The following is a 140,837-nucleotide window of genomic DNA, read 5'->3' on the forward strand; positions in this document are numbered from 1 at the left end:
GCCTCCCCTTCAGCTTCAACACAGCCACGGAGGCTTTAAAAACCACCTGATCCACTAATATTTGTTGCCTCCAACAGCCCTTGAGGGGATGTCTATGCTGGCAGTGGTGGGAAGCAGTAGGACCCCTGGAGCCCACACCACCTCTTTTGCTGCGCTACAAGGGGTGAGTCCTGGGTGCTGCTGGCTGTGGGACCTTTGCCTGTTCATGGTCTGTAATGGGAACTGTCCTGTGAACTGGAAAAAAATAATAAAGTCTTTATTTTCTATAGTCAGTGCTTCAGCCTGTTCTCTGCCCCCGTGTCAGTCCCCACCCCTGTGACAGCCCGAGCCAGGCTTGGTGCCACCAGGAGCATTCAGGGTGCCACAGGTCACAGTGCAGCCACCAGAGCCCCCATGCCCCTGGGGAGCCAGTGGGGCAGGGACCTGCTCCTGGGCTCTGCTGAGGTGCCATGGGGAGGCACATGGTGCTTCCTGCACAAACTTTTCCTTCCCATTTTCTTTTGCATGCCCCTCTCCCACTGAGGTGGAGGGTTCTCTGCGGTGCTGCTGGACCTGGGCAGGGCTGAGCTTTTTATAGGAGCAGCTGTGAAACAGCATTTCAGCTGCTCTTCCAGCTGCATCCTGCTGCCTTCCCAGGTATGGAGGTTCTCTCCTGGGATGGCGTGCTGGGAGGGATCTGATGGAGGTGAAGGCAAGGAGCCAAAGGTCAGTGTGTTGGCAGCCAGGACATGCCACAGCTGCCAGCTGGGCAACAGCAAAAGGCAGGCGCTGCTCTGGGGCCTGCCTGGGTTTGGGCCCTGAGCTGGGTGGAGGCAGCCCCACCTGGGAAGTGGTGGGTGTCTGTGCCCAGGAGCGAGCACAGCACTGACCTCACTACTGACCCCATTGACCACATCAACAGCCACCTATGGCTGAGAAACTGGCTGTGGCCAACTCCAGCCTGGTGTCATGGGTTAGCATAGCTACGGAAGTGATTCTCTTGCAAAGAGGTGCTTACAGCTTCCTCTGTGACCTGACAGAACCTATCAACTGGCTAGTTTGAATATTGACAACTTTCTAAGCCACTTAAAGAGCTTGACATGCCTCTGTGGTCCACATTTAAGAATGAACAAACCCCAGGAAAGCTCTCTCTTGCTTCCAGCCTTGGGACAGGTAACTAGGTGGGGGGGGGGGGGGGCCGTGCGGCCCTGTTCCCTCTGCAGCCCTCCCCCCACAGCCCTGCTCCGTGCAGGCAGCCCCAGTGCAGGTGAAGATTCAGCTGAAGGTGCCCACTGCCTGGCAAAGATCATGTGACCAACAGCAATAAGCGAACTCCAGCTGCAAGGCCCGGGTGAGATTAACCCTTTAGTGCTGTAAATTTCCTCCAGAACAGATGAAGCCTGCAGGCATTAATCCTCTTCCAAGTCTGAGGAAGAGGGAAGGTGAAGAAAACATCATAGAGACACCAAAGTCAGTGAAGAAGGAAGAGCTGAAACCCTGGGGGAGGAGAAAGAGGAGATGCTTAGAAGCTGAAATTCTGTTGTAAAGCTATGGTGGTGATGGACTATGATGTATCAGAGTACCCGTTGTAATTTCATGAAAGCATGGGGGTTGGAGTGTTCAGACTGTAACTGTGAGCAGAAGTACTTGTGCTGAAATGAGCAAATGACAGTAGCTGTAATTTTGCTCCCAGGGAAGGAGGAGGGCCTCTATTCCTAGAGATGAAGATACTCCCAGAGATGGGTGAAGAGAACCTTTGTTTCTGAACGGCTCAACCTTACAATGGTACCCCAGTAGCTCAAGAGTGGACCCTTGAAAGCAGTTGTGAGGAAAGCTGCAAGTCAGGGGAAGGGACTCTCACATGATGCGAGCAGAGAACCAACCCGGGCGGCTGTCTTGCTGTGATACTGAAGCCATGAGAGAATTTCTTGTGGAGATGTCTCCGTAGCATGAGCAAGAGAGGCTCCTCTCCCTAAGTGAACTGAAAAAGATTATTATAGAAGTGGTAAACTGACTGAAAATCTCAAGGCTTGTCTTTTTATATTGTCAGTGGGAGAAGGGAGAAAGGTGGGAGGAGAAGTGTTCTGAAGGTGTGGTCTGATTTTTTTTTTCCCTTCCGTTTAGGTTTGTTAATAAACTTCTTTATATTCTTTTAAGTTTTGTGCCTGCTTTGCTTTCTCCTAATTCTTATCTCACAGAAGGTAAATAAGTAAGTAATGAGTATTTCGGACCAAACCACCACACCTGGTCACAGCCTTGGGAGCGCTGCCCAGGCTGTGGTGGTGGGAATGGCAGCCAAGGGAGCATGAGGTGTCCGTAATAAGCCAAAAGCTCTGAGCCACCCTACAGCCACTTTCCCAGCACAGGCCTCCTTCCCCATCCCTTCCTGAACACACAATAACAGGTGAGCTTTGACCTTGACACCAAAACTAACACAAGAAGGAAAATCCTGGCTGGAAACAGACAGGTCAGATAGCCACAACCATGGAGGAAACAAGTTCTCCCTGCCCTGCCACCCAGATCCATGCACAGCAATGGCAGCAGCAGGCCCAGGAGAGGCACAGAGAAAATAAACCAGTGCTCTTGTTTTCATTTTTCTTTTTTGAAAAAGCTAGTAATAAATAACAGGAAAAGCTGACACAGCAGTGCAGCCATATGCCACAATGTGCTGGACTCACCACAAACACTGTGGCTTTCCTTGAGGGTACAGCCGTGGGAGCCATGCTGAGTGCCATGGGACTCATCAGGTGTTTCCACATCACCCCTGGTTTCTGCCAAGTCCCTGTGGCTGTCAAAAACAACAGCCTGGGATGTACAACCAGGGGGACAACTAACAAGTCTACCTCCCCCTCATGTCCCTTTAGAGGGCCTGCCCTCAGACAGCAGACTCCACAGCAGCAACCCCATTCACGAAATGCTGCCGTGACGGCTGGGACAAGGGGAACTGGGTCTGGGCGAGCCACTGCATCCGCCTGTTCACAAGGTCTGGTTCCAAGAACGAGCGAAACTCCAGCCCACCACTCCCTCCACTGGCATCCACCTCGTCGTAGCTACCTTCCTGCTGCACCTGCATGTTGGGGTGCAGCCACTTGTAGTAGGTGACCCTCAGCCCCAGCCCCAGCAGGTAGCAGGGCAGGGCAGCAGAGACCACTGGGAGGAGGTATGAGTACTCCTCAGAGGGAGCCCAGCCCCAGAGCCAGGCAAGGGTCAGCAGCATGCTGTCCACCAGGATGAAGCCATGGTAGATGATGCTGCGGTACAGTGTCCTCCCCTGTGCCACATTGAACCAGCTGAAGTAGAGGATCACAGCCACCATGGCCCGGTAAAGCTGCTCGGGGCCGGATGATTCCATGAAGTCCGTGCCCTGCAGGCTGACCCAGAGGAACATGGCCAGCCACACAAGTGGGAAATGGAGAGCCACACCATAGGGCCAGAGCAGGGCGAAGAGGGCAACCACCAGGATGCGGGGGCAGATGAGGAAGAGGTTCCATAGGAAATAGATGATAGAAGAGCCCAGGCTCAGCTCATACTTGTCCTGTAGGAAGGAGCGCAGGGACTGGTGGTAGTCCAGCAGAGACCAGGACACACATAGGAATGCGGTGCCGATTCCCAGGCCTGCAAATACAGAGGTGAAGATGCTGAGGGGGGAGGGTGGCCCAGCCTGGCTCAAACCTCTCCCTGCCCAGTACTGCTAAAATGAGCTTCCCCCCAGCTCAAAAAGCAGCTGCTTTTTAAGGGGCTCAGAGCATCAGCACCCACATTTCTCCCCTTGCCTTCTGCCCTCCCTGAGGACAAGGAGGGTGGTGCCTGGCCTTGCTCAGATGGGGAAGAAGTGCTGGGAGAGAGCCCATCTCCCAGGCATGGAAGCCCCCAGCCCACAGGGGCAGGTGAATGCTGGCTCTCACGTTGTTGGGCTCCCCACTTCCCTGCAGTGACACCTACTCCCCACCCCAGGAAGGGCACCACAGCACCTGCTCAGCAGCCTGTGCTCCACCCATTCCAACATCAGCACCTCTCCACTCTGCAGAGGGCACCTGATTTCTCACCTGACCCTCAGCCTCTCCTGGGGCACATAAGAAAATGACCACAGTGGTCCCCCAGCTTCAACCTTCCCACCCCAAGCCCAGCATGGTCCATTGCGGCATGTGAGTGCAGGACAGGGGTCCACCCTATAGTGTGATATGTCAAAGGAAGGAGTGACATAGGAGCAGAATGACACTACAAGTGTCTTGCTGGGTCTTCCAGTCCCTGGACTCTCCAGTCTGCCTCATCCAAGCCCACTCTGACTCCAAGCCTGCACCCCCGCAGCCCCCTCCCTTGGCCCCAGACCCCTCACCCTGGGAGAGCTCAGCCTTGTTTGTCCGCAGAATAATGTAGAGGAGCAGGGTGAGCTGTGGGGTGTTCTCCAGGAAGGTCTCGAAGAGACGCAGCATGCTGATGTCGTGGGAGAGGAAGGCCATGTGTCTCTGCTCATCCTCCTCCTCTGCCTTTGCCCAGCACACCTTCCAGCCCACTTTCAGAGCATGGAGGCACCTGTGTGGGGACCCAGCTGGTGGTGAGGGCCCACGCAAGGCACCACACACCTTAGTCCTCACGCTGCCCTGACAGGTCAACGAACTCCTGACAGGACAACAAACCCCACTGATTTATGTCCAAAGCCCTCCTTCTCCCTGCCCAAACCACGCACCACACGATGCCCAGCCATGGGTGAAGTGCAAGTGTAAAACAGCATCGACCTCAGGGGACTGCCTGGATTATTCCCTTCCCCCGGCTAGGCCTCGCTGCTCCCTTGAACTGCCGGGAGCGCCAAGGCCGTGACGAGGTTTCGGGGCGCTGTTCCGTTTGTCCCGAGGGCAGCGGCAACAGCACCGGGAGACAAAGCAGAGCCGAAGGGAAACTTCAGTTGCAGGGACAAAGGTGGCTCCCACCGACACATTTCATCCGGCTCCAGCGCGGGACTGGGCCGAACCGCTCTGCCCGGGAACCTCTTGGCCCTCCCGACATCCAAAGCACCGCCCACCCCCGTCCCCGGGTGCCAGGAGGGGCCGAGAGGCAGCTGCAGAGGGTCGGGTACCCGCGGGGAGGCTGAGGCGCAGCGGGTGATGCCCGGGGACGCGCGGGGAACTCGGTGCGGGGCTGCCGTACCTAAAGAAAAAGCCGAGCTGTAGGAGGTGGAGGGCGGCGAGCAGCGCCACGGGCACGGCGGGGCGCAGCGCGGGCGGGTCGGAGCGCAGCCAAAGCCAGCTGCAGGCCTGGGCGGCGGCCGAGGCGGCGGCGAGCAGCGACAGCGACAGCGCAGCCCAGCCGGGCTGCCCGCGCCGCGCGTACTCCGCCGCCACCCACCCGTCCATGCACAGGTCCAGCGCCGCCGCCGCCGTCCCCGCCGCCGCCAGCGCCAACTGCAGCGGCCCGAACCGCGGCGGGGCAGCTCGCGGAGACATCGGGGCCCCACGGCCGGGTCCGGAACCGGCGGCGGCGGCGGCACGGGCACGGGCCGGACCCACCGCCTGACAGGGCCCGCCCCGGGCAGGCCCCGCCCCGGGCTGTGTGTCCCGCCTCGGACCGGCGGCCCCGGCTCCTCTCCCGCCGGCGCCTGGGGCCTGGCCCGGCCCTTTCCCCTGGCCCCCGGCGGTGCCTCGGGCGGGGGCAGAGCAGCATCCGCGCCTGCCCGCTCCTCCCGGCCGCAGCCCCGCGGGGCCCCGCGCCCCACACGTCTCCCGCAGCGGTTTTGCTACACCGTGGCAGAGCCACCCCAAGAGCTGCAGCCCCGGACTCGCGTGTCCCTCCATAGCCTCTGCCCATGCTCCCCTCGCGGCTGCCACCGTGACATGCAGTACTGACCCGCCGACTGCCAGGCACGGCCAGGGCACGAGGGGCTGTGCGAGGTCTCACCGCAGGAGGAAGCGGGGTTGAGGTGCCCGGGTGCTCGGAACGGGGAAGGGCTGCTCGCACACGGCCCTTCTCTGCCTCTGGCTGCTCCCCCCAGCCCACCCTGTTCCATAGCACCTTAGCTCTGGGCTCGCCACAGAGGGTCAGAGCAGGCTGGGACACGGGGGCTGTGCTACAGAGGCAGCCAGGGTAGGACAGGTTGGAGCATCGGTCCAGCCAGCACAGCACCACGCAGAGCTGGGGGGTCCCCTGCCTTCAGCCACCCTCAGCACCGCCGGCACAGGACTGTGTTATCCAATTGCACAACTACTCTCCTTACTGCAAGCAATTCCACTCATTTTCACCTCCAAAAATCCTCAGCAATTCTCTTCCTAACCTGCATGCCTCCTACAGAAACGATATTACAGTACTTTTGGCTTCTAGATACGCTGAACTCCATAGCCAAATGTTCACCTGTTACACACCTACTGCATGATTTATCCACAGAGGTGCACCACGGGCTACAGCTGGGCCACTGAACCCAAGCGGGATACTGGGATTTGCCCCAGCAGTAACGCCTGGCAGAGCAGAACAAAGCAGAGCAGAGGCCTTGGGTCCCCCAGCCAGCCCCATGGATGTGCCCACAAGGAGCTTCTTTTGCAAACCTAGGTCACTTTTCGAGTCCCAGGCAACAGAAACCCTGCCCTACCCTTGCAGTTCCTGAACACCCAGAGTTCACCAGACTGTGAGCTCTCTGACTCGAGTCCTATGTGCACATGCTGCTATTCTAGCAGGCCCCATGTCCCTGGGCATTTAGCAAGCTGCAGTTGAAGGACAGTTCAGCACAGCACAGCAGCTCCCACCCAGCAGTTCAGCGTCTCAGCAGTTCAGCTTGTAAGATCTGGGTCCTGCTTTTCAGCAATGCCTTCACCACGAAAGCCGCAGTACCTTCTGTGGGAACACCTACATTACACATGTGAAATGTTCTTTAATATTTATGACTCTTGAACTGCTCCCATTACAAATTCAAAACAATCACCAGCCACATCTGTTTCCTATGACAGGAAGCTCACCATTGACTGCAGGGACAGTGCATGTTAGAGTGAAAGCTCCTCTGGACTCAGGCCCAGAGGGAAGCCAAAGCACAGGGGTTGAATTAAAACCTTTGGATAAGCTGAGATACATGAAGTCACACCAAAGTGAAATAGAAATACAGATTTTTTAACCTTTAGTAGAAATATATGCTAACTGCCTTAAACATTAAAAAGCTGTAGCAGAGACCTTAAACACAGTTCTTGCTGCAGCAGTGTTACCTTCTCACAGAATTCTTTACTTTAGACAAAATATAGGTAGAACTACACTGTTCACATTTTTTAGATAGTGTTCACACAAACAATAAGAGCCGATAGAAACTGTACACGCAAATCTGTGTAATACCTATGTAGCACTTGTGTAAGGCTTACGACTGCTAGAATTAGACCAGGATAGGTTAAGAAAAATTGGAATCATGTGTTAATCTTATTGGTCAGTTAACAAATATAATCCACACTTCTGTAAGAAAAACTATAGAGCATATAGAAGAAGAAGCAGCTGGTTTTGCCTGTTTGCTGTTGCTGCTTGTAATCATGTATCATATATCATGTAACCCCCTTTGAACTCTGCCTTCAAGAAAGCTGTGAGACTAGGAAATAAAGAACTTAGCAGAACAGCAGCCTCCTCTGCTCTCTTACCCTGGTCTGAGAAGGGTACCCTGTCAAAAGCTCAACAAGTACACCCTGCAGCCTCCTGAACAAGGCAGGGGGTGCAGAGAAATAGGAAACACAAATCCCTTTTCTCCATCTCAGTCCACCACCAGTATCAACCTGTATCCTAACTGTTTTTCTGTTAGGCTTTAAAAATGGTTTAAAGAATAAAACCTTGTTTCACACAGTGTAATTCATTTGAGCTTCAGCTGAAAGCACAGCACGCATGTCTTTCGGCACAGCATACCATGTTCCGAGTTGGAAGAGACACACAGGGATCCTCAAGTACAACTCCTGGCCCTGCACAGGACACCCCAACAATCCCATCCTGTGCCTGAGTGTGTTGTCCAATTCTTGTGCTCTGGCAGCCTTGGGGCCATGACCCCTTCCCTGGGGAGTCTGTTTTGGCAGCAGAAATGGTTCTGGCCCTATTTGGAACACTGAGACAACATGTTTTCTTCAGTAGTAAAATTATTTAATTTCTTACTGGCCAGACATTTACTTCAGTTTGAACCTTCAAAGCAAAAAGCTAAGGAAAAAATAAGGAAAGTTAAACTGAAAGTATGAGCTGTGCTTTTACCCCCAGGTTTTGTCAAGCAGATGTTTTCTTCTTCAAGGCAGAAAAGCCTCTAGAGTCACACATGATGCAAGGCGCCCCAAGTTAACATTTTATTGGAAATGTTCAAAAGCTCTGGTAACAAGATCAGCTCTAGTACAAATATAGATTTAAATGCACAAACTAAACAATAAGAACATCTTTTCATGATTGCTGTACACTAGTGGAAGATTACTCTTGGCTACCCACTTTGTGAAGGAAATGGAATGGAAGCTGAGTTAGGAGAAACAGCTCTAGAAATAAAGGACAAATCATAAAGAAGCTCTTCTTTCTAACAGGCACCCTCTAAGGAGCCAAAACAAAGTGAAGGCTCTGAAGCTTTGAGGAGTTCAGTTTTCCTGTGTCTCTTCATGCTTTCAGTCACATGGTCACAGCATAGAATCAGGTCCAATTACCAGAATCACACACTTTCTGCTCATCCTTGAATTCCAAGGAGTTGGCATTCACAGAGTAACCAGGAATTTCCACAAAGAGCAAAGGTCACCCTCCACGTCACAGAGCTCAGCAAGGTATCTTGAAACATGGACAAACATTTGCTTGGAACTAAAATCAGATGTAAAGAACTTTACTCGGCATCTGTTGACTTATAGTGATCATCATCCACTGTAGAGTAGATGTGTCCCTCGCTGCTGAGGAATTCCACGGCTTGCCTTGAAGAAAAACCACACAGTTGGTAACGAGCTAGCAATTAGTTAGGAAAGGGAGATAAGTCACCACCTTTCTGCCAGGTAATTCCCATTTACAGACCCCATCCCCACAGGTCTCTCCTGGCAGCTGCCAAGGGAAGCTCTTGGTGTCTCTGTCCCGTGGGCAGTGTAGGTGACACAGGAAGTTTCTCCAAAGCTATGGCAATGTGCTCCCCCTGCCGCTCAGACTCTGCCTGAGTCACCACTCTGCACTGCCCAGGTAGCATCCACTACTGTTCCACAGGGGACAGAACATACAAAGGTCATGGAAGCTAATGACTATTTTTGTAAGTCTCAAGAAGAAGTTATGAGAGACAGTGAAGTAGAATAGAACAGACTATTCCTAAATTTTTTATCAGTGTGCAGAGAGCAAGGTAGTCCTTGAACAGGAAAAATGTTACTGAGACACTGCAGTACATTGCCACTGAACTGATGAACAGCTTGTTTTGAAAACAGGGAACAAAGCAACTGGCAACAGCTCATTCAGGGCAGTGAAACTTTCAAAAGCTCTGGCTCCTGTACTGCTGGGACCACCTGAATTACCCACTCTGATTCACAGGTCAGTGTCTGGGCTTGTCCATTGTCCTCTCTGCCTCTGGAAGGACTGCCTGGATTTCCATAGCATCCTTCATTTCTACACACTTACTTGATTGTTGACATACTCATACTGTGGAGCTGAAGTTTCAAGTCCTGTAGACTCATCCCCTCTGGGACATGGCAGCTTTTGATCAAGTTCAGTACCTGGAGGAACAAGAACCACCACAGTAAATCACATTGGAAGAGCCTCCGCTGCCACTGCTGTGCTTCCAGAAAAGCTGCTGGCACCCACCTGGCTCTGGTGCGCCGTGAGCCCATTCACTGGCAGGCTGCCACCTCCTCCGTAGCCCCCCATGTCACTTATCCCAGTGGAGGAAAATGACTGTGGCACTCTTGATGCTGACTGGAATTATGAGAATAAAAGTGTTGTGGTTACCCAGGCTGACCAAGCCCACAGTGTTAAACACTCATTGTTATTTTTAAGCTAGTAAGTAAAAAAATCTTCTTATGGAAGTGGATTGCAACACAATCTCTCTCCAAGGAAGCCAGGACAACTGTTAAACATTCAGTGTTGCCCAGCTTTAAGCTTTCCAGCCCCACAGTTAGGCAATTTTCCCAGCGAAAGGTCTCTCTTTGGGAGATCACCAGTCAGGAAAGGCCATGATGGAATCAGGATCTTTGTACGTACCATAAGATTTTTTCTGAGGATCATATGTGCATTGACAATTTCTAGTATGTGTGTGGTGAACTCATTCATATTTTCCAGAGGCATGATCTTAAATGCTACCAAGCTCTTCTTATTCTTTCAGTGGGACAAAACCAAACAGAAAACAAAGAAAACAATTTACAACACAGCAACACAAAGATGCCTAACAGCCAACCCAGCCATTCCCTCCAGGAGTAGGATAGCAGTGGGGAGAGAGCTTCTCTGCATGCAGCTAGTCCAAAACGTTCTGACCTACATCTTGTGCTGGTTTTGGCTGGGGTACAGTAACATGGGCTAGTTTTGGACTTGTGCTGGAGTGTTGATATCACAGGGATGTTTTAGTCATTGCTCATCAACCCTTGCACAGAGCCATGGGCTTTCCTGCTTCTCACACAGCTCCACCAGTATTAGGCTGGGAGGGAGGGGACAAGGAGCTGTGAAGGGAAACAGCTGGGACCCCCACTGCCCCAAGGGAGAACCCAGACCAGCCAGTGGTCATGCTCAGTCATAAAACTGGTGAAAGGGCGAGGAAGAGGCACACCTGCCTGTCCATAGGAAGAGTGGAATGAATTCCTTGTTTTGCTTTACTTATTAAACTGCCTTCATCTGAACTCATACGTTTTCTCACTTTGACCCTTCCGATTCCCCCCCATCCCACTGGGAGCGAGCAAGGAGGAGGGGAGGGATGTGATTTTGAAAGACAATGCAGACAGAGTCACTCCTCTTTCTAACCAGCTGGGAATTACCTGCACCTTGCCTTAATGCATGAACCATTATTTGAATATTTAAACCACGTGTCCTACATGAAGTGCTACAAGAAGTCTCCCCATGAACAAGAACTAGGTCTAAGCTTGACAGTACCAACACCCCAGAACCTGGTGGCCAGAACTCTGCTCTGCTGAAAACATGCTGATGACAAGGGGAATTTTGAAAGGATTCTCATTTTAAATAGTCCGCATTCAGGACTATTAGCATTCAGGAACAATTAGTGTTATTAAATACAACCCTGGCAGAGACATTGAAGGATTTGTCCAGCGACCACGATTAAGTGGATATTCTAAAGCAGCCCCCTAGCACTAAGCCAGATCACCAATCCTTCACACCCCTGCCCCAGCCTCATGGCCAGGACTCACACACAGATAACATGACCTTACCTGGAATGACCGAAGGTGACCAGCTACTTTGACATAGGTTCCTGGAGGGACCACAACATTCTCACCTCCTGCCTCCTAACAGAGAGGGGAAAAAAGAGAGGTTTGTTGATTCATGTTTCCATTTCTCAATTAGCACAATAAACAACTTAGCAAAGCAGGCTCATCTCAAGCAAGCACAAACAATGTGCATTCCTATGTCCAGTAAGAGCAGTTAGAGAAACATAGCTGTAAATAAGAAATAAAGAACAACACCAGTATACATTTCAGAGCAGTGTCAGTTGTCTGCTCTGCTGTCTCTGTCCACTTATGAGAGATTCTCACAGTGCAACAAGAGGAAAGGAACCTCTAATAGTAAAAATTAGGTGTTGAATTCATAATCTGCCTGGGGGGATGGGGTGGGCCAGAGCCGGTTTTGAACTCAAGCTAAACTTGCAGTAAGGCAACTGAACATCTGCCTGATGACCCCCCCAAAACTGTTCAGCTATACTAAACAGGCAGACAGTCATACACAACACCAGTGACCTCTGCTACAGCAGCATCTCCCTTGGATTTCAGGGACATTATCCCTAAAACACGTTTCAGAAAAGCCACATCTTTTGGATTAAAAAAGCTCTGTGAGAAGTAGGGAGTTGGTGTTGATCAGTGATCCTTATGGGTTTCTTCCAGTTGAGACACTGTATAGTTCTGTAACTTTTCTCTACCCACTGCTCTCAAAAGCTGCTAAAGCCTGTTCATAGGAAATCCAATGCTTACATCGGTATCAACCCACTGCCTGACGTCCATCGGGGCTGCCGTCATGTCGTCCACTTTGTAGAGGATGTTGGTGGGCGCCTTCTCCGCGTGCCGGACGATGCCCACAACGGTGACCTGCGGCGCAGGAGGAAGGGTTGCCCGGGCCGGCCGCGGGCCAGGGGTCCGCCCCGGCCGCGACCGCCCCGGCGCCCACCTGCGAGATCTCCACATCGCAGATCCGGAAAGTCTCGTCGACCTGCTCCGCCGCCAGCAGCTGCGACACGGTGCAGGGCACGATGTTCTGGGAGCGGCTCCGCTGCAAGAGGCGGAGGGGCCGTCAGAGCCGACCCCGGCGCCGCGGCCCCTCCCGTGGCCCCGCCCGGCCTACCTGCTTCTTCTCCGCCTGCGCGCCGGCGGGCGACCCGAACCCGCCCGGGGACTGCGTGTAGCCGCCCGGGAGTCCCGCGCCGCTCACGGTGCCGTACCCACCATCGAAGTTCCCTAAGCGGGGGGAAGAGAGGGACCGTGAGGCGGTGGCGGGGACGCGGGCCCCTTCTTCACCGCTGCCGCCATCAGGGTGAGCGGCGGCGGCCTCGGGCCCCGCGTCCCCCGCGCCCCGCTGAGTGCGGCCCGCCCGGCCCCGCGCGCACCGTGTCCGCCCCACATGGCGCCGGCCCGGAACCTGCCGCCACCCGCCCGCGCGCCGACCCTCGCGCGCCGCCGCCTCCCGCCCAATCCGGGAGCGCCGCTCTGCCGGCCGGCAGCCAATCGCGTCCCTCCGTCTTCTGGCTCCTTCCAATAGGAGGAGGCCGCGGGGAAGCCGCCGCCGCCATTTTGAGAGTGGGCGCTGCCCAGCCTCGCCCGGATGGGGGCGGGGCCGAAGGGCGGGGCTGGGCGCAGGTGGGGGCGGGCGCAGGTGGGGGCGGGCGCAGTCGGGGCAGCGCAGTCGGGGCAGCGCAGTCGGGGCAGCGCAGTCGGGGCAGCGCAGTCAGGGCAGCGCTCTCTGCAGCCCATGGGCAGGCTCGTGGTGCTGCTCTTGCTGTGCCCGCTGGCCGTGGCTCTGCCCGGTGCGGGCGGCGGCTCCGGCAGGTTCTGGCACCTCACGGATCTGCACTGGGACCCCGGGTACGAGGCGGCGGCGGCAGCGGGACGGCCGTGCCCCTCAGGCGGCGATCGGGCCGGGCCCGCCGGGCCGTGGGGCAGCTACCTGTGCGACGCGCCCTGGAGCCTGCTCGGTTCGGCCGTCCGGGCCATGCAGGGCCGCCTGGCCAGCCCGGACTTCGTGCTCTGGACCGGGTAAGAGGGGCCGGGTCCGCCTGGAGGGACACCAGGGCTAGGCGGGAGAAGGGCAGTGGAGCCCATAGGGAGCTCGTGGGGTGTCAGGGCTCTTTCCATGGTCCCCGCTTTGAAAAGGAGAGGGGAGGATGTGCCTCGTAATGCAAACCAGGGGTTTGGAGAAGAGCCCCAGCGAGGGCTTTCGACACTGGTAAGAAGCTCGTGGCAGTGAGGTGACAAAAGGATCACTGTCCATCCTTTGTGCCTCCTGTCCAGCCGTGTCTGACTCCCCAGTGACTCCGAGTAACTGCAATGCTCAGGGGAAGGAGCTGTGGGCTGTGTGTCTGTGCGTCCGGTGCTGCCGGTCAGAGCAGTGGGAGGAGAGCATTGTAAACCAGGCTTGCAGCATTTCTTGTGGCTGCTATGAGGCACCTGGGAGACCTGATTCAAGAAGGGGCAGTTTTTCTTTAGGAGTCAGAGGAACCTCCCCAGTGGAGGATGTTCTCTCCTGGTATGGCTTCCAGGGGTGGGTCCCCTGTCCTATGGGAAGCCTCAACAGCATTACAGATGGTCAAAGCTTTATTTTGCATGGTGATTGTGTGTATGGTCTTTCTTCTGATAGTGCAACCTCAGTTTGCTGTAATCTCCAGTCCCAGTTTGCAGGACTATTGCCTGTCTCATGTTTTCATTTTCTGTCCCTGCAGATGGCTGTTCCTGCTTAGATGTAGTTATTGGTCCTTGTGACCTTATATTGAGTATTCTTTTCCCCTCAAGCAATTTTCCTCAGTCCTTTGACATGGTTTTGAATCTTCTTCTCTCTCTCCAGTGGGCTTGTGGACAGCCCAGCATCGTCTACAAATGCCGTAAGCATTTTAGTGCAAACGCAGATGTGGAGCAGATTGCTGTCTTACTGGAAGCATTCCCTTGTTTAATGGTGATCACAGTTGTGCAAACAGCTCTGCTTCATTATTGCATGTCAGATGCCCTAAGATTGCAAAGTGCTGATCCTTGCAATATTTCCAGGCAGCTTTAGTGCCTGTGACACGCCCCAAGGCAGAGAGAGCCTCCCCTTACACCCTTGTGCATAGGGGTTTTAAGGTAAAGTGAATCATAGAATCACAGAATATCCTGAGCTGGAAGGGACCCACAAGGATCATGCATTCCATCTCCTGGCCCTGCACAGACACCTGAACAATCCCACCCTGTGTATCCCTGAGAGCATTGTCTGAACACTCCTTGACTCTGGCAAGTTTGGAGTGGAGTTCATTTTCCCTGTGAGCAATTTCTTGAAACTCCCTCAGTGTCTTGGCCAGTCAACATAGCACTGACTTCTGCACACAAAAGCGTAAACTTTCTCTTCCAGGAGGCACTCTCTTCTAGAGAGGAGTTGGCAAGTTTCTCTGCCTTGCTCATTGCTGTAAGCACAGGTCCTGTTAGTCCCAGACAGTGACTGTGCTGCTTCTCTTTTTCTAGAGATGACACTCCCCATGTCCCCAATGAGCAGCTCGGAGAAGAAAAGGTTCTGCACATAATAGCAAATCTGACTTTTCTGATAAAAGAGACATTTCCAGGTAGGATTTGCGGGGATGAGAAGGGGAGAAGGGCACAGAGACTCATGGGAAGGGCTAACCAGGATGGAGAAATTACAGAACTGGGACAAGGAAAGGCACAGAAGGGCTGTGGTCACTGGGACTTGTTTGTGTTCTTTCAGTGGCCTCAATTTTGCTGTGCCATACAGCATTGATGCACAATCATGTTTCAGGTTAGCTCACTCAAGAGAGAGGAAAAGAAAGGTTTCTGTCATTAGTTATTAAGGCAGAAAAGGCTGCAATATACTCTCAGACATAACCTGTGTCAGCAGGGGGCAAGGAGTATCACTGCTGGTGACAGCTCAGTCACTTGGCTGTGGGTGGCTTGTCCCAAGGGCGGGTCAGAGCTGTGTGGTGCCCCCGGGCAGTGTGGCCCCAGGGACAGAAGGTGACTGGCCTTGGCAAAGCTCTAGGTTGTGCTGCTCTTTCCAAGGCCAGGAGTGCCTTGGGGAGCTTTGAGGAGCTCTGCAGCACTGACCTCCCCTGTGCGTCCTTTGCTCTGTCTCCAGGTACTAAGGTCTACGCAGCGATGGGCAATCATGACTTCCACCCCAAGAATCAGTTTCCTGGGAAGGAGCACAGGATCTACAACCAAACAGCAGAACTGTGGCGGCCCTGGCTGAGTGATGCTTCCCTTCCTCTCTTCAGAGCAGGTCTGGCACCACTGGCTCATGTTTAGAGCATGCTGGGGATATGAGGAGGGGTAGGGGAATACCATGAACGATTTTCCTTGCTTCTATGCTCAGAGCAACAGTATTCATAGCATACTGCAGAGGTAGGGTCCAATTTAATGCTGATTTCTGTCTTAGAGTTCTGCTTGCAAGAAGAGAAATTATTTTATACTTTAGTCTCTCCTGCCATTGTCAAGTTACTGGAAGGAATGCAGAGTGGTGACCTGCAGAGGGAGGAAAAATATCTTTAAAGGTAGCAGCTGGTGCAGGCAGTGCTGTGGCTCTCCAGGGCTTCCCAGCTCCTGGTGTGCCCATGGTACCCATTCAGTTCTCCCTTCCTCGGGAGAGGCACAAGAATTACAAGAGACACACAGGGAAGAGTCACTCCAAATCCACATCTTGGAGTGGTCAGAGCACTGTTCCAGGCAGTGACCCTGCTGTGGCTATTGCTAAGGAGAGCAGAGAGAGGTGGAGACAAAGGGATATGGGATCACAGGCACCAGTGTGACCAGACCTCCAGCTCTTTCTCCATCGGTTGCATTTTTAAGGAGGTTTCTACAGCGAGAAGCTGCCTGGCCCAGGGATGAGGGGGCGGATGGTTGTCCTCAACACCAACCTGTACTATGACCAGAATGATGAGACAGCTGGTGAGGAGGATCCTGGGGGGCAGTTCCAGTGGCTGGAAGAAACACTGACCAACGCCTCTAGAGCAGATGAAATGGTATTAAAAAGACTGAATAAACAACCTGGGCTTCTCCCCAGCCCGGAAGCTCTTCCTGCTCTGCTCCCTCTGGGTGCAGTCACAACTGGCTGGTGCTCCATGGGCAGTGTGGGCTCTGTGCTCAGGGCAGCTCTTTCTTCTCTAGGTCTACATTGTGGGACATGTGCCCCCTGGCTTCTTTGAGAAGAAACGGGGCAAGCCGTGGTTCCGGAGGGGCTTTAATGAGCGGTACCTGGGAATTGTGCAGAAGCACCACAGGGTGATCTCTGCCCAGTTCTTTGGGCACCATCACACGGACAGCTTTCGCATGTTCTACAGCGACACAGGTACCCGTTCTTGTCACCCAAGCACTTTTGGGACAGCTCTGTCAGCTCTCAGAATCACTGTCCATGAGAGTTTTCAGAGGCTGTTGGCTGAAAGCAGCTAAGAAGCCAGCAAAAGCTTCTGAAATGCTTTGGGCAACAAGAGGCAACAATGGTTCTCATCTCTACCCCCAATCTGTAGCTCCTGCCCTCCTTCCCATTCTCCCTCAAATGTTGTTGTTTCCCCTCAATGCCTGGCAACTTCTTGCCTGTTCCCTCTTGAGGGGTTTGGGCACTGCTGAGGGAGCAGTGCTGAATCTGTGTGTGTGTGGGGTGCTCTGGGTGAACACCTTTGCTGAGTGTTGTTCCCTGGCTACCCTCACTGCAAAAGCCCTTGCCAGCATTGGAAAGCCCACTCCTGGCTGCAGCAGCCCTGTTCTCAGTCCTCAGTACTGTTCCATGTGTTAATCTTTGTCTGTGTGGTGGTACCAGGAACTGGTGACAAAGGTGCTTTTGGCAGTGCAATCTGCTCCAGGGTGCTCACTGTGATGGGGAGATGGTGTGGGACAAGCCAAGGTCTCCAGTCATGGTTTGCTTTGCATTTCTGTGAAGGTAGTCCAATCAATGTCATGTTCCTGGCCCCTGGAGTGACTCCCTGGAAAACAACATTACCTGGAGTGAGCAATGGAGCCAACAACCCTGGGATCCGGGTGATCGACTATGATCGGGACACCCTTCAGGTCTTGGTAGGGAATCCCTGTGTGCACCACAACATAGCTCTGGAAGAACTTTAATTCCCTTCTGTAGCTGGAATGGGCTTTTCAGTATTTCTGAGTCCACAGGACTGAGTGGCTGTGTGGGAGAGGACTCTGACCCATGATATTTCAGCCTTGTTTCTGACACAAAGATTTAGTCAGAGTGTCAGTGAGTCAAAGCATGGCCCTGGCAGCCAGTGCATCCTGCTAGGATGAGTTCCCCAGGGAAGGGTCAGACAGTTTATGTGGTGTTCTTCATGTCCTTAGCGAGTTTCCCTTGATACTTGTTTTGCTCCCCAGATAATGTGGATCACAACTACTCTTTGAGTAATAACAGACTTGTCAGACCCTCTCCAAAACCTTTAACCCATCTGAAAAATTATTTGTGTCCCTCTACTTGCTAAAATGATGCATTTGGAGTGGATCTGAATTGAGGTGAATTGTAGGGGCAGCTTCTGTTTCCCACCTCTTGTTTGCCAGGAGGTGAAGGACAGGTGCTTATGCCCTCCTTTGTAGTGGATGAAGTTCTCTATAGTTGCTCTGTTTACATGTTTATAGCATAGAAGTAAATGCTAAAATATGCTGTGCAAGGCTGGGGAGCCAGTGAAGTGGAGAGAAAAAAGGGCAAGAGACTAAGAACAGAAGTTGTGAAAAACTTTATTCTTCAGTTTGTTCACAGCTGAGAAAATAACTTTGCTCAGGAAGTAACACTCCTGCAGCCCTTGCTTCTGCTGCTGGATAGTGGTGATAGTAACTAACTGTTGTATGAAGTAGGCCAGGCTCAAAGTTTCTGATGTTTGGAGATCAAAGTCAAGCAGAGCAAAGCCACCCCTTCACCCCTTATGAAACAGGCTCTGTTTGGGGTGGGTTCTGGAGGCTTTCACCTGAGGTGTTCCCAGGTGCCCATCTTGGTAGGAAGCCCTGTCAGTGGCAGCTGGGCCCTTAGTGGGGAGTGCTGCAGAGGGGGCCTAGCCCAGCCCAGTGTCTCACTCCAGGGCCAATCTTGTCCTGATGTCTCCTCAATTCTGTTTTTCTCCTTCTCAGGATATGGTGACCTACTACTTGAACCTTACTCGTGCCAACCTGATGGCCTCACCATGGGATGAAGAGTTCCCAGTGTGGGAAGAAGAGTACAGGCTGACAGAAGCCTTCCAGGTCCCTGATGGCTCTGCCCACTCCATGCAGACGGTGCTGGAGAGGATCTCGAGGGACCCACACTACCTGCAGCTGTACTATGAGTTTAACTCTGCCAGATACGACCTGGAGCTGTGCAAGCAGGAATGCCGTGTGGATCACCTGTGTGCCATCAGGGAAGTTGATTTTACAAAGTACAATGAGTGTGTGAAAACCAACAGCTCTCCCTCTGCTGCCAGCAGTGTTTGGCTTTTGGTTTTCTGCATGTTCTTAGGATTTCTCAGTCCTCAGTGAGTGCTGTGATGGCCAAGAGCAAGAGAAAGGGAGGAGGGCATGAGATCACACTACTCTGCATGTGAATCAGTGGTTTTGGCATTGAGAACTTGCTTGGAAACCGGGACAAAACTGTCGATGTTTACTAAAAGCCCTGTGAAGCTGATTTGAAATTTTCTAGATAAGCTTGATGTGTGAAGGGCAATGTTTTTGAGTGCCTTGTTACGCCAAACTGATTGCAATGAGTAGTCTGTCTCCCCTCTGCTGGGACTGCTGGAGCAACCTCACAGATCAGATGAAGACCAGGCCTCCCTGTGGACATGAACTGGCAACGGGTGAGGGTAGGGAGCTACCACATGTTCCAGAGGCTGCTGTCAGCATTCCATATGTTGGCACACAATTCTGCAAGTCTGTACAGCTGGTGACTCAGGAAATCTTGTTATGGTGGCTTTGTTCCACAGCAGCCTGTGGCTTATGAGCAAAGCCAGGTGGGGTGGCAGTGTCTGGACTTCAGCAAACTTTGGTGTTTCAGTGCTGAAGATGAGGTACTGATAATCGTTTCCCCCTCAGTTGCTGAGCATAAATAGCTCTCTTCGCTCTCTCTTCTGTGCTCTCTTCACTCGCCTCCACTGAGTTCCCTCTCTCAGCTGGGCTTGGCAGCTGATCTGGGCCACTTTGCCAGTGAGATCCGAGGTGGTGGTTTACAGCCTTGGGTTTGCCAGCTGCTCTAAGACCCTGGAGGGAACCAGTACACAGTGCTGGTATTGGACTCCAGGTATGGGTGGAGGGGGCGCAGGATGAGTGCTCTGTGCTGTGTGAAGGTGGCTCTGGGCTCTCCCAGGGGTCTGATGGGGAGGGTAAGTCGTGCTTTTTTTGCTGGCGTTGGTGTTTGCCCTGGGACCACCTCAGTGTGTGTGTGGAGCGGTGCTATGGGTGCTCGAACACCCAGTTAAGGGCCGGGATGCACTGCGGGCCTGTCAGCGCAGGGTCTGATGTGTTGGTACCTCACTGCCCATGGGAACACACCTCACTTCGCTGTGAACACCCCACTCTGCTCCTGGGCTGCAGGGCTCGCAGCCCCCGGCCCTGTCCCCTCCAGCTCTGTGTCGCCAGAGCTCCCTAGAGCAAACGCAGGTCTGAGAGGGAACGGTGGGAGACAGGCGGTAGCTGCCGGTGTTGCTTGTCTTGAAATTCTCCTGTTTGCAGCGGGAGGACCGAGCTGGCGGATCCCAACCGGGCCGGTTTGAGACCAGGTTCGTTCTGAAGCACCTCCGAGCGTTGGGCAGGAGCTACGGGGGACACGCGAGTCCGGGGCTGCAGGGCTGGGGGCGGCTCTGCCCCGGCGTAGCAGAACCGCTGCAAGAGCCGTGCGGGGCGCGGGGCCCCGCGGGACGAGTGGGTAGGGGCTGCTTCGCGGGATGGCGCCGGAGCGGCTCTTCCCCGCCCGAGGCACCGCCGGGGGCTGCGGCTGCGGGGAGGGGGCCGCCCGCGGGGCACGGGAGTTACCCCGTAGAGATGCTGGGGCCGGCCCCGAGGGCCCGGGGGTGCAGGAGAGAGGGGCGGGTAGGGTGACTCTGTCCCCCCCGTGAGAAGTGTGTGCCGACATGAGGAATGCTGGTAGCAGCCCCCGGGACATGTGCCAGCTCCCTCCTCTCACCCGTGGGCCTTTCTGGGGCCAGTCTGCCTACACCTGCCCTGTGTGGGCCCCGGTAGTATTTAAGGTTTAGTATTTATGGCTTCCCCCTCCACTACCATTCTGCAACTGTGCTTGAAACCTTTCCCTGATGTTTGTCAGATTCTGTGATGAGAGACAGCAAGGGTGTACAAGGGGTGGAGAGCAGAGATTCATGCTCTTTAGCTGCTTGTCTCTTAAAGCTTCTCTGAGAAGGACATCAGTTCTGGAAAATTCATACAAAACAAAAGACAAGAACCAAATTCACCACCAGTGCTTCTGGAAAGCTGCTGCTCTCCTCTGAGGGAGGCAGGAGAAGCATCAGGGTTAGTTTCAGGCACTAATTGTGATGCTGGAATGTCAGATACCTCTTACTGCTTTACAGATTACAGATTTGGGGAAAGGTCATTTAACAACTGCAACCCAAACCCTGCAGTTGTTGATCCTGAACTCGCTCCAGGCTCTTATTTCACATTCTCCCTTTCTCCAGTATTCCCTCTCCCACAGCCAGCAGGTAAGGCCCAGTGATACCACACAGCTCCTACGGGTGAAGACCTGTACGTGGTGTTGAGAAGTGAAAGCAGAAACACTGCTCCCCCTTTACCTACCACTGCTAGATTGAGACTTCTGAGATCAAAGATGATCTGACTGTATTTGCCTGCTTTTGAAAAAACAGCAATTGACATCTGAGCCAAGCACCAGCCATTGCACAGCCCCAGGTCCTTGGCTTGGCCCAAGCTATGTCTTGCAGTCATGTCGTCTCTCCTGGTGCCATTGAGGTTTCAAAGCTCTTGGTGTAATTGCAGAAGTGCACACGTCATGATCCGCTAATACAAGCAAGGGTCGTGATGGTTCATTTATAGATCTCAGAGTGCAAAAGGACACAAGGGATTTCAGTTTTAATCAAAACAGTGCACCTTTTTTAAGTGCCCACAACATGGTAATGCGATAGAGGAGAGAAAGAGAGAGATAAAGACAAACAAAAAGGAGTAGAGAGGAAGAAAAAGGGGGGAATAGCTACCAACGGATGAGACAACGTTCTCATGGTCTTCTGCCAATAGATTTGTCTGCTTTCCATGGGGAGATCTCAAGCTCAGTTATTTCAGAAAGTCCTTTTATAGTCCTTTTCAGAAGTGAGGGGCAACTGGCCAAGAGGTGGGGGAAATCTACAGCCGTTGTTATGGGGCCCGTCGTTTTGGGAAAACAGGTACAGGATGGGTGTACAGGACGGGTGTACAGGACGGGTGTACAGGACAGGTCACTCCTTTCCGCTCCAGTGCAGCCCTTCCCTTGGGCAGCAAGAACGGCGCAGTCCATCGGGACCTGCACTAATTCCTTCAGGAATGCGTACAAGTTCCCAGCGGGCACACCTGCAGGCAACACTTGGCAGACATCCCACCTCAGCCAGGCCAGGACTCCTGTGTTCATTCTCTGTCCTCGACGATGATCGTGAGGCAGATGAGGGATCTTTGGACCGTCTCTTACAACACTTCACCTGGCCACTCACCTGTTCTGCACTGGAAGCTATTCCTGCTCTCCTGAAGGACCCCAGGGAGATCTCAGCTCCACCCCAACAAGTGCTGCTTTCAGGCTTGTCAGCACAGGGGTTGATGTGTTGGTACCTCAGTGTCCATGAGGTACCTCACATCAAGCTCTTGGGCTGCCTGCTGGATGCTGCACCCTTTATTTATTTATATACTTCCAAACTGGGGAGGAGGGGTTACAGTGATAACCCAGGAAATTCTGTAAGGACAGATGTTCCTGGACACTACTACCATTTTCTTTAGCTCATTGATTCAGCTGCAAACTAGTCTCCACTTTGTTTCCATCTCAGCATTCCCACTGCAGAGGGCTTCAGATTATTCTGCAACTTTCCTCCCTTTTAATCCTTCATTTAATACAGGAGGTGAACACACCCAAACTGACAGTGAGACCACAGAGGGAACACCTTTACTTCTTCCAGCTATTTCCGCCTGTGGCAGGCGAGCAGCTGGCACATGAACTGTGAACTACAGCCTTCTGTCGACACTGCAGTGCAAATGCACCTGCCCCAGCTGCTGCTGCATTGGGAAAAAAATTATGTATAGCCTAAATATTACTGAATTCAGCAAAGCTGGGGAGTTCTTCTCAACCCTACACTGCAGGCCCTGTGGTTACCTGTACCCATTTTGCTGTTTGTCACTGCAGCTGTCCCCAGTGAGCCCAGGGCAGGCTGCAGATCCAGGGACAGGGGATGGTGCCTGCAGCCTGCCCAAGGTCACGCTCTGTTGGAGGAGCAGGCTGGGCAATGAGAGCAGCAGAGCTGGGCTCTGGAGTACAACTTACAAAGAGGATTATGCCTGAACCAGATAAAACTTGACTCAGAAAACAAAAGCAACCACTGTTCAAAATCCACTGTTAAGTAAGTGTCACTTGTGTGCCAAAGTGCAGCATGAGGCAGCAGAGCAGGTCACAAGCAAAGCAGCTGGGACAGCTTTAGGAGTTGCAGCCTGAGGCAGCCCAAGGACACGGCCTGCAGGGAGAAGAGCACTTTGCCATGGCAGGATCCTCCCATGAGTCCACAGCACATGGGCAGTCTCAGCTGTACTGGTGCAGACTGGAATGAACACACTGCACTCTCCAACCTGGCAAAATCTGCATTTAATTTACAACATAGTAAAGGTTACAGGTAAAAAGCTCAACAGAAGTGTGAAAAGGCCTATTACATATTACACAAGTGTACAAATGTCTGTACAAAGCCCCTCGATGTTCCTGTCCCCTCCTGGCCAGCTGTGGCCTGTAAGCTCTCAAATAGTAAGAGCTGGTTCAGAGTCAGGGAGGAGAAGAGCTTTAAAAAACAACGAGCAGTGAAGTTTCCCTTGTCAAGAAAAATCTTGCGAAGAGCCACTTGCAAAAAAAACCCAAAAAACCAACCCCAAACCCAACCCCCTTCCCCCAAAATAAAACAAAAAAGCCTCAAAACAAAAAGAAGAAAACGTGCTCAACTTTTGTTTGTCCCGACTAGTCTTACCCTAAAGAGTTGCCTTCAGAAAGCAACTGGCTGGGAAATGAAAATCCTACAGGCCAGACTAAAGAGAGGAAGATTTTGAGTTATTGTAGGAGCACTGGGAAGCAGAACAAATGCCCAACAGCTGAATCATCAATGGCAACTTAAACACAGAGCAGTGCAGCTGGATCATGGAGCAGGTGCTGAATCCACACAAGGAATTGTCTGAGCTAGTAGATGTGATGGTGTGGGGAGGGAACAGAGCAGTCTCCAAAGCCATGGCTCTTGTGAGCTGGGCAGTTGCTGGCTGGCACCTCAGGGACATGATAGAAGCAATCACTGCGGAGCAGACCTCACACAAATTTTGGAGCACCTGTCCGAAACAGGTCTGGTGCATCCAGCGCCCCAGGTCACAGGAACAGAGCGCTGATCCAGCACCATCCAGTACCCCAGCTCACTGGAACACAGCCCTGCCCCAGCAACCTGCCACTACTTCCCCAGGTAGCTGCAGTCCTGCACACAGTGAACAGCCAGGTACATGCTCTCATTTTGGTGCACGTTTCCTGGATTCTGCAAACAGCAAAGGAATGTGACTTGTAGCTGAACTGCATTAGAGAGTGTACAAAAATCCAGACTAAAGTTTAGAATAATAGAGCTCTGGCCTTACCTTGTGTAAAGTACAGCCACAGTGTCTGAATATGTGAATCATTTTCATATCTAAAACCAAGGAACTAAAGGGCTTGAGCAACAACCCAAGTCCACTGGGAATTCCTATTCTGGCTCTCAGTAGCACTCGATTCTCACCTGCTGTTCCCAGCAGCCAAAATATTTGTGTGGGGAACATGCCAGTCCTCTCAGCTTTTTGTCTTGTTGAATCTCATGTACTCTAAGCTTACAAGTTCCGTTTGCAAATAAAAATGAAACTATTTAAGTTACAGGGGCTACCAAGTCTAAAAGAAACTCCACTGTGTTAACTTCACCCTGAGTTATCCAGGGGAGTCATCATGGCACAGTGCAGACAGTGCCTGTTCCTTTTGGACGCTCTGACCCTCCATCCGTGCACTCTGTATCCATCCCACAGACCCCATCCTGCAGCACTGCAACAAAGCTAAGGAACCCACCTGTTGCTTATCCATCTCAACTCATGACTCATGGGATGCTCTAGTGTTTTATGTGGAAATTAGAACAAGCTAATTAGTAGCCAAACAAAAAAAAAAAAAAAAAAAAGGAGAATGCCCCACATTGGTGGAGTTTTGAAAATAAAAAAAAAAAATAAAAGCTGACCTATATTCTGCAAGTTTTACAACTCCTACCAATGGGATTTTGTAAGGCTTGGCCCCACAAACATTTCCTCCTGACAGAGCTGCCTTGCTGTGAGCATGTCCAGCACGAACAGTGTCACCACAGCAAGCCCAGCACTGAAACACACGGACCTGCAGGGTCGTGCCGTAAGTGATAATTGTGTGATTGCCCCTTTCACTTGTGGATCCAAATGCAGCATAAAGATCTCTGGAACAGTGGTGGCTAAGAAAAGGCTACAGGGGTTTTGGTTCAAAAGGAGATGGGAGCTGTATTTTTTTTTTTTTAACAGACATATAAAAACATTTGAAGACGGATCTTTAAAGGATATTTCACTCCTCCAATCTTGGTATTACATCGGTTAGGACACTGAAATTTTAAAAAGACGATACCGCACATGAAAAGTTTCTGGAGCCGCTAACTCCCACCCTCCCTCAGCCCAGCTCAGATCAGCAGGGACGGGGTCGGCTTCTTGCCCGGCCAGGCCTCCTTGGCATATTTCTTCTTCTTGGGTTCATTCACAGCTTCAGGGTTGAAGACAGCGGGGTTTGGAGCTGGGTTCATGTTCACTGTGGAGGGCACAACTGGAGTCAAGTCCACGTCGGGGGCAAGGTTAGGGTAGGGCATGGGCAGCCCCCCGATGAGTGCGGTCCCGTGGACGCCATGTGACTGTGACCCTGCCTCATTGTGGGTGGGGGGCAGCCCCCCGTACAATCCTCCGCTGTAGGGGAAGCTCTGCATGCGCCGTGACGCAGAGTCATCTGTGGTCAGTGAGCCCGCGTTCTCCATGCGCTTCTTCTGTAGTCAGAAGAAGTTAAAGAGTTACTCACAATGCATTGAACCATCAACCTATTTAAACTGGGTGCCAAGGCCATTTCCCCCAAAAGGCACCTAAATCTGCCACATACAAAGTGCTTACAGACCATGTCCCAGTCTTTGTCCTACAAGGTTTCTTCTGGGTTCCCTTGAAAACCACAACAATAAACTTTTAGAGGTGCACAGTGCAGGAAGGGTGTCAAAAGCTGACACTCAGGTGTAACTTAGATGAAGTCTGAGCACCTCTTCACTTCCTATACAGTCTTGCCAGTCTTGAGCTTGTCCTGAACAAAGACTGAGTAGGTCACAGAATGTCCTGAGTTGGAACGGACCCACAAGGCTCATCGAGTCCAACTCCTGGCCTTGCACAAGACACCCCAAGAATCCCACCCTGTGCCTGAGAGCATTATAACACAAACCTTCCCTCCCCCACAGAAAGAAACTGCAGCTTCTAGATGACTGGGGTAATTTTGCTCCTGATCATTGGAATCTTCTCCTGCAGTCTGGGTTTATGGAATATTATCCTTCTCCACATGATGTTATTTAGTCTATACCAGCAACAAGTGAAACTGCTGTTACACAGTGGCTTAGCTGCTCTAAAGTTCTGCAGATCTTTCTTCCTCCTTGCATATTCCAATTAAATAGAACACTGTCAGCATACTCATCTTGGAGCAAACCCCAAACCTGCTTGTTCTAGTACACAAACTTATGAAATGTCGAACACAGTATTTAAATAAACAAACTTTCATTTTTCCCTTCTATTTTCCACATTTCCCACAATTTTATCTGATGCCTGGAACTAATGAACTGAATTTCTAGAAAGTGCTTCTTTTTGGGAGGAAAAAACCAATCACCATTGATCCCATGTATTATTAAAGAATAGAGCTAAAGCTGGGTTCAAAGGGAATTGGTCAAATTTGCTAAAAAAGACAATTGTGAAACACAGACATGACTTCTTCTTAACAATGAAACACTTTCCACATGGGAGTATTCTGTTTCTAAGGTGCCATTTATAAATCATAAAGTGAGTTCATCAAAGTAATGTGTTAATGAGAAAGTAGGGAGTCACCCTGTACCTTAACAGGGACCACTGCTGTCTGTACCATGTTCCGGAACCGCCCCACAGATGGGTCCACGTCCTCTGCAAAGCAAGAACAGCGATGCTTTCAGTGAGCACAACCAGTGATGCCTTTAGTGAGCACATGGAAAAACAGAACCTCTGTGGGGTAAAGGAATCTATACGAAAAACTGGAACAGACCTTCTTCTCCCAAAGCCAGCACTCCAGCAGCTCCCAGTAAGCACAAGTGTGACCAAATAAAGAGAAGGGCTCAGGGGAACACTCAGAGGCTTGGTCTCCTGGTGGCTCATCAGGCATCCTGGCTTTCCCAGGAATGGAAGGCTTTTCCTCAAATGGAGAATGGGAGCAGATAGATGGGCAGTTTGGGATCAGACAGGCTGGAGTCTGGGCTGAAAGCTGCTGCTGACAAGGCATTGCATGTGCTAAAGGCACAGCAGCCAGTCCCTAAAGTCCTTGGGGGGCCTTGAAGCAGGAGTCAGAAGCAGTCAGTGTGTTTGAAAGTCAGGAAAAAATATTTTTTTTTTGCAATGAGAATGACTGGTGTTTGCATTAGGATGTTCTGAGCCTGCCCATTAATTAGCTGCTCTTATTAACAGGAATATTATCCGTATAAGGTATGATGGATAAGAATGCCATTAATACAGAACAGCTAAGGGAGAAAAAAAGAGTAACTTGGAATTGGATACATCCTCAAATGCATCAGTTTGAATGAGGATTAGGGATGACTTGGTTCAGATGTGCAGAAAAGTAGCAAAAACTCTCTGAGCTCAAGACATCCCAGAGGCAACAGGTAAAGAAAGCATTAAAGGACAGATGAAAAGCAAACAAGTTCTGTTCCCACTGAGATTCTAAAGAAGGCAAAAGTGTAAACCACCTTCCTCCTTTTGGACCCATGACATTTCTCCAGTATCTGATGGAGTACTGAACAATGAAGTGGAGTCTAATATCCCCATCCTGCTCAGAGCATGCAGTTACTTTACAGGTAGACCAGAAGAGACAGAAAGAGGTCACAGACTTCAGTGAGACATGGCAGCAGCTTCTGTGAAATAGCAGATCCCAAATACTGACTGCCAAATTTCTTTTCTCCTTATCCATATGCAACCATGCGGAATCCCTACAAGCATACTGGAAGGAGGTCCTGAAAGGCATCAGCTGAGGATTAAAGCAAACTCCTTACCTGGATTGATGATTTCATCATCATCACTGAACGTCACTCTGGAGTTCTTCCGTTTTCGCTTTGGCCTCTGGATGTCCAAGTTCCCTTCCTCAATAGTCAGTGTGGAGATCCTTTTGTTGTGGGCTGTATTAAACTCTGTCAGATTCTGATGGCAAATTTAGAAACGAAAGAGTTTCAGCAACTAGTGTATGAAATCTGACTTAATCACATGACTGTGCACATCAGGAGACCACAGGACATTGTTTAGTTTCAACTTCAGACCCTGAGGAACAAGCAGAGGTTCAGGGCTGCAATGAGCTGCCCTGAGAGGCTGCAGGGTCTCTGCAGAGATATTTAGAATGGAGCACAATCCTGGGCAGCCTACTCCAGGCGGCCCTTCTTGAGCTGGTTGATGATTCTGAGAGGTCCCTTCCCATATCCACAATCTGTGAATGCCACAAACACTGTCTCTCCCTCTTCATTAGCTAACTTAGGGAACAGGGCAGCATTCACAGGTATCTGGCCATGGAAACAGTGTGGGAAACCACTCCAACCTGGGGCAATGTTAGCTGGAAAGCACGTCCCTGGCAAACCTTGGTAAGAGGATCACTGGCATAGTAGTAAGATTATTAGGTCTATGATTCTGGGAAACAGCATGATCACAGGTTTATCATTGCAGATAAGATGGTTTGGGTGTATCTGACAGCAGAAGGCACCTCAGACTATCTTCAAAGCCAAGAAATTAAGAACCTGAACCTAAGGAAGTATTACCCAGGGAAGTTGTTTAGTCACCATTCCTGGAGATACTTAAAAGACATTTAGACATGGCGCTTAAGGACTTGGTTTAGGGTCTTGTGGGCCTGCGTGACAGACTGAAATGTCAATGGCTTAAATAGCTGGCCATTTGCAAACACAGTGGGTGCTGTTCCTTTGATGCACAAAGGAACGGCCCAGGCACAGAGGGCATGAACACCAGAGGATGACTATGTCAAATCAATATGTGTTTAGCAACAAGATGGGTTTTGAACCAGATTAAGGGAAAAGGCCCATGAGAAGCAGATCCTGTGAGGTGGGATAGTGCTTTTTATCAGGACAATGTCCTGCCTTACACAATGGCTCAGTTGTAAAACTACACTCCCCAACTCTCTGATCCCTCCCCCACTGGGGAAGGTACCGGGACATTCCCATTCCCACCTAGAGCTGAAGGTTTTCTTCCCTCTGATGGGGCATAACTGGCTCAACTGCGCTGACGTGAGAGGCAGGGTCATGTGTTGGAAGGGTCATAAACCATCAAAGACTCCCGAGGTGCCCCAGAACTCATTTCTGGACCTTTCACCAGAGGACTGCACGAGATCCACAGTCTTGCAACAAACAGTGTAAAACCTCCCCTTCCCAGAGGAGGTACCTGGGTGTTCCACCTAAAGCCATTAAACTGTTTTGAGGGCTTTCCTCACCCTCATGGATCAAGACTTCAACCAATGGACATCAAGTCTTGTTGCTGGACCCACGGGTGGTGAGATCTTTCTACTCATATCCTTTCTTTTCGTTATATATTTTCTTAAGTGTTACTTTTATAATTTTATTTTTCTATATTATTATAGATAATTATAACCAAAATGGCTACCTACCTCCTTTCCATTGCAACCTAATGGTTCTAAAATAAACCCTATATATATTTATTTATAAACTTTGGTCATTCAGCATTGTTTTACTCCAATCTGCCCCAAGAGATCTATTAACAAGAACCTGAGTTAACCTCGTCTTCAGGGGTGGGTCATAACAGTTTGGTAGTGTTAGATTTATGGACTTGATGATCTTAAAGGTCTTTTCCAACCTAAATGATTCCATGACTCTAAGCAAATGAGTGCAGAATGCTGTCCTAGCTGGAAATGCCATCAAGGCAGTGTGCCATCATACTCACGTCCAGTTCTGTCTCCTCCTCTGGCAGCCCCAGCAAACCCTTGAGCTCCTCATCCTCACCCCCCATCTTCTCGTCCCCTTTCACTGCTGACGGCAGCGTCTGCGGCTTCTCTCGCAGAGTGTACGCACGGGTGGAGGCTCCAAATGAAACCGTGGAGTCAATGGGGATCTGTTGGGGTTTGTGAGCTTCCAAACGGATATGACCCAAGAATGTGCCATGTGCTGAGGACATCAAAATGCAAAATAGTCTGTTGAGCTTGGGATCATGGTATTCCAGTTCGAGAATCTCAGAAACTGTAACAATTGTTCCAAGATACAAGGCACTGAGTGACTGCTGAAAGCATCAGCTGTGTAGACCCACCATCTCACACTGAGATAACACACACCAGAAATCCTCAAAAAGTCACTGGAAATAAATTACAAACACCTTTTGTTTTCTGTGTTCCTGCAGGTCCCAATGTACAGTGCAAAAAACCACCTGACAGGTTTCAGACCTTGAGAAATCACCCTCAGAAGAGAAGGCTTCACTAAAATTGTGACGGGAAGGTCAAGTCACTTTCCTCCTCTCCTTAGGCCTCTTACAAGTTAGAAATTTTTGAAACACCCAGTGAGGCAGCTGTAGGCTGACTGGAGCAAACACTCCTTTGCCCGAACCCTTGTCTTTCCTTATGATGCAAATTCCGATTATATCCATTTGCCCACAGTGCAGAGAACAACGGAAAAGGAAAAAAGTGCTTCAGATTCAGAATGTTTAAACACTGAAGTATAGCCCTTCTGTCTGGTTAAATGCCACACTACTTACTGCTGTTCAGATCAATGAGGAAAACCCTCTTGAGATGTTTGTGATAGACCAAGGCAGCATGGACCCGAGAGCAAGACTGGTGGTCAATGGTAAAATCGCACAGATCAGGATTTCTCCCAAAGAGATAGTATTTCTTCTCATCAATGATGAGTTTCTGAGGTAGAATATCAAACAGAGAAGCATATTAGACTGCTAGAATCTTTTGGATCTTCCTGAAAAAAATTCAAGAACATGAATAAATAGAGCAAATTCAAAACAAAGCATCAACAGTTCATCAATATTTCAGTTTAGTCTGGCACTGTTAAATATGTAAACTCAAATCTGGTCTTTAAAAATCAGAACAGCTGAACAGGGGAGAGTCCCAGTAATTCCCTTCTTTACCAGCCAACACTGGACAGTCTGGGAAGGACAGTCACTCTTCAAAGCATTAGATTACCTCACACAAGAGATTTTCTCTGACATCTGCTCCCAGAGATTTTAACACATTCCTTGATGAATGACCTCAGGCTTTGTCTAAGGTAGGAACCCCTGCTCGGTGATCTCTGGTCTGATACAGGACATCAAAAATACACTTCTGTACAGAAAAGGACCTACAGGACATTTCAGGCCTCTGGTATAAAGATGCAAAACTATACTGAGTACGGGTTACTATTCAAGTAAACCATTAATTTCAGGTATTTCTTCTTTATACATCCTAGTTCTAATCTCTTAGTTAAAAAAGATCTTACAAACCTTAGTATCGGTTACATAAAACATCTCTATAAAGTGAGGGACATGTTGACAAAGTCCTACAGTATTTATGGCACCAGACCGTGTTGTTGAAGAAACTCCTTGCACCTGAATGCTGCAGTACTGAGTGGGGCATGTGCAGAACTTTCTCACTGGATCCCAAGAACTTCATCTAATCTATACTCTCCTGCTCCAGCTGCACAAGGCAAAGGCTGGCAGTACATTCCAGATCTGTTAACAGGCTTCTCCTGCTTTTTGAAACATTTACCAAAGCCCACATGTTTCAATAGCATCATCCAGGGAATGCTGAGGATACATCTTCCATTGAAAAAAACCCATGTCTTGGTTCAGGAGAGCATTGCTTCCATGAGATGGTCTGAGATGAACGAACATTCTGACTGCTTGAGCACCTGGATTTCTCCCCCTGTCTCCCTGCATTCCCAGCTATTCAGTCCTCTCCTCAATCCCACTGGCACGTGTCTGGGCAAAGTTTTTGGCCTGAGAAGCCTTTTTTCCCTGCGTTAATCTTTCCCCATTTGAGTGGGCTGGATTAGTCTCTTTGGCCAGACGCATGTCCCAGCTGCTCCACGGAAGAACTGGACTCCAGGCACTACGGTGGGTGATGCCAAGGATCTCTCTCTCTCTGGCAGCAGCATTACAGCCAGGCAGGAGTTTGCTCCTCACTTTGCTAGTTACAAACCATCTGCTCAGTTACATCCAGCCACTGTGTGGCCAGATCCAGGGGGCTGGTCTGGGGGTTTTCTGAGCCATCAGATGACATGAGCACCCACAAAGTCACTCATTCTGGGGCACCACCAAGTCATACAGAAAATAAGGAGACAGATTGGAACAAGATGCAGTATTTATACTCCCCTGCCTTATCTGCAAGGTCAAAAATCCCATATGGACCTCAGCTTCTCCTACAGATCACCTTGCAAATCACATCTATTTACTTGCCTACCAACTATGAACTCCAAGGTTTTAGCACTGCTACAATCACATGTCACTTTCTCACTGTTTTTTTTTCTGATTTTTTCCTCCATATGTGTGCTCTGTATTTTCCAGGTTGGACTTTCCGGCGTTCTGCTCAATATCTGTCAGGCCCCATGCTGCAAGTTCTCACCATCTGGTATTCAGTAATAAGCATTTATTTCTGCATGTTTAGAAGAATTAATTGAACAACCTGACTCCACACTTGTATACATCATGACAATTTTACAATTGATTGGTCCCTCAGGTAATACTCTGTTAAATGTCTTATTCCCCACCAACTCAAGGTATACAATTTAAGCACCAATTAGTGACAGTGACTGCTTTGTGTAATCTACTGATTAACATATTTTGGCCTGCTGTCTTAAAAAAAGAGTATTTAGGTGATCAAGGTATGTATATTTATCAGCTCTGACACCTACTACTAAACCAAATAACTTCTAAACCTCTGGCTAGTTTCAACCAGCACTACAAGATTATTAAATTTCAAGCAATTCTGTGAAAACAATCAGCTAGATAGAATGATAACTCCATCAATCCCCTCAGTGACACACAGGCTGGCAGAAAATCCCAAAGAGTGCCAATACTTAGACTTCAACCACAAAGAAAATCTTTGTGAGTCCACATCTCATTTAATAAGGCAGCAATGACACTTCAATTGACAATTCACGTGCAAGTACACGTTCTATTGACAAATGAAGTGCAAATGCAAAATGCAAGTGATTTTCTTCCAGCTGGGAGATGTAAAACATGCAGGTGTCTCCCCTGAATCGGTTGGTCTGGTGCAGAGCAATGCATCTCAAAGCCTCAGGACATTCAGATTAAAACCATGAGAAATCACTATATTGAGTTCATTGGGTTCTGCTCTCACCTGCCCACTTTATCACTTTCTGTCTCTTCACAAATGCTGGTTTTCACAAGACCCCTCACAGTTAACCAGAAAGTATAAGCCACAGATGAAGATCTTAAACTAGTATGTAGTCTCCTCCATCCTTTCTGTTTTAATTTTATTTCATTTTTTATTCCACTTGTAAACAGACCCCTCCACTTCTTCCCTGTATGCTCTAGACATCAGTGTGCCTTTGTGAGGCTTTTCCTTGCATTTCTTAACCATCAATCCATGCGTCTTACTGGTATTTTCCCTTAAGATTAGAGTTGTTTCATCCAGCTGTTGATCCATGAACACCGTAACTGTTTGTTACATCACATCTTTTGAGGAGCCCTGGTTAGGTCTTCTGGGGATTTAATTTCCCAGCACTGGATTTATATCCCATAATCTGGAGTTCCTTACTCATTCAGTTTAGCACTCTGACTCTTCTCACGCTCAACACCTTTGCACTAGTGAATTCGATGATTCCACACTGTAAAAAAGATGAGTATTAACTTTTCCTTTTATTGCAAATTTGAAAGTAAGTCCTATATAAACACAGCTCTGATAACACGTGGAAGCTGATTTATTCCTCCACAGTGCTCAGCTTTGCAAGCAGTTATCTCACAATTTCAATTACCATAAAAATTGATCAAACTATTTCTCATTCTTGCCCACAACTGAAACCAAAAGCATCCTTTAAGTTTTGATTTGCACCTGTTACACATAAACAATACTGCCCTGACTGGGCAGCACTTCCAAGAGATTTCGCAAAGACACAAATTCATGGAAATACTGCAACAAATCATCAACAGAGAAAATAATTTTATTGCCTTTAATTCAAGATAATGTTTCCAAAATGTTCTGTGCCTCTGAGCTATAACCCAGTGTCTTCCTTCACACACTGAGCTTAAACACTGCATGGCTTGTTTTGCTGTTGCACTTTGCAGACCCAGCGATCACAGGGTGACCCTCAGGCCTCTGCACGAGGCTGGGACACTGATGGCTCGGTTAGTATCAAGTGCTCAGTAACCCACAGGATTTAACAATGGTCTTCCTTGGTTTCTGCTGGCTACCAGAAAAGACAAAACTGAAAAACTCTCTGCAACCTGTATTAAACAGGGAAACACAAGGATCACATCCAAGTTCTGTTCATTGCTGCACACTTGCCACGCATACACACAGGAACTTGTTTCAGGTAACCATCACAGACTAGAGGATTAAAGCCATCACCTGTACACAGTGCAAGGCCACAATGCAGCTATGCAGGCAGGCGTGTGTGCTCCATGGAACAGCCTGCCAGAGCTGCCCACAGAGCCAGCTCTTCCCACGGTGCCTCACACCCCCAAGGGTGGCAGCCAACCAGGCCTCTGTGGCACACACAGGTCCTGCGCTGAGCCAGCCTGGCACGCTGGGGGCAGGCGAGCTGTGCCTCACCGAGCTCAGCAACGCTGACAGCCAACAGCAGCAGGTAAAACACAGCTCCACAGGCACTCCCCAACCTCTGTGCGATCCCATCCTCCACTGAACCTCCGAGTACCCAGACAGCAGAGTGGCAGTGGCTGCTAACAGCGCTCAGTGCTCTGTGTGGCAGCGAAGAGCAGCTCTTCAGGTTATCAAGAGCTGATGGTAGGAAAAGGGAATTGGGATGCTTGTACCACCCACCTTTCCAAAACAGACAGACACCAGGCTCACAGAGCCAGCTTGGGCCTGTCAGCTGTGGGCAGCACAGCCTCAGAGCCTGACAGCACCAGGACAATGGTCCTGGCTCTCAATTTATAAACACATTTTCTCATCCACTGCTAAAACCTGTGGTGCATCCTCAGCTTCCATGTGGCATTTTTCTTTTTTTTCCAGTCCTGACCAGGACTCCCATGATGGACATTCACCTGGCACCTGAGGAGCCATTCAGCCATTCGTGTGAACTCTTTATTCTAAAGCTCTGTCCACACTCAAAAATCCAAAAGAAACATGACATGAAAAACTCCACAGAATCAATCCCCCACATGGGAAGGCTGCATTATGCTTGGTCACCTACCACATACCAAAAACCCCAAAGTCACTGCTGTATAGCTTTGCTCCTTAAATCTCATTCATGGCCTGAAAGAGATACTGGAAAACTCAGTGCCAAGAGCAGGCCCTACCCCAGGTGCTGCTGCCAGGATGGCATTGAGACAACTGAACTCAGGAACAATCCTACTGCAGCTCTCTGAGCTCAGAACATGATTCTGAATGTGTAACAGTGGCAGGGGAGTCAGAACACGGCCCTTATTGAAGACAAACACAGTGCAAGAGGTTTGAGAAGTGATGGGAAGTGCTGCTGAGAGTGTCCTGAGTGCTGGTATGAACCAACTCAGCCATGCCTGGTATGAGCCAAAGGGCTGCTCTGAAGATGCAGTGAACGTGTACACTACCTGTGTACCTGTGTGCATTATCTAACTCCTTTCCAGTCAAGGCTGACCACAGATCTCAAGACTGGCTTTGTCAATTTTCTGCCTTTAAATCCAGAGTAAGAGCACTCTGTCAAAAAAGCAATGGACTGTAAAGAAAAGCCGTGTTTATAAAGAAAAAACCTCATTTCTGGCCTGAAAAAACACAAGTTTATTTGTGAGGCACCTATTTGTGACATCTCTATCTGCTTTCCTATCCACTGCAAATACACTGGTAACTTAACCAAATTCCAAACAGTAAATCTCTCCTGCTAGACACCAAAAGGAACACTTAATACTGTTCCATGTGGTAGCATACACTAAATACCAGCCAAGATCTTAAGCTGTCTAGATCTTGATATAACACTGATTTCTTCATTTTCCAAATTTTTGTTCCGAAAAGTTGGCTCAGCTTTACTGATTTATCAAATGATGGGTAGGGATCTAGTATCGATACCCAAATGAGATGGACAAAGACTCTCCAACAGCTTAGAGTTAGAAAGTGTATGTTCATTCCAGCGCCGGGCAGCTGCATGGGATAGCTCCTTGATACGCAGTGCAAAGATACAGCAAACACAGAGCTTATTTATCTACAGAAATTATGAATATCCAAAATACAAATGCATATTTATAACATTAACACCTCCCATTCTCCGCTTCATATGGAAATGAGCTTAAATGTCATTAAGCATCCACAGTGTGTGCTCTGAATGGAGTCGGTGGTCTTTTATTTGGGGAGCGGTTCCAAATGGATAAAGTAAAACTTGTCTTCCTCATTTTGACCTTTTTGCCCCTCTGAGTTTTGACAATACTAATCACTTTGGTGACCTTCCAATTTCCTCTTGCATGACTTTTGGATTGGTTCTCACAGAGGGAGGAAATTTGTAATTGTCCTTGTTCCTTAGACCAACTTATCAAATGTTTCTGTTCCTCATTCTAAGCACAGCTAAACAAACATAGAAGTGACAGATGATCAATTATTCAGTAATCAGTTACTCACATCTTAAAGCTCATTTCAGGTCCAGCTCTTCTTAACTAACTATTTTAATTAACTCTAGCTGGGCCCTAACTCACTCTTATTCTAACAAATTTCAACACAGCTAGCCTATAACTAAAATCTCTATGTTTCTTCTAAATTCTGTTTCATTACAAAGCTTTGCTGCCCAGAAACATTTCTTTTTCAGTCAGCTTCACGTTAGGAGTCTCTCCACAGATGAAATATATTCACTGCTTTGGGTTCTCTCTGTCAACCATGGTAAAGGAGACTTTTCTTTATTTATTTCTTTCAGTGTAATGTAAGAAAAAATACGAAATAGAGAATGAGGTGGTGCTGTAATAAAAATAACTCGCTGTATCTGTGCTGATCACAACACTGTTTGCACATCCTGAATGTGGGAGGAAAAATCAAACTGTATTTCATACTGTAGGACAGAGCAGCACTCTTGCAAGATACAGGATGCCTGTTTAAGCTGACTGTAATGCAAAATAAAAAATAAACTGACCAGACGGGTTTCTAAAACAGGCCGTACAAAGGGAAGAGGTGTAACTGATGGAAGCCCTGCATAGCATGAGGCTGCCTTAAAGGACAGGCAAGGGAAAAGTCACTTCATTAATTGTTTCAGAGCAAACCAAACTGATTTGAAGACAATGAATACATGAGAGAAAGGAAATACTTATGAGTAAGTGTGGAAAATGATGGGAAATGTTCTACTGCTGATGCCTATGTACATGATACACCAAATCCATCAAACCTTACTTCCATACCTCAATGAGTTTGTCTCCTTTGACTACATCCAGGTGTAAGCCAGGTGGTGGTTTCCCTGCCCTGGAAAATAAAGAAAGGAAAAATATAGTATCAAAATATTTAATAAAAATTTTATTAGTATTATTGCTGCTTGAGCTACAGACCAAACCTAGACAAATGTTAGCAGATATATTTTGGGGAAAATATGAAAATCCCTAATTTTCTTTTCCTCCCTGCAGATTTCTTCTGACAACACATAAACCAAGATTTTTTAATGGTTGATTTTAATCAACAATTAATTTTTAATGCAATGGTTTTAAAGATGGAAGGTAACAGGACATGAAGCATGTCAAACATTACCTCTCCAGGTGAAAACCATCTGATTACACAAGAAACAGAGCAACTCCTGAGAGCACATGATATGAGGCAGCAAGAGACCAACAACTAGAGATGGGGATAGGCTGGGACTGTTTGCTCAAGGACTCTGTTTTCTCATGTCACCCTCAAAATAGCACATCTCTACCCTTGGCTGCTGAGAGGAACAGAAACTTCTACCACCTTTCCCCTCTAGGCTGGTAATGGCAAAACCCTCAAAGGGCCTCTGCACACACCTGTAATATTATAAAAGTGCTGGCCAATAGCCAGTGCTCCTCCACACTCACCTATGATCGCACTTCCCTGACAACACAGGTGACACAGAAGAGACTACAGTCCTACAGGAACCCCTGCCCTTCGGCAGCATGGTCCTCCCCCATCACATTCCACACAAACAGCAGACCAGCTCCCCTAGCCCTACTGCTCCTGCTCACCTCCTGTGGAGCAGATTCACCTGCCAGCAGTGTTATTCCCACCTGTGCAAAGGGAGCTCAGAGGTCCGAGGGACTCAGCAGATCACAGCAAGACAAGGCCAGCACATGGGTGAACCCATGGGGTCTAGCAGAAACATACTGGGCATTTACAGTGCTCAAACCCAGGACTCTGCTGTGGTACCAATACCTTGCCCTGCACCACACAGGATCCTTGGGCTCTTGGCAGCAAAGGACCTTTTTGTGCTTAGGTATCTCAGAATCTGCATCTCTAGTACTTCCTCACAGATAACATCTCTGCTGCTTGTCTCTAAGGCTGGACCAGCTTTCCAGGCAAGCAGCAGTGACCTAGTTCTCGGCTGCCCTGCTGCCCAGCTGAGGAACTCCACAGAGATCACGTTCCCATTCTGCTCAGTGCACGAAGCAAGCCCAGAGAACAGTGACAATGGGCACTGATGTTCTCAGGGTGGCTGGAGAAGAAAGAAAGGTCACTGGTAGCTGAAGTTGTTTGAAGGGGTTAAATATAGGTGTTCACATTTCTGGGGTATGCCTTACATTTGTTGGTTTCTTCTGTGTTGCAAGGTCAGCTCCCCTCAATAATTTCATAGAAGAATACAGTCTCCTGTTATTTCTGCTTCATTTCTTTCCCAAGCATTTTCCTTTCTTGTTTTCAATCCATTACACCAGCCTGCCCAGATCTCTCTGTCCCTTTCTGAATTGACCACTTGGGACTTTCACAAGTTTTCTTGTCGGGCCCTTCTCAAAGACTGTGGATATACCACCCTAACAAGTCTATGGTTAATAGTGACTCGTATTGTTTTGGATGAACAAATAGCAGCAGCAAAAGCAGAGGATGCTAAGCTCCAGCACAATCTGTTGAAGGGGTGACTTGACCACTAAAATGGGATTACGGTGATGTGGGGGACAGACCACCAAGCAGAAATGGGCTCAAAGGTGAGATCAAGTCTGTGTGATGAGTTGAAGTCCCTCCAGCACAGCCAGGGAAGCGCCTCCTCTTAGGTACTGCTTGAGCAACTTACAGCCAGGCTACACCTAAGCACTGCTCTCCTGCTGTGCTCCCTGCACAGATCTCAGTGCTCAGCGTTCACTGAACAACAGGTTTCTTTCATGGATTCCTGTCCACTTCTCAGTATTCCCTCTTTCTGCCTCTGAGCACTGGAAAACTTGTTTTCCCCCCTTCCTCTGAAATTGCCAAGTTCTGGTTACTCTGCAACACAACTTTTGGTAATTCTCACACACCAGCCTTACTCTGATCAAACAACTACTTCCCCATTTTTTTTTTTCTTTCCAAATAGGTAAACCTTTCAACAAATTCATTTTCCAAGTCCACTTCTTACTCAGTCTGGCCTCTGCTTTTCCTTTCAGTGATCTCTTCCTGGATACTCAATGGTCAGCCTGTCCTAACACATTTTAGCAACTTCCTCCCTGTACCTGTTAGGTCACAGGAGAGCCCCCATGATCTCTAGTACAGTTGAATCCTGTCTGATGGTCATATTTTGCCATATACCAGCTCTGCTTTTTCATTGCTCCCTCTACTTTTAGTTTCACCCTTGCTCTTATTTTTACTCTGCCTTTACCCTCAACTTTATTTTGAACAGATAAACCAAGCCCAGAAGTATTACAAGGTAGTGCCTTCAGTTACAAATTAAAGTGCTTGAAAAATCTACCTATACTCTGTCTTCTTTTGAACTGAGAGTCCTTTGTAGGCAGTATTTCCCCCATCTACCTATCCTTGCAAAACACTGAACACAGGAAGGCTGTAAATACTGATTATGATACCATGAAAACAAATTCACAGAAGTAATTTCTGTCAGAAAACTCCTTTGAAATATTTAAAGTCAGTATGACAGTTCAGGCTGCCCAAGTTAGAAACCTGAAAAGCCTTTTAGTGAAAAAAGTAGAAAGATTTTCCAGTTTTATATTCAAAACTAATTAGCTCCAGAGACACCAAATATCATTACAGAAGTAATGCCTGGATTTGGAAGTACCAGTCACCCTTCACATGCTCTGCCCCATCAGACCTCTCACCTCATGGATCAAGGAGTAAAACATGAAAGGAAATCTTTTGCAAAAATCTCCTAGAAGAAAGTTTGTTAGAAAGCTGGCCCTATGCTGTTACAGCAGAGCAGTTTTCTCCCCTCTTATGTCCAATGTTAAAAGAAAAAAGTCCTTTTCCACTAACTAATGTGCTAAAATCTCCACTGAACTAATTTTCCTACACTGTTCTGAGGGATGAAGAATTAACTTGAGTCAGCAGATTTTCCTCTCTACAGAACATACAAGAAATAGCCCTTAGCACTGCCCCAAAGGCAATGCTCTCCAATCACAACTTGGCTCCAGCACAAGTGCTTGTGTTTGAAAATGAGAAACAAGCAGCTCTTCCGTACCTTCCAGATGGTGCATCACAGTCCCCAGTGCCTCCCCAGGGCAGCATCCTGCAAGTGACCTGAAAATAACACCTGCGAATGCACTGATTGTGATGGTCACTAGTTGGGTGAGTTTGATTGAGACACAGGATGTTCTGACTGCCTCCTGAATTGCCAAAGCTTCCGGGGAGATGTGAAATCTTCCAGAGAATTAACAGAGCTGACTGGCAAGAAGAACATGAGCGTTACCAGTATCATTAAAGGAATTCTTTGGATCAGAGAAAAGATGAGAGGATATACCACACTAGAGCTTTTCTTCTCTAACAGTGAGTTCAAGGAACTCAAATAAGTGTCAGAAAGTAAAGAACTGATAAAAGGAGTGACAAACTGCAAACCCTAGGCACCTTCAGCCAGGCACTCTAACAGAACTCAAATACCAGTTTTCTACACTTAACAGTTCAGCAACCTATTGCTTAAACCACTGTCCAACAGAAACGCAGATATCAACTGATGCTACTAATTTTGAAGTGTATTTCTGGAGTGATCTGGAAACAACATACAGCAAAGTCAAGTTCTGACCTAGAAAATGGTGGAATATTTCATGTGGAATGGACCTACAACGATCAGCCAATCCAATGGCCTGTCCAGGGCTGACCAAAAGCATGTTATTAAAGGCACTGTCCAAATGCTCCTAAACCCTGACAGGCCTGGGGCACTCACCAGCTCTCTCAGAAATGTGTTCAGTGTCTGACCACCCTCTCAAGTAAAGAGATGTCTCCTAATGTCCAGTCTGGACCTCCCCTGATGCAGCTGTCACAGAATCACAGACTCATTCAGGTTGGAAGGGATCACAGTGGATCATCTGGTCCCACCTCCCTGCACAACCACAGGATTGTGTCCAGATGGCTCTGGAATATCTCCAGTGAGGGAGACTCCACACCCTCTCTGGGCAGCCTGTTCCAGGGCTCGGTCACTGCACCAGGGCTTGGTTCTCCCTCATGTCGAGGTGGAACTTCTTGGGATCAGTTCCTGCCTGTTCCTCTTGTGCCATTGCTGGGCCCCATGGAGCAGAGCCTAAGCCCTGCTTGGAGCCCTCCCTGCAGACAAGGACACACAGGGCTGAGGACCCCTCTCAGCTGTGTCTCCTCTCAAGGCTGAACAACCCCAGCTCTCTCAGCCTTTCCTTGGCAGGGAGATGCTCCAGGCCCTTCCTCATCTCTGAAGCCTCTGCTGGCCCTGCTCCTGGAGTCCTTGTCTCTCCCATACTGAGGAGCCCAGAGCTGGACACAGCATTGCAGATGTGACCTCACACACAATGCTATCACTGGATACCCGGGAAAAGAGATCAGCACCTGCCCCTCCATGCTCCCTCCTCAGGACACTGTAGGGGTTGCATTGCTGAGCAGAACCAGCAGAGACAGGAAATAATTAAAGCCAGCCCAGAACAGGGATCTATCTTGTCTGCACATCCACACTCAGCATTTCTTATCCTTTGGGAAACTGATGATATGTGGGGATGATGGTTCTTCAAAAGCCAGAGAAACATTTTTTATTGGATTAAAGATGGACCTTTCTTTGGAAAAGACATAATCTGTTCCTTTCAGTCCTGGTAAAAATCCCAAGATGACAATGACCGTGCTGGAAGAACATCTTGTTTGACAGAATACAACCAAGCACTGAATGAGCTTCTGTTCTACTTAAGAAGAGCTAAATGCCCTGGGAAAGGAGTTGACATGGTATTTGGGTAAAACTGATGTTTATTACCCAAGTAAGTTGACCTTTTGCAAGAGAAAGTGGGCATATTCATGCATGAGGAGAAATGACTAGGGAATTGAGACTGGCATCTACTCCGGAACTGTTGTTCCCCATCTGTACAACGGATGGGGAGTTACAAAATGGGCTGTTTTCATACTCTAAATATTTTTAATGGGGTGTTGAGGTTTTGGTGTTGTTTTTTCGTGGTTTATTGGTGTTTGTTTTTGTTGGGTTTTTTTTTTTTGTGTGTGTGCATTTTGTTTTTGTTTTCTTATTGCAAGATGAAGTTTGATTAAAATTATACTCTTCAAAACCTGCATACAAGTGGCAAACTATTTACACAGTGGCCCATAATCCTGTATTCATGTTTCTCAACACCATTTCTCCTAGAAAAGGAAAGCACTATTCAATCAGGAGGGCAGTGCTGCTGCTGTGGGGTGTCAAGAACTTTACTTATCTTTCACATTCCTGTGGAATTGTATCAAGCAGATGAAAGTGACAAACTCAGAGCAAGGAACCTTCTGCAAAATAAAAACTGCCTTCAGTAACCAGTATCAGGTGCCTCACACAGGGAAACTCTCCCAGTTTCCATCAGTTACCAACTCAAAGACTTCCTGAGCCATGCTTGCCAACCACTTAAACAGCCACGTAACTGAACTGCTTTAAGAACCCACGTAAACGATGCATTCACAGAATTTTACACAAATAATTTCATAGATCATCTAGCGATAGCTGAAGCACCTTCTCCACTATTTGGCCACAGATCTGCTTGCTATTAATTTCATTTTGCAAACTCTTGTCCCTCCTCAAAAGGACAGGAAACGCATTTCCTGCAGAACCTCAGCTCACTATTCAAGACACCCAACACCTCTCTCAGCTGTTCCTTTCCAGACTGAAGAGCAGGCTGGGCTAAGTATCTCTAGTACAGCTTCCTGTATCTCTGATTAAGATAATACTTAAAAATAATACTTGAGAAAAGGCATTCACAGGGGTTTTGAATGGCCTTAGGCTGAAGGAGGGCAGGGTTAGACCAGGTATAAGGAGAAAACTGTTCCCTGTGAGGGTGGTGGGGCCCTGGCACAGGGTGCCCAGAGCAGCTGTGGCTGCCCCTGGATCCCTGGAAGCGTCCAAGGCCAGGTTAGACGGGGCTTGGAGCAAGCTGGGATAGTGGAAGGTGCCCCTGCCCATGGCAGGGGGTGGAGTTAAGATGAACTTCAGGGTCCCTTCCAACCCAAACCATTCTGGGATTCTACTGATGCCATGATGATTTTTTTGCCTTTTCTTTTACACCCCTGTTATACCTTGTTACAACTTCTGTTATTCTTAGTGCTTTTTGCCTCCATTCTTGGACTTGTTTGCCAAGCTGAGAGACTCAACATTTTAGAAGCTTCGGAGGTAGAGGATAGTGTGCCCCAGAGCCCAAGGTCCTCTCCAGAACACATTCTGTAAACTCAGATAGAACCATCCAGGGGAAGGCTCCTTGGGGAGGGGGCTCATTCAAGCTTCTCATTGGGGAATTTTTGATAGATATGCTAATTAGTAAGACCTATAATGATATACCAGATCTTTTGGGGGTGCATTGTGGTGTGCATTTCGGTGCATTCGACCTGGATGTGTGCACCTAAAGATCCTTAAAATAAATACCAAGGTAAAATCCCTTTTTCCCTTCTAACCATGTTTGACTCTTGATTTTAGGACCAAGAAAAGGCATCACTATGAATCTACCAGAATTACTGAAGACAAACAGGAGGATGTAAACAAGGTTTCTATACTGTTGTTTTTAAAAAAAGCTTTTGACCAAATTATGAAATGGTCCTGTGGAAATTAAGGTGTGATGGGGAAAGGAAAGACTAGACCAGCAGGCGAATGCAAATTACTTAGAGTCAGGAAAAAGGAGGGCTCTGGTTTCTTTATATGCAGTCTGAAAGGAAAGAGCTAACAAACAAATGAGGAAAATCACTGATGACAACAGTTATGCGGGAAACTCAAGTCAGATTCAAATGCTACAAATGAATCTCATGATACTGAACTACTGCTTGAGATAACATCCTCAAGTAGTTGGGATTTGGCACTGCTGACTCCATGCTAGAATACACCACCTGAACCACACAAACACAATAGAAGTTCCAGGCTCCTTACTGCCACTCAGGAAAGATCCAGAGCCGTGTGACCATGTTCAGAAGGAATCAGAGGAACACTCCTCAACAGCTGACACAGCAATGATATCAGAAGGAAGAAACTATAAATGCGTAACGATTTAACATCATGAATGCTGTATTAGCTCTTGTTCTCTTGTGAAGAAGGAGATGCTAGGGTGATAACCAGGATGGATGGCTTCATGGATGGCAAGAGAGAAAAAAATAATGGAGAACATACCTTCAAAAGCTTGGAAAAAACATGGTAAGTATCCATTCTCTTTGTCCCCTCAATGAGCAGGGCAAAACTAGAGTATACACTGTCATGTGAAACACAAGAAGCAAGGAGCCCTGGATCAAAAACCAGCTCTGGATCTGAGTGTCTTTTCCAATACTTACATCATTTGCGCTGTCACTCAGCGTGATGGGATAAAATTTTAATTTAACAAAGGAAACTTACAAAATTTGTGGAGATTAGGTCTGGTTTTAATGTTAAACATGATCACCCAGACAGAGCCTTCAGCTCCTCAAATCCCTTTGTGCCTGATGGCCAAAGCCCAGAGTGCACACAAGAGGACGGAATACTTCAGACATGCGTTAAGTTACTGGTCACTGCCACACTGTGACAGGAAACCCTCTAAGCTGCTGTTTTCAAAGATTTCAGCCAGTTTTATGCTCTTTTCTATAAAAAGAAATCAGAATAAATAAAATTCTTCTCTTACCAAGATATTTGTTGATCACAAAGCTGTTGCTCATCGTGTGCACCACTAATGGAAATGAGTGATGTGCCCTTCTCAAAGCACAACACACACCACAGGAACTGAGCCCAAGCCAGCACTGGAATTGGATTAGGTGACAATTTCCTCTGCTCTTAGAAGCATCATTCTTGCTAAACTTCCAGTTGTAAGAAACACAGCTTAAAAAGCCTATGGTTCAGACTGGATGATTACAGACCTTCCCTGAATTTAAAACAAACAAACAAAAATAAATTGCACTGTGTTTTCAGGAAGATTTCTGATTAGAAACGTGCCTGCTTCGATTGAACAAAGCATTCCACTTGGATTAAAGCATTTGCCCAATTTCACTTTGGCACTATGCACCTTTTCTTGTTACAGTGCAGTTCCACACAGAACTAGGTTTTACTAGCTTGCTTTGGTTCCCTTGGTTACTAACTCAGGAACAAAGTCTTCATGGAATACAGTGAAATTTGGAAATTGTATAAAAAATTTAATTGAGAGCAAGGCCATAAATATTCTATTAGAGACAACTTCAGGTTTTATGACATAAAAAATTAATTCAAATTACACTGAATTAAATAGGAAAATTAGTATTAAGTAGTGAGCAACAATGGAACAATTGTTTCATAAGATTATTCCTACATTTCCAGAGCGAGAGCAGATATACTGGAAGTGTAACTCACTTGCAGAAATCAGAGGGAGACAGGACTGTAGCATTTATGCCTACCAGGAAAACATTCGTATTCTGACAGCTGGATTTCCATATAATTTTTTTATCACATAATTCTTCTTATTCTTTCCCTTCAGTTATAAAAAATATTCCCTTTTTAAAGTAAAGGTAAGCTTCATTAAGTACATGTAACACAAGACTACACATTTTCATGAGCATCTTTTACAACAGCACTGACACTTCTCTAGCTCACACGCAGAATCCCAAAATGGTTTGGGTTGAAAGGGACCTTAAAGATCATCCAGTCCCACCCCCTGCCATGGGCAGGGACTAGCCCAGGTTGCTCCAAGTCCCATCCAACCTGGCCTTGGACATTTCCAGGGATGGGGCAGCTACAGCTTCTCTAGGTAGCCTGTGCCAGGGCCTCACCACTCTCACGGGGAAGAATTCCTTACCAAAATCCTATCTAACCCTGCCCTCTAGCAGTGGGAAGACATTCCCCCTTGTCCTGTCCCTCCACCCCTTGTCCAAAGTCCCCCCACCCCTTGTCCAAAGTCCCCCCTTAGGCACTGGAAGGGGCTCTGAGGTCTCCCTGCAGCCTTCTCTTCAAGTGAACACTACCAGCTCTCCCAGCCTGGCTCCAGAGCAACGGGGTTCCAGCCCTTGCAGCATCTCCATGGGCTCCTCTGGACTTGCTCCTACAGCTCCATATCCTGTGCTGGGATGCCAGTGCTGGAGGCAGCTCTGCAGGTGGGGTCTCACCTGAGCAGGGCGGAGGGGCAGAATCTCCCCTTCCCTGCTGCCCACACTGGGGGATGTGCCCAGGACACAGTGGGGTGGTTCTGGGCGCCAGCACACATGGGTGGGGCATGTTGAGCTTCTCATCAAGCAACACCCCCAAGTCCTCCTAAGGGCTGCTCTCCATCCATTCTCCACCCAGCCTGTAGATGCGCTTGGGACTGCCCCAAATTATTATCCATCAGGTACAGTAGTAGTGTTTTCATTGGTTTTTGAACAGTTGTGTATTGCTGGTGACTGATGGTCACCCTGTGCTTAGACTATATACTTGTGTATCTGTTCTTTTATTTCTGAATATAAACTTGGCTCCTTTTACTTCTGAATGGTTATTTTCTGGCTTCAAGAAGTTCTTGCTCTTAGTCTCCATTTTCCACTATACACTTCTGCATTTTATCTTGTTTTTACTGTCCTGGTCTTCATATTATACCAAAAGGATTGGATAAGTCTCTGGTCTCTATGCTGATCACACTTATGTCACTAACAAGTATTGTAGTCACTTTTGTCAAGGTAAGTAATAAAAAAACCCAATACTAATAGGGTCGGCCCACAGACTGTTCAACTCTTCAAAGTCAATTCTTTATAAGTGCATGGCTCTTGTATGAATCCTCCACTGCGTCTTAAAATGATCATCTCCTGTGTGTCCTGTGAGAAACAGTCTTGAAGAGAGATGGTCCATCTGACAGCCTTTCGCAGACACAGCACCTCTGCTTCCCTGCTTTGAATAATGAGTCCCTTCCCTACACGCCTGAGCAGCTGGACATGGTGACGCTGGAGATTTCCCACAGCAGCTGCATGCATGGATTAGCTGGCCTTATAGAAGACATCAACTGCTTACAATGATCAGCAATTAAATATTTACAAGGGATACCACTGAACAAAACCAAGTTTCGGCACAGGTTTTAAAAACATTTAAATACCCACAAGCAAAGAAATCTTTCTTCTGTACTAGAAACAGAAAATTGTGTTTCCTTGCTTTCTTCACCTCATGCTCCACAGGCCAGGCCGTATCCATGTAACAAAGAAAAACCATTTTGGAAAAGAAGGCCAAGGCCATTAACACTTTGGAATGTGCCAAGGAAGAGAACTGAAGTTTTACAAATCAGGATCTCTTCCACAGGGCAGATTCAATGCTGACATGCCCAACAAGGTTACAATATCTAAATCCAGCTGAAACTCAGCAGCCTGACTGAAGTAAGTCACTACAAGAAATTTTGAGTTGTTGCTATTAAGGACATAGACAGGACAGCCATAATTCTATTGTGTTAGCTTAAAATTAGGTCAATTATTTGGGTTTCTAAATGTGGACTCAGAACCTAAATTTAGCCACTTCCTAAAAATCTTGGCCTCTGTGACTACTGTACATACCTTCATGTCCAACTTCAAGGACAGGGTGGAATTTGCAGAAGTCTGGAGCTCACACTCTCCAGAAATCTGTGTAAAAGCATTGCCAGGAATAGCCAGTTCTTGGCCAAAGAAACTAAAGAGAAAGAATTGCTGCCTTCAAACAAACTATTTCTAATGTATGTCCATTCCAGGACAAACCTGACATCCCCACTACTGGTGTGTCAAGACAGAGTAAAGAAAGAGTCACAATTCCAAACACAAGTTACATTAGGACAAAAGTACAGCCAGGCAGTATCCATTAAACATCTGATGGTCACTTTGAAACTATACACCAGATACTCTGTACCTCAGAAAAATCACTTTTACTCCCTAAAACCAGCTCAGAAGGTTTGCAAAAGCCTTAATCAAACTAAGATGTGTAATTGTTATCTAAAGACATTTTCTCATCTCATGGTATAGCTACGTTTGAATCTACAGGAAGTAGGGACACCATCTTTATTCCAACTGTAAATGCACAGCCTAAATCTTTGCTAACGTGTACAGAGGAGTTACAGTACATGCATAGACACATTCTGGCATCAGCAAGCACTATTCAGATGGCAACCACTGTTTTTCATCTGTCTTAAGCAAGTTTAGCTGCTGGAAACACAAGGAAAGAAATAATAAATATTTTATGGATTATGAAGAAGTAACCTATAACAGCACAAAACTAAATCGAAGCCACAACTTAAAACTGAAGAAAACTGGGAATTTCAGTGCAGAAGTCTTTTCTCAAATACTACCCAAGTTATGGGAGAACAGGTACAATGATGGAAGCAAATTTCAAAAGCATGGGCAATAACTTAAAAGCAAGGAAAAAAGCTACTCCTTTTGATTATATCTGAAATGTATTTCTTATATGATTGGTGTTCACAGGCTCCAGCCAGCTTTCCTTAGAAGCAGGAAAACAGATAGGTGAAGACTGTGATTTTGATTTTAATAAACGTCGATGAGGCTGAAGGTAATTCACTACAGAAGAATCTGCTTCTGACTATGAAGACTCTCTGCAACTCCATGCTTTTGGTCACCCAAAGCTCTTGGAATGAAGCCCTACAATGCTGCCTATACAGGATACTTTTTGGTGCTTGTGCAAGACCAAGCTTCCTGCAGGATACCCTTTACACCCTTTTAAGTCAGAGCTTTGAGTAACACCACTATTGGCACCTGCTACTGCAAACCACCTCCACTCTGGAGAATCCTACCTGGGAAAGGCCCATCACTGATTCCACATTATACCTGTGCACTCTTCGGTTGGCTCTGAAAGGAACAAATACTTTAAAACCATGAGCTGGAATCTGCAGCTCAGTAGATGTCAGCAGAAGGCATCCAGAGCTTTAGTGTGAAATATAGTCTACTTGTTTTGCAGAACAGAAAAATAACCAGAAATAAATAAATCTACCTGGTAGGAGCGCTCCTCACTTCTACAGGATGAGGCCATGGTTATCAGCAGCCAGCATCACCCAACACTTCCCATTTTGGGTTCACTATTCAGCAGAACACAAACACTGTGACTGGAAGCTCTCCAGACTGGCTCCCTGCTAGTTCACTCTTTTATTTTTATTCTTATGAAACAACAGCTTTTGGGTTTCAAAAGGAGCATGAAGGAAAACCACAAAGCTTTCCCTGGTATTAGCTGCCATGTCTGCACGTGCCAACTGGCCAAGATCAAACTGTATCAGGCACTCCTTTACTTCACAGGTACAAACACACAAATGGCCCAACTTGGTCCCTAAAACCATTACAATGTACAAACATACAATTGAGTCCAAGAGAAAATGAAAAGTTTCCTTACAATGTATAAGGAGAGAGTCCAGACAGGAACTTTGCTGTACCTGAGAACAATTTTGGAATATTATTGTAAAAGGACATTCAGGTTGCAATAAGTGAATTACAAAAAAATCTTAAAAATGTGAGAACAGAACAGGACCTGGCACCCGAACACGCTCCCCTTACTCCTGGGTTTGGATCATCTCCCAGATCCAACCTCATTTCTCATCCAGCACAAGATTGTGCTTCAGAACCAAACCAGGGCAGGAACACAGGAAAACTCTCTCTGTCAGACCCTGCCCTGCTGCAGCTAAAGACATAAAACAGGTATACCTGAAGAGGCCCTCACAGTTACAGGTGTTACAGTTCTCCCTTCCAGATGGGATTTCTTTACGAATTCTTCTGCAATAGCATGCAAGCCACTGAGACTGAGCATTTCACAAGCTGTACTTCCCCAGCTGCTCCATCTACAGCTTTCAAAGGTACAAGTAATTCCAATTTACCACGGAATATAACACATATTGTGATTACTGTTGTACAAAAACACTAGGAAAAAAGTAAAATAGATGATACTTTAAATTTCAAGTTGAATACCCAGAATAATTTTTGGCTTTATCTAGTCAATTGTGTCATCATCTTATGGAACACCATCCTGTCTCATGTAGATGTTTATTATTGTGTATATTCAGCACAAAAAAGACCTTAAAATAATGACGATTTCTTTTCCATGAGAGAGTTAAATGGCTGTACTAACTAAAGCAGGCACTTATAAACCAGGTCTAAATTAAAACGCACTCATGCACTGAGCACTACTACAAAGCACTGAGAGGCATAACACAGCTGAGTGTGCAGGGACAGCCCGGGCTCTGCAGGGACAGGCAGAGCTGGACCACAAAACTGCTCTAGTTCTCAGGTGCAGTGGTGTGCCTGTGCGATTTAAAATACAAGTGCCAGAGCATTGGGTAGCCATCCCAATGTTCTGGCACCCAAAGAAGACAGCAGACCCAAGATCTCTTCACTGATGCATCACAAACGAACAAGTATACCCTGATCCAAAGCTCTACTCCCGGCAGGAGGGCGAGGCAGGACATTTTCAGGGATCCCTTCCACCGCGGGCTTTCCCACGTCTAACCCAGCCAAATGCATGGTCGCGATGCTTTTTCTCCGACACCTCACTCAGCCCTGAGTTCTTAACTCAAGATAATAAACCCCCCAGGCTACTTTCAAGCTGACAGATTTCCCCCACCAGATACATCCCTTGAGCAGGATATTTAATTTCTACCACACCGCATATTCTGTCTGAGCTCTTGGGAAAAGCCCCGGCAAAGCGGGGAGGGCCCGGGGCCGCCCCCGATGCTGTCGATGGCGGTACCCGCAGGGCCGCGCCCGGGCCCGGACCCCATCGGTCCGGCCAGCACTCTGCGGCCCCAGGGAGCGCAGCCCCGCACCCCTCATTCCCCTCGGCCGCCGCTCACCAGCTCGGGCACTCGAACAGGGACCCACCGCCCGCCGGGGCCGCGCTCGCCGCCATCTTGGCTCTGCCCCATTCAGCCGGCGCGGGGCACCATGGGAGGCGGGGATCGGCGCGCGGCTATCCCGGCGCACCCCGCGCGGCGCCGTGATGGGCGGGGCCTAATGGTACCCCGCCCCCGAGGGCTCGAGCCGGCCCCGCCTCTGTAACGCGGGAACGGCCCCGGCCCCGCCCCTGTAACGCGGGAACGGCCCCGGCCCCGCCCCTGTAACGGGGGAACGGCCCCGGCCCCGCCCCTGTAACGCGGGAACGGCCCCGGCCCCGCCCCTGTAACGCGGGAACGGCCCCGGCCCCGCCCCTGTAACGGGGGAACGGCCCCGGCCCCGCCCCTGTAACGCGGGAACGGCCCCGGCCCCGCCCCTGTAACGGGGGAACGGCCCCGGCCCCGCCCCTGTAACGCGGGAACGGCCCCGGCCCCGCCCCTGTAACGGGGGAACGGCCCCGGCCCCGCCCCTGTAACGCGGGAACGGCCCCGGCCCCGCCCCTGTAACGGGGGAACGGCCCCGGCCCCGCCCCTGTAACGCGGGAACGGCCCCGGCTCCGCCCCTGTAACGGGGGAACGGCCCCGGTACCGCCTCTGTAACGGGGGAACGGCCCCGGCCCCGCCCCTGTAACGCGGGAACGGCCCCGGCTCCGCCCCTGTAACGGGGGAACGGCCCCGGTACCGCCTCTGTAACGGGGGAACGGCCCTGGCCCCGCCCCTGTAACGCGGGAACGGCCCCGGTCCCGCCCCTGTAACGGGGGAACGGCCCCGGTCCCGGCTCTGTAACGGGGGAACGGCCCCAGTCCCGGTTCTGTAACGGGGGAACGGCCCCGGTACCGTCCGTGTAAGGCGGGGACAGCCCCGGTCCCGCCCCTGTCACGGGGGAATGGCCCCGGTACCGCCCCTGTCACGCGGGAGCGGCCCCACTCCCGGCTCTGTAACGCGGGAACGGCCCCGGTCCCGCCTCTATAAGGCGAGGACAGCCCCAGTCCCGCCCCTGTAACGCGGCGACAGCGCCTCTGGCCAAGCAGAGCCGGGGTACGGCTGCGGTACAAGCAGACACAGCTGAGCCTGTACGAGCCAAAAGCCGCCTCTCTCCGGTATCAGCCAGGACGCCGCAGCTGCCACGCTCGCTCATGGCCCGGGCTCTCACGGCAAGCCAGGCGCCCCAGAATGTTTCCAGCAACTCCGGAGCTGTAGAACACACATCCGAGAGCCAGGCACACCGTGCCAGAATACTTCAGCAACAGGCACGGGAGTTTCTGACGGTGACTTTTCAAGCTCGGGAACATTAGTGAAGACTTTAAAAATAGTGTCTGCAGCAGTTCTACTGCCACGATCAATGATGTGCAGAGAGGAGAAAGGAGTCAAGCAGTTACAGAAACCTTGAGCTCAGCCACCTGTAGCTGTGTCCTCAATTCCAGTTTCCAGAGGACTAAAACAGGCTAGAAGAAGGATGGAGCCTACAAATAATGCTCCCTTTTAGGTCTGGTGAGGAGCTAAGTGCTTTTGTTCTTATACGGCAGTGTGACACCCAAAGGATTCTGCCTGGCAGTGGGCATGCACAAAGCAATAGCTTCTACCATTTCCAAGCAAAACTTCAAAAAAGGAGCAGAACAACACTGAATTCCCTTGCTTTCAAGTCCGATCACCAATGGCTCCACATTCTAGCAAAAGGCAAATACTCAGAGCTGACTCAATGCTGCTGAGGTAAGAGATTCATTTTCCTGGCATCAGCTATTGTACAGGACTCTGCACAGAAGTATTGTGTATGTCCTTGTGAAATGAATTTTGTGTTTTCAGGTAGTTTCATTCTGAAAAATCAAGGACCACAGAACTAAAGCTGCAGGAAACACTACTGTACTGATATAAAGTCTTCTACTCTGCTTAGAGAGGGAACTGCAAACACACCTGTGCCAGTGTCTAAACTGCAAGAGAAAGGAGCTCTGACAGAGGCTTTTAAAAGTGTTTATTGATGATTACTAGATGGAATGATGGCGCAATAGTGCAAACCACTGTGCAATTGGGAGAACACTCCCTTCCCAGCTTTCACGTTTACTTTATTACAGAAGAGACATGGAATGAGGATTAAGGATTAAATACAAAATGGGTCAGTATGCTGCATTTACCACCCCCCCTTGGGCTTTGGACAGATTACTGTTCCCTCAGTGCATGTCAGTTCAGAGCTACATCGAAGTGGGGAGTGGCTGCTTGTTCTGCTCAACCCTATGAGCTGGAAGCAGCAATCTTTTTCATTTGCACACACATTCTCAGTCTGAAAATCCTAGCACTTCACTCAGCCAGTTTCTGCACTTTCTGTTTCATAAAGAATTGAAAGTACCAAATGTTCACAAGCCACACATAATACTTACTAGAACACTGCAAGTGAGCTTCAAGAGCACTTCTTCAGAAGCAAGATTTCTGCTAACACTCTTCACTAATCTTGCTAGCTTGTAAACTTAGGTGCCCACTTCCTCATTTTTAAGTGTTTTTCTCCCTGGAAGCTTCTAAAAACAATTGAGAGTGAGCAGCTGAACTTTTTATACTTAGTGCTTGAGTCAGCATTGGAAGAGATTTATTTGTCCACTAGTAAGCGACCAGCTAGTTTGTCTAAGGAGGTTGCACTGTGAGATTCTAAGTCAAAGAACATTCTCTCCTCAAGTGATGCATTTTGTGAAAAAACAACCCCAACCACACCCAAAAAATTTAAACAACACAGTTATGAGTCTCAAGGCTAAACTGACCAGCACGCAGAGATTCAAATTATCATCCATGCATACCCTCCTTGCCTCTCAAATCTGTAATAACATCCTTTTCTTCAAGAGAATCTATAACCACAGCCACCTGGAGACAATAAAACCATGGGGCAGATACTGGAGACTTTAGAAACTGCTGGATTTACATAATGTGACTTGGTGGTGTGCTGTTTTTGAGTGTCATTCTCATTCCAGTCCAACAAAGTTACCTACACATACAAAATGTTAAAGTTGTGCGACTTGTCAAAAACAAGACATCTCCAATTATTGATCACACTTCAGCATACAGCTGGGACAGGGCATAACACATTACAGAAAGCAAAACCACAAGATTTTAGTTACATAAAACAATATAATTTGTATATTAACTGATAAATACTGTCTCCATGGGTCACTAATTCCAAATACTAGTTATCTGCACATTAGTTGCTAATATCTATTACTAGAAGGAGTTCCAGCTTGTGCTCTCTCAGGGTGGTCAATTCATCTCCGAGACTAGTCAGCCTGTTTGCTCTGAGAGAAAAAATCTCAGCAGTGAGACTGGGTTCCATGGGAAGATTTCATTTTTTTGTCAGCCAGATAAGGAGTCCTATGATTATACAGGCCACAGCAAGGCCAAGAATCAGGATACAGATCTTCTTACGGGATTTCTTCTAATAAGAGAAAAAAAAAAGCCACTGACACCAGGAACACTTGAGGAAAAAGCAAGGCTACCATTCACATTACTAACTTGGGTGAACAAGAGCACTTGATACCCACAGTTATTTGAGAGGAGTAACCAGTGTGGTCTGAACGCTTTTATATGTTCCTTAAACTCCATGATTCTACAGATGAATGTTTTTAATTTTAGGAGTTCAGTGGTCTGAGAGATGCAGTTAAGTCAAAATGTGACAGGTTTTGCTTCTCTTTTCTCTTAAGGAAAATACAAGTCTCAGAGAAGACCAAGCCTTTCTAGCTATTTAGATTTTTCAGGTAATCCTAATCAAACTCCTGAGCAGTTCTCCGATACAATCTTCCCATAGCCACTTGGGCTTGGTGTTGCATTTCTACATTTTAAATTATTTCATGTACGTGGACTTGGATTTTACAGCTTTCCTCACTTTATTCATCACAGGAAACTACCATCCATATACACCAAACATTTTTAACTTGGCATCTAAGGATTTGAGGGTAGTTATATATAACCAGTTCCTTCTCCATCCAGAAAAAAAAAAAACACATGCAAAACATGTCCAACAGCTCCCAAACTTAGATTTATAAATACCTCAGAACTTTGATAAGGAAGCCATGGAGAGAGAGACTACTACTACACGCTGCCAGATGGTAAAGGCAACTTCCGACCCTTGCACTTAACAGCATTGGAGTTTTATTGCCTTCCAGTATCTCCCACTTAACAGCTTGGAAGAGTCCAGTATTTATCTTGTGTGGAAGCCTGAAGTCCCAGCAGTAATGGGATTGACTAAAGCAGAACCTTTACCCCTTCACAGAAGTCAGACCTACAGGGACAAGGATGCTGAAAGGAAGCTACAGAAAACACTGGCTACCATACAGCTGTGAGAGCCACTGCAAGAGATGTGATGGGACAGGGAGCCCAGACTATGGGATAGAAACTCAGCAGCTGGACAGAAGTGTTGCAAATCCTGGTCACCAGAAGTTACCTGAGTCTGGGCATAAATTTTTGCATATCAGTGTCTTGGCTGATATGTTTACAAGTTGGATACAACATCAGAATTTGTTCTTGTTTCTTCTGCTAACTCCTAACAACAACAAAGACAGGTAAACACTTAGGCTTGCAGACTGTGAAAGGCCAGAACTCTATCTACTCTAAAGCACAAGGTGAATTTCAGTATCATGTTTTAGACTCAAGTGCTTTATATATTCCTTGCAGTCAATTTTGAGTGAATGCCAGCTTGCACGAGCTGGTTTTAGTAACTAGTCTGGTGTGCTGCAGTCCTCAGTGTCTTGCTCAGCCTGTTTCATTACTGCTCAACTATACACTGACAATCAAGCAAGCACATAGAATTTACCTGATAATAGGCAGCTCTCTGTAACTGCTCACTGGCTCTTTCCACATGGACTTCTGCACTTTCCACATTTGCCTCTATGCTATCTATGGAAAAAGCAGGAGAACTCATTGCAAAATATTTCAGAGCTTCAGTGTTTAAAAATTATAACCAGAAATACAATATTTTTAATGCAAAATACTGAAAAATTTAATCCATGTACACAAAACATGTAACTGAATCAAGAAAAAACTTCTAATTATCCAAATACACTTACCAATCATATCTCCTTGGTCATGAATCATCATGGCTAAATCCTTAAATATCTGATTGACATCCAAAATGTCTGCCTGAAGACAACAGTTTAACAAGTTACAACAAACACTGTGTACAATTTTTTCTAATCCTCCCTCTTAGCACCTCTTCTGACCATCACTCAAAGCATCAGAATAGACACCAGCATTCACTGACTGAGGTGACTTGATGTTACCACCTTGGGATTAACAACGGGAGCCTACAATACTCCTCCTACTGAATATTTGTTTCATCACATTAGCAATTAGCACAATATGAACACTGTAACATGAATTGCTCCTGCCATCTCTGAAGGATCACCAGTCAACACTGAGGGAAAATATACCTCCTTCAACAGGAGCAGGGAGATTATATTGGCATCAATCCTCTCTACAAGAATCGATTCCTTCACCATCAGCTCTCCTCAGCCCATCCCATTAATTAGCACTGCACGACTCCTTTATCTCCCAGTACTGTTAACTGTGCAGGATCGACTGGTCACCTCTAATTGCCTGATTGCGGTTTCTCTTTCTTTAATGAGTTCAAGGTCCTGTTCAGTTATTGCCACATCTTCTTCCTGAGACTGCATCTGATTCCAATCTTCACCACTAGAAAGAGAGGGAAAGTCAGTCTCTCCCTGACTGTAGGTACTTCAATACTGCATTTTATGGCAAAATGAATTAAGTTTGAAGAGTTTTCTACAGAACAACCCCCAGGTTCTTGGCCCTGTCACTGTGTACAAGGGCAGGACCAATTTGTGACTGTTGTGACAATTGAAAAAAGGGACAGATCAGGCAATGTGAAGAAACTGGAAAGCAGTTAATGCATAGAACACTCAGTTCTAGAATGTAACAGTTATCTACAGCATTATAGAAGAAACCTGCTTATTTCAGTTCTTTTTTTAAGAAATACTTGTACATTCCTTGCTTCTTACCATCCCTCCAAAAAGGAGAAATCAGGGTGAAAGCTCTGATAGAGAGCAGCCTGCAAGCACATTAACAGAACAGAAGAACACCTGACAAACCTCTGGATTCAAAGCTTCTTGCTTATCTGACATTTGGAGATAAGACTACAGTGTTTTAGTATTTCAATTCATTAGTCTAGTAAGAACTTTGAATTAAATTATCCACCAAAAGAGGTATTAAAACTCAAGTAACTCTGCATCCCAGTCTACCCCTCTCCTGATGAGCTGGTTCTTCACAACTGCTGAAGAAGTTACACCAATTAGAGTGGAGCCAGCACCTATAATACAAGGCCATCTCTATGTTCAGCTTAAAAAGTTCTTCAAGGGCAACATCTCCATCTTTTCAATAGAGAAGTGCACCAGAAAGCATTGTACCAGTCCAGTGTTCGGTACAACACTAAATAGTAAGTTTTAAAGTCTTAAAAGTGCCTAAAGAAATGAAAATACACTACATGAGTAGGTCAGACACAGCTGACCATTCCAGTAATTCAGCTCTGAGATGACCATAGGGTCTGCAGATCTCAAAAGCAGAAGTTTCTGACACATAGCACACAAGAACAGCTTTGAAAGTGGAATAGCTGCTGTGTGCCATCATCTCTCATTATGCTAAGAGCCTCTGGGTCCCACTGCTTTAGTGTGCAAGGCCTTCAAACCCATCCCAGCACCTGCATAACTGAACACCTGGGGTTTCACCCCTGCTCAGAGTGAAAGCCCAGGGCTAATGAAGGGACACACACCAAGCAGCTGAGCAGATGAAGGGCAGTTTGCAGAGGGAGGATAAGACTGGTCACCAAGGTCTCTTGATTCAGAAAGTGAAAGGATTTATACAGACAGGGCCAACAGATTTCAGGCCAGTTGACACATTAATCACAGGTACTTCTGGACGGGCTCAGACTCTCTTTACCACACTGTAGAGTTGACGCAACATTTTACAAAGCCGTCTACCACACAGGCACACAGTTACTGCAGAAGCAGTACAACTGTCTGACAGGTGACAGTAATGCTGTCTTGTTGTGCACATTCTAGGATTAGTTTGCCAGTGCACAATGTCCAGGACTTCTGAATTTTAGGCAGCCTCATCTGCTATTCTGCTGTAGCTTCAATTGGGCTGCTAGAGAACATCTAAACCCATGATATAAATACACAGCACTCTGTGGAAAGAGTCACAGTGAGTGAAATCCTGTCTGGTAATCTTGTGTTTACAGGCCAGAACACCAGGAGCTCCAGCTGCCACATCCTAAGGGCACTACTATTCCCCTCAGGGTAATAATCACAGAGTCTGTACTTAAGGAGGATAAAATACTGTCATATGCAGTTTCTTAGATAGTATATTACATGTGCTGCAATAATTACTTTTCAACTCTTTTTGCTTTGCATCCAGCCAGCAGAGTCTGGCCTGAATTACAGTAACATACCACACCATAAAAACTTCAGTTATATGTAATGAAAACCTCAAGAGTACAAAGTTATTACCTATCAAATGAAACAAGCTGTTCTTCTCTGAACCGCTCATCAGCCTGGAAGAGATAAAGGAGTCACTACTCTCACAGACTACCAGGACCATGCACAAAATCACCAGCAGTATCTTGAAGACCAAGGCATATACTGTCCAGAGAGTTCTTGGAGAATGCCACTGTCACTGCAGCTTTCAGATTAAACTCAGGTTATGTAAGATTAGTTTTAGCTTCATCTTTAGATTTAATTTTTAGATTCAGATTGTCTCTGCCAATCAGAGGCAACTGAATGATCAAAAGCAGCCAGTCCAGTTCTCGAATCAGCTGTCAATGTCTGTAACCTCCTTTCCCAACATGAAGCAAAAAATTTAGAGCATAATCCAATGGATAAATATGTTCCCTTGCAGAAATTAAGAATGCAGAACTAGCAGAAAGCCCTGAGGCAAAAGGAGAGAAATGCTTTCACTGGCCATTTTATTATGAATTCTTAGTAGCCACAGGGGTTTGTCAAAACGTAACAGTGAACATACATTGGAGATATTAGCAGGACAGAAGCTATAGGAATATAAAGCAACACAGTGTGAATGTAATTTAAGGTGTGTTAAGCTTCCATCTGAACTCTTAAAATTTATAGCATAGGGCTGACATCAAGTGAAGAGCAGCCTGCAATACTTTCCTATTCACTATACTTTGACTTCCCATTTCATCTCCTGCAACATTTGCAACTACCAGGATTCCTTCCCTCCTCTATACTGACACTGGAGCACACTGAAATGAGAGGTTACTTCCAACACCTGGAATGGCAAAAGTACTGCACCAATACCTCAGATGCACTCAGTAAGGTGTCAGTAGACACGTATGAGGTTGGAAGGCAAGTACAAGATCTCTCAGAAGACTCGTAGCTCACTATATCACTCCAAATTCCCATAATACTTACAGAGATACGGGAGCCAGCTCTCGCCCTTGCTATGGTCTCTTTTTCCTTCTCTGACACTCGCCTCTGTACTGCCTGGAAATTATTTAAGGCCGTGGAGAAGTCATTCATTAATCGTTCTTTCTGAAGCCTCTGTTGGCGCTGAAGAATCGAAACACAAACAAGAGTTTAGACATTCCCATTCATTATAAAGTGACTGTCAGACCCTTAGAAAACCATCATAACCACAACAACAACAAAGAATGCTGGCATTCAGTGATCTTCTGGTGCCAGCGGTCTGGGGCGCTGGATAGAACAAAAAGCCCACCATGTTTTAATTCCTTAAACCAATGCTCCATGCCTTGCCAAATGCAGGACAGTTTTGTGCAACAAGGCTCTCCAATTTCAATCTAGTTTTAAAGTCTGAAGTATGCCATTACTTTTATTCTAATCACATTCCAATAATTCACCACATTTAACTACATACCATTTGGTTACCTACAGTGCTTTTTCCCACCATTCCTTCACTTAGCCAACCTCATAGTACTTAAACTTCTCACAAACACAGGAAACCCCACACTTCCAGAGCTAATGACAACACCCACTGTCCCAGTCTCCTAAGGTGTCTCTCCCAACCATGCCACACTACAAGCCTGTTATTATTAGATCAGATAACATCCTTAGTCCTGATAACCATTTCAGTTTATCTTTTCTCCAAATACATTAATTGCAATAATCCTTTTCATCCTCGTTTTACAGTATCAATTTATTTAGCCTCCACAGGACATCTTCTTTGACTGTTGTGACATTCCAGTAATGTGAAATAAGAAGTTGTGGAAAAGCTTGTCCCAAGGACAATGCTAGGTCAGGTCCTATGTTTTCTGATAGAGAGATTTGCAACAGCTGGCTCAAACTGTGGGATTTCCAGGACTCTAATCCTGCAATGAGCTTGTACCAATTCAACAATCATTTCAAGGAAATAAATATTTTCAATTATTTTTTTTTTCTATAAAAAGCCACTACAGCAGCCTCATAATACATTGAAGCTTCCATCTGAACCCTCTGGAAGCAACAACCCTTCTGCCAGAGCAGATCCTCAGCATTCTGATTCCAGCTCCTGCAGATTTTGACTGAACTTTCCCTGGGTTACATTCAGTGAGATGCACATGACAGGATTTTGTTCACCACAGAAGATTAACTGAAAAATATTTGCTGAACAAACCAGCAAAACATGGCCATGCTTCCAACTGATATATAAACCTTAAATACAGAATTAGACCAAGACAACATCTGCTGACCCACATCCCCAGATCATCCTACAACAGTATCCCAAAAGCAGGCAGTGGTGAATTGACACTAGCAGCAGAGGACTGTTCCTTCCCTTTCCCACAGGGAGCAGGAACTCAAACTATTATTTGGTAAGAGACAATCATAATCTTTGCCTCATCATATTTTGCTTTATTCAAATATAAGCAAAGTGAGCCAGCTTCCCCTACCCCCCCCCCCCCCAACAAATCACATGCAAGGGAAAGCTTACTGGCATGCTCACATTTCATACTGATAGGCAGTCTGCTCTGAATTCTTATCCTAAAACACTACCTTGCACCACCAGGTGCTTTGTAAACAAGATTGTTTTTCAGAAATTTACTCAGAACACCAGAATTGCACACTGAGTTCTCCCCAAACATTTAGGGCCTCTTATTCTCATGTGGGAAAGTTTTGTACCTATTTGCTCCTGGGAAACATAGTTTTCCCAGTGTCATATAAGCAGCCAGGATGCAGCCAGCTTAATGAGCTTCTCTATTTCACCATCATCCTTCATTTCAAAATGCTGCTGTCTCTTCAGCTGTGCCAGTTCAGGATTTGTGAGGTTGTGGTCTACCCTAGATTAATGAAATGAGTCATCTAGAAGTATGTCCAGAAAATTCTGCCTGCCTACCTGTTCAGAAGCAGACAGGGGAAGTGGCAGAGACCCCAACTCCTTTAGATATTCATTGGTCTCTTTGGCAAGGCAGTTTGCAGAGTGCTGCAGCTGTTGTCTGAAATAGAAGTTCAAAGGCAATTATACAAGATCTACCTAAAAAGCAGCCACTGAGCATTTAGTGTCCAGAATGATGACTAAATAGGGGTTCTGAGATCACACAGCCTTACAGTAGGTTTTTTTCAACCTAAAGGATCAGAGATGTACTTTGTTTTTTTTTTTTTTAAATCAACTTGACTCTGGACTACATTTTTAAAAAAAGATTCAAATAACTTCTTTGCTCCTTGCTAACTAGTATAATTCAGTAGCTTTAAAAATATCTTTTTCTCCAATGGCATAAGAGAGAAACAACTTTATTCAGTGAATATAATACCTCTTTTAGGGTGAATTCCTTATGATACCAATCAGTAACTAACTCTTCACTTGACAACCACCAACTTCATTGGTTAAATGTACATTTGATAAAAGTACAGAGACTCTGATATAAAATTCTTCACTTTTGTGAAAAACGGTGGTCAGAAAGAACAATCCAGCTTCTACTTCAGAATCGCAAGGCTTTCCCTTGAGCCTTTATGTTGTTCAACAACATTGCAATATGAAGCTATTGTTGTGAAGTGTCTAATACTAATATATAAAAACTATACTGTAAACTAGGAAAAAAAATACTAAAACCAGAAGCAATTTCTTTTGCATTCAGTGGGTACAAGACGCTTAAGTGAAAGTCACTTACTTGGCCCAACAGACACACAAATCAAGGCATTCAGGTACCATTATTGTATGAGCTGTATATGTAAACTGAACAAAATATCCATGCCTTTTGTTAAGTTTGTATGGCAGCTGACAATTTGTGGGGTGCAGCCACTCACCCCAAAGAGGAGAGATTATGCAACTTCTACAGTGATGTTAAATGGGCAGGCATTTGTTTGGTCACCAGTGATTAGTTCTTTAATCTACTGATTAAACAGAGATTGAGTCAACTGAGCAGCTCAAGGAAACAAATCCCTTTCTCTCCCAACTGGACTCTGATCTCATCCTTCAAATAAAGTATGTATATCTTCCACCACAAGTCATGAACTTATCAAAAAATCGACATTATAAAAACCAGAATAATTGTGCATTCAGAGATTCAAGGTACTGTCACATGAATAGAGTGGAAGAAAGTACTTTGAAGTTTTCTTTGACGACCTCAAAAATTATTCTTTCCATAACGTGCTATTTATGCTTCACAAATTTGTAAAAGATGCTCAGACACAGAGAGCCCCTGTACAGTCTCTCCAGGGGTCAGTTTGAACTATACCTGTTTAAATGTCTTCTACATTGTCCCCCACTGGCATATTATTCTTCAGAAATTACATATGACATTTTGGCTGCTATATATGATTGCTAATCTTTCTGCTGCCTAAATCGATCTGTACTACAAGCTACTTTTTCACCAGTTATGGGGCTTGCTTACTGTTTTTCCTTACTTGTCTCATGTGAGGACCAAATACCTGGTATGGCATTCATTTCTTCTAAACCATGAGTGAAGCTACTATGACTACTCCTCAGAGGACAGCTAATGCTAATGCATGGCTGATGTACTACTGCTTTTTAAAGAAACTATAGAAAAACTATATAGAAACTATAGAAAGAACTGTTCCTACTTAGAAGTTTTGAATGGCTTCTCCAGAGTCCTGCAGAAACACCTTAATTTGTCCAGTAAACTACTTAATGCAGCTAGTCATTCTGGGTTTGTAGGACTGTATTAAATTTATCTAATAAAGCATCTCCCCAAAGCAAGTAGCCCACTTTCCCTAAGAACACAGACAGAAATGAAAGAACATCTATACCAATGTTTGCTCATTTAATACTCACAAATTTTCCTGAAGCTTGCTGGAATCCTGCTTGGTTCCCAGCTGGCTCATCAAATTCTTTATTTGAGCAGCTGAAGATAAAGAGATCACAGGGTGAGTTAGTAAGACAAGTTCAAATATATTTTATTCCTTCTTGAATGTATTCTTTTAGCTTTCCCCAAAAGAAAGCTAAAAGCTAAATTTATTTCAATGTCTGACTTAACCTAGTAAGGCAACACTTAAATTCTTTGCTTTAAATATATACAAGTATTTATGGGTGGATGCCAAGAGGATGTGGACCAGACTCTTCTCACTGGTGTCCAGAGACAGCACATGGGACAACAGCCACAACTGAAACACAGGAAGTTCCATCTAAATATGAGGAAAAATTATTTTACTGAGAGGGTGACAAAGCCCTGGAATGGGCTGCCCACAGAAGCTGTGGAGTCTCCTTCCCTGGAGATATTCAAACCCTGCCTGGATGCCATCCTGCACAACCTGCTTGGGGGGAACCTGCTTTATCAGGGGCTGGACCAGATGAACTCCAGAGGTCCATTCCAAACTCAATAGTTCTGGGATTCTGTGAAATGCAAAGTGTATTTTAAACATCCCCACCTATACATGATCCAGCCTAACAAACTAACTTTCAGACAAGAAAGTGATAGTGAGGCATAGGTACCCTGAAGAGAAGTCAGTGGAGCTAAAAGCTTATGCACGCCTCTTCCTCAACCTTTTTAGACCAGCTAACAGAGTTGTTTCTACCAGCCTTGCTATTTCAGTATTTTAGGCTATCACTGCTGCAGAATAACTTCACTATGCTGTGTTGCCACTTTTACATTATTTTAAAGTTACTTAAATTATTAGTGCTCTGTTAAAAAAAATAAAAAGAAAATGACAAGTGTTGCTATTAGTTTCAAAAAACTCCCCCAGACCTGCATTTTTCTACTCATGATAGTCCAAACCTTTCATAATACTGGCACAAACAATCTTTCAAGAACAAGAGATAGCAATGTGCACCTCACAGTTGGCCTTTGTCAATTCGAAATCATGTTGTAGCGCAGAGAGATATTTTAGACCTCCTTCTCCCTTATCTCCAATGTTTTCCCACTATTTTCCTTGTATAGGCACTCATGATCATGAAACCACACAATGAATCACATCAAACCATTAATCTACCTGAAAAGCAAGTACATTTTCTCTTCCCACTCCCTCTATCTTAGAATACTTCTTTGACAGATCAAGAAGCTGATCCACTTTATTCTGCAGCAGCACAGTTTTTATCAATACTGACATGCTGGGCTCAGCACGCATAACAGCAGCACAAAGACTGATTGTCCCAAATCGATCATGAAATCTATACTGTCGCATCATGCAGTGAGAGGCAAGGCCAAGGAGGAACACCGTAATACAGTTCCACAGGCAACTGAATTGAACTGAATTATCCCACAAGTTTAACAAGAATTTCTTCCAATTCAGAGACACCCTTCTGTGTAACTTCTACTTTCAGCCCGGAGCCTCTGCAGTTGAATAAATATGTTGCTGGAGAAGCATCTGATCCCCACCACGGCCACTTCTTTTAAAGGGATGTCCAGTGGCTTATAACAAGTGCAGCTCAGCTAAAGCTGCAATATGAGTTAATCAGTAATTAGCCAGTAATTAGCTTTTACATCCACCAAGTGTATTCTAACCTAGAATTTCAGACTTCTATTAGGTTATACAGTGAAGAGTTGATTGGCAACTCCTCGTATACTGAGCTTGGCTTCCAGCAAGCAAGACTGCACATATTTCACAGCTCTGTCAGACACAGGAAGGTCAGAAAAATTCATAGTCAAGCTGGTGACAAACGGCACACGGACTGCACTCTGAGTGCGGATGCCGAGGACTTGGCAAACAGCATTTGTGCCATAATGTCCAGGCACTCTGGGACTTATTTTTCTCTGCATGGGGAGATTCTTGCACAGTCCCATTTGCAGGCCAGGCAATGTGCTGTCTGTCCTGCCCTTGCCAGGTTCAGCAGTTTGCTTTTCTTAGTTTATCTCAGCCAACAGCAACACACAGTCTACAGAAAATGAGAGGAAAGTGTCTGGAAAATGAAAGGAAGAGGATGGAGCTCTTTATTCTTTGGATAGGGGGTATGTACCAACACACAGAGCCCCCTCAGTCAACAGCTTTCTGTCTCCAAGCCCTTTTAATTTCAGGCTGTAGAGCCTTCCACATACTCACTATCTGACAGCTAAGATTTCTTGAAACACTTCAATCTTTGCTCTAGCTGCAAGACTGTTACATTACTGAGCAAACAACAGTTTAGCCAGCTCAGGCCACCGGTTTTCTGTAATTTTGTGTGAAATGCTCACTCCACAGACTCCCCAAAGAAGTGAATAATACTCAGCTGTGCATACTGTTTGCTCTTTTCCTTATAGGGGAAGAAGAAATGAGGACAGCCTTAAGGCTTCAATCTATCTTTTTCTCTTAGGCTTGAATGGAAAGCTTTTATACAGTGTGTAATAAAGTTAACTACTGTAACATTAATGATGTTACAGATATTCTGTGTGTTCCCACCCACCTCGATAAAACTGTAAGGCTATTTGTTTAATTTGAGATAGGCAGCACATGAAGATAGGATGGCTGCAGGTCATGAGACAGTGGAAGCCTGTCCTATGAGAGAAGCTGAGCTGCTTAGAACAGGAGGCTTAAAGAAATCCTGTGGAAGGGAGAAAGAAGGAGGGTAAAGGAAAAAATAAAAAGAGGGAAAAAGGAAAAAAACCTCAACACGCCATGCTATTTGGCAAACTTTGAAGCAATTTAACAATGCCTACACCAAGGGGAAATGAACATGACTGAACAAAGCATTTTCAGTAACATAAATAGCTTTGTATCATCAGAGAAGTCATCAACTTTCTAAGGAACCAACATGTTCAACTGATCTTGCCCTTAAAAAAATTGCATGGGCACTCAAACAATTCATGTCTTTTTTAGCAAAGACTGTATCCTTAGGAAGGATTTTATCGAAGACTCTTCAGGACGTGACTGCTTTTATGAGCAGCATTTCAGGGATCAGTACTGAGATTTCTATGATTATCATACAATATCGGTAACTCTCTCTAATGACAACCACGCGACCAAGAAACTGCAACACCTTAGGGACATCCTGCCCGGGAGCAGGACGCTGCGAGCACAGCGAGGGGGGAAGCCGCACGCTCTCATCCCCATTCGAGATCCCTGGGACAGCAGCTGCTCCCGAGCGCGGTGACACCTCGGGCTCCTGTTGCCCCCGGAGCCCCTCACTGAGGACATCCAATGCCAGCGAGCGGCCGGACTGGCCGTAGTGCCACTGCCGCAGGGAAGGGGACGCTCGGTGACAGGGACAGACACTCACCGAGAGCGCCCGCAGCGTTCACCCCGCCCTGCAGCCGGGCTGGGCATCACCGCGCCCAGCACCCGCCGTGTGCCCGGCCCGGGGGGGGAGCCCGCCCCGAGTCCGCCTGCCCCGGGCACCCCTGCCCGGAACCGCTCCGGGGAGCCTCTGCCCACCCCGGCTCCCGCCGCACCCCCGCGCTCCCGGCCCCGGGGCGCTGCCGGGCCGGGCCGCCCCGTCCCTCCCCGGCCGCGCACTCACTGTACTGCGCAATGCGCTGCACGTTGCCGCTGCATGTCTGGATGATGCCGCCGAAGTCCCGGGGCGGCGGCGGCGCCCCGGGGCCGCGCGGGTCGAGCGGCCCGTACGACATGGCCGGGCCGGAGCGGAGCGACCGCGGGCCCCGCTGACAGCGCCCGGCCACGCCGCGCCTGCGCGGCCGCCGCGCCTGCGTGCTGTGGGGGGACTGAGAGCGCGGGCAGCCGCGGGCGCGGTCGGTGTGAGGGGTGCGAGGGCTGGAGTGAGGAACCAGGGAGTCGTCAAGAGCTCTGGAACATCATGCAGGCCCACCGTCCACCCAGCACTGCCACTGTAACCTCTAAATCACTAAAACATCACTCGGCGCCAGATCACGTCGGCACTTGAACACCTTCAGGGGTGGTGACTCCACCACCTCCCTGGGGATAGGAAAGATGTATACTAATGTCTTTACAAATAATTTGATGGGTGAAGGTATGGGTGTAAACATCTTTGAAATGGGCCTTAATATCTCTGCTGACTTTGGGCAGCAGCTTTGTTGCAGCTCCCAGACAGCTTGGCTCCTCAAATAGACAACGGTGTGCACAAGCCTGAACTTCAGAACTCTGGGGTAAAATGACAGGTTCAAGGGGGGATATGTGGTAGGCGGTTCAGGAAGGCTGTACCTTCTTAGTACCTCAGCCGATGGGGAAGGGAAGAGGGCAACATGCGCCCGGGAGCTTAGGATCAAAGGAGGCTGCACTCTCTGAAATCCCGAGAGAAATCTGTGCTTGCACGTGCCCTGGTGGACTCTCTCCCTTTATTCGAATAAAGTTGAAGGACTCCTCTGTCTCTTTTTTGGACATAAGCCTCTGGCGTTTGTGGATTTTCCCGACTCTGGGCAGCCCCTTCCAATACCTGAGAGTGAGAACATCTTTTCTAATATCTCATCTGAATCTCCACTGTCTCAGCTTAAGGCCATTTCCTCCTGTCCTCTCACTGCAGGCACAGCAGATGAGACCAGCACCCACCTTACTACAACCTCTTTGGGAGTTGTAGAGAGCGATGTCATCCCCCTGAGCCTCCTCTAGGCTAAACAAATCCAGTTCTTCATAAGACATGTTTTTCTAGAGCCTTCCCAAGCCTTGTTGTCCTTCTCTGCTCACGCTCCAGCACCTAAATGTCCTTTTGGAAGTGAGGGGCCCAGAACTGATCACAGTACTCATGGTGTGGCCTCACCAAGGCCGAGTGCAGGGGCAGAGTCCCTTCCCTGGCCCTGCTAGGTACACTGTTCTCAATACAGGACAAACAACCTCAGCCAGGGGGAGGGCTGGAGTGACAGCCTGGCCTGGGGTGAGGAGGAGCCGTGCTTCCAGTACCGAGCAGTCCCACCAGCAATAACGGAAATGCTTGCAAATTAAGAGTAAAGGAATTTAAGAGAAGATCCCTTTCTGCTCCCTGCTGCAGGAGTTGTAGTATTTTAAGGAAAGTACATCCAATCTTTGAATAAAAAACCTGGGGTCATGCCCTGTAAGAACTGAAGAAGTGTGAGTAGAGTGTAAATATTTCTTTGAGAAATGCTTGATACAACAACAAATTTCTAATTCCAGAAGCATCCACAACAGGTCAAAATGATGGTAAATATGGAGCAGGGCCATGGATGAAACTTGTATAATGGAGTAAGAGAAGGCTCCAGGGTGACCTTATTGTGGCCTTCCAGTGCCTGAAGGGGCTCCAGGAAAGCTGGGGAGGGACTTTGGGTGGAGGATGGAGGGACAGGACAAAGGGGAATGGCTTCCCACTGTCACAGTGCAGGGTTAGATGGGATATTAGGAAGAAATTCTTCCCTGTGAGGGTGGTGAGGCCCTGGCACAGGGTGACCAGAGAAACTGTGGCTGCCCCTGGATCCCTGGAAGTGCCCAAGGCCAGGGTGGACAGGGCTTGGAGCAGCCTGGGATAGTGGAAGGTGTCCCTGCCCATGGCAGGGGGTGGGAATGAGATGAATCTTAAGGTCTCTTTCAACCCAAACAATTCTGTGACTGTATAAATAGGTATTTATTCAACTTGATGCACATGGGCAGTTTGTTGAAGCTGGTTTGATTGAAGCAGCCTGGAGGGAAATATTTTCACATCCTGAACTGTTAAAACACTTGTTCAAATTCAACAAATCTTTGGTGAGCACAAATAGGGTTTATTACAAAGAAGGCCAGCATTGGAGAGGGCACCACTTGGGACAGAAACTAATTTGAAATAGAATGTAGTAAATCCCAATAAACAGTACTACACATTTTAGTGAGGCAATGCATTTTACTCTGTTTAAGAGCATTAAAAAACTAGAAGTTGCATTAACAAACTGGAACTTGCTTTCAGCTTCAGAAGTATTCTAGAAGAAATAGTGCTCATTCCTCAAAAATTATATTCCTAAGGAAAGCTTTGTAAAATAAATGGAAGTCAAAGAAACGTGTGGGGGTTTTGGACTGCAGTAGCAAGTAATTTGGACTGCAAGTGGTCTCTTACATACACTAAATAAACAAACTATTGTCAGGAGATGAAAATACACTTTAAAGAAAAGACGTTGCACTTTAAAAGTGGAGCTTTATCTCTTGACAGAAGGCTACTGGGAAAATCCAGATCCCTGTCTTGGTTGCATTGGATTCATGCTTCCTGAAGATATGTAATGAGGCTGGAATTGTTTGGCTGCAACTGGATGTACAGTATGTTCTCCTGGATGAGCTGTTCCTCTGAAAGGGTGTCCATGTTAGTGTGGTATGTTTGTGGTGATAAAGTCCCACACTCCTCCCTTGCTTTGAAGAATAATGACACTCATTTGTAAGAAGAAGAGATCTTTTTCTTTCTCTTTTGATCTGCTTTTTCAGTGTCACCTTAGAAGAGGTGACAGACACAAAGCCAGTTGCTTGAAGATGGGCATGCTTTATTGTGGAAATTTCTGGCCTAATAATTTGCACACAGTATTGTTTGGCTGAACAGCACCAGCATCTTCTCTAGGTGCTTTTGTGCCCTGGAAGTTGGGGTTTGGTGAGTTTTTTTTGGGAAGGCTAATAAAAACGTTAATTCTAAAAGAAGGAAATGTCTGGGTCATGATTTCATGGCAACATGGACTGACCTATGGGGGAGGAAAGGAGCACAGTTCAAACTTCATGCTGGCTATTTCCCACTCTGTACACATCCATCACCAGCAGGCAAAATCAGTCTGCATTGTGTTCCTGGATCTCCCAGCTCCAATTCTGTCCATCCCTGTAGAAGAAGTAAAGCCTGGTTATAAGAAAAAGGTTTACAGTGGTTTTAAGTTGAGGGGTTTATTCAGTGTTAGAAGAACCAATTCTTTAAATGCAGAATTGCAGTATCTTTTTTCTCATGCTTCTTCAATGAAATGGGACCAGCTACAGAGAAATGAATCCTGCAGACAAATGAGCAGTAGAAGAGGAATGACTCACAGACCACCGAGGTCACTCTAAAGTGCAAGGCAGTTCACGGCACATGCAGTGCAGGGTGACACACAAGTCCTTCACCTGCACTTGCTGCTTCACAATCCCTTTGGGACTGCACCTGCACTGCATTTCTGCCTATGGACTCAGCAGTGTAGATTCATCCTAAAAAAAAATTCCCCAGCCCTCCAAGAGAGATTAGTCCTTTCTCAGTGGTAGATTTCTCCTGGGACTGACAGGATCATTCTCCCCTGAGAAACTGTTGTGGGTAGCAACAGAGGGTGGCAGCAAGAGCATATCCATGTGAGATGAGGAAGGATAGGCTGGATCACACAGAGTTATCTGCACTGCATTACCATAACAGAAGTCACCAGCTTGCATGCTGCTGGCATGAATTTAGGATCTTTCTTCTTCATGTGCTAAGTCCAATCATAGCAGAAAACAACTAGCAGGTCCAGAGTGCCTGTAATGCCTGTTCATGAGTCTTCAAAAAACTTCACCGAGATAAATCTAATTTGGATTTGCTCCCAACTCCACCACCCTGCTCCCCGAACCCCGCACCCAGCACTCAGCACCTGGCACACAACACCTGGCACCCCATATCCCGCACCTGGCATCTGGCACCCAGCACCCTGCACCCAGCATCCACCGCTCAGCACCCAGTACCTGACATCCAGCTCCCTGCACCCCACACCCCGCATCCACCGCTCAGCACCCAGTACCTGGCACACAGCACCCTGCACCCCGCATCCACCACTCAGCACCCAGTACCTGGCACCCAGCACCCTGCACCCCGCACCCATCACCCACCGCTCAGCACCTGGCACCCAGCTCCCCGCACCCACCGCTCAGCACCCAGTACCTGGCACCCCGCTCCCCGCACCCAGCTCCCCGCACCCCGCACCCCGCTCCCCACACCCCACACCCCGTTCCCCGCTCCCCTCACCCCGCACCCAGCTCCCCGCTCCCCTCACCCCGTTCCCCGCTCCCAGCTCCCCTCACCCCCCTCCCCGCAACCCGCTCCCCGCACCCCACACCCAGCTCCCAGCTCCCCTCACCCCCCTCCCCGCTCCCCGCAACCCGCTCCCCACACCCCACACCCAGCTCCCAGCTCCCCTCACCCCGCTCCCCTCACCCCGTTCCCCGCACCCCCCTCCCCTCACCCCGTACCCCGCTCCCCTCACCCCGCTCCCCGCACCCCACACCCAGCTACCCGTTCCCCGCGCCCCGCACCTCGCTCCCCTCACCCCGCGCCCCTCACCCAGCTCCCCTCACCCCGCTCCCCTCACCCCGCTCCCCGCACCCCGCTCCCCGTTCCCCTCACCCCGCTCCCCTCACCCCGCTCCCAGTTCCCCATTCCCCGCTCCCCGTTCCCCTCACCCCGCTCCCCTCACCCCGCTCCCCGCTCCCCTCACCCCATTCCCCGCTCCCCGTTCCCCTCACCCCGTTCCCCGTTCCCCTCACCCCGTTCCCCGCTCCCCTCACCCCGTTCCCGGCTCCCCGTTCCCCTCACCCCGCTCCCCTCACCCCGCTCCCCGCTCCCCTCACCCCGCTCCCCTCACCCCGTTCCCGGCTCCCCGTTCCCCTCACCCCGCTCCCCTCACCCCGCTCCCCGCTCCCCTCACCCCGTTCCCCGCTCCCCGTTCCCCTCACCCCTCACCCCGCTCCCCGCTCCCCGCTTCCGCCCTCTATATAGCTGGGGCCGGACCGGGCGGTGCTTCTCGCCCAGTACCGCGAGGGGGCAGCAGTGCCCCGTGGGAGTTCCCGGGTGGCCCCGAGTGGTCCCGGGGGGCCCCGGGTGGTCCCGGGTGTCGGGGACCCTTCCTGCCCACGCTGGCTCTGTCAGCACCCCGGCTGATTAGCGGTGCCTGTACGAGGGCGAGGTCACCGCCGATGGGCCCCAAGCAATCGCTCCGCAGCACCTGGGCATCCCTCTTCATTTGGGGACTGCTATGCTGGGATGGGGAGGACAGGGTGATCACACCCTGTCCATACTCTTTTCTGCTTTACACTGGCTACTCCAAAGAGCTGACTTCAAGATGCTGCCTTGGAATTGGACCCAGCTATATAGAGGGCTTTGCTTCCCCTCCACTCCTACCAATGGCATTCCTCTCCTGTCCCTTCCAACCCCTTTGCACTGGGCATAAGAATAGGCCTGGGTTCCCAGGGATGAAGACAAATGAAAAAGTCAGGGTGTGCTTTCCAGAAAGTGCCAAGATTCCAGAAACTGTTGTCTTCACTAGAGAGGTCTGAGAGCTATTCTGAGTTAGACAAAGTCCATAAAGAAGTTCCCGTGGGGCTCTGCTGGGCTGAGCTGCCCAGTTCTCAGAGCAGAAGCTGCAGGCTCCCTCCCATTGCTCCTACCTCTGTTGTTGCCAGTCTCACACTGGCAGAGTATTCATCTGTTTTTCCTCTGGAATACCATGTATTTTAGCTCGTAGTCCAGCTCAGGTGATTTGTGGAAATGTGGTAATGTTCTTTAATGAGAGGCTGTGCCCTCACACCCTGGGCACTATTCCAGCATACTCAACTCCTCTTGTTCTTCTGAGATCCCAGGTAACCCAGGTCAGCAGTCCAGAAATGAGGTCCCTGATTGCACATCCTGTGCTAACGAGCTTGTCTTCTGCCTGGTGGCCACATCAAAACTGCCACAAACATTTCTGTGGAGGATGTGACTCAGGGTCTCCTGCCTGCCTCCCCGTTGGCTGGGGGGACCCCAGCTGTGCCCTAAATGCTGGAACTTGCTGAGCACATGGAGGCAGGTTTTGCATGGGAAGATAAGGAGGGCTTTTTTCAGCTCTGAAAGCTGTTTATTCTTTACAGCGTACTGACACCAGAACGGAAAGGGCCTTTTCCTGAAACTGGCTATTTATAAACAGCCTGTGGTGCTGAGCCTTCCCTTGCAGGGGGGCAGGGACTCTTGCAGCTTTTCTTTTGCTGCCTTGAGCTCACCCAGACATCCTTCAGACAGGAGTGAATAGAGCAGGTCTTGCTGCCCATCTGCTGGAGGCATGCTCCAGTACCGACAGCTTGTAGTAACTCTTTGGAAATGTCAGACTCCAGTGAGTACCTAATTCAGCCCTAAATCCCTTGCAGTTGGTGCTGTTCACAGCCCTGAATTCTTACAAAGGCTTTGCAGGAGAAATTGGCCATTTGTGGCAGTAGTGCCTTTAAATTGTGACACAGCTGGGCTTGTCCAAAGGGACATGTACCTCTGGTGCATGGGCAGAAATCAGGAGCACTTGTAGCTCTATCTTTCCAAGCTGCTGAACAGTGCAGTGTTCACTGCATCCACACATTAGAGATGGGATTTGGCTGCTCCAAGATGCCTAAAACACAGCTTTGGAGCCTTGGATAACTTTGCTTCTCTGTTGTGTGAGTCAGCACATGCAGGCAGCCGGGACAGCCACAAACCCATGGCTCAAGCACAAAGACCAAATTTATTCCCACTACTGAGCTGTCCCAGGGATCCCGAAGGCAACACCCAGGCAGAGGTACATAAACTTGGTCCATGCTGGAGGAACACTGGTCTGCTGCTCACACTGCTTTATCAAGGTTTATTCCCAGCTGCAAGGTCAATTGAGCCTTTACAATCCTCCTCACCAGTTTTCTTCTTTTAACCCATTCCTCCCAACACCTATGAAAGGAGAGAAACAGGCACCTTCAAATCTCTTCTCCATGAGATGCCTTTCTTTGGATTTTACCCAATTTGTGTTGGGATCTCCCTCCCTCCCTGTTTCTTTCCCCCCAGCAGGCCAGTGGCTCTGTGGACAGTGCCGAGCTCCTCTTCAGGGACACTGGGATCCTCTTTTGAACCCTGCCAGAAACTCCGAGGAAGCTACAGCTAGGTTTAGTTATTAAAACTACTGATCCTTCCCTTACGTAGCTGTGCCCTCTTGACAAACCAGGTTTGCTCTTGGCACTGCTTACAGTACTGCAGCATTACCTGTATTCTCCTGCCTGTAGAGATGTGATGGATTTTGGTTGTGGCGCTGGCATAGAAGGCCAGTGTGCCTGGCAAAACTCCTGGCACAGGGGTTTGGCCGAGAATTAAAGAATTAAATAAAACCCTCTGTCCCCTTCTGGAGTTTGTTTTGTGCTGTTGAAGAAAGGCAGAGGTGTGCAGAGGGATGGGGAGAGGATGGGGCAGACACACAGCTCTTCAGCCATTCAGGGAGAGACAGATTTCCATGGGGTTCTGCACTCCAAACACAGCTGAAGCAGAGAGGATGGGCCATGGCTCAGAGCCAACAGCGTGGGAGATCAGAAAACTGTTGCATTGAGGTCTCTTCACCCCCCTGATACTTCAGTGGTCATGAGCAGGTCATGAATGTTTGTAGCAGGCTGAACTTGCAGAATTCCCTGGAGATGTGAACTCAGGGATATTTCTGGCAAATCTGGAAAGGAAATAATAATCCATCCGGAGGCTGCAGGATGCAGCACAGCCCCTGCACATGGAAAGGTCCCATTGCCTCTGAGCTGCACACATACAACTTGGCTGACTTGTCAAAACTGTCCTCAACTCACTACAGTGCCTTGCAGTCAACTGACTTTTGTATTTACAGTTGAAACAGGAAAAGCAGGACTTGGTCCATACCTTGGTGTAGCAATTATGAAGCAACCTAACGGCAGACTGTAACCAGCATCTGGAAATCAGGAGTGTTGTAATGTGCTGAACAACGACATGCCCCAGAAGAGCCCCTCAGCATGCAAATACTGCTGAGATGGAGCACACTGTGACTGCTGGCTTTCTAAACAACAGCATGTTATCAAAGACTTGAGGTGCAGATCCCTGTTTTCCCTCTTCTTCAGGGCAAAGGCTGATCTGGGAATTGGGCTGGGATCAGATGCTTTCAAAAGCAGTCACTTGCAAAGCTTTTACTATGGGCTTAGTCCTTTGTCTCTGGAATATCACTTGGATTTGGCAAAGAGCTACTTTCCCTAATCCCTATTCATGCAGAGACACGTGGAGGCTCCTGGGAATCCTGCTGCACTAGGGACTTGGGTTCAGCAAAGTGGGAATACTCCCCAGTGGGATCCTCAAGGGCCTCCAGCCAGCCTGCCTGGCCCTGGGAAGTGATATAGAGCCCCTTGCATTGCTCTTTCTAACTGGGATGTCCTTCCCCACGATCCAGACACCTGAGAGATGAAACTGCAAGTCAGCAAGCATGAGCCAGAGCCTTGTCTGTGTATCCATACACTGAGGCCTCAGCTGGCTCCTCTGGATGGTAGATGGGCACACATAGATGAGTGGTGGGAGGCTGTAGCTGAGCTTCCCCTGCCCCTCCAGCATTGCTTCTCTGTGCAGATGGTGGAGGTGGTGCAGGAGGAGGGCATCCCACTTTGTCCCCAGTCTTGAGCATCATGGGGCACTTTCTATGATGTGCCAGAGATGTGTGTCAGCTCTTCCCCGTGTCACACACAGACACTGCACTTCACTGTGTATTGGTTCCTACCTGAGAGCCCATGTTTTGCAAAGGGCCAGATCTGCCCTGTTGTAACTCCAGATTCCATTTGGTGCATTGTTAATAACAAAGAGGTGAATTGTTACCTATTTCTCATGCTGTTTTCCCTGGACACCCCTGTTGCCTGGTTTTTTGCCCTGCTGCTGGCATTGCAGGGTAAACCCAGGAAGAGGAAAGGAAAGGAGCAGGCTGCCTTTTGAATGCAGTGTATGAGGTGCATCCAAGCATGGGGAATTTCCTCACACATGGCACCTCCATGGACGGCAGAGGTCAGGAAAAGGAGAAAACATTGTCAGCCTCAGGCTGCTGCTGGATGCGAGTATCGGCAGCTGAAGGAGGATGCTCCTGGGTATGTTCAATCTATGACCTTTGCCTGCCTCTGGCTTTCTCATTCCTACCCAGAGCCATGGCAGCCACCAGCCCTCACAGTCCACTGCACCAGGCAGATACCTTTTTTTTATTTGAAATAAAGTGTTTGCTGGAAAGGCCCAAGCCCTCCATTCTAAAGATTCGGCTCTTACAGAAGAAGCCAAGAAAGCCTCTGGCATCCTTTGTTACAATGACAGACCTCTTATTCCACTGGTCTACCAAAGCTAATCGCATGTAGGATCTCAGAGATATCCTCATCAGCATGTGCTTGTGACTTGAGGATCTGGAAGAGGGAACAACAGATGTTTCTGGCATTCATATAGCCAGACTTAACACTGGTTCCTGTTGTGAACAATAAAGGTACGTGGATGCCCTGCCTGGTCCCCTCACCCAAAGGCATTCTGCCTCATTGTGGAGGCTGTGAGACCTTTGTCTTCTCTTTGCCGTTGGCTTCTTGAATCCAAATTGCTCCTTTTCCTCGACAATGCAGTGAGGCAATGTGATTGTCAGGGCTCATGCTAACAGGCAATAGTCAAGGGGCTCAGTGCTGTCCAAACACAGTGTGATGGAGTTGGAGGTGGTGGAGTAATGCTTTCCTTGGGAGCTGATACTTGCCTCTGCCTCTTGCTATATACCCCAGGAGTAGCACTGGGACATAGGGAGGGACTTACCTGTAAGACAGGACTGGAGCTGACGTGCAGAGCATTCCCTGGACCCTGCTGCAGGTTCCAGTGTTTGTGTGATGGGTGTCCTTAGCAGCCAGCTTGTATTCGAGGCAGGTGCTGTGACTTGTTTTGGGAATTGCACAGGATGATATCAGGCATAGCCATAGTTTTATTTTTACAAGTCACCAGTATTTGACCAGGAGCATCTCCAGTTTTCTAGAGGAGAAAACCACATCTGAGACAGTTCTGTTGTAGCTAAGAATATGAAAGCTATTTGACTGAATATTTCTTAGTAACTGTGTTTTGGAGTTTGAGGGTGAAGTACATTGTAAAATCCCCTTTCTTCCTCACCCCTCTGGTAGTCCAGAAGATTCTGGAGTAGAGTCAAGATGTCACAAGAACAAACTGTGTTCTTACTCTGGCTGTTTGGGGTAGGAACAAACCACCCCCAGAACTGTGCTGTAGAGAAACAGAGCAAAGCTTACCCCTGCTCAAGCAAACTCAGGCTTTTCTCTAAAGGCTTGAGGAGACAGCAGTGCAGAAACTCTGAGGTCCCAAGATGGCAGCATGAAGAAGAGGAGCAGATGGGACTCCTCATTCCAAACTTTTGAGGCAAATGTAAACCCAGCAATACAGGGCTTAAAAGAATGAAGAAATTGAGCCCTAAAACTAAAATAAAATCCAGCCTTGAGCTCAGGAGTGTGTCACCCTGAATGTGACAGGTATGACTACTCATTCCTCGAATACATATCACATGATGGAAGCCATCCAGGATCTCACAGGAAGAGCGCTGTCTCCTGAAGCCAGGGTGGAAGGGCACAGGAGGAAGGTTCGTTGAGGGGAGTCTCAAGGAAGAACTGTGTCATACCACCCCATGAGCAACAGAGAGGGAGGAATGGCTCATGGCAAGATGGGTTGGTCTGTGCACATTGGCAGCTGCAGTGTGGGTGGCAGAATGTCTTCATTGAGGATGACCCTGGGAGTTGTCCAGCTTGTGAGGAAACCAAAGGAAGCACTAGGGCACAGTTTTTAGGAAATGGCTATTTGGGCAACACTGGCACTTGTATTTTAGATGTGGAGGTGGCCATACACCACCTCCTAGGCCAAGAGTGAGAGACAACCCCGCCAATACATGCAAACATGGCTACAGTACAGTATTAACCCTTGGGAGAAATATCTGGAATCTCTGCACAGGTCTCCGAAAATAATAGGTAAGTGCCTGTGCCAGCCAGGAACCAAGGGAAAGGGAGAAATTAGGAAAGAAATAAGAGCAGTACAGCACTGAAACAAGGTTCCAGAGAAATCCCATCCACTCACGTTTTCAAAATCTGTCTGGACAAAGCCCTGGGCAGCCTGCCCTGCCTTTGAATGCAGTCCTACTTGGAGTGGGGGATTGGACTGAGTGACCTCCAAAGGTCCCTTCCACTCTAAATATTTCTGTGGTTCTGTGATGGATGTTTGAAATATAGAACAACCAGACCTAATTATAGCATTGGAGAAATCCATGAGACATCTACAGCTTAAACCAGTGCTGTTCCCTCCCCCATCCCATAAAGCCAGAGACAGGGCAGAAAAAGGTGATCACAATCTATGATCTACAACACACAATGATTCTTGAACAGGGAAACATTCAGGAGGGAACATCTCAAGAGCTACAAAATCATTACTAATGTGGAGATGAACATGAAATGATTGGGAATTTGGAGACACCAAAAAAAGTAAGGGGGCAGCAGGTTTAAAATGAAGATGAGCTTAGAGAGGTTAAGCTTCTTACAAAGACCTTGATTTCTCCCCTGTGGATTTCAGTGGCACAAGACATCACTGAAGGAAAATGTTTCTATGAAGTAAAAAGAAAAAACAACAAAGAAACCCCGTTTCTGAGTCATGAACTTTTGATTCAGAAGATCTTTTGAGCCACAGATCAGTGGTTTTGGTCATACAGAAATGTTCAGGTATCCCCGAGTGTCCACGTACCTCCCATACTGTCAGAAACAGCTTCAATGAGCTACACATTGCTTGCAGAAACACCTCTGTTCACTTGGGTTTGACCCTGGCCTCTGCTACCTAAATTTGCAGAGATCAACAGATATCTCCCATCACACTTGTGGAAAATAATTTCCTGTCACCTTCCCCTTTCACTTACATTATAAACTTCTGTTGCCCAGCTTCTTCCTGGCTGAGGACTACCAAGCTATTCTATGGCTTCTTTTGAGAAACATTACTCTGCCTCAGCTGTTTCTCCTTTCTCTACCATTTCTCTAGTTTTACATTATCATTTTTCTATAAACAGACCAGAATTTTTGACAATTCACCATCATGGGCAGTGCACAGGATGCAGCTGAATTGTCTGTTGGTTCTGTAGGGCATTCACTGTTTGATTTTACTTTTCATTCCTCTTTTAATGATTTTCTAGCCTTCCTTTTGCTTGTCTGGCTTCTCCTGAACAGCAAGCTGAGATTTTTCATAGGAACATTCATTGTAACACTAAGATCTTTGCTGAGTGGCTGTAGCTAGTTTAGAGCCCAGCACTGTGTGAAGTCAAGGAAGATTAACCCTCTAGCACTCATTTCGTATTTACCAGGCATTGCTGATGTTATTGCCTGGGCACTCACTGTTAGCAGATCCTTCACCAGCTCTGCACCATACTTTCACCTTGCGCTATCAACAAACTTCATCACCCAAGAGCATGTGGTCAGAGACAGGGATGTAGAGAAAGGCCTTGTCTTTCTGTGCTTTTACACTCACGTGCTCCCAGAGGCTGCTTCAAGCCCTGGACAATACACAAATAGCTACAAAACCTATTTGGAGCATTACAGATGATCCAGTCTAGGTGAGGGGACAGGGTGGGGTTTGAGAATTTTCCTTCTTCCACAATACAGAAAATAATCTGGTACCTCACAGGAGAGGTGCTTGTCTGTAAATACAAACTCTCCATGTGAGGAGTTCACTTATATGTCCTCAAAGCTCCCAAACTGATGGGCACTGTCATTCAACAGCAGTGTAAGGTATGCTGCAGAGCCTGTCAGATCCTACCGGAGCTTTGGGGATCATCCTGCTGCCCTCCTGCCTGGTGTGGGATAGAGAGCTCAGTGTCAGCTGGATGGGAAAAGCAGAACTCAACCCTGTTATGTTTTTGGTGACCTTTGAGAAACTCACCTGCAGACCCAGGTAGCTGGGTTGCCCCATTGTGCCACCTGGCACCTCTGTTCACAGTGTGGGGCTAATCACCCTGCCAGGGGACCCAGGCAGGCAGGTTGCACCACACAGCTGAGTGGAAAGGGAGACCTGAGCTGTCCAAGCTGCAGCTTGTGCTGCTGTAGCAGGTCCTGTGTGCCTGATAAAAGGCATACAGAGTCTGCAGCACAAAGGTGCAGGGGGGCAAACCACACCTAAACTAAGAAAGCATTACAAAGGAGGTGATCACAGCACACTCGTCCAGTCCAACCCAGACAGAAGCAATAGGCCTTTAGTATAAGTAGTTTTGGCCTAGGTTTTCTAGAAAAATCACAGAGACTGACCACAATTAACAGGGTCTTTTGGGGAAGTGAAGGGGCATCAAGAAGCATTGAAAATAATCTCAACTGAGCCTGCTGGGACAGACTCCCAAGAAGATCCTGACTGTGAACCCCCAGTCATTCCACATCTCCAGTATTATCAGTTCACATACTCTGACTTAAATCAACAGTGCCTTTCCCGGTGCACTGCACAGCCCTCTGAGAGGATATACAAACATGTTCCTCTGGCCATTAAACGCCAAGCACTTATCACACAGAAACTGTTCCTGGGAAAGCTCTGCAGAAATTGCAGAGTTGAGAGTCCTCATCAGTGGGCTGGACACAGCTCCCTACTTGTAACTGGGACACTGTAGGTCACAGTGGTGTGTACCACAGAGCCTACACCCCCCCCCAACAAGAACTGACAGCCCAGAACATTCTTATTTTGTGATTGAATTACTTTTATTCTGAGGTTGCCAACTCTTTACTGTTTACCTAAAACCCGCAGCTGCACAGAAACAACACAGTTCTTCCAGGCCTCCAACAGCCCATTGCCACAGAGCTGACAGCCTGAGCAGGGCTCTTCCACCTTCAACAAAAGCCACACCAGTTATTTTTTGACCAGCTCTTCAGACTGTACAGGCATAACCACCAAAAGGATGGGACTTTAACAACTGGTCTTGAGTTGTACAAAAAAAGCCAGGGGATCATTGACAGACAGTTCAAAGTGGTTCAGCCATTCCAATATTAGCATCCACAGCCCCATTACTACAGGGCAGGGAAGGAACACTTGGGAATATCTCTGAACTCTGCAAAGGAACTGGCTGGAAACCCTTTAAAAAGAAAAATCTAAGCCCTGGAAGAGTAAGAGAGCAAAGACTGTCTTGATTTTTACAGCCTTTGTGGTATAGAAGCAGAGAGCTGCTAGCAGGGCTGTAGCCCAGCTGTCAGATGTGCACTCAGTATGGAAGGAGTCACCACCCGCTTGTCCGAGCAACTCTAGATGATCTTTAAGTCCTTTCCAATCCAAACCATTCCATGATTCTGTGATCTGGGTCAGCCAGCAAAAGCAGCCATTCTGCAACTGAGCAACACCATCCACATCTGTAATTTCTCCTCAGTACAGAGAAGGAGCATCTCATCATCCCAACCACACTTCAAGGATTTAGCTCCAAGCATTAAACTAGAAACCCAATCCTTCCACAACTCGTGTATCAGGTGGGGGACACAAGTGACCGGGGCCCACTGCCCACCAGCAGGAGCAAAGGCAACACTTCTCCCAGGGGTCCACACTGCACCAGTCCGGAGACGGGCACTGAACAAATGCACACGGGAGATACTTCAGCTTTTATTGGGAAACCCATCTGTACATTCCAACTCGCCGAGTGGCAGCTGCCAGGGGCCGGCAGCACCAGGGGGCAGCAGCAACCAGGAGTCACCGGAGCTTCCCCAGCGCCTGGAAACAGGAGCCAGCGGAGGAAACCAAACGCCGCCGGCTTTTACATCTCACCTTCTCTGAGCAAGGGAATTGGAAATCGAGTCATCTTTATCACATTCAGAAAGGTGTTGGATTTAGAGTCCTGTGCGTTCAGCATAACTATCTTGAGTTGAAGTGACTATTCTGCAGAGCGGCTTGAAAACTACCCCAGGCTTGCTTTTCCCAAAGCCAGCATCTTAAAGCTGCAGTACTCTCCAGGCATCTTTCCCAGCAGTCCCAAAGCCAAATAACAAAAGAAGCCCTTGCAAATAAATAATCACATGAAAATAAATAAGATTAGAACTGATATATACAGTTACATGGTCTTTATTTGGTTTCAGAGGTGGAAAAAAAGTGGAGCCAGACTGCAGCTTTAAGCCTCATGCCTGAATCAACCTCAAACACTTGGTAAATTTTACAGCTGATTAGCAGTACAGGTCAGAGATCTGAAGTTCCACGGAGATGAACATTTAGCCACATATGCACACCCTTCCCCAAGGCATACTTTATTTTTCCAAGTTAGAAAAAAGCCTGCTATGGGGAAGTGCCCCCTCCCGAGCTGAACAGACATGACTGAAGACCTATTTACTGTCACAGTAAAACATCCCAACAAATAACTAACCCCACCCATGTTTGCAAGGGGAAACTGGTTCAAACCGTGCACCAGGGAGACAATCCTCTCTCAGGATCCTTCAACTCCACTGGCACCACAGAATCCATGAGCAAATCCAGCTACCAGCAGGGCTGCCAGCTGCCTATCGCTTCTTGTGCTCCAAGCCTAGTTGAGGAAAGTCATAAGTCCATTATTTCTACTTAAGCCAGAAATCCTGTTAATGTCATTTAGAGGCAGTTCTACAGCAGGAGCTCTTGATCTGCTCTCTGTTTGGGGTGCACCAAACCCCTCTCCAGGAACTCCCACACAGAAAAAAAAAAAAAAAACCAAAAACCAAACCACAGAAGAGAAAAGCAATCCATTGCAAGTCAGTGTCCGATGATTGTCCCTTTGGGGAGGGCAGGAATCCAGGACAGGGCAAGGCAGGGGAAGGGACGAGAGTGGCAGGTGGGGAAAAGTTAGAAACAAACTCAAAACCACCAAGACACAAGGAGGAGCTCAAAGCCCCTCAGCAACTGATGGCACTGGGCTGCTGTTTGCTAACAAAGTCTGAAATGAAGTCGAACTCGTTCTGTCCCAAGAATAACTCTGGCAGCTCCTGAATCCGGTCCAACCCCAGTTCCAGGACAAGGGATGTCAAGACCTCCTCATCTATGAGATCAGTGTCCATAACATTCAATGTCAGCGCTGGTGAGGGCATGTGCTGCATTCCTGGGTGCTGGCCCGGCCCCACTCTGTACTGCTGGGCACCAGCTGCCATGGGCCCGTTGCTCATGCCCAGCGGGTGGCCCTGGTACTGGGTGTTGAGTTTTTGTAGGTGCATGCTGGCCATGAGCTGCTGGGTGCCCACCGGCCCCATGTACTGCTGCTGCTGACCTGGGCCATTGAACATCATTGCGTTCGGCATCTGGTGGTGGCCCATCTGTCCGCTGAGGCTGGGTCTTGGCCTCATCGCACCGGCCGGTGCATCCATGCCGGCCCCTCCGTAGGGCATCATTTGAGCGGCGGCAGGCAGCGTCCTCAGCACATGCTGCCCGTGCTGCGGGGGTCCCTGCAGCCCGCTCACTCCCATGCGGTAGCTCTGCAGCCCGGCGCCACCGTGGCTCATCGGCATCATCATATGCTCGGCCATGGCCCCAGGTCCCTGGGAGATGACAGCGGCTCGGGCACGGCTCCCGGGGACGGCACCGGGTCCCGCTCCCGCCGAGCCGGCTCCGACAGAAGATCCCGGAGAGCCCCCACCTCCGCCCGGGGGCAAGGCACCGCTCCGCTCGCTCCGCAGGAGTCCGCTGGCGGGGGAAGCTGCGCGGAGCGCGGGGACCCTCGGCACGGCCGCGGCAGAAGCCGGGCAGTGCCTGCGCGGTACGCACCGGTCCGGGGCTCTGGCGGGCAGTGGCTCCCCTCTCCAGCAGCACCGCTGACTTAGCCGAGCTGAACTCAACTCCCGCAGCTCGACTCGGCCGCGCTCCCGCACTTATAGCGCTGCGGGCGGGGCGGGTGGGGGCGGCCCCGGCGCCCATTGGAGCGCGGGCGGGCGGCCCGGCCCCGTGGGCGGGAGGAGGGAGGTGCGTGCGGCGGGCTCGTGTCCGGCTCGGGGCGGCACGGCACGGCACGGCACGGCACGGCACGGCACCGCACGGCACCGCACGGCACCGCACCCCTCTGACACTGCAAACGGCGCACTGTCAGCTCTCCTCACAGTGCCACTGCCCAAGTCTTTATACCCGCTAACACGCTGGCTGGCCGGGCCTCAGGTCCCACCGCGGAGCTTGTGATGAGCTCCCTGTTTATGCTGAAGGGTGCGCCTTTGTCAGGTGCTCCCAGGGCTAAGATGGGTGGCATCAGCTGGGTGGTTGGTTACTCGGCCGGCAGCATCTTCCTAGCAAGGATGTGCCAACCTTCCAAACACAGATGGTACTGAGGGTATTGTTACGCACAGGGGCTTGCTGGTATAACTGTCTGCAGCAGTGTCTTTTTCACCTCTGAGGTGAGCTTTGTCTCACGGGGTCCCGATGCAGTCCACATGCCTACCTGCTGAGCTCTGCTAGCCAAATTATTTCACCATGGGCCTAGACTACAGTAGCTCTGGTGCTCTCTGCAGGATGTGATGCTTTCCAGTAGTGTATGAAAGAACGGTGGTGATCTTCCTTGTCTGCTTTGTGTTTTGAAGGAACCTAGAGACTTCCTTTTGAAAGATGTTAGTGTTGCATAGTTACCTGCTTGGAAGGCAGGGAATGACAAAGTTCAGCTTGCTTCCCCAACTTCATTCCTGTCCTCATTGTCCTCTCCCAGACAACCCTTAACCACAGCATTACAGACCATGGGTCTGGCAGTGACAGACAGATCTTTTCTGCCTGCTTGGAGCAGGTTGTTTCGTGGAGTTTTAAGTGTTCTGCATGTTTGTGGTGCTTGCAGACCCTGATGAGCAGAGGAAAGGTCTAAGTACATGCTACCATGAAGGGACTAAGACAGGCAGTGTGGGCACCTTAGGTGAGTTCTGAGCCCTGGTACTGACCTGAAGGGTTACTTATAAGGAAATTTTTGTATCAAAACACTTTAAACCAGAAGCTCAGAGCAGATAACACCTGGGAGCCTTCAGCTCTGAGATGGCAGCAGCCAGGAATGGAAAGTGTCTTCTCTTACCAGGACAGAGCAGAGGGCTGTAAATCTCCAGGACATTCTGGGAGTTGCTTTTGTTTGTGCCACCTTCTGCCTTGCTAAGTGGCTGGGATAGATTTCAGGTGTTGTTGGTGAGCCTCTAGCTGATGAATCAGTTGGTTAATTGTTCAATATAATTATGTAATGATTGTTTTTTAACTGTGGAGATTTTGACAAATGCATTTTTAGTACAAATAAACACATGCTCACATACATATACCTGCCTCCTATAAGCTCACATGCAGATGCACACCCAGGTGAGGAATAAATGCTAGGGGAGTGTCTGCCCTTGTCTTTTCAGAGGCATCCAGCCATGAAACCATCTCTCACTTGGAGGAGAGGTGTGGTGTGTCCTGCAAGACCTGGGCAGGGGCAGGAATTCTTGGACAGGTGTAACAGGTGGGAAAGGACTCTCCACAGCATTTGCATTACAGAATACCCCAAAGGTAGTAAATTGCCCTTCATTTTGGAAACAAATTAGTAGATGAGAGAGCACTCTTGCTGAACACAAATGGGAAGGCCCCCTCTATCTCTATCCTCACTCATGCCTGTCTCCTGGAAGGGTAAGACCAATCAGCTACTCATCCAGTTTGAAAATAGTTTGACCAGAAATAGAGCTATGTGCCAGCTTTGTGCCATTGTCCCTAAATGTTTCCCCAGCATGACCTGGGGTGTTTGAGAAGAACCAGTGCCTGCAGGAATGGAAGGGCACAGGGGGATGGGAGGATGGGAGGCACTGCAGTGGGCAGAGGTGTCCACAGATCCACAGCCTCCCTGTTTGCCATGTGTGCCAACTTCCTGTGCTCTGTGTCCTGAGGGCTCCCTGTTCTTGAACTATTAATGTTTTATTTCACAGGGACCAGCTAAGACTGGCCTGCTGCAATTCACACTGCCCAGCTGGTGGCTGGGGGCAGAGCTGAGAAAGGGCTGACCAGTTCTGGTAGCATCTCTCTCACTGCTCTTTTTGGCCCAGAACAACCAGTGGGTCCTTGTTGTGCTGAGGTCCTGAGCATTAAGGACCCAAACCACTGCAGCTATATTTATACTGCGTGTGACCCATCTAACCTCAGGCTTGTGTCTCTCCCCTCTGCCCTGCCATCTGTCATCAGCCCATGGACAGACTGGTCTTTCTGGGAAAGCAGATAAACTGCCAGAACCAGCCCTTGGGCTGTTGGTCAGTGAGCCCTGATTGAAGTCACCACATCAGCTACCTCCAGCAGCGTGTCATTCATGGCTTCCTGACATGGGACTTCCCCAGGCTGGCTGTACTGGTATCATCAGCCCTGTGTTATCAAGGGTGCATTACCCAGGCTGGGAATGAATCAGATTGTTGCTCCAGTGGCACCAGTTTGCCTCAGTATGACTGGGAATGTGGCAGCACTGCCCATGTGTCTGTGTCCCAGGTCAAGGCATCCATGTGGGTGGGCAGCAGTTCAGGGATCTGACCACCAGCACATTGCAGATCTTCTCTTTTCCCTCTTAGGAGGCAGCCTGATGCACAGCTCCGTGTTACCTAGACTTTGTTTATGTGAGATGTTCCTCCACATATTTGATCCCTGATCATCATGCATTGACTGTGCAGCTCCAGTGGTATTCTGGTGGTAAAATCCTGCCCCCAAGCTCCCCAGGGATGAGCGGTGGCATAGGCATGTGCTTTTTGTAAGCAGAGATGCAAAGACTTTTATCTTGCAAGGTTTTGTGTGTATCAGAACTGGTTCTTGCTAATTGCAGTTGCTGATCTCAAGTACAAAATATTTTGTTTTGCAAGAGTCTGAGATGCTTAGTTCTGGGGCAGGGGGTTGGAAGAACATTTTTATAAAGAGCTTTGTAGAATGCAAGATGTAGTGATGAATAGAGAGTGGGTAAAGGCCTTTTTGGGGAGGAGGACTTTTTACCTCAGACCAAACGATTCTTACTATGCATTTTGGTTTACAACCCACCCTCAGCTGTGGGGTGTGAGAGATTGCAGAAGAATTTGATTTGTGTGGAGATTGCAGAAGAATTTGAGGAGTGATGTGAGCTATGTGTTTGGGTGTACATGGAAGGATCTGAGAACCCTCATTATTCAAGGACTCCTGGATGCCCAGTTAAGTCAATGCTTGGTCCTACAGAGCTCCTGCAGGTTTCAAAACAATTGAGGTGTGCAGATAAGTGCTAAAGCAATTTGAAATATCATGTTAGGGGAGAAGCTTGGCTTTGAGGGACAAATGTCCAGCAGAAGCCCCTTTGCAGTCCCCACTCACTGAGGGACAAATACAGAGAGTAGAAATGCACAGTAGGAGACTGGAAGTCTGTAGAAGTGTGACCTAGACTGAGATCCATCAGGTACAACTGGCTGATGTTGCTGTACCTGGGTCTTGCTGTGGGCACGTGTGCATAACTCACCTCCACATTGGTTTAAACTCCTTGCAGCTCTCTGCTGTATCACAATGAAGTATTCCTGAAGTATTGTTTTTCCAGAACATGGTGGGTGTCAGGCAAGATGCTCCTCTTGCAGTAGCTCCCATGGGCCCAGCAGCTGGTAGACTGTGGCATTTGGGAAGATCCTGGGCTAGATGAGTCCAGAGCTGCTTTGCTAAAGCACTCACTGTTCCCTGAGGGGTGGAGAATGTCAACGGCACACAGTGCTGGCAAGATCAGCTGTTGAACACCAGGCAGTCATCATGTGCGGCAGCAACCAACTCCCACCTGCCTTTTTCTCCATAAACTTTCTGTCCTCACTTGATCTGTCCCCATCATGCCAAGGTGGCACCTACATTTTGGGTACTTGGAAAAGCAAGGGCAGGAGGGGTCCCTGAGGAAGGTGGTGGAGATGCTACAGCAGCTCACCAGCCTGTAGCCAGCTCCTTGCTGGTGGTTCAGGCTCCTGGGAAGAAAGAGTGGCCATTAACTAGGCACAGGGAGGTTAAACAGATCTGTTGGACTTGGAGAGTCCTAGAGCCCACATTGCCCACCCCACAAGGCCTGCTTTTCCCTTTCTGGTGGAAGGGTTGACACAATCTGATTCCTCTAAGTCCTTCCTGGGGGCACATCTGCTGCCCCTCCCTGCACTGCCACGGGGTTGAAAGTTTGTCTACCTAATGTTTGTCTGTTTTGGGACTCTAATAAAATATTCACTATCAGCTGCTATAGGTTTTTATACCAGATCTGAAAGGATCCTAGGGAGTCTCTGCTGCACATCTAATGCTTTCCCAGCAGATTCGTTTATTGACAACCAGGAGATGAGACGGGGCTGCAATGCACTGTCATTTTTTGTTTGTTTAAGGACCATCACAGTTTGCAAACCTCAGTTTTGAAGTTGAGATGTCTAGCAGAGACTATGGTGCTATAAGTACTGAACCAGGAGCAAATTCTGATGGAATGTCTTCAATTTGGCTTTAAATAAGTATGTCAACAAGGCAAGATTTAGAAGTTAAATTAAATATTAATCTTCTTGACACTGAGTTACACTTACAGGTGTCTCTGAGAAAGAGAACTGGCCAACAGCAAATTCTTTGAGACACCCTGTTACCAAACCTATTTCTTGTCCCCAGATGGGTCTGACATGGACAATTAAAGTGACAAGCACCATTCACTGGGCAGGATGTGGGTAGTCTGTGGTGCCATCAGGGCCATGGGTACCAGCATGGCCCAGTAAGGAGGTGTGGTAGATCTGGGCTCCCTGGTGGCTGTGAACAGGGCAGAGCAACATCTCCTGGGAAGGTGCCCCAGACACTTCCTGCCTGGTGATGGGTCTGTGGAGTTGTCACCCCACAGGTGATTTACAGGGAAGGACTTTGCCCGCATAGTCATGGTGTTGTACCATCCCTCAGTACATGTAGGGCAGGAACAGGCTCGTGCCAGCATGGAGCTTCTTTGAGCAAATGCCTCTTGATGAGGGAGATAGGATGAGTGTGGGTTTCTCTGAGAACATCTATGGGTGTGCAGCAGGAAAGATTTTTCATTAAGACTTAAAAAAAGCCCAGATATTAAGGAGGAAAAGGAAAGAGCTCAGGTGTGGCTCCTCTCTGGGAACAAGTAACTGCACAGCCACACAGCAGCCACACAAGCATTCGCCCAACAGCAACCCCAAATCTCCTCTCCCTGATTTCTGCCTGGTAAAAGGGTCCTCCAGGAGAGCAGAATCCGGGTGCTACATTAGCCTGTGATTCTCATTGACATTTAGATGGAAACACTTCATAAAAGCAGGAGGTGCTAGGCAGAGCCAAGGGATGCAAACAGCCCACTGGAGGGGGCAAAAGGTGGGTTGAACCCTGACAGCCCCACTGGGTGCAGGGACTGGTCTGCAGCCAATGGCCAGCTCTGGGGAGCCATTAATCCTGCTGGGATGCCAAGGATGGGAAGGCTGGGCCTCCTCTCAGCTCGGTGGGAGCCTGCCAAATGTGCAGGTGGTGAGTGTGCAAGCTCCTTGCACATGTGTGCTGGGCACACAGCTTCCTGTATGCACTGATGTGGGCCCACTTGCCCCTCAGCAGCACCTCACCTGCCAGGGCCACTAAAGAGTGCAGAGGTGACTGAGGCCAGAGCCAGGCAGGAGGGGTTGGTGCTCCCCCGGGAGTGGCAGATGCAGCTGATCCCAGCACCCTGTGTGCTCCAACCACCAAGCTGGCTTGCCCAGCTTGTAAACAACTTTTTTTTTTTTTTTTCCCTCTGGGCTAATCTTGCATTGTGGGGGCAGATAACATCACTGGAATTTTTCCAGTGTCCTTTGCAAGAGCCTCCTTCTTTGGACTTTGGCTGAGACGCACATGAATGAGACACGAGCTTCCTCAATTGCTTTCTCTTGTTTGCTTTCCTCTGAGCCTGCTTCCTGCTCTGCTCATTGCTCCTGGTTCCTGATCTCAAGGAGAGTGACCAGACCAAGCTCAGCACCACCTTGTGCTTCCCGAGATGTCCCTGTGGGGCTGGGGCTGGGATGCTGGCAGGAAGCAGGAGGGGCAGTGGGGTCTGGGCTCTCCTCACTGATGCCCTGCAGAGTAGGGCTGGTACTTGGTGAATTCCTGCTCTGCATCCTGGCTCTTTCCTGGCAGCACTTGTGCCAGGGCAGCTGCTTTGGGTTTAGGGCTGGCGTGGGCTGCACTTCAGCCTCAAAGGCCCAAAGGGGTTCTTGTCGTGTGGCAGAGTCAACCCCAATACAGGTGGTGTGGTACCTGAGCCCCAGCCCTTTAAGCTGCCTGCCCCTACTCTGCCCAGAGATTCTAGTTATTGCCCCTTGAGCCCTCAGGGACCTCCATAGAGGATCTGACAACAGAAAATCCGTCCTGCTTTGGAGAGGGCTGTCAGCCCAAGCACCACTCAGCCATGGATGTGTAGCCTGAGCCCGGCCCAAAGGGCTCCAGGTGCTGCTCCAAGCATGGTAGGAACAGGCAGCCTGCCAGACCAGTCTGCCTGCACAGCCTCTCACATGCTACAGGGCCGCAAGTGTCACCAGCTCCTGCCTCAGCGGGAGTGGTGCACGTGTCACCATTCACCTCTTCCCCGTGCTGTCATCCCTCCCCAGCACAGTTCTGTGGCTTGGTGCAGCTGGGGAAACTGAGGCACTGACCCTGTCCTGCTGCTGGCCACAGCTGGGCCACCGGCCTGCACAGGCCTTGCTTGTACTCTCTTGGTGTTTCCCACTTCTATTCTTCCTTTCCACCTGGGAGTTTTCCAGGTTTCTGTATGGAGTCTGTGGTCCACAGATTATCAACTAGCTGGCTCTGGTGTCCAAGGGATGGTCCACTTGCCAAGTCATGGGGCTCTGCTCTTGCATGGTCCCATCAGTCCCATGGTTGTCCTTCCCAGGTCCCCCAGCATGTTCTTTCCCTTCTAAAGACAAGCAAAGGAGTCATCCCCTCTCATGTGAGTGACCTGCAGATCTGCTTCAGGGTGAGAAGCTGCTTTGCCCAAGGCCTGGCTCATGTCGCTGCCCAGGCTTATGGTCATCACTGCATGGCCTTTCTGGATGTCCTGGTCACCATGATTTCCCTCAGGCTGGGTTTGAGGCACAGGTGGGCAGAGCAGGGCTGTGGTTTCTCTGGCAGGAAGCCTATTGTGTCCTGTCTCATCATGGGTCAAGACTGCCTCCTCTTGGGTCCCCCTGCCATGCTCCCAGGACCCGGTGTGGTGGTGGGGTCAGTGGAGATGGACAGCAGTGGGGCTTTTTCACTCAAGTGCTGCTCCTGTGAGACCCAGCTTTCTCTGGGGCAGGGAGCCAGAGAGGCTTGGGGTTATTTCTTGTTATCTCTGGGCACCTGCACTGCTGCTGTGCTGAGGCAGATTAGCTGTGGCGGTTTCTCTGGTCTGCTGTTGCCTCATGCAACTGACTTGCATTTGAAGTTTGGGGTAGTTGGGCCTGTGGTGGTGAGTCTTTGGAGGGGCTGTAGAGTGGTGTTTCTTTCATTATCTTTAGGAATAGCTGTTGCTGTTTATCTGCCTTCTCTTTCCTTCATGTTATGCAACCTCCTTTTGAGATGTCAGTGGCTGTTTTTCCAGGGTTGATGTAGCAACAAAACTCTTCCTGGTATTTCCAGACCCTCATGGCTGTAACATCCAATGTCACACCTGCCCCTCTCACTCCCCTGACTGTATTAGGATCCCCGAGTACTTTTCCACTCCAGTAATGAGTCCAGGTGTTGAGCAGGGACTACAGCAAAGCCCTGGGAAGATGCAAGCTTGTGAATGGGCTGGGTGCTGGCAGCTCTGGTTCGCGTGGCCAGGGGGAGGATCAGGGCGGGTGACTCAGGGCAACTGAAAGTTTTGTCCTGGGAGAGCTGCCTGGGATCCAGGTCGCTGGGACCTGTTTGTCAGGTTCCTATTTTTGTTATTCACTAGCTCAGTATTCCTGAAAACAAATTGTGTTGTTGTCACCTGATTGGCATCATAGGCATCAGAGCATGGAGAGTGTCCTGCGTGCAGAGCCTGTTTGGGTGGCTGGATCTCAGCTCTGCAGTGACTGCGTTTTGACTCTGCTGTGGCCACGTGCAGCTGTGCCAGTCCTGTGGCTGGCTGCAGCCAGAGCTGCTCCTCTTGGGCTGTGCCCCTGCAAGAGCCCTGGTACTGTCTGGAGACCTGCCCCCCACCAGCTCCTCCAAAGCCAGGGCAAAGCACCACAGCCTTTGCTGTCAGAGGAGACCTTCAGACTCTGTCATGTGTGGCTGTGTTTTGTGCGTGGTGGCTGTGGGCTGAGCCTGCAGCAGGGACTTCATAGAACTGTAGAACCTTCCTGAGCTGGAAAGGACCCACAAGGATCATGGAGCCCATCTCCAGGCCCTGCACAGACACCCCAACAACCCCACCCTGGGCATCCCTGGCAGCGCTGCCCAAACGCTCCTGGAGCTCTGGCAGCCTCGGGGCCGTGCCCATTCCCTGGGGAGCCTGGGCAGTGCCCAGCAGCCTCTGGGGGATGAACCTTTCCCTGCTCTCCAGCCTGAGCCTGCCCTGGCCCAGCTCCAGCTGTTTCTTGGGTTCTGTCCCTGGTCAGAGTACAGAGATTGGAGCTGCCCCTGCGCTGCCCCTTGTGAGCAGCTCTCTGTGTGCTCTGCCTTCAGTCTCCTCTGGTCCAGCTGAACAAGTCAAGTGACCTCAGCTGCTCCTCATATTGCTTCTCCTCTAGACCCTTCACTGGTCCTTGGAACAAAAGCCCCTGGGTTTTGTTCTCCAGCTGGCCTCCTCCTGCAGCAGAGGTGAGCTCTGCTGGCCCCTGGCTCAGGCTGTGGGCTGATGATGATCCCTGAGTTGCCACTGTGTTGGGGTAGGACAGGACAGAGTCACTGATGTGTGAGAAACTGCTGGTTATATGGAGAAGAGAAAGAGCTGGCAACAGGCTGATGACAGAGCCTGAACAACCTCGGGAGGCTGCAGACAGTTCTGGGGAGAAGGTACTTGTGGCAGGACAATGCTGTTTCCTTCATCTGCAACATCTTTCTGGAGCTGGACATTTCTTTTTAGGCCAAGCTTCAGCAGAAAAACCTGCTAACTAAACCAGGGATTTAACTGAGAGGTAATTTTTTGCTTAATAGCAAACCAGTTACAGGAAAATGTTTTATTTTGAAGAAATAAAGAAACAATTTTTTCTTGCATCATCTGTTCTCCTTTTTATCATGGTAAAAGCTGACAGGGAGCAGGACCTGCTTCTGATCTTAGAAATACAGAAGAAAACATCTGTTGGTGTTTGTGGTGAGAGAAGCATAGCTGTGCCTATCTCACTGAGCAGCCCTGCTGCTGCTGCCCGCCTGAGCTTTAGTCATCTTGTCATGTCACCAGGGTTGTGTGTCAGTGGCTCAGGCAGCACTGCTGGCCTGGTGCGGTATACATGGAGATCAGACAAAGCAAAGGGGTTTGTGGCTGAAGGAAGGCCAGTTCTCATGTGGACAGGTTTTCTTTTTACATGAAGAAAACAGTCTGAATTATTCTTTTATTGGGAGTAAACTGAAAATACATGCTATCCGAAAATGCACGTTGCTGGCCGGTATCCACTGAAATCCATGGGAGCTATTGGCATATGTGATGTTAGGAAAACAGCTCTTGTTGCTGCTGCCATTGTCAGGATTAAAACTCAATTGCCCTTTTTGGGAACACTGACTGCTGAAGGCATCTGTTGTGTAAGGGACAAGCTGGTGAAAGTAGATGATTGCCAGGTGGGAGAGGAACCCTCCTCCTGCTGCCATGGCCATGCTGTGGGCTTGTGAAAGGTGTTTGTAATTTGTAGAAGCCTCCTGCCTGGGTTTCAGGGACAGTGGTGTTGGGATAGTTGGTGCTATGGGTATGGGGGGGTACAGGAGGAGTGGGAGCAGCATCCCTCACTCCTCTCCCACCCTCCTCCACTTGTCCCATCCATCTCTCTCTGCTGCTGAGTCTATGGACAGGGTTGTACATGGCGGGGTTGTCTCAAGGGGTGCTCCTGCATATCTCAGTGAAGAAGTGCCAAGGCCAGACTCTGAGGTTCTCCTGTCACTGGCTTCTCCCTGATGCACCCAGCAGAGACATGAGATGGTGCCAGTCATATGCTGGCACCCTTTAAATATCTCATTTCCTGACACCAGTGACCACAAGTGCTGCCAGTTCTGGCCTTGGCAAGGTCTGAGTTGGGCTCTGCAGTTGAAAACATGAAATGAGTTTAGGGAAAAGTTGAGGGTCTGAAATGGGAAAATCCACATTTAAAAACTGCAGCTCCCTAGAGACACCAGTGTAAGGCTGGGGGACAGCTCTGCATGGAGTTACAGGCCTCTCACCTGGGACAAGGGTGGAGGTTTTGGGTGAGATTTAGGCTACCACAACTCTTCCTGTGTTCCTGGCTGTGGCTTGGTTGTGCTGCACTTTTCAGCAGCACTGTGAAAGCATTCCCGTATCTTGGAGTGAGGTGGCTGTGTTACTGTTGTCCTGAGGAAGCAACACGTGGAATTGTGCTCCATGGCTGCATTTTTGCAGGCAGCTGAATTGCCTTCTCACTGGTGTAGTTATCTGATGCTTTAGGGACTTCCAGCAGCACACACAGGAGTTCATCTAGTGCTGGAGCTCTTGATAAGCGGGGAAGAAGGGCATTGGGGTGGGAAGCAAGGTCTCCTTCTTGCTATGGATATATGGCATTAATCTGGTCCACTATATCTCATGCAATGCACCCTTGGAGAGCAATCTGGACCAGCTTTAAGCTTCCACCTTGGTGGCACCGCAGTCCCCTGCCAGCTGTGCTTCAGCTGTGAGAGTCTCAATGAGAAGTTCCAAGGGCCTTGTGCCTCAGGAGCTGAGCTTCCCCAGAGCTGAGCAAAGAGGAGCACCTGGCTGGAGTGACCAGGAGGAGAAGCAGCAGGAGCCATGTTGTGTCCAGAGCAGTGCAGCCCTGCTAGTGTCTGAGATCTCCTCAGGGCATTTTCAGCTGGTTGTTGTCAGGTAGGAGGATTTGGACTGGGTTTGGACTCGAGAGGACTGGCAAGGTCTGGCACGGATGTGGGCCCTGCAAAGTAGCCCAAGGCAGCAGAGAACTGCTGCTGCTCTCCCCACTTGAGAAGCTGATCCAAGCTGCAAAGGCTTCTGCAGCATTCCCAGCTAAGATCCCCTTTCCCAAAGTTGTATGAGCAATGCAGTTTCCTTCTCAAGGTGTGGGAGCAGGTGACACAGCCCACAGACTTTGCAGGCACTCCTGGAATAATCAGCATTCACTGATGGGAAATGCATGTGTTCCATGGGTTCATCTAGATTTCAGCAAGTGTTTCATAGTTTTTGCTTCATGGCCACAGGGGAATGCTTCTGAGCTTGTGACTGGGTGACCCAGTGTCACTGCTCAGGAATGTGGCAGGTGTTGCCCATGTTTTGGACTGTGCAGCATTTGGGTTCCTCAGCTCTGGGTGTGTGCTGGACCAGGTGATGTTGGGGGAAGGGGAGGATGAGGCAGATGAGGGGGTCTGTGCACAGGTAGCTTTTCTGGTAGCTGAATGCACTTGCCACTCTCTCAGGGTGCCCACTTAAGTGTTGTCCCCAGAGCAGTTGCCTTAGGATATTGTACCTCGGATATGGCAAATCCTGTGGCTGCACCCTGGAGCATTGCATTTGAACAAACTGCTCCAAACCTGCAGATCAAGGTCTGAATCACTGCGAAGGTCTGCACTGCTCACTGGGGCTGCCCACACTCGCTGTAATGGCAGGACAGGGTGCACAAGTCTCACAGGCAGAGGCAGCCTGCTGTGAGCTCTAAAGTCTTCCAGCTTGACAAGTCTTGCCGTGGCATCCCTGCCTTGTCCTTTGCCTCCATGAGCTACTCTACTTGGGCCAGATCATCTGTCCTCATCAGCTCTGTGCTGCAGGGAATGGACATCTCTTCGACCTGAAGGGTCCCAGCTCTCTCAGCCTCTCCTCATATAGGAGATGCTCCAATCCCTTCATTTTTTGGCCCTGTCTGCTCCAGTAACTCCACATCTTTTCTGTATTGCAGTTTGTGCAGCAGTTTCTGGGCTTCTTGGAGATCTTAAGATCCCCTTGGGCTTCCAAGCACCTCCTCTTCCTTTGGGAATGCCTTGGAGGGTTGTGCTGCTGATGTCTCACTGTTATATTTGCAATCTGCATTGGGGAGCTGGAGCCACTGTGGGTGCCCATGTCCTTATGCTGCAACCACCATGATCCTTGGGATCTGCCTGCCCTGGGGCAGCCAGGTGCCCCATGTGCTGTGCATTCCCCTACTACTTCTCACTGTACCCTCCTGCTGTGGGCTCTGAGCTGCCCGAGAAGTGTGGGGCATGTCAGGGTTTGTGTGGACCTGAGCTGTGCCTGGGCAGGAATGAGAGGTGTACCTGGGTTGATGGGGGAACTCCAAAGGCCAGGACAAAGCACACCAGTAGGTGGGAAGGTCCACTGGAGACAACCTGAGCTGCTGCAACTGTTCTGTGTTGTTCTGTGCAATGTGTGAACAATGAATTACACATGGAAGTGAAGGAAGTGGAGAGAGGTGGCCTTCCCGTGCTAGTCCTTTTGTGGGTTGAAAAGTATGAGCAAGTTTTGGAGCTGGTGACAGCAAGGAGCAGGAAGAGGAAGTGTGAGGGATTATAAATATCTGGTGCTCAAGGGGCAAAGCAGTGAGATACTAGTTTCCATGAACAGGCTCCTGGAGTGTGACACCCTCTTCCCTCTTTCGTGTGGCTGTGCTCCAGATAACAGAAACCACTGCTGCTTTCCTGAACTCACTATCTTTGTCATAAAAACCCCAAACAGCAGCAATTTATAAATAAGGCTTAGGAAATAGAACTGCTATTCTGAGGAGCAATGAATCCAGCAGCTTTTCCAGCTCAACACTTCAATTCTGGTTCACAACAAACTTGAGCCATCACAAAAAGAAACCTGAAGCCTTTTACAGAGAGGAAAGTGGGACTGGGCTGCAAAGCCGGCCATGGAAGTGCTGTATAGAGTCAGGGTCTTGGGTGCCAGGGGCTGCCTGCCTCCCTCACTGTGCTTACCTCCTCCTAGAGTCATAGATTCTCCTGAGCTGGAAGGAACCCACAAGGATCATCGAGTCCAACTCCTGGCCCTGCACAGGACAGGCCCAAGTATCTCACCCTGTGCCTGAGAGTGTTGTCCAAGTGCTTCTTGAACTCCTAAGCTCCACCAGCAAACCTACCTGCATCGCGGCAGGGGCCCACAGACACAGCTACCTGCTACACCTGCTATGCCAGAAAACACATGGCTTCTGATTTCCTCTGCTTCTGCAACCTGTGCCATTCCAGGGCTCTAGGCTTTGTACTAATACCAATGGATAACACTTCATCTGGATCTGTGTTGTAAGGAAACCCTTAGCAGGAGAGCAGGAGCTGAAAGGAGTGCAGGGGTATCTGCTGTAGGTTTTCTCAGACTTCACCCTGTGCTTCTGGCCAAAGTGTCAGCCCTGTACTGGGACTTCTGGGTGCTGCTCCTTCCCTGCTCTGGGGTATGAACCTGGGCCAAACTGTGCTGCAGTGCTGAAACCCCACAAACATGTGTGGTGATTTTTGGCTCAGTGTTGTCCTGGCACAGTGGAGCAGATCTGATGGGATGGCTGTGAATGGGGAAGCCCTCGGGAAGGGAATTCCCGAAACCTCAGCACTTTGGGAAAGATATGCATTGTATGGACTGGAGAGTATTTTGAGGTGAGCAATCATCAGCAGAGCCCTGACAGCTGGAGGTGCTGAAGTTTACTCTGGAGAATGGACAGCAGACAAAGGCAGGAGAAGTCTTCAAATCTACAGGGAAGGTGGAGGATGGATCTTTCTGCCATGATCATGGTGTGCATAATGACTAAGAGGCTTCAGCTGCAGGAAGGAGGACTCAGGTGAGACTCAAGGAGGATCCTCCTGCCTGGAGACAGCTCTTCATCTTGTAAGAACTTTAAAATAGGACAATGCAAAGATAGCTGAGCTACCTGAAACTGGAGGGCAGGCCTGTCTTCATCCAAAGTCCCTTCTAGTCTCAAGGTGATGCCACATCAGGTCGATGAGATTCTGTGGTCTGTAGGGTCTCTTGTGGCAGGGTGTGCTGAGTATCCAGAGTGAAGCACCTGCCCTTTGCAAGTCACTGTGCGTAGTTTTACAGTTCAGGCCCAGAGAGGACCAAGCTGCTTGCTGCCACATGGAACATCCTGAGGGAGCTTCCTTGAGGGCAGAAAAAAGTCTGTGCAGATAGCTGTGCCACCCAAGACTTGTCATTATTTGCCATGTATCTTGGGGGTTGCTGCTGTCGGCTTCACACTGATGCAGCTGGATAGGAACTGCCTGGCTCATGGACTATCCCACAGCCAGAGCTCTGGGTTTCCACAAGGCAAGACCCGAGGTGCAGAAGCTTCTGCTGAAGGAATGGTCAGATGCAGGCAGGGCAGGGCACAATTTTGTGCTGGAAACTTGCAAGCTCAGAGTGTAACAGGGAAGCAGAGCCACCTCTTCTGGAAAGCAGGTACACCCCCTTCCCATCCCACTCTCTCACCCTCTGGTCTCCAGAGCAGTGGAGCCTGGCAGAGTCCCACCTTGCAGGAAAATAGCCCCTACTCTTGGTGCAAGAACAGATGATTTCCAACATGTTGCCAGCTCTGGCTGTGCAATTGGGCTTTTGCAAGCTGCAGTATTGACAGAACGAGCAGTTAAACAAATACTGTCTTCTGCTGTAACGTTTGTTATTGCTGGCCACAAACCACAGGCAGCTTGGCCTGGCTCCAGGAGAGAGAACTCTACAAATATTCCTGTTAGAAGTTATCTCCAAGATGCTGCCACAGCTTGGGTGTCCCAGAGAGGATGGAGAATGGTTTACAGGCAAAGATGGATCATCTCAGCACTCTGCCAGGAGAACCTGGGGTAGGGAAAGCTGCTCCTGCGCTCCAGTGCTTCATCTTCTGCATCTCCCAGACACAAACAAGAATTTTCAGGCAACACATCTGCACATATACGCAGAGAGAAGGGCAGCAGGCTAAAGCAGGGTGTATGTTGTGTTTGTTGACAGTCCCTGTGGGCTCAGCTTTGAGGAATGGCACTAGCAAAATGGCAAAATCCATGCCAGTTTGAGTTCTGTCACATCAAAAATCTTTTCCATGTTCCCTGCTGGTATTTTGGAACTGACAGCTCATTGCAGCTATGACAATGGGTTCTGCTAATCCAAAAAAAGTCCTGAATATGGAGCTGTAGCACAGATTTAATATATATTTCATGCATTGTGCCTGTAAAGTAAAATGCTATTTAGTGTAGTCCTTCTTGGTTTCCTTGTTTGTGTCCCTGACACTATTGATGGGCTGGGATGGAGTGGGATCGCATAGGATGTGATGGGGTGGGATGGGATGTGGTGGGGTGGGATGAGTGGAGAGAGTGCAGATGGACTTAGTCATCTGCCACCTCCTTTCTCTGAAGCAGCGCAAGCCTCAGGGCTTCCTGCAGTGGTGCTGTCAGAGGCAGTCACGCAATAGTGCAGCCTGGGGGCTCCCCTGGAGATGAATTCACTCTCTGTGAATGACCATTCAGAGGTACCAAGGAGGAAATCATCAGCCAGAGCAGATAGCTGAGGGTGGCTCAGATTTGAACATGCTTGGTCCTTGCCAAAGCTTGTCCAGTTCTCCCATATCTGTGGCTGCTGAAAGTGTCAGGTGTCACAGTTAAGTGGCCGTGTGGACTGAGGCAATGGTGTCAGGAGTTATGCAGCTGCGTATTTTAAGACAAGATGCCCCAGTGCTAAACATTGACCTTGATCCTCCTGAGGACCCAGCATCTTGCAATATCACAGAATCACAGAATCACAGAATCATCAAGGTTGGAAGAAACTTTCAAGTCCAGCTGTCAACACAGCACCACCACAATCACCCCTAAACCATATTCCCAAGTGTCACATCCAGATAGCTCTTGAACACTTCCAGAGATGGTGACTCCACCACCACCCTGGGCAACTTATTCCAGTGTCTGACTCTGCTTTCAGTGAAATTTTTCCCCTAATATCTGATATATAATCTGAACCTCCCCTAGTGCAACTTAAAGCAGTTTCCTCTTGACCTTTCACTTAAGAAATGGCAGAAGAGGTTGACCCATCCCCACCTGTCCCCTCCTGTCAGGGAGTCATAGAGAGCCACAAGGTCGCCCCTGAGCCTCCTTTGCTCCAGGCTGAGCCCCCTTCCCAGCTTCCTCAGCCGCTCCTGGTGCTCCAGACCCTTGCCCGGTTCCATTCCCTTCCCTGGACATTCTCCAACCTCTCAATGTCTGTCTTGTCCTGAGGGGCCCAAAACTGACCCCAGGATCTGAGGTGTGAGTGGGAACAGAAACTCTTTCTTGCCTGGCGGGGATACAGCGGTGATGGAAGTGTTGGTGGTCGTGTGAAGGTCCAGGAGCCATCAGTGCAGAGGTGGGAGCCGGTCCCTGTGTGCCTGCACTGTCCCCTTGCAGGGCTGAGTGCTGTGACTGTCACTTCTCGCTGCCCTTGGGGAAAGAGTGGAGCTGTTAGAGCTGCCTGCACTTAGCTGGCCCTTGGCTTGCATTGATTGGCTTTTTGTTCCTGATTCCTTTCCTGCTTGAGAAAGCAATTGAGTTGATTTCTTTTTCTCTCTCATCTTTGGTGATCTCGTGAATGTGTTTCCTTTCCAGCCATGTGGGCTGGAACCAGCTCTGGGCTTCAGTGCAAACAAAAACTGCATGTAAACAAGTTTGAAGATTGCAGCCCTCCAGAAATGAAACTCTTGGACCTGTGCTGGTGGGCCTTGAGCATGGTCTGATTTCACATGAGAATGGGAGATTGTTAGGGCTCACTCCTGAACCAGCAGCACTGCTTTAGGTCTGACATCCTCAGAAGCAGTGCTGTAATGATCTGACATCCAAAATCAGCTCAGTGGCACTTCCAAAATGTCTGTGGGAGGGTCATGAGCACTGCACCCAGTCCTGGTGTGGCTACGGACAGGCAGGCTGTGCTCAGTGTCTGACCACACTGCCAGGAGCCAGCTGCACTGCCAAGCTGCCAGTGCCTGGGAATGCTGATGGAGAAACATGGGATGAATGTTAATCCCTCGAAGCAAGGCTTGGTTGACCTCTGCCGGGCACGGATGCGCCACCGTGATATTTGGGAGGGAGCAAGTGGAGCCATGAGAGATGGGACAAATCTTATACCACCACAATCATGCCAGCTGAATGCAGAGACTGTTACTAAATGCCTGGTCTCACTCAATGCTGCTAATTTCTTAGGAATTGTTCGTGCCCTGGAATGGGAAGATAGAGTTTTCTCCTGTTCTGCCTTCTGCTCTGCAGAAAGCACTGTTTGAAAGCTCTGCAGAGCAGATAGTGACCTTTAAGTAAACATTTTCCCCATTGCACACACATTGGCTTTAGAGATCCTTTTTGGAAGGTAAACTCCAGCCTTGGTCTCTGCACAGCTGCTCACTGATCCTGTTGTTGCTTCTGCCCCTTGGGCTGATGCTGGTAGAGCTCTCTCTGCTTACTCTCCTTGTGCTGCTGCAGAGGTGGGACACAGGAGAGGTGAGCAAAGAGCACTTTTCTGGTGGACTAAGTTTTCAACCACAGCAGGTTTGTTAAACATGAGAGCCTGCCTGTCCCTAAAAATGGGTCTGATTCCTGTGGAACAGCTCAGGAAGGCTCACGGCTCCAGTGGACCCAGCCCATGCTGGCCATTTCCAGTTCATCTGGGAGAACCAATTCCACATTCATGGTGGAGGAACAAGGAATAAGTGGTTTGTCTCCTCAGCGGAGCGATTTAGCAAAGGCTCTACTTTCCTGTGCCTGAGGCAGCACTGGTTCCCTGAATGATTTTTAGGTAACAGCAGCACTGCCAGACACAGATTTGGCACAGCCAGCTACCAGTGGGTCACCTCTGGCTTGCAGCTTTCTTGGTGAGGGACAGCCTTGGGAAGGATCCAGCAGTTTAGCTCCTCCAAGGGGTCTGCTGCTCCGAGCACACCCAGCATGGGATCTGTGTGCCCCTGCATCCCTCTGGAATGGAAGGCGGATAATCTTGGCTGTGTGCCTCTCCCATCCACAGGAGAGCTTTGCTGGGCACACTTGGCTAGCTGACTGAAAGAAGTGGAGCAAAAGTACCGGTGGGGTCATCTGCAGGGAGGTGCAAGGAAGACCATCACCCGTTCTGTCTTGTAGGCTGCTTAGAGGGCTGACTGCAGGACAAAGCTAAGGGCAAGGATACCTCCAGGTCAGATGGAAATGAACATTACTGGGCTTGTAAGTGGACTCATGTTAGGACCAGAAGTGGCTGGGAAAAATTTCCTGGAACTGCTATTGCCTCGGCTTATACAAACTTACTAAGAAGTCATGGAACTCGGCCAAATGAATCAGAATTGATTCAGGAAAGTTCAGGGTTGTAACTGAACCTGTTTCAGAGCTCTTTCAGAATTAAACACTTCCAGGTTTTGTTTTGAAGTGGATATTTTGAAATCTCAATATTTTCCTGCTTTTTGTGATAGCAGAAAATGACCTCAAGTTCAGAACAGAAATGGAAACTTGGAATTCTCTAAAATAATGAATGCAAAATTTTGTTTTCAAAAATTGAGATGGAAGTCAAACTCTGACATCTTGAAATTCCTGGTGGAAGGGTTCTTTGCACTCTATGCCACTTACAGAGAGATGTTCCAGAGAGATGAGCACATGTTGCCACTTGTCAATGAGTAGCTCTGACTCTTCTGCTTTTCTTCACCTTGTGCAGGGCAGCAGATTTGTTCTCCCCTCCTATGCAGCAGAGTCCTCTGTGTTTTGGTGGTTGCTTTCCTTGCTTAGTGCATGTGGCCAGGTGGGAGCAGCTTTGATCACACAGATCATGAGGAGAAAAGAAGAGAAAGATGGATGAGGGAGGAATATGACTAAAATGGTGGGAGATGGAAGGAGACACATGAGGAGGAGACAGCAGAGAAGGTCAGAAATAGTCCTGGAAAGGCTCCACATCCCGTCTGTATGGTGGAGAAGGTCCTATAACCTCCTTCCAGGACCTGTGGGCCCAGGAAAGTGCTGGGAACAAGTCCCGAGGCACCAACTTCCAGTGCAGCTCTGGGTGCAGGAGGTTGTTTTTGACTGAGTGTAGGTTTTTCCCCGAGTTTGTGCACGACGCTCTCAGGGCTCTATAAATACCACGGTGCTTCCTGTGGGCTCTGTGAGGAGGAAGCTGTTTCCCCGCTGGGGAGGAGGCAGCAGCGGCCTCAGGGTGCAGGCAGTGCGTGAGTTGGGGGGCAGGGACTGGGAGGCACACTGTACCATACAGAGCCCCCCTCTTCCCCAGGCAGGACTGGCCGCTTCCATCCAGCCCAAGTGGCAGAGCCAGGCCCGGTTGCTCCATGTTGGACTGGCTGTATTTCAGCATTTCTAGAAAGCAGCATGTAGGGAAGCCATGGGGGCTTTCTGGGAGGCGAGGCAGGAGGAGGAGGGTGAGCATTCAGGAGCTGACAGCAAGGTTCTGCTGGGGGCAGTCGCAGCCCTTGTCTGACTGAGGGTGAGATGATGCTTTTAATGATGCAGGAGGTGGCACTCCTGGAGAGAGGCTTTTAGGGTGGCTGCAATGGGTTTGACTTGCACATATCTCTGACAGCCGTTGAGGAAGCATTGCTCCCAGACAGGAACAGCCAATGTGTCAGGGGTGATTGTTCCCAGCCTACAAACTGGTGATGGAAGTACCTGGTGAGACATCCCCAGGCCACCCTGTGCTGTCCTCAGCAGACTCCAAGGCTGCTGAATGTTCTCTGGGGCTACACTGATGGTGTGAAGGCTCCAGCCAGGTTCTGGATAGTCTCTGTGATCTCCTCTGTCTGCTTCCAGTGCTGCCAGCTCTTTGGCTTTGCACAGCTGTTTCTGCAGTGATGTCCAGGCTGTCAGAGCAGCTGACCTGGGGCCTCAGGGGAAGCTGGTGCTGCTGCCACTGGGCTGTGTGGAGGAGCTCTACTGCTGCTGGGCAGACTGGGGAAGGTGGGCACGCTCCAGGGCGGGCACTGGGCCCCACTGTGCGACCCATGTTGCACATGGGATGTGTTCAAATGGGATCTCTCTCGGGAACTGGGTTGGGTAAAAGGACTGGCCAGAGCCCTGTCCCCATGGTGGTGCTGCTGTGGGTATTTCAGGATGCACTGCCCAGGTGAGCATGTGCTGGGATTGCGGGAAGCACTTGGTCTCTTCAATTCTCCCCTGCCCTTCATCCCCCAGAGGCTGGGGAGATCTGCCTGGTCCATTTGTGGACACCACAAAAAAAGTTTTTGTACTCTTCATGCCTCTCCAATATTTCTCTGCAATATTTTGTACCTATTGAGCAGTGTTGCAGCCTGGGAGACTGATAAAATCCTGACAGCATTTTTGAGGGACACAGCTGTTTGGGTTCCTCTCTAACATTTTTGAGTGGCACTGAGTGGTTCAGAGCAGGGGTAAGGAGGCTTGCAGAATCACTGAAGTGGTGATGTCAGCGTCTGAAGGTCTTCAGCCCAGCCTCACACTTGGAGCAGGACTATCCACAGCAGGACTATTCCCAGCACTGGGTCAAGCTGGTTGTGTCTGCCTTGCTTAGTTTTGAAAAATTCTGAGATGAGGATGGGATGAAGATCTCCCTTTTTCCATGTGGGCGGTGAGGTTGCCCTCAGCCTTCTCTTTGCCACTCTGGCTCAGCCTCGCTCGCTCAGCCTCTTCCTTGAGCTCTGTGCTCTGACTTCCTGGACCTGGCCCTCCCCAGTTTCTTCATGTCCCTCCTGAACTGGGGTCCACTGGTCCCCATATTCCAGGTGTAGTCCCACACAGGGCAGATAATCCCTTTCCTCAGCCTGCCAAGCACATCGTGTCTCCTGCTCTCCAGCTCATGGTTTGCCGTATTTGCATGGGTGTGCTCTGGGTCCTCCTACATCAGGCAGAACCCAAGTCAGAAGGAAGCACCCAGCTGATGTTGCATGCCATTGTGAGAGGAACTTGCCTGAGGTTTTGCACTTGGGAAGCCCCAGGGCTCAACTTGAAAACAAAATCTGTACTCATGCAAGCTCTGGTCCCCAAGGAAGATCCATCCAGAGCAGATGCCAAGTTGAGCCTCAGCTGTCACCTATGATAAAGGGTCTTGGGTGGAGACACTTGGACAGAAACGAACCTTTTCAGGCTCAAGAATAGATGGCAAAGCACACCAAGCTAATTTCCCCATAATTTTATAAAATTATACTCTAAATGATCTTCAAGCCAATTTGAGGATACAGAGGATATTTTGGTTTGACGGGAAGTGGCAGCATTCTATTTGCAGCTAAAAAGCAGACTTGACATGGGAGCAGGGATCAGGTGAGGCAGGGGGAAGAAAGTGACAGATTTTTAAATTGAAAAACTGCCAAAATTGATATGGTTTGACAGAATGTTTCTAGATTGTAAGTACTGCATTTCCTAAGACACGGGAATGTGGGGAATTGGCACAGAGAGAAAAAAAGCTGATCCACAGCATAGCCCTCATGGGGAGAAGGCCCCTGTGCTGGGGCTTCAGTCGTGGTTGTGGTCCAGCCTGGTTGTGTTTCCCCATGAAGTGGGACAAATGTGTCAGATGGGGACAGGAGCCAGGGAAGTGTGAAGAAACCATCCAGAACTCTTCCACTGACCAGGTTCCCTTTGAGGGAAAGCTGAAGAGACAGGAGGGCAATTTGAGTCTCTGCTTGTGTTTTGCCAAGATCAGAGGATGGGAGGTTTCCTGAGCCCATCACTAAGTTACTCTGGGGTGAAGAGCTTTCCTGCCAGCTGAACATATGTGCTAAGTAAAACAGCTAAAAAGCAAATAATGAGAACTGCTGTAACTACAGTTCTCTTTTGGGAAGTGGTAGCAGCACTTGGTCTTCTCTGCGCATTGCCATACAGCCCCATTTCTCAGACATCCATTGCCTCTTCTTTGCAGAGTAGCTGATGGCAAAATAGTGCATGAGAAATCACTCCTGGCTTCCCACTTGCCTTGCAAGAAACAGGATAAGCTGAGAGACAGCTTTGTTAGACTTGCAGTTTTCTTTGGGAGAAAACTGAGCAGGAGGACAGACCTTTAGGTTCCTCCCCACACTCTCCAGCCCAAAAGGTCCCCGAAGCTCTTGCCTGTGCAGGTCCCTGTTCATCCACTCAGGCTCTGGGTGGATTTCTGCCATCCCCGTGATTTGGGAATGTTTCTAGAAGCTCTGTTTCTTCATTCTCTGTGTGTGATATGCAAAGGACACACCATGGATTGCACTCTTCTGCAGGGTGTCAAGTGGTCTGTCTCCTGGGGATGGACCCACTGAGAAACAAGGACTCTGGTACAGCTTCTGCCTCCTGCCTGGTGTCACAGGGCTGCCTGGTTCTTTGCAAGAGGAAAAAAATATGTGTTCTGCAGTGGAAAGGAACAGCTTGTGTTATGCCAAGGACAGAATGAAGGGAAGGAACACTGAGTGTGGCAGGGAGGGGATGAACTGTCCCCTACACAGATCTTCTTTTTCATGCCTCCATTTCACTCCATGGCTGGAGCTAATCCGAGTGGAGGCTTCCATGACCCTGCCAGGGCTCCTGGCCTTGGTGGCATCTTCCTGGTTGCCCCTGTGCCAGTGCTGGCTGAGCTAATTCAGGGAAAAATAACCTTGCAAATGTGCTTTGCCTTGGGCCAAATCAGCCCCGTGTGATGGCTGTTTGCACGGCCAGAGACAGTGCCTGGTGCAAGGGAAGGGGCTGTTTCACAGGGGCTGGGAAGGCATGTCCTGCCTTGGCAGAATTAGAGGGGTTTAAATTGCAAGAGGACTGACTGCATGGGGTTGAGGAGAAAGGGGAAGAAATTAGTCCACAAATCCCTTGTGGGATTTGTGCCAGTTGGCTGGCATCAGTCCAAGCAGTCCCTGACCCGAGTCCTGCACCCACCACCTGTGAGCTGAGGCTGCTTCAACTGCTGAATGACATGCACCTGGCTTGAAGGTAAATATCCTTGCTTTCTTGCTTGGGTTTTTGGTAAAGGTCAGGGTCTTGGAGAGTTGATTCTAGGTCTGCCTGAGCAGCCTGGATGTGTGGTTTGACCAGGATGCATTGGGACTGTTTGTCCTGACAATGCAAGTGGGCAGATCTGGGATCAGGCTCTGCTGATTTTGCTCAGAGGAACAGGAGGAAAGGAAGCAATTTCTGTAAATTTAGTAAGAAAGTCCTTAAATCTAATTGCTGGAAGTGGTTAGGGAGGCTGACAGACTATAATCAGCTTTGTGACTCTTTTCCAGCTCATCAGCAGTGCCAGTGCTCCTTGGCTGTGCTCAGGCAGCTCTGGTGCAGCATGTGAAAAATGAGAGCAACTCTCACCTACCCACAGAGCAATCCCACCTGTGAGAGCAGCACTGCACAGGCCAGCACAAACAGCGGGGGTGTAAAGACCTCTGGATGGGGACCATCCAGGAAAGTCTGCTTAGATGGGGTGCCCAGATTCAAAAATTGATGATAAAACATTTTCAGAAGTTACTTATACTCAGTTGTAGTAAATGGGAAAGTCAGGGCTAAAGTTAGGTTTAAATTGCAGTGACCCTTCTGAGAGATGAGCTTTCCTAATAACAGTGCCATGGCTTCACACTAATTGAGAGTAAGAAGGAGTGACACAGTGAATGTCAGGAAGAGTGATAGCTGTTGCAGAAGGAAATTTCTCAGAGAGTACTAGAGGCAGAAAGGTCTGTTATTTCTGAGAAAATATTACTGAAATGTGATGTCTCCCTGAGATTCTAGAGAATTTCATCTGCATCAGAGGCTGCGAGTGTGTGCTGTTTCACTCATAGGATCAGTGGTGGACATGCTCCCTGACACCAGTCAGACACTTCTATAATGGGTATTCTCTGTGTTAATGTTATCTCATGTGCTAATAAATAATTTTCTTGTAAATTTTCAGAAATTTCATTTTTGCACCTAGAAAACAGTTACTCAGAGAATTACAGAATATTATGTGTTCTTCAGATGTCACCCAGACATGAATGTCCCCTTGCGAGAGCAGACTGTATTTCAGCCTAAATGACTGAGTCACCAGGACACAGCTGCTTTGTGAGCTGACATAGTGTGGGGTGACAACACATGACTTAATGTGACATAATGCAGCAGAACATGACATCTAAACCTTTTATCATGTCGGTTTTGAATGCACTTGGCAGAAGTTGGGCACAGGTTGAACCCCATTTGCACAGCCGGGGTGTGGTGTCGATGGGACTGACCCCCATGGGGAAAGCAAAGGGCTTGTTCTCATCACTGGAAGCAAAGTCAGACACTGTGCTGGTGCTGCTGAAAGGATTTTTCTGCTTGAAAGCAACAGGTTTGAACTGCAGTGGACTGTGGATTGCGGATTGCAAATTCCCTCTGGCTCACTTAAAATCTTGTCCTTAACTCCTTCATTACAAATCATCTGCTGTCTTTTTGCTGCTGAGAAACAGACTGGGAAGGGGCAGTTGTTCATCAGGTGAAGCTAGGAAAAGACATGAGCCTCTCGGGTAGCAGAGGCACCAGTGAGGTGCAGGGAAATGGGGGTTTTTTACTGTCCGGCCAGTGGCTCCTTGAATTTTCAGAAATGCACAGCACTAATCAGGGCAGGGACAGGCCCCTCCTCAACTGGCATCTTTTTCAGTCTCTCAGTCATTGGAAGCCTGACCCTGACCTGTCCTAGGTGGGAGGTGTCTGACACCCTTCAAGCTCCTGCTTCTGTCTTTGCCAGATGGTTGTATGCTGGTTTCCAGGAAATGCCCTGAACAGTCAGGAGTGCCTGAACCCCGTCATAGGACAACAGAGAATGGCTTCAAACTGGGACAGGGCAGGGTTAGATGACATATTAGGAAGAAATTCTTCCCTGTGGGAGTGGGGAGGCCCTGGCACAGGGAAGACACAGGGAAGGTGGAATTCTTGAATGCCTCATTTGCCTCAGTCTTTACTGCTGAGGTTGGGTCTCAGGAGTCGCAGACCTCAGAGTTAGAGAAGAAGGCTTAAGAAAGGAAGACTTCCCCTTGGGCAGAGACAGTTGGGTTAGAGATCAGCCAGGCAGACTTGACACCCTTAAATCCGTGGGCCCTCCTGGGATGCACCCATGGGTGCTGACAGAGCTGGCAGAGGTTGTTGCTAAGCCAGTCTCTGTTTGGAACAGCTGCTCAGGGTGGTCATGGAGTCTCCCTTTCTCGAAACATTCCAAATGCTCCTGGATGTGTTCCTGTGTACCTGCTCGAGATGACCCTGCCTTGGGGGATGTTGGGCTGCATGATCTCCAGAGGTTCCCTTAACAATTCTGTGATCCTGTGGTTCTGGTTCCCAGAGAAGCTGTGGCTGCCCCATTCCCTGGCAGTGTTCAAGGCCAGGTTGGACGGAGCTTGGAGCACCCTGGGATAGTGGAAGGTGGAAGGTGTCCCTGCCCATGACAGAGGGTGGAACGAGATGAGCTTTAAGGTCCCTTCCAACCCAAGCCATTCTCTGACTCTAACCCCTGGGGGTGGCTTCTCTGCTGAAGCTGTGGGATGGAGTATTTGGCTGCTGCTGCACATGAATCAGAGGTCTTCACCATCGCAGGCATGTGATGCTCTGGGCCTCAGTGGTCCCATTAGTACAATCAATAATTATGTTGTCCTGTGGCTGTCAGGGATAATATTCATGTGCGATTTAGTTTCTCAACATTCAGATCAACTTGGATTATACCAATGTCCATAGTTTCCCCTTTTATTACCCTGGAAAATCACACGTGGAGTTTGAATTATGTAACGTGATGGGTCAGAGTTTGGTTCAAGCCAAAGCAACACAGAGGTCTAAGAGTTGTAGGGCCAAAGGTCTGACCCCTGTTCTCTGCAGAGACTCTGGTATCCTGCTTGCCCAGTGGGAGCAGGAGACAGAGCAAAGGACCAGCTCCTCCATGGGCTGCAACCTGGGCAGGTTGGGTGGGCAGAACGCACCCAGAGTAGATCAGCCTCCATGGACTGCTCTGGTGAAATGTCTAATAAGGGCTTTAACTTCATACAGTCCAACTGAATGGCAGCTATTCCCAGATTCAGGTTAAACACTGGGAAGGTCTCCAAGTGCTCATGCATGGCTCAGACGGAGACTGCTGTGAAGAAAAGGTTTTAGGCCCTTAGGGGCATGATCCCGTTAAGATGGAATTTGAAGAGTTTTATTCTGATGTTTGTAACAGACACAGGCAAATGTGGTAATTTCCCTACATGGGAATGAAACACCTTGGGACTGGCTGAGCTAAAGAATGAGCTTGTGTATAGACAGAGAACCCAGAGAGGATTCATCTGGATCCTCCCAAGGCCGGAGTGGTTCTTGTTCTGGCTCTAATGAGAGCTGGACAACACCTCGCTTAAAAGCATCCTGCAATTTTGGATACAAAGCAACACCCAGTGTGGTGCGAGTTAAGGAGCTGAGTGAAGTCTGTGGCCATGGTGAGTGTAAACAGGCTGAGCCACAGGGAAGTAGTTTAAAGCTTGTGCATGAGAGGGCTGGGATGAGGGATGAGGTGCTGTGATGGGGAAGACCTGGCTATTCCCAGGGACCACAGGCTGCAGGGCTCAGCATGGAGTTACTGGCGGGGCAGAAGAAAGAGAAAGCCCTTGGGAATTGGAGAGTCTGGGCAGGTGTAGCAGAAACATCCATCACATGGATAGTCACACTGCAAAGTGCCCCTTGGGTGGTGTCCTGCAGTGATTCAGAATGTCCCAGCAGCAGCTGGGATGAGTGGCTGGGATGAGGCAGCCAGGAAAGAGCTGGCATGGCACGGCTGGTGTGGTTCCTCTGGCTCCTCCCCAGCCCTGTTGCTGTCCTGTGAGATGTGTTGCTGGAACACACGGTATGTGGAGCTGCCCTGGGGTGGTTCTCTGGGAGGGAGCCATGTGTGCCTGTGCACTTTGTTATCAGCTCTGGTGAGAAATTTTCAGGCTGGCCTTTCTGTGGTGATGCCAACAGCCTGATCCCAGGTACAGGTCTCTGGTAAGCCAGGGAGACCTGCTGTACCCAGTGGAGTCACTACTCAGTCCCACAAGGTTTGGGGATTACTCTCACAACTACCTGACAAGAGATTGTAGCAAGGTGTGGGTCTGCTTCTTCTGCCAGGCAACTGATGACAGGAGAAGAGGACATAGCCTCAAGTTGCACCGGGGGAGGTTCAGGTTGAATAGCAGGAAGAATTTCTTCACCAAAAGGGTGGTCAGGCATTAGAAGGGGCTGCCCAGGAAAGTGATGGAGTCCCCATCCCTGAAGGTGTCCAAGGAACTCTGAATGGGGCACTCACTGTGGGCTGACAAGGTGGGGAGTGGTCACAGGTTGGACTTGATGATCCTGGAGGTCTTTTAATGATCCTGTGATTCTGTCACCCATCTGTGCCGCTGGCCCTTTGCAGCCTGCCCCAGGAATATGGCTCTGCCAGGAGCTGTGGGCTGCATCCCAGCTGGGAGGCATCTGGCTGGTGTACCAGCTGAGGTGAGATGCAAACAGCACTGGGGCACTTGGAGCCTGTGCATTACCAGGCACAGCCAGAGAGAGGAGGCTGGAGGGGGTTCCATCCTGAGCCCCCTGTCCCTGCCCCTGCACATTCAGGGCTGGTTGTGCAAGCAGAGCAGCAGCCCCTGATGCCCCCACGCCTGTATAACCTGGCCAAGGGGTAATGCATGGAGGCCTAACAGGAGAGAAGGCTCCAGTCTGATGGATGGGATTGATACTTTCTTCCTTTATTCTCCACCCAGTCGTCAGGGCTGAGATGACTTTTCACAGTCGTGTGGACATTTGCCTCCAAGCTGCAGAGGAGCCAGTTGGTGCCACCTGCCAGGGGCAGACACACCTGTCCCTGGGCCCGTTATTTGGTTGATGTTTAAGGACAGGATGGTCTATGTGCTGTGCCCCAGCATGTCCTACTCTGTCTCCCAGGCATGGCTGTATATTGCCCTAAGGACTGGACACCAACTCTGTGCTTGGACAGGTGTTGCCCAAGGCTGAATGACTCCCTGGATGACTCTTCTGTGACATTAAGCCAGAATGCAAAGGATCTGTCCTTGGGGAACAGCAGAGGGGTTAAGCAATGTCCTGCTGCAACCATCTATGTTGGGGCCTGTCATTGGCTGACTTGGACAAGAAAGTGATGGAGGAGAGGTGGATTCTCGAGTGTCATGGTTCTGCAGCAGCTTGTTTCTGCAGTGAGAAGAAGGGCTCGTAATACCAGTGGTGGTATCAGACAACCCCGCTACTTGGTGCCACCAGATGACCAACACCGAGAGGAGAGGCTAGGGTTTCCAGGCAAGCTGTCCTGGGTCCATGTGCCATGCTCCAGGCGGCAGCCACACTCCCCTTCAAGATGCTTGAGTCTTAGGAAACAGTCCCCAGGAGATGTTTCAAGAAGGCTAACAAGACTCACACACAAAACCTCATACCCAGGCTGGAACTTTCCCAAAGCAGTTAATTATGATTGTCCCCATTTTTAGGAGACAGAACCTGAGGCATGCAGAGGGGCTGGGGTTTGTCCCCTTACATGGTGCTGCAGAATGTGGTATCAGCCTGGACCATGCTTCTTGGCAGAGATTCTGGGCCTCATCCACCACCTTTGCTGCACAGTGTAATGGGACTGAGGCTGTTGCATTCCCACCTACACACCCCAGTGGTGGGGGTTGTCCCCTACCATCTTGGAGGGGATGGATCCTTGTGTGGTTTGTAAAGTAGTTTAGATAAAAGACCCCAGCTGCAGGGATATTGTAGCTCTTCTGAGGCCAGCCTTATGCAGCTGCAGCTGACAGTGAGCAGGCAGTGCAGACTGCTGCGTGTTGGTATCGGTGTGCCAGCCTGAGCAAATGCAGAGCAGGAGGAGAGGGAGCTGGGAGCCGGTAGGATTTATCTTGTCTGTCTCCAAGTAGGGCAGAGTGCAGGAGGGAGCAGTCACATTTCTACTGTGCTGTATCTCCTTCTTCCCTCAAAGAAATGAAGCCATTTTTATAACTACTGGTACTGTGATGTGCAGGCTTCAGGGGGCCCAGAACCACAGAGCACTAAGCCCCATAAGATGAACTCCCCTGGTTCTTTCTCTTTCCAAGTTGCCCTAACTAATGCAGCAGCTCTGGTGCTGCTGGAGGAATGGGAATCACAGGGCTGCTATGGGGCCCTGGGGGGTCTTGCTGTGGGAAGCAGGTTGCCAGTCTGGGAACACGTGTGCTCCTGGCAGCACGGGTGGTCTTAGGAGCACGGGCAGCTGGGCTACTTTTCTGCTGTTTTCCTTGAGCCAGCTGGTGCTTGTGCATGAGATGTGATAAGATAGAAGGAGGTTTCCAAGCCCTCTGCAGTGGGGGTAGGTATAACCCATGGGAAAAGACTGGACGAAGCATCTGCAGGTGATTTTGTGATGCCCAGTGCCAGGGTGAAAAAGGCATACAGAGGCTAGGGCCTGGCCAGGCTATCCTGGGAAGCTGGGTAAGGCTGAGTGCTGCTTCCTGCCTTCTGAGGGTGGATTCAGCTCATTGCTCCTCACCATTGTAGCATGGAGCTCTTGTGCACTCATCCCACAGGCACGTCCTTGCGATGGCAGCTCACTTCCAGGGAAGGCAGGGAGTGGCTCTGCACGAGTCTGTGTTTGGGAGGGCAGGACAGGGCACATTTGTGCAGATCACGCCTGGTTCTGGGAATGGCCAGGTGCCTCCTGTCCAGTCGGACCTGTCCCTTTGGCAAGCTCTGAGGGAGGATCTTCAGGGGAAAATGGTTGATCTTACAAAATATGCCACAGGCTCTTGTTCTGGGTCACACAACCCATCATTCATCTGAAGGAAGCAGCTGCCTCCCTCACAGCAAAGATAATGGACATTCAGTGCTAAGAGGGGTGTTCGAAGTCCTAATTAAGGCCCAGATCTGCAGGTCCAGCTTCCTGGAAGAGTGCTGGAATTAGTGCAGAAACAAAGATACTCCCTTCTTGCTGGGCCCTGCCATTGGTCCCCTCCAGGCCTGGAGCCATGCTGCTCCAAGGGGAGTACAAACCCATCCTGGCAGCTTATATCACCCCCAAACAGTTCCATACAGCAGAGACTGGCAACGGAGCAGGGAGCTGCAGCGAAGGAATGTGGATGGGACCTGTCATGATATGACTCAGTTCTCACAGGTAAGTCTCTGTGCTGTCCCTGCCGCGTGCCTTCCTGTGAAACTGTAGGCATTGGGAGAAGCACACAGGGTGTGACTCAGAGCAATCAGCTCTATCTGCATATTTTTGCATATGATCAGATCTTTTTGGCAGTCCATTTAGAAGGAGCTCCACTGGAGCAGTATCTTGTGTGACTGAAACCCATCTTCCCTGTGGATTACTGGCCCCAAAGGCTCAACTCTCCAACTTTGCTGATTTCAAGGAGACTCTTTTTCTCCTAAACCACTTGAGGCCATTTTTGAGGACATGATGCTGTAACAGGGGATGAAATCGGTGGGGAACACTTGGCTCCTCACCTGGGCTCTCTCTAGGTGCCCGTAAATGGATGGCAGATCATTAAGGTCACAAACTGGCCTGGGTCACTTGGAGTGGTACTGCCATTGCTAGACTGTGAGTTCATGTCTGAGCTATGGAAACACAGAGGCAATCAGCTGAAAATACACTGTGGAAACCAAGGGAACCTATAATTAAAGGTTAAAAGTTGCAATTAATGCTGCCTATATGAGGATCTCAGCTTCTTATGGAATCCAGGCACTCTCTGCCACTCCCTGTTTCCATGGGGCAGGCAGAGAGACCAGCAATGGCTGTGGGCAGGAGAGCAGGTGGGCTGGGAAGGGACAGCACCATGCACACACTCACAGGGCCTAGCAGAGCTGCTCAGACATGTGCAAAGATGTAAACAAAACGTAACCTATTGTATATTTGTTCTCACAATATTTCAAATTTTAGCTGCTCCTACTAAGCCATGGGTAGGTGGGAATGGGGGATGTATGCTGGGCTCTGCTTGGACACAGGTGTGAAGAGCAGGTCAGCCACCTGTTTCTGAAGAGCAGATCTGGAATATGCGTCAGGAGGTACAGCCGTGATGGGTAAAATGCATCCAGAGAAGCCAAGTTATCTCCTTCTTGGGTGCTGTGTGAGGGGTCTGTCCCAGAACACATTCTGAAGAGCAGCTGCAGCAAAGAGCTGTGCTTTGGTAGAAACTTCTTGATGCATCTGTGTTGCTTTGCAGTTGACCTGTGAAGTGCTGTGAAAGAGGGAGCCTCTGAATGGGTGCTGAGGATATGAGTTTAATGCAGTCACTTTGAAATCAACATTTACCCAGGCTGTAAAACTGTATTGACAAGTGTGGGTAAATAGAACCATCTCCAGCTGGGAAAATGAAGTCTGCAAGAGGAAGGTGACTGGTTCATGCTCAAAAAGAAGTCAAGGACAGCCTTCTCCACCCTCCACAGGACCCAGGCATCCTGGTTACCAGCAGGATCACAGGATGGACTTAGCTCTTATAATGTGCAGGTGAACAAAGGAACAGAGACTGACCGAAGACACAGACAAGAAGAAGCCTGATCTCAAAGAGGTAAAAAAGCTCCAGTTTTTCTAGGAATGTGCCTGACGTTACGTTGAGACCTACTGTCCCTGATAAAATATATGCAGGTTGACTTTTTGGAGGCATGTTAACTTCTGCATGAAACTCCCTGTTTCTTGTCCTCACTGTCCAGCAGCAGTGTGCTCTGCATGAACCCAGCATGCCAATACCTTTTCCCTCTCCTCTTAAGGTGGAAAGGAGCCATGGAAGGCAGATTTCAATCTCTTTCTTCACAGAAATTCTTTGCACAGAGGAGTGTGACTCCTGGAGATAGGATCTATGTCGCTCATGGATTGTCCTCTACCAAGTGACTCATCCTGCAATCCCCACCTGAGCACTTTCCCAGCTGAAACCATGTAGATGCCCTTCAGCTGGTTTCAGTAGAACTCACAGCAAAAGACAAGGGCATAAACTTGCTGGTTCAACAGTAACCAAACCTTCCTTGCCACACTGCGAAGAACTCCTTCAGCACCCAGGCTTGGAATGGTCTCATTCCCCTGCCTGTTGGCCATGCTTCCCAGAAGCTGCTATTTCAGGCCTGCTGTCTGTACAAAATTAGCTCTTGAGAACATATATTTATCTGTGCTTCAAGCAGCCTCACTGGTGTCCATGCAGCTGCTCCAGGGTTGCAGGGCTTTGCCTGCTGGCTACAGCAGCGGCTGGGTTGATGTGTCCCTTGGTGCACAACTGGGATTTTTGTCAAGTTCCTGCTGTTCTGATTAAATGAAGTTCCTCCGAGGATCATTCAGCTGCTTGATCAAAATATGGGTGATAGCTGCTCTGTCTCGTGCAGGTTTTCTCTCAGTCAACTACTGAATGCTTTTCCAAAGATTTGGAGGAGCTGGGTTTACAACCAACCAGTTCAACTGCTTCAACTCGGTGGTTGTGAGGAGCAGCTTACCAGTGCTCTCCTACCCTTTCCTCACAGTGCCTTTCCACCTCTGCTTTCAGTATTTCCTGCCCTTCTTGCATTCCTCACCCAGATCCCCCCTCTACTGTCCAGGCTGTAGGCAGGGCAGTCATGTTGAGTCCTTCAGCACAGCCCAGCTGTGGGACCACAGGGCTGAGGTATGTGGGGATGAGCAGTAGGGCTGTGATCAGGGGTGTCACAAGCTGGGAGGAGAAGCGGTGGCTTTTGGATGCACAGGAATGTGGGTCATTGGGAAGACACCCACAACAGCCTGAAAACACCTGCCATTTCCTCAGTGCCTTGGTCTCCAGAGGTGCCATTGCCTTCTCCAAGTACCATGTGAGGAGCTCTGGCAGAGCCACGGGTGACTCACAGCAGTGCCGTGTCCTCCCGCCACCTCTGAGGTGACCTTGCCGTGACACAATGTGCTGGCACCTCCACAGGGCTAGCAAGGAGCAGATCCATTCCCTCATTCAAAGGTGGGTCAGCACACCACTGCCTCGAGCCGAATGTGTGAAATGGTGGCAGTCAGCAGCCATCCTGCATCCATAGATATTGTGCTTGGCTGTGCTGGATAAATGGTTGGAGCTGATTATCTTAGAGGGCTTTTCCAACCTAAATGGTTCTGTGATTCTGTGATTCACCACCAGATCCTCCCTGAACAAATCCTAGTGAATCCAGACCATTGCAGGACAGGTAGGGGCTGTGATTTGGATCAAGTCCTCAAGCTGCTCCACATGAGGTTGCTTCTGAGTGACACCCTGAGAAGCTGCAGCTGAACAGGTGAGTAAGCAGAGAGACAGCCAGGCAGCAATGCAGGCACAGGGAAAGGAAAAAATGGGAGATCTTGTCTCAGGATTTTGCTGTGTTATAAACAAACATTTACAGATTCATGTTCCTCCCACAGCTAGGGTTTTTTATCATGAAGGAGCAAGAAGACAAAGTAAAACATATCAACCCGCTCCTTTACAAAGCAAGCAAACAAACAAAGAGCCTCACCAGTTCTCAAAAGACAAATAAAATGAAACATCTGATGTTTGTTCACTGCAGAAACACTGATGGCCCATGGGGCAGATAAGCCATGGCTTTGTCAGCAGAGGCTTGGAGAGAGATGTGGCTACAGAAGTGCAGCTGTGCCCTGTGCAGGACAAATCTGACCAATCCACTTGTACTGAAACAGAGGCTACCAGGGACATGTCCTAGACCCGGTCCTGCCAGGGTGGCTTCTCCTGGATGGCAGCACTGCAAATGTGCCTGGGCTTGGTTGCTGCTGCCCTGATTTTGGTCACAATGTTGGAGCAGATGAACTGAAATCTCCATTCTGCGGCAAACCCAGGCTCCCTATGAATACTGCTACAGCCACTCAGGGCTCTTTGCAGGTGCACTGGCTTTGCAGGTGTGAGCACTGTCCTGAGCTTGGGGTGCCCCCAGAGAGGTAAGATCAGAGCTCTTGGAGGACTTGCAGCTCCAAGTTCCTCTGCTCAGGTTGACACACCTGCAGCTCCTGCCAATGGAGGGAGCACAGCTAATACCCCGCAAGCACAAGCAGTGTGCTGGGATTCTGCCTGGGATTCCTTGGGATTCTGCCTGGCATTTCTGGATGTGCTGCTGGGCTCCTAGCAGACCTCAGGAAGGAACTGTCTGTGCTGGGCTCATACCAAGAACTCCAGCTGGGGAACATGGAGACACTCTTCACCTCCCCTTCAGTCCCCAACCACCAGCAGGGACTGAGAACCTGAGGGTACCTACAAGAACATGCACAGATGTTTCTAAATCCTTCTTTGTCTACAATGAGTTGAAGGTCACTACTTCATGGCTCCATTTCTGGCATTTGCTTTTCATGGGATGAGTTTGTCAAAGCCTTCTCTGAAAATGCTCTTGAGGGAGACATTTGTAGAAGCTTTTTTATGCTGCGACTGTCATTATGGACACTGCTCCTTCAGCTCTCAGCCTGAGGTTTAGACAGGCCTTGAAGGCTGGAGAGTAGTGATACCCAGAAGCACTTGGGGAAGGATGAGTCAATGAGGGAGACCCAGGGTGTTCACAGGAGTGTTGTTACAGAAGGACAAGAGACAATGGACATAAGTTGAAAACTGGAGTTTCAGGATGGATATGAAGAAAAAGATCTCTGCCATGAGGACAGTCAAGTGGTGGAATAGGTTGTTCAGAGGTTTTGCAGTCTCTACCGTTGGAAATTCTCAAGACAAGACTGGGTAAAGGTGTGACGACCTGGTCTGCTCTCACAGCTGAGCATGCTTTGAGCTGGAGGTTGGACTAGAAACTTCCAGAGGTTCCTTCTGACTTGAATTCCTCTGTAATTCCATGAGCCTAAGAGCAGAAGGGGACCACCTCCTCAGGGATCTGTGCCAGAAGGATGTGGGTGTTGGGGGTAGATCTCCAAAGACAGCTCTTCAGAAGAGCTTCATGATGAGACAAAATGTACCAGGCCAATATAGAATCCAGGGGTGTGCATGAGCAGGGCGGTGTGTGGGTCCCTAAAGCCCTGTTCCCCTTCATGACAGGGCTGAGCAGGCCCAGAGGCTGGAAGCACACATCAGTCCGTGTTCCCTCTTGACCTCAAGCATGCTATTACCTTCAGTGCTTCCTTTGTGGGATAAGCCCAGATCATGTCTGGGCATACTGGTGGCTTTGCAGGCTTTTGCAAGATGTCCATTTGTTATTCGGGTGTCTTTCTGGCTTGTGAGGGAAAACCTAAAGGCACCAGGAAGTCAGAGTGAAATGGATGCTGCAACAATAAGCCCTTCGCACTCTGGGAAAGGGCTGCAATGTGGGATTCTGCAAATGATTCATTGCAGTGTTGGAAACACTCCCTTTCCTTGCACTCAGGAATTCCAGGTGCATTTGGTGATGCTGTGGATTTGTCCACTGTCTGTTCCCAGGAAAACACCATATGATTTGTTAAATGGGAGTTTGGGCCAAAATGCTGAACACCAGAATAAACAGGGTTTCTTTTTTCCAGGCTGTGAAAAAGGCACCCTTTTAAGAATCAATAAATTTGTATGCAGATTCCCAGGACATGAATAATTCATGGCTATAAGAAAGGGGAAACACTATAGTGGTTTGATTATGTAGTTGGTTTAAATAAGCAAAATTAGTTGTTAATGAGATCCCTATGCATATTGAGGAAAGCTGAATAATTTATTAAGAGCCAAGAAGTGAGGCTGGAGAAGGGAGGAGAAAGCCAAGCAGCTCTTTTGAGATTGATTGTGTTCCTGTGCTTGGGGGATAAGAGGGCACAAATTAACCCCTTTTTGAATAAAACACAACTTATGCACATGCTGTCATGAAACAGCTCTGCAGAGAGACCAGGTGATGTCCTTGCCCTGACTGCAGAGGCAGACACTTGTACAATGGACTATGAATTAAGGGTAATCGTTAGATGGCATCCCAAGTGTCAGGCAGTTCAGGGCTCTGCAGCCCAGGAACATCCATTTTGTTCCAGTCTGTAATGAATCACCACTCTGACAAGGAAAAGTACACTTTTCAAGGTCCTAAATCACAAATGCTGGACAGGAGAGGGACTTTGCCAGGCAAGGAGAAAAACAAACCAGAAAAGGATCCTACCTAACTTTTTCCTAGGATTTTCTCCTAACAAGGGCGAATTATTTCCCTTTGTGAAGCTCTTCCATGTTAGTAATATCCATGATCCTTTGTCTCCCATGCTGGGGAAGACCTTCCCCTATGGTGGGAACTGCAAGCCAGCTGCATCCTGCTGCTCCTTGCTGTACAGGCAGAGCAGAGAGGGTGGGTTGTGATTTTGGGAGAGTCACCTGAAATAAAGATTTTGCACATGTAAACCCATGCAAGTGTCCTCTCTGTGGACCACCAGTGCTTTTCTGTGTTGGAGCAGCAGCTGTGCTCTCATCTAGTAACATCTACAGATGTGCAGATGTGGGATATGTGTGGGCCTTGGGGGTGCCTCAGCATCTGTGTGAAGTAGATTTATAGAATTATGGAATTGTTTGGGTTGGAAAAGACCTTTAAGATCATCAAGTCCAACCATTCCCCCAGCAGTGTCAAGGCCACGACTAAACCATGTCCCCAAATGCCACATCTACACAGCTCTTAAAACCCTCCAGGAATGGTGACAAGTAGGGGTGAAAGAAGAGAGTCTGGAAAGCAGAAGGGAGTTGGCTGGAAATCTCCTGTGTTGAGACACCTGACACTGGAGAAGCTCAAAAAAACCCCTCCTCACATACTGGAGTGTGCCTCTGCTGTTTCTTCAGCCAGGATGGTGCAGGGCTTGGCCCACAGTGACACCAGCTCCCACTGCCCCTCCGTCTGCCTCGTCCTGCAGCACTGTGCATTCTTTACCCTGAAGAGCTGGAGGAGTCTGAGTGTGAATGGCTGGAGGGAACACTCATATTTCACCTCTTTGGCTGTCAGTGACCCTGGTTACACTCTGGGATGCCTGCCCTGAGGTCACCACCAGGCTCCTCTCCTGCCCCAGGTGCTCACAGCCAAAGCTTGTAGACTGGTGCTTTTGGTGCAGAGATACCCCTGTGGTGGAAACAGGGGGATAATCTCTCCCAAACCACCAAAACACTCCCTTGCCGGCTTCCTGGTCACTGCAGCATGTCCATGTCTCCTCAGGTCCCCATGTTATTCACAGCTAGTGTCTGCCCAGTTCACTGCACTGCTGTCGGGGACAGACATGGCACCCTGCAGGAGGAAGTGTCCCAGTGTCTGCCATGGATCCATGGAAACCCGGCTGTGCCATGCCTTTGCACAGTTCTGCATGTTGTTCCAGGCAAAGTGCACCTTGGGAGAGAAGTGGGCTCAGAAACTTGGGGAGAGGCCAGATAAATGACCTACTAAGAGGTGATCAGGAGTTTCAGGGAACACAGAAGCTGGAGGAAATGTGGCTTCTCGTACGGTCATGGACTGTGTGGCTGCTCCCAGTTCCTGTGCTGGTGGCTGAGCTGGGAAGAGGTTTGATCTTAATCTGTGTGGTGGTCTAGTTACTTGCTGAATGTGTTGCACGCCTAAAGAGTGTGCTTATCTTTGACCCCAGATATTTGTCCTGTTTGTGTGCAATAAAGGTGCTGGAAGTCACAGTTCCCAGGAAGTGGGTTTTTTGGTCAAGAAACAGGAATAGCCCACAGACATGCTGAGCTTCCTGAAGGATCAGTGAGGTGCTCAGGGCCAGGAGCATGGTAGGTTCACCATGGGGTGCTGGTCATGATGGGCAGCCCGTGTGGCCGCTCTGCTTTTGGCACGAGAGTCCTTGCCATGTGCCAGCCAGAGAGGAAGGACGGAAGCGAGCAGCGAGTGCCAGGTCATGGCTCAGGTTGCATAGCAGCTGCTCCTCAGTGGGTATGGCAGAGCCATGGACCTTGCCCTGGGAGCGGGCATGGGGAGCTCCCCTGGGCTGCTGGCTCCTGTGAGAGTTTGTTTTGTGACCTTTGATCTCATCAAGGTGTCTCTCTCCTGTGCAGGATTTGTTGACTCGAGCATCAGTTGTCACCTGCACAGGAGCTGCTCTCCATGTGCCCACAGCTTTGCCAAAGGCTGTTCCTCAGCTCTGGAGCTGACAGCCACCCTGGGCCAGGGCAGATGTCCATGGTGGAGCTTAGGTTGGTCACAGCAGAAGAGGAACAGGTGCTGGAGGTGCTGGAGCTGCTTCTCTCCTGGAAGACCATGTGCAGCTTCATCTTCCATGGGGTCCCCATGGACCCAGAGCTGTCTGTCTGGGGTCCTGCTCAGCCAGTCCAGCTCCTGGATGTGCTGTGGGAGGTTACAGGTGCCCTTGGCCCTGGGAAGGCTCGTGGGACAGCTGGGAATTAAGTTTGCACTTGTGATAGGAAAGGAAACTGTTTTCTCAGGGAGGTGGCATTGGACTGAGGGCTAAATTGATTTCCATAAATATTTGAGCAAGGCTGAATTATTTATGACCCTCTGGTGACACAATAGAAGGAACCGATGGAATCGTCTGTGAATTTTCCAGATGATTTAGTTTAAAAATGCTGCTTGTTATTATTTATGTGGGTCAGATTCCCCTTTGCTCCTGGCCGGGCCTTGCACATGAGTTACATAAACACAGAGTCAATACACAAATCTCTCCCTTTATTCATCTTAATCTGCCAGTCAGTAAATGAGCAGCAGCCTTGGTGTTTGATTCCCCAGGAGGACTGTAATCAGAAACCTTTGTCATTCAAATGGTACATCGAAAAAGGAAGAAAGAAGGAAAGAAGAAAGAAAGATAAAGTAAGAAAGAAGAAGGAAGGAAAGAAGAGAAGAAGGAAAGAAGGACAAAAAGTAAGAAGGAAATGAGGAAATAATAAAAAAGAGAGAAGGAAAGAAAAGAAAAAATGAAAAAGAAAAAGAAAAGGAAAAAGAAAAAAAGAAAAAGAGAAAAAGAGGAGAGAAAAGAGAGAAGAGAAGAGAGAAGAGAAGAGAAGAGAAGAGAAGAGAAGAGAAGAGAAAAACGAAAAAAGAAAAGAAGAAAAGAGAAGAAAAGAGAAGAAAAGAGAAGAAAAGAAAAGAGAAAAGAGAAGAAAAGAGAAGAAAAGAGAAGAAAAGAAAAGAGAAAAGAAAAGAAAAGAAAAGAAAAGAAAAGAAAAAAGAAAAGAAAAGAAAAGAAAAGAAAAAAGAAAAGAAAAGAAAAGAAAAGAAAAGAAAAGAAAAGAAAAGAAAAGAAAAGAAAAGAAAAGAAAAGAAAAGAAAAGAAAAGAAAAGAAAAAAGAAAAAAAAGAAAAGAAAAGAGAAAGTGCAGGACTAGAAAATGGTGGAAATTGTCCTGGGTCTGCTGAACCAGAGGAGGATTTTGGATCTGGACCTAGGTGAGGTTCACTAAGATCTTCAAGTACCTGTGGGTTGAGTAGGGGTGTTAGTTGCTGAACAGCACTGAAAGTGGGTGTGAGGTGTCTCTTTGGATCTGTGTATAGGGAGGTGGAGCTGAAGTGTATTAATGAAATGGCTTTGAACCCTTAACTGACAATTGAAGTGGACTTCATTTACCTAAGATCAGTTCATATTCACTTTTCTGTTCACTCAAGCTGATGAGAAGCACTTGTGAGAGCCTTAAGTGGTTTCCTCTTTACAAGAAGAATAATATTAACTTGAGTGGGAGGCATGTGTGAGAGACATGTCAAGCCTTGGCTTTCCCAGAGCCATGCAAAGCAAACCCAACTCTACTTACACCCAAGAAAATCCAGTTCTTGGGTTCACCCTAACTTGCCTTAGGTGGGAACCTATGGATAGGCCCATTTTTTTTTTGCTGGTCTGCAAAGAGCAGAAGTTCAGGGAGCTGAAAGAATCACAGAAAGGATTGGTTTAGGAGGAACCTCTGGAGGTTCTTGGTCCAACCTCCTGCTCTGTGCATAACTGGCTTAAAATCTGCAATGGGTTTCTCAGGCCCAGTCCATTAAAATTTTGAAATTCTCTGAAGATGAAGAGTCCATGCCATCCTTGTGTGTCTGTCTCAGTGTCAAACCATTCATGTTAGGAGAGATGAGTGCCTGCCAGAGGACATGTCCTAGGTTTAGTCTCCAAAACTGGGAGACATTCCCTCCTTCTTCAGCACCACAGACAAATCCTGAACTGCTCCTTCTAAACGGCTCCTAAGGTGAGTCCCTCAGACACATCCGTGTGAAGCAGAGCAGGAGCCTGGGGCAGCCAAGCCTGTTCTCCTGTGCTTGCTTGTTCACACCCATCTTCTCTGGTCCTTTGTTCCCATGTGCAGCATGTGTGCATTCCGGCAAAGCAGTCTCTCCATTCCTTTAGCCTCTTGGTCCTGACAGTTTTGCTGGCTTGGGAGAAGCACAGCACCCCACACCTTCAGCTTTTGGTCACTTTAGGTGGGGTTTTGGCAGGGGTCTTTCTCAGGTAGGCAGGGATCTGTTCAGCCACACTTTGTTCTCTCAGAGGTTTTGATGATCTCTCACTGCAGAGATGGGGTCATTCCCTGGTCCAAGACCTGTTCTTCATCACAGCAGCCATGTGCAGCCTTCAGGCAGGATCCTGGGGTTGTGGGAATGGCCCAGTTGTGTGTGCTGTGTAAGCAGAGGCAGAAGGGCTATTTTCATCCAGTGTCCTTGAATGGCCACATCCTGCCTGGCTACTCATTAGCCAGGTTAAACACAGCAGGGCCAGGGTGCTTCAGAGCGTTTCTCTGCACCCAGGACTGGATGATGGCTCCTGTGGGGCTGGGCTGGAGGCAGCCCCACGCTTCCCAGCCCCACACCTCCCAGCCCCACCTGCAGTGACACCTGTCTCCATCCCTCCTGTGGCCCAGAGGCTGAGGCAATCCCACACCACCAGTTCACAACACAATCAGAGCTTCTTCCTCTTCTACAATAATAAACTTATTGTTGTAGGCCTTTTGCACTCTGACTATTGTTTTCTTGGCTCAAAGCTGTTCAGATACTGATGCTCTCTCTGTCCCCCAGAGAGCCCTGAGCCCTGGTCCCCTTTGTGCACCGTCCTCCTGAAAAACCATAGAACCCAGGGGAGAGGAGCAGGATGTGGATAGGAGTCACCAAAGGTGTCACCTGTGGAGTGACTGTGGGGGTCAGGGGTGGCTGCAGAGGTCAGACAGAACACATCTGGGGTGAAATGGTGTAGGAGCAAGTGAAACAACACAAACCTGTGCCCAGGAGCTGGGGGAGTGATGCTGGGCATCTGCTTGCACATCTTATGTGGTATACCAGGGTTGTCCAGGCTTCACTGCCCAAGTTCAGGGTGTGCTCTGGGGGATCTCATTGCAGCCGCTCCTCATGGGTTTTCACTGACCTGCTGCAGCCAGCAAGAGACAGAGCTGCTTCCCTGGCCCTGTGCCCCATGGCCTGGCATTGCCCTGGGATGATCTTGCTGTTTCTTTGCCCATCCTTAAGAGACAGCCACGTGTCCAGCCCTTCTCATCCCTCTGGTAATGCCAAGGATCAAGGCTGTTTCTGCAGGCAGCAGGGAGGACACAGCGTGAAATGTGGTGTAAGTTCTCTGGTGGCTTCACCTGGCAGGACTACAGTGTTAGCAGCCACTGCCAGGATGTTGAGTCCTGCTCATGGAAGTGGGACACAAGGATCAATGAGTCTAACTTCTTCTCATCCCCAGCCCCACCATCCAGACCACTGACCACCACCCAATACGTGGCAGGACCTCACCACCTTGTCCATCTCGGAGCTGAGCTGCTCATATCCTAAACCTGCCTGCTGGGAACAGAGCTGCAGAAGTAGCCACTTAGCCACACACAGAGTTGAGGAGATTACATGAGGTGGCCTGCCAAGGGCCAGCAGGATGATGTTACAGGGCTCCACAACACCCTTCAACATTTCCCCACAATCACCCATCAGTGGTGGGCATGGTTAGGGGCCCTGTCAGGTTCTGGTGACAAGCCCTTCAGAACCCTGTCCTGCCCTTTCCCCACAGTTCACCTGTAGCAGTGGAGCAGCAGATCCTGGCCGTGCAGCCACCCAGTGTGGGGACAGCAGGTTCATGCAGGAGGTGGTGTGTGCTGGCCTGCACTGCTGGCTCCTGATGGTGGCCTTGGTGCTCCAGTGAAGGGCAGGGTGAACACCTCACTGCTGTGCCAGCCCTGCAGTCCTGGCTGGCACGAGGGTGGCCATGCCACAGGCAGGTGTGTGGCTCGTGCCCAGCCTGTCCAGGGCTGCTCAGTGGGTGCCATGAGCCGAGCTCCTCTGCCATCGCAGCACCCATGGGGTGCTGACCTTCCCAGGGGCTGTGCTGCTTTGCAAATCCATAGATGCCTGGGATGTAGGGCAAGAAGGTTACACCTTCCAACACCCACCTAATTCCTGCTTTCCTGAAACCATCACTGTTGGGAATACAGGGAAATCAGGAACATTTGGGGCTTTTCTCTTCTACCCACTGTACAGGGACTTCCCCACCATCTCCCCTGGGACTGAATGGGTGCATATCTGTTTCTGGGATGTGGCTGTGTCATCCAGAAACATCTGTGCTCCCAGGAAATGTGAGCTGCAGCTTCCCTCTTTGTGGCAGTTCGGGCAGGGGTGGCCCGCGGCCGGTCACGGGCAGCAGGGCAGTCCTGTACAGCTCTTCTGCTCTCTGCCCTCCCAGCCTGGGAGGGTCCCAGGGTCAGCCAGGCTCTTTTCCTAGAGGCAATTAAGCAGTTGCATTGTGTGGGGGTGGTGGGGTGCCTGCTGTTCATCCTCTTTGTTTTCCGGGAGCTGCTTTTGAGAGGAAAACAGGTGGATCCAAGGGGATCTCAGCCTGGTGAGAAGTCAAAAGGCACAGACAACCCCGCTTCAAAGTCCGACCCTGCCTCCTCCACCACCGCCCTGGGCACGTCTTCCTGCGGGAAGGGCACCGAGGATCAGCCTGGTTCATTTTCTCCTCCCTCCCCAAGAGCCCTTGCTGGGATCGGGAGCACGTGGGGACTGGGGAAAGGGACCGGGGACCACGGGCTGCCGAGCCTTTGGCTCTGGCTGGCAATGGACGTCTGTCAATGTCACATGAGCCGTCAGGAGACAGATGGCATTTTACTGCCTGGCTGGAAATAGCCCCTTTCTTTTCTTCTTCTTCTTTTTTTTTTTTTTTTTTTTTTTTTCATGCCGTTTTTGTGCTTAAAAGAAACTGAGAGGGAGCCTGAGAGCAAGGAGAAAAGCTGCTTGCCTTTTGAATCATTGTTTGATGCTGGCAAAGATCATCTCAGTGTGGCTTTGGCTTCTGGTGCCTGGCCAGTGCCACAGCCCCCGCAGGGCTCAGCCACGAGTGGAGCTGCTGGGGCTGAGGAAGAGGGAGCAAGGGAGAGAGAAGGGGGTGGCTCTTGGTAGGAGTGGGTTTCCAGCTTGCCCAAGCAAAAAACCACTTGCTGGCTGTAGCCCTGTTGCCTCCCGATTCTCCGGGGAGCTCTCCAAGGGATGGGGTGAGCTCCAAGGGATGGGGTGAGCATCCACTGCACTTGAGGAGCACAGCAGGGGCACAGCAGAACTTGGGCAGTGCTTCCTGCAGGCAGGGTATGACCCCTTGAACCTTCCTGCTTCATGAACACCTCAGAATTGTGTCCTGCCCTTTCCCCACAGCCCACCTGCAGCAAGGGAGCAGCATGTCCTGGCTGTGCAGCCCCCCAGTGTGGGGGAACAGATGCGAGCTGGGCTGCAGGGTCAGGTTGAGGCTGGGTTCTGGGCTTTTACCTGGCTTGACGAGGAAAAGCTGTGGGGTTGGTGACCGCAAGTTGGACAAAGACCTCCAGACACCCTTTCTACCAACTTCTGGGTGCTCTCAAATCCCTGGGTAAATTTCCTAAGCTGATCAACTGGTTGACTCTTGGGCTTTCTGGACCCAAGCAGTCATCAGGAAAGCTAAAAGAAGACTAGCAGCCTTCCTAAAACATTCTTCTCTGGCCAAGGATGTCGCGTACCATCTGGCTTGCCATGAAGATGTGTGAGTACATGGGAGCACGCATAGCCATGCAAGTGCCTTCCCGTGCAGGTGTGAGTGGTATGGTGTGTGAATGTCTGCAGGAACTGCCAGAGTGGACAAAGGCACAGGAGTCAAACCCAGAAACAGTGGGGATAAAATCCTATTTCATTACAAAAAGAAGTGATACAGATTCAGTCTGAGTCTATGACAGCAAATCACTAGGCTAGAGAAACATAAAGATCTTAGAGGGAATTAATTCACCTGGCACTTCTCCACAAAATGTATTTACTTCAGTACTGACAATTAAATGTTTTTTGAAAAAAATAGTGTACTAAATTACATTTACTGTATTGTGTTTTCTTTTGAAATGAATGTCCACTTTATATCTAATATTTCTGGTAGTGCTGAAAATAACTTACCTTTTCAATTTGAATTTGATATTTCCTGTTCCCCTCAGGACTTGATTTAACTGAGGTTTATTTAAATATTTTTTTGCTTCTGGGGTACCAGCATTTGCAGGTTTTCTATTCACCATGCAAACAACCTAAGTCAGATACCTGCACAGATGTGGTCAGATGTAAGTCTCTCACCCATACCTGGGTGACTTTGAAACACTGCAGAAAATGTTTCCCTTTAAATCTTTCCTTTCCATCAGTCACTTGTACATAATGCAGTTTGCCTCAACACCTGAGAGCAGGTCCCCTCTGCCAGGGTGCAGAGAAGTCAATTAATTCATGCTGATGGCAATTACATAAAATTTCCAAAATGCTCATGGGCACCTGCTGCCATGTGTGCACAGCATGGGCAGCACTGGCCATACCCTCATCTCTCTGTATGCACAGTTATTAATATAATCCCAAATACAGACATTATCACCCATTTGGAATTTATTACATGGAGTAACCTCAATAAATGGGTGATAGGAGCTGGATCATACTTTACTGGACACACAGTACTTTAACTGCCTTATTAAATTTAATTTATACATCTATTTGCATTTCCAGGCCAAGGCTTTTGCTTCATGCGTGGTTGTAGGTACCAGAAGTTGCTTTCTGAGAGTCCACGCAGCCCTGCAGCTGCTCTGCAAGTGTTTCAGCTGGCAGATTCATGGTGTGTTTGCTGGCTTGGTACAGTGTGTGTGGCCATGTGTGTGTGCTAAGGAAAACCATAAAGGCCCAGAAAATAAGAGGAATTTCCAGATTATGCTGCAGACACTGAGGTGGGAAGGAGCTTTCTCATTGTGACCCCAGTTTGTGTGCACTGCTGGGCTGTTGTGGATGAGATTTGAGCTGTTGGTGCTGGTCTGTGAGGGATGGAGGTGATCTGTGGGGTGGTGTGAGCTCATCCTCATGTTTAGGGCAAAGGGAAAGGCTCCACTCCCACAGCTGCTCCAGCAAGGACCGTGTTTGCAGCCTCCAGCAAGGACCGTGTTTGCAGCCTCCAGCTGTGTGCTGATGTTGGGTGCTCCTGGTGCCTCTGACTCATGCTGAAGGCAGAAGAAGCAAAATAAGCAAACCTGGTTCCTGTGGCTTTGTTGTTTACATCTCTCCAGCACATGCAGTCCCAGGAGGGTCACAAGGAAAGGTGCTGCCATGCACCTCCCTGCTGCCCCGTGAGCTGCTGAAGCCCCTCACTGGAGCTCAGGTACTGTAGGGAGGATGGCTTGGGGTCAGGCATTGCCCTGGGTAGTGGATAAGTGCCATTTGTGCAGTGCCTTTGGAGAAGAATCATAGAAATCAGAGAATAAGAGAATCACAGAATACTTTGGGTTGAAAGGGATCTTAAAATTCATCTCATTCCACCCTCTGCCATGGGCAGGGACACCTCCCACTGTCCCAGGCTGCTCCAAGCCTTATCCAACCTGGCCTTGGGCACTGCCAGGGATCCAGGGGCAGCCACAGCTGCTCTGGGCACCCTGTGCCAGGGCCTCACCACCCTAACAGGGAACAATTTCTTCCCAATAGCTAATCTAAATCTACCCTCCTTGAGCTTAAAGTCCCTCCAGGCTCTTGTCCAAAGTCCCTCTCCAGCTCTCTTGGAGCCACTTTAGTCACTAGAAGAGGCTCTGAGGTCTACTTGGAGCCTTCTCTTCTTTAGGCTCAACACCCCCAGCTCTCTCAGCCTGTCTCAGCCTCTGCATCAGGGCAGGGTCAGGGCTATGGACATAACTTTAAGGGGTAAAATCACATGTTGTGAGCAACAACACGTGGCTGCTGAGCCCTGCTGAAAATCCCATGGAGAGTAACATCCCTTTCCCTTTGTCAGTGCAAGGTGGTGCAATAAGAGAAAATCTCCATGCCTGATCCACGCTCTCCCACCTTTGCTGGCTGGGAAGAAGTGCCTGCTGTGCAGGCTCTGGATGACTGAAGGCTGTGGCACAGAGCAAGACCTGGAAGTGAAAGTCCCACTCAGTGTCTGGGCTACCAGCCTTTGCGACATTGCTTCTGCCCTGGGAATCACTTACGGCTCCTGGCAAGGGAAAACCCCAAAGGTATTTGGGATTCCCTGGGGTTTTAGTAATATTTCCTGCTCAGCTGATGTTATAGAGAAAAAATCTTGAGGTGATGTCAGTGTTTCTTCAGCCCTGCCCAGCTGCCTTCTCTCCTGGTGTTGTCTCCTCTTTTTTGGGACAGATGTGCTGGGCCCTGCTGTGAAATCAGCCTGTATCTCAGAACAGCCCTTCTGCCACTGTCAGGGACCACCACCCTTAGGCTCCACAGGTGTCTGTGCACAGATCCCCTTGCCTGCACAGCCCAGACTTCAGCAGTACCTCTGCTACCACACCTGGCCCGAAGGCTGTGTCTGAGAGCTGCGGGGTGGCTCAGACCAGGGGAGCAGGCGTCTTCCTCAGCGTGCAAAGCACAGTCCTGCTTCACCTGCAGCTTGTGCAGGTGGCTGCACCTGAGCAGAGCCTGGAAGGGGAGGAGGCAGTGGGGATGCAGCAGGATACACTCCTCGCTGTTGTGGTGTGGCTGGCACCTGCACAGGGGACTGCCCAACTCTGGGTCAGGTGGACTCAAGCTGCACCCCCTGGAATGGTGCTTTTCTTGCAGCATTCCCTGCTGCCTGGGCAAGATGTTAATGGACACCAGCTGACCTCAAGCTCCTCTTGCTCATCTTCTCTTCCCTCCTGTTCCCTTGATCTGCGTGGGAGAGGGATCTCTGAGCAGCTGGACCTTGTGCTCTCCCCCCATAGGGCCCATTGGCTGTAAGCAACTAAGGGAGATGCAGTGTGCTGATTTCCTTCTCTCACTGGGAGGAAACTGGATGCGTCCCAATGGCCTTGACTGGGGGCTTAGGATGATCAACTGCCAGCTCAAGGCAAACATCATTTCCTCTTAATCTTCACCATCTCAGGTACTCAGGTATTCTCAGTCATCTGTCCTGCCTGTTTTACCCAGATCACTGTGTGAAGGACCCTGCTGTCCTGCTGCTTTCCTGCCTAATCCCTCTCTCACGTTCTTCTTCACACCTTCACACCTGTTCTGACAGGTAAAAGTTCCTTTTCTTCACCTTCAAGTCCTTCTATGGACAGTCCCTCACAGCTGCCCACCAGAGACCACTCCCAGTCATAGTCATTCATGCACTGGTTTCCCTCACTTGCCTCTCGTGTTTTGGGCTTTATTCTGTGCTGTTCTCCATGGTGGGAGGTAAACACCAGGACAGCAATCCTGTCACCTCTGCCAGACTTTCTGCTGCTTTGTCCTGCTGCCAGGGAAAACCTTGCACATGCCTGACGTTGAGCACTGTCCCTTGGTTTCCACAGGCTCCTCACCTGTCCAAAGACACGTGTGCTTCATCCAGGAGCCAGTCCATAGGCTCTCCAGTGTGTCCATAGTGACTGCCCAGCTCCTGCCACAGCACAGCTCTGCCTTATCACCCAGAGACATCTCCAGCATCATGAGGTCCTGTCCCCATTGCCAGTGCAGGCTGTGACAGGATGCCACAGCCCAGGAGTGAAGGGGGAGCTGCTCCAGAAACTCTTCCCTTCATCATCATCTTTGGAGGAGATTTGTCTGATGATTTCTCTTTTGTCATTTGCCACTTTATCTCTTGACTCTTGCTGTGGCAGATTTTCAGAGCCTTCCAAATATTTTGCTAGACAGGGCCATGGGTGACATCCTCTGTCACTGGCAATACCTCTGCTGAAATGGGAGGCTGGACGAGGGACCTGTGGAGTGCCTGCGTGGACCAAACCTGGACCTTGGTCTTGCGGCTGGTGGTGGCTGCTGGGTGCATGGAATGCATGCAGAGGCACCAGGCTGTGGGCCACATCTCTGCTGCTTCACAGTCCTCTCACTGTTGGTTTGTCCTGAGTATTCAGCTGGTGTGTACTGCTGCCTGACTCGAGTCAGTTAGATTTTCCCTATCTGCCAATATTACACAGTGTCTTCACTATTGGAGAGACCCAGGACAGTGAGAAAAACCATCATGTGCAGGATTTAACATATGAATAAACTGAGAAATGCTGGAGCCTCCCACTTCCTCCCCATTGACAGTCTCAGAGCCTTGCTGAGATCTTCCTGAAGCACCCAGGGCCCATCCCAGAGCTGCTGGGCTGCCTCTGAACGCTTCACCTACGGCCCCCAGTCACTCAGGGCGTTGGTCCCACTGTCACCCGAAAAGTTTAGAGTACTGTGGTTGCAGCCCAGGCTAACACAGGCCAGGGTCCAGGCACTATTCCTTCCCGACTGAGTATTTGGGGTTTTTCTCCCCATTTATGGCTCATCAGTCTTCTCTCAGTCACCACAAGAAGAATCTGTCTTACATGCCCATGAAAGATTTCCTGCTCCACACCTCCTGCTAGCCCAAAGTGTGGCTGCTCTCCCTGCGGCTCTGCAGCTGTGAGTGAGGAACCAGTGTAGGGCTTTGTCCTGACCTCTGGGGAGTTGTGACACCAAGAGCTCATGCAGAGCTCTACACTCCTCCTGGAAAACACTCCTGGTTTGACTTTTTTTCAGGAAACAGATAACAAATGAAGTGAAAAGCTGAGACTTGGGTCGGAAAACAGCAAAATGGTTACCCCCAGATTTGGCATCACTCATTCATGGTGCACGAAGAGGCTTCTGCACTGAGAGCATTTCTGTGGCACCAACCCAGACACCTCTGTCAGAAATTAACCTAAAAACTCTTTTCCATTATCATCCAATCTTTTAATCTCCTCAAGAAGCAGCATGCTAATCTTACAAAATCCATTTCTATATAACCATGTAATTGGTCCTAATTGTATTGTTCCATTGTAATTCGTGGCTAACAGAGTGGTGTACCAATTGCTCCTTCACTTGGCATCAAAGCCAGATCAATGAGCAAGTGCACCTGAGTCACTATTACTCCCCTTTCTCCACATGTGGCCCCTGTTAACCTCCACCTGCATTTTAGGAACTCGTCAGGGCTGTGGGAATCAGGGAACAGCAGCCAGCTGCAGAGCTACTTATCCAGCTTCTCACAAATGCAACAGAAATTAGAGTGAAATGAAAATATTTGGACTCTGTGACTGGAGCCCAAAGAAGACAGGGAACACAATCTTTTCTACCTGTCAGCCTGGGATCTTCGAAACAACCTGTGCTGTCTGCTTCCCTCGCATCATTGTGGCAGTAAAAGTGCTGCACGTCACATCATGCCATCCACTTCCTTGTCCTCCGAGCATGCCCTTGGTGACAAGAATCCAACTTGCTGACCACACAGGCCTGATTGCACCTGGGGCGTGGTGAGGATGCTGCTGATGGATGAGGAGGAGGAAGCTTTCCCAGGTCCATTCCCTGGATGAGTGAGCCCTCAGAGCCCCATCATGGAGCATGGCTGGCATCTGAGGACAGGAGTGGCGAAGGTCTTTGGCACAGGAACACCCAGGTTTGCCCTCTCCCTGGTTTGTAATTTGAAACACATGGTTTGGTGTTCATGAGCAGATGCCAGCACCCAAACCGTGTGAGTAAGAGCAGCTTCAATTATAACCTTGGTTATGCTCTGCTGAATCACTGTCCTGTGGAGCTAAAGTTTTATTTCTCTGTCCTCAGTTCAGATATTATCTTTTTTTATAGTGGGGAATTGGAGGTAATTCTCATCAGTCATGACTAAACTGTGCAAAAAGATGAGCAGGAGTGAGGAGAAAGGGGAGCAGAGCAGGCTGGGAATGGCAGGCCCACAGGGAGTTACCAGCCTGTGTGCTGATGTCCTGCATTGCTGGGTCTTCCACCCTCCCATGTACAACACCTGTCAGGGAATGGACTTCTCTTCTGGACATCATGATCTTTGCAAGGCCTGAGCTGGATGGGACACAGCCCACCTCCAGCACCCAGGCTGGGAGCTGTGCCAAGAGCTGGAGGGATGGAGGGGCCTGTGTTTATCAGGTGGTGAATAACCCCCTGGTGGAGCTTGCAAAGTAGCTCTTCCCTGTGAAGTCACCTGGTGCACCCCATTTTGGAAGATTAACTCAGTTTGGGGTAATTCTGTGGGGCTGAGCACTGCAGGGATCCCTGTCCAATGGAAAACTGCCCCACTTGGCCCTGCATCTGCTGTCTCCAGGTCAGGACAGTTCTGGGATCATGTAACACACACTGGTTTGGCCCCTGGGGGGGTGCATAGTGGGGGACAGAGCCTGTTAGAAAAGACAAGGCATCAACTACTGTGAGCATGAGCTGCACTGGCAGCAGTGGCTGATGGACACAGGCTCTGCTCAGGGTTTATTTCCTGTGTTGCCATGACACAAACATTTTCTGCCTGTTTTTGTCACTGGCAATTATCATAATTGTTTGTTGCAAAGCCCACATTCCAGGGCAGAGCTGCTGAGCTGACCCAAACCTCAGCTGCTCTTTGCTTGGGTTTGCAGCTCCCGTCCTGGTGGGTGGGATGAGGCCCTGGACTTGGGGAACACTAGAAAGCTCCATGTTTGGAGGGAGCGAGGGGGAGGTTAACTTACAGTCACAAAGCTTGTTTTAGCCCTAAAGCTGGCCTGACACCAGCAGGACCCAGAGACCCAGGCTGCCACAGCCTCATGCAACATTTATGATTTTCTCCATCAGCCCCACTCCAGATTCATCCCTGGGGTCTCCTTCCCTCACCCAGGGCTGCCCTGTCCCTCCTGCTCTGTCCCACTGCTGGGGCAGGTGGATGTTGCAAAGTTGGCTGGAATAAATAATGTTGGAGCTGGAGGAGGGGGAGGCTGGTCCAGCTCACCCAGCTAGTGGTGTGGGAGGAAGTGGCGTGGGAGTGGCACAAGTGGTCCCCATGGTCCCCGTGGGCACTGCAGCCCCGGGGCTGTGGCGCTGGCTGCCCTTCCCTTGGCCCTGTCTCCAGCCTGGGAGTGGGACAGGCACCAGCTACTCCTGTCACATGGGGCCAAGATCCAGTGGATGTCCCACGGCTGTCCCTGCCTCTCACTGCAAACTTCCTTCCAGTTTAATGGTGAATTATCAAAGCAGAGTGGAACAATCAATGGAAAGGATGGCTGTGTGCCCTTGGCCTGATTTTGCAGAGGGACACAAATACACTGAGTGCACGGCTTGGCTGGCAGCAAAAGCGAGGCCATGTGCTGCCTGGATTTCTGTACATGAGAAGCAGCTGGCAACACTGCCCAGGGCTTTCTACGTGGATCCTGACCTTCTTGTCAAGCCTTCTCAGTGCTCTGGCTTGTAGTGATGCTGCGAAAGCCATGCTGTGTTGGCCCCCTCATCCCTGCCAAAGCCTGCCCAGTTTTTCTCAGCAGCCTCTTGAGACAGTTGATGGGAGTGACTGGGATGTGTGACAGCAGAGGATAGGAGAGGGAGGAGATTTTGCCGGGTGAGGTCTGGCGTTGCTGCTCTCCATCAGCAGAGCACAGCTGGTGTTGTGGAGTCAGGTGACATCGGTGTGAGACACCTGGGCTGCCCCAAAACATCCCATCTGTGAACAGACACTGGTCTCATGTTCCCATGTTCAGGGCTCTGCCCCAGCCAGTGTGTGAGGTGGTGAAATGTCAAATCCATACGTCACTCCATTGTCTGTCTTCAGTTCCCTGCCGACCCTCCCCATACCGACCTCACCCACAGACAAACATGCAATTCCCCATGGAGTTTCATCTGCTGTGTCTCATAATTGCAGCATTCCTGCAGCAGCTTCAACTTCCTCTGGGGCCTCCAAAAGAGAGAGGGTCCCATGCACATCAGGACCGCCCTGCTAATCCTGGCTTGTCCTCATAGAGGCTTTACTGAGCACAGGATGGAGCACAAGGGAAGGCCAAGGCAAGCCACATCTCTGGTACACCCTTTGAATGGGATTCTAATGAAGTTGTTCCTAATCTGTGGCTGGGAAAGTACAACCTATGAGGGATGCACTCAGTTATAACACCTGCTTTGTTGCAGAACCGCTGCAGAGAAAAGCTAGAAAGTCCCTCTGGTTAGGTGTGTGTTGGGGGGCCACCTCTTTGGCACACCGGCCTCCAACATGGGGTAAGAGGTGTCTGTGGATTCTTTCAAAGCTTTCTCATTGAACATGAGTTTCTTGCTGATCTATTCCTGGCAGAAGAAACTGTTTTTTCCTGAGTGAGCACTTTGCACACCTCGAGCAGGCAGAGCTGCTGGATGTGCCATGAAGCACTGACCACCAGCCCATGAGGGGAAGCAGAGTCTCACCACAGCAGGAACGAAGGAAGGTCCCAGTTATGGTGGGATGAGGGTGGAGTGTGGGATGCTGCCCCTTCTCTTGTCCCTTGGACTGATCTCTATAGCACGTGCGGAGGCTGGGGACATCATGTTACGGTCTTCAGTGTCTCCTGGTTTTCCATACACTCCTTCCCTGCTCTGTAGGCTGTTTCCATGGAGAGATCCCAGGTTGTAACTGCAGCCCCTGCCTTCACAGCAACACTCCGGGGCTCAGAGATGAGGCATTGTTGGGAGGCTGAGCCGTCTGCCTCGTGCAGCTCCATTTATCCATCTGTGGAGCCTGTCCCTTCCTTGACTCATCGAGATACCGGAGCTCTGCTTTTCTTCTGTCATTGAAATAGCTTTGGCCCCTGCTTGCCCCCTCCCCTCAGCTCTCCTCAGCTCGGCATTACCATAGCCCTTTGTGGAGAGCCACACTTCTGTTTGTCTGGGCGAGCAGCTGAGGCACGGGAAATGGGCCGGAGCCATTCAGGGGCTTAGTCTGGGAGGCATTGTACCTCTGAAAGGGATGCTTGGAGCATTTACATAAAAATGTGCTTGATACAGATAATATGAGTGGTTGTGGGGGTGCGAGTGAGGGACAGAGCTGGGAGGAGCCTCCCGGTCCCTCCTTGCCAGCCTCATTAATCAGCGGCAGGGAAGGTGTGCGGGGCGATAGCGGGGCTGTTCCCCCGCCTCGGCTGGGGCGGCCTCGGGGCTCTGGGGCTGGGGCTGTGCGAGTCGTTTCTTCACCTGGGACAGAGTGAGCTCACCGGGGTGGTGGGGGGGTTGTCTTCAGAGGAGGTGCTCAGGTCTGTCCCAGTCCTCTGCTCTAGTCTTGTCTCTGCATCTCCAAGTGGGAGATAGTCCCCACTGGGATGTCTGTGTCCTCTCCAGGGTGCTGCGTCTGGCGGGCAACAGCTCTGGGACCTGAGAAGTGCCTCACAGCCCTTCCTCCTTGTCCCCCAACCACGTGGCATGCTGAGCTCACCCTACCCCTTGCCTCACCACATGGCACCTGAACAAGCTGGCTTTGCCCTCTTCTCAGCCTTTCCTGAGGGACTTCCCATGGACTACATTTCATCTTCAATAACTCAGTCGATTTGGTTGGATTTAAGCAGCAAAGTGAAGTTTGGCCGTGCTCCATTCCATGGTCCTAAATTCACCCTGGGGCTGGAGCTGACCCCACCAGGAATCCTGGTCACAGGAAAGAGGCTGTGGGAACTAGAGAGGAGAAAACACAGCTTGGCTTTGGCTCTGTGCTGCTGATTCTATTGCAGTGCTGTGTGTGTTTGGCGGCTGTGTGGGACCTGCCCTGGCCTTTACACGGTTGTGAGGTATCTGGAGTCCAAGTGCCTTAACCCCCTAAACTGTTCTCAAAGACTATGACTCAAATCTTACAACCAAAAGTGAAGTTTAAAGGTGACAACATACGCATGCCTTCATTTTGCAGTTGAAATCATTGAACTGGACTGAAATCCTCAGGCAGCTGAACAGAAATTTTTTCCACGAGTAAAACATGACCTAATGGAAAACCGAGACCTGGTATAGAAATTCTGTCCCTAAGGACAGTTTTTCATGAAGATTATGATGGGTCCTGAGTTCCTCTTAGACTGCAGCATTATTAAGTGTTGTGGTGGTGCCCAGAGGCGATAATGTTAATAAGCACCTAATTTTAGCAGTAATTTAGCTTCTGTTATAATTACCAGGTCATTGTGCTAGGTGCCGTACAGATACTTGTGAAAAGACAGCTTTAGTCCCAAAGGGCATATGCTTGGGACAGGACAGTCACAGCAATTCCTGTGGGTGGGCGAGGACAAGTCAGGTTGTGTCTGAGACAGTGGAGGTCTGGGAACAGCAACAGGAACCTGGGGCAGACTCCTCTACACTTCCTGTAGGGACCAGCCCTGAGAGGAGCTGGCCCAGAAATGCTGGATGCAGTGTGGATGGGTGAGGAACTGGATCAAAGAGCAAAGGAAAGGGTCTCCTACAAGTCTCCTACAAGAAGGCAATAACCCTTTTCTTCCCAAGGCTTGAAAAGGCTTTCTTCCAAAAGTCAAATCTCAGTTCCAGATTTAAATAGACTCTTTTTGCATACCATGAGAGTTCTGATGATATTAACTATGATTTGTGTACCAGTTTGGTTCAGTCTGCACTGGAACAGGATGTATTCATAAGGGTAAACCTTTTTATGTGCTGGGTCTTTGCCTTGTTACCTCTGGGGAGTGATTGAACCCCAGGTAAATCCTGCAAATGCTGCTGATTCTGGAGACTCATCGAGTGATCCAATCCCAAGCTCACCTTGGTGGGGCTTTAGGATAGATCCTATTAGACAAGGTTGCTTCAGCCATAGGAAAATACACGACTTCACATCAGTGCACAAATTAGAAGGTCTGCCTAAGGGAAAGTAGTTGCAAAGTGTAGGGGAATGCAGAACTCAGTAATTTGGTGCTGGTGGCTCGTTGCAGCAAGATTTACAGGGGGGATATCTAATGCAGATGCATGTGTTTTATTCTTGTGCAAGAGGTTATTTAGCTTCGAAGGTTTAAATGAAATCAATCATGGTCAAATGAAACTTTCTACCTCACTGAAATGAGAAGACCAAAATGTACTGATTAATTTTGACTTTTTTTCCATAGAAAATATGATCTAAACTGACACATTCCAACAATGAATTTCTATTTTGGCCCAACTGTATTTCTAGTGGAAACTTATTGAGATGAAAAGGTCTCAGACAGGAACTCACTGCTTACCACCCTCTGGCATGGCCTAAACTTGCTATGAAAGCGGTTGCAGTTCAGGTGGCACTTAGTGAACCCATCACTCCCACCCTCACCCCCTTTCCTTTTTCCTTTAAGTTCCCTGGAATTGTGTTGCTTTTCTCTTTTCCCTGTGTTGCTTTTCTCATAATTCTTCCTGTTTTTTCCCAAACCCTTTACCTTCGTGAGTGTGCTCAAAGATTTTGTCTGAGAGGGGGACAAAATGATGGAGTGATTCCCTTCCCAGTTTCAAATGAACTACAACTCTGTAGCTGTAGCTAATGCAGAGCAGGATGATGGTGAGGGATGATGGATTTGGTGGCTTTTGCCCTTGTGTTGGAGAAGTTCTCCTAGACTGTGGGCATGGTACAGCTGTCTTTAGATCATCTGGAGTTTTATCTGGCTGGTCAGCAAAGAGAGGCAAAAGAGTGCCACCTGCACCTGGGAAGTGCCACCTCTCCTCAGCACTGGAGAGGAAAAGGAGCAGTAAGATGTCGAGCTGCTGCTCTGATCCCTTTGGGTACCTGATGCCTCTCTCCATGTGCTGTGTGTTCATCTCCCCTCTCCAAGGCTCTTTGTCGTGGTTCCAGACTCAGCCTGTGCCCCTCATCTGGCCCCAGAGGCAAGTTGTCTTTGCCTGCTGCTTTTCCAGGCTGCTGAGGGACTGAGTGACAGTGCTGTAGGAAAGAAGAACCACTGGCTTCTGTGGCACAAGACATGGCTTGGAGATGCTCTAAGGCTCATTGGGGTGGCTCTGATGCTGCACTGACACTGAATCATAGAATAGTTTGAGTTGGAAGGGCTCTTAAAGCTCATCTTGTTCCACCCCCTGCCATGGGCAGAGACACCTTCCACTGTCCCAGGCTGCTCCAAGCCCCATCCAACCTGGCCTTGGACACAGCCACAGCTTCTCTGGGCAATGGATTCCAGTGTCTCACTGCCCTCATGGTAAAGAATTTTTTCCTAATGTCGGATCTATATCTGCCCTCTGCCAGTTTGAAGCCATTCCCCCTTGTCTTGTCACTCCAGGCCCTTGTCCAAAGCTGTTCTCTATAGCCCTCTCAAAGCTCTCTTAAGACCCTTTAGGTACTGGAAGGTGCTATAAGGTGTCTCCAAAAACCATGTCTTCTCTTCATTTTCTGTTTAAAATCACGTCCTTCACTGGTCCAGGCTAGTTCCAAAGGGGCTCTGGAGCATTGCAGGCCTGGGACAAATGAAGCAACATCTGCAAATGTATGAAATACAACTGCAGCTCTTTATCCATCTCTGAGCAAGAGCAGAAATTCCTCCTAGGGTAAGAGGTGGGCAGGCCATGGTCTGTGTTTGAAGCTCACTAAAGCAGTGACTATTGAGTTTGCTCATGTGGAATGAGTAAGCCCTGGCATGTGGGTTTTGCAGCTGAAGAATGAAGGAAAGTGTCAGTGAAATGGGGCTCAAACCCCCTGACCTTGGCTGGCTGGCTCCCTAGATGTGTGGGTGAAAGGGGACTGTCCCTTCCCTCAGGCAGTGCAAGCCCAGATAGTAAAAATGACTTTCCACCAAATTTATGCTGCATGTTAAACCTCAATAAATCACATTTTTTTAGCAAATAAACTATTTGCCAAATCACAGTTTAGTTGCCTAATCCCTGCAGAGCATGGTGAGGGAGC

General features: G+C 49.2%; 6 protein-coding genes across 8 annotated transcripts; 1 reads left to right on the plus strand and 5 right to left on the minus strand.

Moving 5' to 3' along the window:
• Positions 1 to 2,688: 2,688 nt before the first annotated feature.
• Positions 2,689 to 5,445, minus strand: XKR8 (XK related 8). Its single transcript, XM_082296639.1, has 3 exons — positions 5,125 to 5,445; positions 4,316 to 4,512; positions 2,689 to 3,594 (listed from the first exon to the last, which is right to left on the minus strand). The coding sequence occupies exons 1-3, from the start codon at positions 5,418 to 5,420 to the stop codon at positions 2,855 to 2,857; spliced, it is 1,233 nt and encodes a 410-aa protein (XP_082152765.1). The 5' UTR covers positions 5,421 to 5,445; the 3' UTR covers positions 2,689 to 2,854.
• A 2,805-nt stretch (positions 5,446 to 8,250) lies between these two features.
• RPA2 (replication protein A2) lies at positions 8,251 to 12,729 on the minus strand. The gene is made up of 9 exons (XM_082296816.1): positions 12,671 to 12,729; positions 12,409 to 12,521; positions 12,235 to 12,336; positions 12,042 to 12,155; positions 11,289 to 11,363; positions 10,117 to 10,230; positions 9,721 to 9,831; positions 9,538 to 9,632; positions 8,251 to 8,855 (listed from the first exon to the last, which is right to left on the minus strand). The coding sequence occupies exons 1-9, from the start codon at positions 12,684 to 12,686 to the stop codon at positions 8,771 to 8,773; spliced, it is 825 nt and encodes a 274-aa protein (XP_082152942.1). The 5' UTR covers positions 12,687 to 12,729; the 3' UTR covers positions 8,251 to 8,770.
• Positions 12,730 to 13,032: 303 nt separating this feature from the next.
• On the plus strand, positions 13,033 to 18,859 carry SMPDL3B (sphingomyelin phosphodiesterase acid like 3B; the record flags this gene model as incomplete). Its single annotated transcript, XM_082296499.1, has 7 exons — positions 13,033 to 13,316; positions 14,769 to 14,866; positions 15,394 to 15,537; positions 16,104 to 16,276; positions 16,422 to 16,602; positions 17,191 to 17,324; positions 18,378 to 18,859. The coding sequence occupies 7 exons, from the start codon at positions 13,033 to 13,035 to the stop codon at positions 18,759 to 18,761; spliced, it is 1,398 nt and encodes a 465-aa protein (XP_082152625.1). The 3' UTR covers positions 18,762 to 18,859.
• A 4,238-nt stretch (positions 18,860 to 23,097) lies between these two features.
• PPP1R8 (protein phosphatase 1 regulatory subunit 8) lies at positions 23,098 to 51,223 on the minus strand. The gene is made up of 7 exons (XM_082296431.1): positions 51,144 to 51,223; positions 37,251 to 37,311; positions 30,471 to 30,624; positions 29,670 to 29,890; positions 27,770 to 27,914; positions 26,590 to 26,654; positions 23,098 to 25,495 (listed from the first exon to the last, which is right to left on the minus strand). Exons 1-7 carry the CDS (start codon positions 51,197 to 51,199, stop codon positions 25,142 to 25,144), a joined length of 1,056 nt encoding a protein of 351 aa, XP_082152557.1. The 5' UTR covers positions 51,200 to 51,223; the 3' UTR covers positions 23,098 to 25,141.
• A 1,913-nt stretch (positions 51,224 to 53,136) lies between these two features.
• Positions 53,137 to 67,110, minus strand: STX12 (syntaxin 12). Of its 3 annotated transcripts, none has more exons than XM_082296389.1 (9): positions 66,996 to 67,110; positions 63,402 to 63,471; positions 61,506 to 61,605; positions 59,591 to 59,728; positions 58,673 to 58,716; positions 56,738 to 56,843; positions 56,219 to 56,291; positions 55,966 to 56,048; positions 53,137 to 53,689 (listed from the first exon to the last, which is right to left on the minus strand). In XM_082296389.1, the coding sequence occupies exons 1-9, from the start codon at positions 67,105 to 67,107 to the stop codon at positions 53,642 to 53,644; spliced, it is 774 nt and encodes a 257-aa protein (XP_082152515.1). In that variant the 5' UTR covers positions 67,108 to 67,110; the 3' UTR covers positions 53,137 to 53,641. The 3 variants fall into 3 exon arrangements, with proteins under 3 accessions (XP_082152515.1, XP_082152514.1, XP_082152513.1); XM_082296388.1 differs by having other exon boundaries at positions 53,137 to 54,588; XM_082296387.1 differs by having other exon boundaries at positions 53,137 to 54,591.
• Positions 67,111 to 82,920: 15,810 nt separating this feature from the next.
• Positions 82,921 to 83,632, minus strand: CITED4 (Cbp/p300 interacting transactivator with Glu/Asp rich carboxy-terminal domain 4; the record flags this gene model as incomplete). The annotated part of the gene is made up of 1 exon (XM_082296522.1): positions 82,921 to 83,632. The coding sequence occupies one exon, from the start codon at positions 83,630 to 83,632 to the stop codon at positions 83,009 to 83,011; it is 624 nt and encodes a 207-aa protein (XP_082152648.1). The 3' UTR covers positions 82,921 to 83,008.
• Between the last annotated feature and the right edge of the window lie 57,205 nt (positions 83,633 to 140,837).

The sequence above is a fragment of the Coloeus monedula genome (genome assembly GCF_965178545.1).
Source record: "Coloeus monedula genome assembly, chromosome: 24".
NCBI lineage: Eukaryota > Metazoa > Chordata > Aves > Passeriformes > Corvidae > Coloeus > Coloeus monedula.

Bases quoted from the DNA above. Each gene is read 5' to 3' on its own strand.
- XKR8 (XM_082296639.1), bottom strand. From the start codon at position 5,420: ATGTCTCCGCGAGCTGCCCCGCCGCGGTTCGGGCCGCTGCAGTTGGCG. The intron at 4,513-5,124 runs GTACGGCAGCCC...GTCCCCACACAG, and splicing joins CAGCTCGGCTTTTTCTTTAG to GTGCCTCCATGCTCTGAAAG. The intron at 3,595-4,315 runs GTGAGGGGTCTG...CTGTATTTGCAG, and splicing joins CAAGGCTGAGCTCTCCCAGG to GCCTGGGAATCGGCACCGCA.
- RPA2 (XM_082296816.1), bottom strand. The intron at 10,231-11,288 runs GTAAGGTCATGT...TCCCACTGAAAG, and splicing joins GTCACCTTCGGTCATTCCAG to AATAAGAAGAGCTTGGTAGC. The intron at 9,832-10,116 runs GTACGTACAAAG...TCATAATTCCAG, and splicing joins TCCTCAGAAAAAATCTTATG to TCAGCATCAAGAGTGCCACA.
- STX12 (XM_082296387.1), bottom strand. From the start codon at position 67,107: ATGTCGTACGGGCCGCTCGACCCGCGCGGCCCCGGGGCGCCGCCGCCG. The intron at 63,472-66,995 runs GTGAGTGCGCGG...CTTTATCTTCAG, and splicing joins GCAGCGCATTGCGCAGTACA to CTGCTCAAATAAAGAATTTG. The intron at 59,729-61,505 runs GTAGGCAGGCAG...TCGATTCTTCAG, and splicing joins CCCTGTCTGCTTCTGAACAG to CGCCAACAGAGGCTTCAGAA.
- PPP1R8 (XM_082296431.1), bottom strand. From the start codon at position 51,199: ATGGCGGCGAGCGCGGCCCCGGCGGGCGGTGGGTCCCTGTTCGAGTGC. The intron at 27,915-29,669 runs GTGAGTATGATG...ATTTGCCATCAG, and splicing joins AGGAGGAGACAGAACTGGAC to AATCTGACAGAGTTTAATAC. The intron at 26,655-27,769 runs GTAAGGAGTTTG...CTTGCTTTGCAG, and splicing joins TGATGAAATCATCAATCCAG to AGGACGTGGACCCATCTGTG.